Source organism: Podarcis raffonei, chromosome 5 (assembly GCF_027172205.1).
Source record: "Podarcis raffonei isolate rPodRaf1 chromosome 5, rPodRaf1.pri, whole genome shotgun sequence".
NCBI lineage: Eukaryota > Metazoa > Chordata > Lepidosauria > Squamata > Lacertidae > Podarcis > Podarcis raffonei.
This window is the reverse complement of record NC_070606.1, coordinates 54373145-54512197: the sequence shown is the minus strand read 5'-3', so window position 1 is coordinate 54512197 and position 139053 is coordinate 54373145. Positions and strand designations below refer to the sequence as shown.

The window sequence follows — 139053 nt, the reverse complement described above, 5'->3', positions numbered from 1 at the left end:
GCAAATTACCATTTGTGAAGCTTTGGGGGGGCGGATGGCAGGCCCCTTAAGTACCCTACCCAGCTCTGTTTATGCACTGAACAATAACACTCCTTCTGAAATATGATCATGTCATGAATTTCCAGAGTCTTAACTTACCTGTTTCACAACAACCCAACACCAGCAAATCCCATTGCTTGCTGCTAGAGTGAACCATTGTGAAGGGTAATTTTCCCAGCTTACACAAAACACAATTCTGTTTGGAAGCACATTCATGTGAATGAGACATATTCAAGAACATAAGAGCACTGCTGGGTTAAACCAAAGGCCTATCTGGTAAGGTATTCTGCTCTCACAGTGGCCAACCAGATGCCTATGACTGTCAGGATGTGGGTACAATAATGGTCTTATTCATGGCCTATGATTTATCTGTATGCCTTGGAACCTTATTATGGGTTTTCACCCCACAACTACTGAACTATTAAAGGATGGAATATTTTTATCCCTCATTTACTTTTCAAACTATCAGCTGTTCATGTGCTTCTTCCCAACTGATCTAATAACACACACACACACACCCTAAATATTAAATATATAAAATAATTTCCTTTTAGATAGTGCATGTTCAATATCAGAAAGTGAGCTGTTCACCTTATTTGATTTCTGTAGATCAGCAGTGGGGACACTGTGGCCTCCAGGTGTTCCTGGACTGTCACCCCTCAGTCCTGATGTTTGCCCATTCAGGCTGGGGCTGATGGCAGTTGGAGTTCTACAGCACCCAGAAAGTCACAGGTTCACCATTCCTGCTATAGATGCATAAGAAAGGGGTGCCAATTTGACACTGAGAAGTGGAGATACTTTGCTGCTGCTCTCTATATAGGTCCATGAGGTGGGGCTGAGAAGTTTGGGGTGGGTCTGGGGAAACAGCCTAAAACAAAAAAAAATCACTTGAGATATATATCTTTTTTTTTAAATGGTCAGGGTGAAGAGAGATGGGGAAAGGCTTGTTCCTCATTTCTACAGAAAAAGAGTAAAAAAGATGAAAATCCCAGGCAGCACTTGTATTTTGTGGTGTTATTTTTTTCCCTGGTTGCCTAGCAACCTTACAATACGATCAAGCTTGAAGATATCACACACCCAAATATTTTCTTCCTATTTTAAAACAACCTTTTATTAAGAAACAATAGGCATGCCCTAGATTATGTTTTCATATATTATAAACTTGTCATGTTCCTATAAGTTAAATGAGCCCAATACAGTACCCTAACCTTTTTCACTACAGAGTACTATTACAGATACGAAGTTAAAAGGGAAGGGTTTCAAAGATAACCTTCCTGTTTCTTTCCATTTGTTCCAAACTGCAAAGGAAGAGATTTTACTATGCAATGCATGAAACCAAACAAGAAGTTAATGGGCAGTGTGGGGGAGGGAACTGTTTGCTACGCCATTAATAATTTCAAGATTTCTTCCTACTTTTCTTTCCTCTGCACAGCCTATATTAAAGAGAAACCTTATATTCTTCCAAGTTGTTTCTGCCTTCATCCATCCATAAACTTGGATGTCTAATGAAATAATGATATATTCAGTATCTCCAGTCCTCTTTTTTAATAGGCTTCTGTTAAAAAAAAAAAGGAGTTAGATCAACTCCTTTTCTTCTCATTCCAGATAAGCCTCAGAAGCATTATTTCCCATGAGGGGCAGCATCTGGTTGCTTTATATTGTTTTTCAAGGAAACACTTGAGCCCTCTATCCAGACTGCTGCTAGGTGACCATGCTCAAGCTGCATTCAAAGAGGCCAGGCAATTTTACTAGCCTTCAGTTCCTTTTTGTGCATGACACACAAAACATAGCACCGAGCCACCTTAAAAAAAAAGAAAAAGCAGTGTGACTTGTTCAGAAGTATGGACCATGGGGAGCTGCCTTGCAGTGAGTCAGGCCATTGGTCCGTCAGCTCAGCATTGACTCTACTGATGGTCAGAGGCTTTTCCAGGTTTCCCAGCCTTTCCTGGAGATGCAGGAACCCTCCACATAGAAAGCAGATGCTCCCACTGAGCAAGTGATGGAATTTGATCACCTGAATCACACATACCCTTCTCCTTGTCCCATTGTGCCACCACTCCATTCTGCCCTCCAAGCTCCTTTTAAAATGCACACTGTGTGAATAAAAACAAGCAATTCCTTGCTCTATGCGGTTGCTTATCAGCACGTCTTTGGAAACTGATTTTGGACTTTTGCCAACTGTAAATTGAACCTAGCCACAGTGGAGTGCATGTACGTATGTATGTATATTCTGTTGAAAGGCGTTGCAGAACCTGCTTCTGTTCTATGTCTCCATATCAGGATACTTAGAGCTCTGAACCCCAGCCCTCAAAACAAAACCTCTGGGATAGGATTGTAGCACACAGGCAGATTTTCGTCTGTTCAAAACATAAAGCAAAATCAGGCCTCTTGAATCGAAATTGTATGTTTTGAGGTTAAGATCCCCCCACACACTCCCATTGGGTTGACCTACTGTGGATTTTGTTTTGTTATTGCAACTGTTCACACAAAGAAGTGGGAAAGGGAAAGAACTTGGAAAATGTAAATGATTCAGAGTAAGAGCAAAATGGAGCTTAAGATGGTTTATTATCGAGGAAGATCCCTGATCTCTTGCTAGGTATGTGCTTGTCATGGTCTTATCACACCACTGTGGGTTTATGAGGAACTGTCAAAGTTCAAAAGCCGTTCTGTATGTCAACACATTCAAGATTGTTTTCAAAGTAGAGGATAAAGGATCCATAACTATATGATACTGAGCCCTTGGTTCTCAGCAAGAATGAATAAGGCTTCACATCAGAGAGGAATCTAAGGGGGTGGCTGATGAACCAGCAGGGCTGGCAGAATCAGAGGGAATAGACTCAGGTCCTGCTACCAGGGAAAGATCTGGCTGCCGCCACCCCTAGAAGTACACACTTATAAGCACTGTCTTCTCACTTTTCACCATCATGAAGGCTGGTCCTGCCCTGCTCTTTTAAAAGTGGAGTGGGAGGTGCATGTCAAGTACTGGGACATTGTCTTAGGTGCTTCTTCGTCATGTATCTTGGAACTCTGTTGTAGACTTACAAATCTTGTGTGGAGAGAGGCTCAGAACTCACAGGGTTAAGAAGTTCTGAGTGACGTCTCACATTTTGAGGCGGGGTTTAGAATACTGAGGGGAGGGTTTTACTGCGTCTCTCAGTGTGTGTGTTTTTGCTCCGTGGAGAGAGCAGCAAGATGTGCGCTCTGTCGCCGGGAAATTTATAGCTGTTGTGTTTTGCTAAGGAATAAAGGCTTTAAAACATAGATAAGGAGACTGCTGCGTCCAGCCTGAGTTATTACCACACGAACGACGTTCCTGCTTCTGTTCCGCTGTGTTTACGTGCTGCTGGAGTCAGAGGTCTTTGGGGGAAGATCAGAGTCACGCAGGGAAGCCTGACTGGACGCAGGTTTTATTTCCGCAAAGGAAATGATCTTCTGTGGATATGAGCCTGCGACAAAAGGGTGGAGGTTTGCATATCCAGAAGGTGATCAGACCAAGCTTCTGGTCAGTAAACAGGCTGAGTTCTTTGAGCAGGATGGTTGGGCAAGGCGCAAAGCGCGCTCTGACGTTCACTCAGATTGTCTATCTGACTCTGAGGAGGAAGGAGAGCCAGAGCCTGAACCTGCTGGTGGAGACCGGGTCCCTGAACAGAGCAGGGCGTCTCCACAGGTTGTTAAGAGAGTGTCCAAGAGTGAGCCCTCATCTCCTGTGCGCATAATGGAGAAAACTCACAGACGTGTCAAGTCAGAGGGGGAGTCTTCTGATGAGGAAGACGCACATGCTGGCCCCAGTGGGTCAGAAGGAGCACCCCAGTTTGTGCCCAGGCGGTCATCGCGGGCTACAAAGGGAATTCCACCTGAGAGGTTTCAGGTCACAAATGCGTGGGTTGGTTTCGCACAGTGCGAACCTGAGATTTGTGAGGAAGTTCAACAGGTGCCTAACAACGATGCCAGGAAGGGGCGGAAGGCAATGGGAAAGGTGTTGAACACTCAGAAGTCCTCTCAAAATATGATTCGAGAGGGGGTGTGGAGAGAGGCTCAGAACTCACAGGGTTAAGAAGTTCTGAGTGACGTCTCACATTTTGAGGCGGGGTTTAGAATACTGAGGGGAGGGTTTTACTGCGTCTCTCAGTGTGTGTGTTTTTGCTCTGTGGAGAGAGCAGCAAGATGTGTGCTCTGTCGCCGGGAAATTTATAGCTGTTGTGTTTTGCTAAGGAATAAAGGCTTTAAAACATAGATAAGGAGACTGCTGCGTCCAGCCTGAGTTATTACCACACGAACGACGTTCCTGCTTCTGTTCCGCTGTGTTTACGTGCTGCTGGAGTCAGGGGTCTTTGGGGGAAGATCAGAGTCGCGCAGAGAAGTGTGCCGGACCCCCCGGACTGGCTCAGGTTTCGGAAGATCTTGTACTCTAGGCTAATGCTTAGTTCATTTGCTGATCTCATGAATTAAGCTTTTGTGTTTCCTCAAGCAGAGAGCCTGAGTGCTGTTTTCAAGAGTGGGAGCCAGGACAATCTGTTCAGTAGCACATTTAGAGGCAGAAAAGGTATTATGAGGATGCAGAAGCGAGCATTCAGGCAGGAAGTGCTGCAAGTCCAAAAGCAGCATCAGCACTCTACCCAAATCCAAGCTTTGTCCACCAACGTTCCCCTTGGCCACTTTCTAACCAGGTAAGAAAGTGGTTCAAACCACCTGGCTTGAGTACATGGATATGATTTATATTCCTGATACATTTGTTCGTATTGCATTAGCACGCACTATCAAGGGCCCAGCTAGAAAGAATGTCATTTTGCAGAATGGCAGACCTGCAATATTGTTAATGATAGCCTGTTTAGAGCTTTCAAGGCCAATTAACTTGTTAGTTCTGACAGATGTGAACAGCGGATTAGCACTGAAAGCTAAACAGCTGTTCAACACGTCATTAATGCTAACCATGCACTTTGTAGATAGCTAAAATAGACAATAGGTTCAAACATCCTCAGATCCTGACATCCTCAGATCATCATACCTCTACGGTAAGGGTTTTAAGTTTGGAAATATTTTTCTCCATAATATAATGCATTTTTATGTTATTGCCACTAATATATGAATTTCAATGCACACTTTACCGCAGCATATGCATGTTTGCACACGCTAGTTTTGGTGAAGTGTGAATATTGAAAGCTGCCTATGCTTTGGTTCACTTATTTCATAAAGTGTGGATTATTTAGGTTTGGCTTTAAACATGAATTGAATCTATTTCTCCCCATCCTTATGTGTATGTAATTTTTAAGTATAGCTCTTTAGCATTTCTCATGACAAAAGTACTGTCACTGTGCTAGTTTATTTTCAATATTTCCCGAAAGCACCTGATTCTTTTGGCCTGTCTCTGTCACACTGCCATTATGTGACACTGCTTTGTGTGTCATGATTTCCAAGTTCTATTCATGGCACTTTCTTTCATAGCCCATATGGTTTTGCAGTCTTCCATGGATATTCTTCTACAGCAGGAAAATGTGAGATCAAAACTAGTCTGTAGTCCTTCATCTCCTGTGAGGATTCCCATGGAAAGAATAAGCAGAAGTAAATGAGAACATCTGAAGGTGAGAAATTTACGCACGTGTGTGTGCTTGATGGCCATTGCAGATAGAGATGACCCATCACCTATAATTTTAATCATATGGAGCCAATTGGTACACTCAAGTTTAGGGTGGGCTAACTTTTATACACATTAAGGGAATCCCATCTACTAAGTCCTAACATGTTTACTTAAATGTAAGTCCTACTGGCTTTCTCATACATTTCAAGTCAGTGTACAAAGATTTTTCTCCATTAATTTTCTCCATTTCTTTTATATTTATAAAGAATTCAGCTTTATTCAATTCAATGGCACATTCACATCTATAGCAAGTACAGTAATACCTCTGCGAACGTCCACCTTGTCTACCATCCATTCCAATGAACGTCCGCGGCAAACCCGGAAGTACCAGAACAGGTTACTTCCGGGTTTGCCACTCGCACATGTGCAGAAGCGCAAACTGCTCCATGCATGTGCACAGACGTGGCACTTTGCCCTGCGTTCTTTTCGGCTAGAGGCCAGGGCTCTGGAACGGATCCCAGCCGCAAAACAAGGTACAATTGTAGATACATTGTGGCTCATGATGTTAGAAGTACTGCTCCTATACTTCTGCTCCTATAGGCAATACGCCTGACATGGAAATCTGTCCTTATAAACCTACATTAAATTATCCCATTGCTGTGGATGTTTCCTGCCTTGGGGATGATGATAAGTTAGTTCAGTAAGAAGGAAAAACTGTAGCTTCTTTCCTGTTCCTGTTTGCAAGCACAAGCTGCACTTGAAACATGCTGCATCCTGTCTTTCTGCTAGTGCCTTACATTTTGAAACAAACTTCCCCATTGTTCAACATTTTGGCCTTTGAATTATGTTCCCTAGAAGAAAAGTCTGACTGTGGTCATCGAGATGGAAAATAAGTATAAGGATTAGCCATTATGAAAAGTAGTGAAAGCATTATTTTATACAACTCAAGTGAATAAAACCACAGGAAGACCATGAAAGGAGAGAGAGAGAGAGAGAGAGAGAGAGAGAGAGAGAGAGAGAGAGAGGAGCTTAAGAAGCTTCTTTGTTGTCCAGGCTGTGATGCAGAAGACTAGAGCCATACATGAGCTATTATTTCCTAGTGAAAGGGAGAGGTGTGTGCTCAGGTTTATACAGCAAAACTGGGGCCACAGGTAGGGTAGTGCTTCTGCTGTTGGCCACTGCCAGGGAATAAGTACTTCCCCAAACCTCCAATGCATGTATGGAATTGCCAGTTTGAACCTTAGCCATCATTTCTTCTATTGGAGGTGTTCTAGATAGGGTGAGTGCCAATTATTATGCAACCAGAACAGTACCACCAGTGCACAAGAGGGGAAACCTAAAGTTTGCAGCAGTAGAAAACATTTCTAATGGGGCAAATAAAACCACCCCACCTCTCAAAACAGCTGAGAGAAGACTGAACAGCCTCAATGACCATAGAATACTAATGTCTCTGGAACAGGGACAGAAAACTGGTGGAGGTGGAATTGAGAAAAGTCTGCAGCTGGCTGAAACTATGACCAAGAGAATTCCACATATCAACATTTGGTTTCAGGTTCCACTTCTGTATATCCTCTATACCAGGGATAGCCAATGTGATGCTCTCCAAATGCCATTGGAGTACAGCTCCCAGTATCCTTGACAATGTATCAACAATTTTTCCTGTGGCTGATGGGAGTTCGGAGTGCAACAACATCTGGACGATACCACATTGTTTACACCTGTTCTATCCTCTAAGCCATGGCTTTCTGGGTTCTAGGGAATCCAGAGGCTGCTTTGAAGTTTTTCAGAACTCCACAAATAGATGATGAGGGATGATGGACAAGTTCTCCTAGAACATTCCCATAATTCATTGAAATTTGTGAGGATTGCATAGCAGACATGAAGGGCAGTTTCAAGGCAGAGAAGTCAATAGAGTTTCATATACGGTAATAAAAAAGGATTGGAAAGCTAGTGGTAAGTCAGCCTGGGAGGATTTGCCAGCTAGATGCAGCTATGGGTTCAAAGGCACAAGGGGGATTAGACCATTATCAGGGCTAAAGCTACAAAGCAAAGCAGGATCCTTCACATATCAGATCTAATGTGGATGCTGTTGGAGACTTGTGTGTCTGTTGTTGTTGTGTAAATCTTGGCTAATCTGCGTAAGAAGGAAAGTAGGAGAAAGATGGAGAAAGAGAAGAAAGCTGCTTGGTTGTTTTTAAATTGAAGTGGATCTCATGGTTGGAGAGATTGGACCACAGTTATATCTGTCTGAAAGGCAATTGGAGTATTCCCATAAATGAACATCTTCATGTTTCAGATTGATCAATCTGAATAAATAAGCACAATTCCCATATTTAAAATAACATATTAAAGTTACCATTGCAGCCATAATCTAATGAATATCCATTGGTGTAAATCCAATATTTCATGACTCTTAAAATGCCCCGAGAGTGTTCCCTAAAAGGAAACTTAAGCCTCAACCCTATACAGACTTATCTAAGAGCAAGCCAGTTTGGACACAATGGGGCTTAAGGATTGCCCCTTTAAAACATGCCAGGAAGGTAAAGGTAAAGAAACCAATCCACATTCTGTCATCTGAATACCCAGTTAGACTTTGAAATATTTGCTCTCTCCTTCCACTCTTCATTCCTCTTCTATGAGCATTACTTTTCTATCTGCTGAACTGATGACCACATTATATGTTTAGCTCCTTCCTGATTCTTTGGCAACTTTGCAATTGGTCTCATTTAGAAAAGACTAATGAACTCAGAATTGACAGTCTGCAGACTGAGATCATCTCAGTACTAACTGGTAAATGCTGCAGCAAGGGAGGTGAGGTTATATTGTGAACAGTTGTCATGGCAACCTGATGTGTTAGTGAGTAAAACATGCTGGGTGCATATTGTTATAAACCTGGAGAACTTCAAAGCTGCTGCCTCACTGCAAAATCTTGTTGCCAAGGCAATGCAACAGAAGGCTAGACCTGACTGAAATGAATACCACAGATGGCTTGTGACAGTACCATCTAGCCGGCTGGAAAGAGAAGTGTTAAAAGAAGTAGTAATCAAAAGAGAGCAATAACAGGAATGGGAGGAGGAAATGAGGTGGGATTTTTTATCAAGAGAGAAAAGAAAGCAGAGACTAGGCAGATATTAGGTGATGTAAACCCTTTAAGGAAAATGTGTAATGTTCCTCATTCGTCTGAAATATGGTAACTTTTGAAACTGGAAAGATGATATTGGTATTGAAAGGAGCTCTATGGATCCTGTTGGAAGAAATATGTCATACTGTGTGCTAACTATAAACACATTCTGCAAGCTTTAATGGGTTCAGTCTGTAGATCAATCAGTAGAGAAAAGCAATATAGTTTTAATTAGTAAGGGATGACATTAAACTGAAAGTTGTGATGCAATCCTATAATATCTAATGAGAAGTAAGACCCATTTACTTCAGTGGGGCTTGCTTCCAGGTAAACATGGATTGCAGCATTAGAAAACACAGCAAGCCTGGATCTCTAGGTCTGAAACTGCTGATTCCACAAGTTTTCCTGGATAAAGCGATGGGACAAAAATACTACCCCTTGGACCCCTGACTAGAACTCATGGGATGAACAGAAAAAGAAATCATGGAACAAATAAAGCAAAACTGATCTCTAAGACCCGTTGATGGAGATTGTGGTGAAAGCCAAGAATGTGACTAGATTCTGCAAAGAAATAACCAAAGTAATGGAAGATAAGAGAATCCCAGCTTGGTAGACAAGGTGCTCAGGATTCATATAACCAGGTTCACAGTGGCAGTGGGTATGTCCGTTAGTAATCTGTGCAGTTAAATGTTTTTCCTCCTCGTACTGGTCAGTTTTACAGAGAAGGGACCCTTGCCTGCCTCACCAAGGTTTATGATTACATAAAGAGTAACTTTTACACTGTATTCAAATGATTTGATGAATCAAGAGTCGAAGGTTTGTTGCTAACAATAATCGGTAGTCATTAATAATAATAATAATAGGACTCTTGTAGGCTGTTGCTATTTTGGGGTGGGATTCAATCATGTACCAGCAAATTAAGGTTGCACAGTTATAGTTGATTGGGAGGTCTTGTGAAACAAATCCACTCCCTCAAGATATTGGTCTTTCTGCAGTTATGAAACTGATAGGGAAATGCACTGGAAAGTGTAGGGTAACACTTGCTCTGATGCAAGGCTATCTAGCCTTCCTGCAAAACAAAACAAAACAAAACAAAACACCAGAGTGACTAGGCTCATTAGGCAGCCCACATCATCTAATCTCCCTGCAAACGCATCAAGATGAATGCTCAATAAACTGCTCCCCTGAAAGCACCCAGAGAATCCAACTCAACTCAACATGGAAGTACACCATGCCTCCTATGTTACAGAGGCAAAAAATCCACAGCAAGTGTTGCTTTATAGTAGGGTGTGAGGTAATTTCTTCTTGGAAGACAAACCTTATTGATTGAAGTGAAATCCAGCAAGATAAACAAAAATGGTATTTCTTTATAAATACAGTATGTAGACAGACAGAGAATTATTATCTCAGTAATTGTCTACATGTATATTTATAAATATACTTAGATTAGCAGATTGTGTGCAAATACTTAAGCATATTTAAGGAGAAAGATAATCTAAATATTTGCCAATTTGGAATTTATGTTTAGAATAATCTAGAACTTCATTTTGCAGTCTGCCACCTGAACTTAATATGTAGAAGTATACACCAGTGCTTTCAATGTGCTGAGTTCCCAAGGGCTGTATTCCAGGGCATGTTTACAAATGATACTAGAAATGCTTTTTGAATTTCATGCTTATGTAATCTGAATGTAAATCTCATAATGGCTCAAATAGTAAATTATTTTAAACTTCTCTTCCATTTTCTATCCAACATTACTCACATATTTACACAGGTGCCGTGAACCCCTCACCTCCAAACCATGCTACTTACCTTGTTGCAAACTCCTGGAAGAGCATTTTCCCAACCTGGAATAGCTAATCACCTCCATCCTCAAATTATGGTGAGGCCAGAACTGGCCAGAGGATCCAGATGACCTATTCCTTGAACAGTTTATTCCCACCCTCCCACTATGTAGCTGGCAAAAATTAAGAGTGATTTAGTCTATCTTTTTAGGGTGCTTCCAGATGGTGCATAAAATCGCTAACAGACCATTTAGCTAGCATACTTCTCGTACATGGCAACAGGTTTTTTTAAATAAAAAAACTTATCGGATTGTCCGTGGAATGGGTAAATCCAAATTAAATGTGGTGTGGGGAAATACTGGTTGTCATTTTTATGCTGCCAACATTGTGAAGACACTGTGAAAAACTTGCATGCCTGAGCAGCGTGTTTCCCTCAATAAACTCATGACTGGAAGTACCCTTAAAGAATCATATTGTGTGTAAGAGAGACATATGTGGCCTCCAAAGAATTCACCCTTTTCTTTGCAAACATATAGAAAACAAAAGTGTTTAAATTGAACTTTAACACTTCCCCTGCGAAGTCACTGAAATAGCATGAATTTGACTACCCAGCCTGCAACCTTTCACATTGGAACAGTATTTGTTATCACCTCCTTCACCCCACTTAAAGTTGTAATGTACTCCCTCTCCAAAAAGACAAAAACGGGTCCCTGGGTGAAGGACTGCATAAAACACACCCTAAACTTTGGGTGTTTCCTTCCTTCTGCATCATAAGCTATCACTCATATGATAACACCTGGATATTTTCACTGTTGAACTGATATGAACTCCCTGCTAAGCTTCTGTGAGGCTGGAGTTTATAAATAATGGATTCGAAAAGATCTGTTTTGCTCTTATTACATTTATGTAATCTGAATCCAGGATTAGCATTGTCTTGTCTTTTCATATACTTTCAAATTGATTTGATTCCTTCCCCCTCTCCCCTAAAAAATAGTTGTTGCTTGGCTCATGCTATTAGAAGAACAGGATGTTCTTTCTTGCCCCGAGGGGACTAGCAGGAAATGAGAACTAGGTTTTCTGGCATGATATGAGCTGTAATACTATTGGGACAATATTAGTACTACATAAGAGGAAGATGTTTGCTTGATTATTTTTGTAATCCTGGAGTTTTAATCCCAAGAATGTGAGCCTGGTTTCATTTCTGCTGCGATGGGAAAATGATGGTTGTAATCTTTCTAGAGTATATTGAACTCAGGGAGGTAAAGGTACCCCTGACCATCAGTTCCAGTCACAGACGACTCTAGGGTTGCACACTCATCTCACTCTATAGGCTGAGGGAGCCAGCATTTGTCCGCAGACAGCTTCCGGGTGATGTGGCCAGCATGACTAAGCCGCTTCTGGTGAACCAGAGCAGTGCACGGAAACGCCATTTACCTTCCCGCAAGAGCGGTACCTATTTATCTACTTGCACTTTGACATGCTTTCGAACTGCTAGGTTGGCAGGAGCAAGGACTGAACAACGGGAGCTCACTCCGCCGCAGGGATTCAAACCGCCGACCTTCTGATCGGCAAGCCATAGGCTCTGTGGTTTAGACCACAGCGCCACCCACGTCCCTCAGGGAGGTTTACTTCTAAATAGGCATGTTCAGGACCACACAATAGGAGCCTTACTTTCATTTCTATTCTATTGCAGGGAACTATTCAAATTGTCGCTTAGTTAGAAACTACTTATAACAGGTGTGGGGAACATTTGGCTTTCCAGATGTTGCTGAAATACAACTCGCATCATCCCTGGCCATTGGCAATGTTTGCTAGGGCTGATGGTAGCTGTAGTTCAGCAACTTATGGTGGACCACCGATTCCCCACTCCTTACAAGTTTCAAACAAGATAGCAGATTATTTTTCTTGCTCAGTAAAAGATGGTTGGAGGAGCTTTAAAATACAGAGAATCATACTTAGAGTAGCCAATGGGAACATTTTGGTCTGTTTTCCATCGAGTGGCAATTACCGCATACACTGATTGACCCTGTTTACAATCATCTGCACAGGAAGTTTTACTTTTTAATGCATGGGAAAAGCCTGCTACATACAATTTTTGAATGGCTTGTATAAGGTCACTTAACCACTGCCCTTTACTCATTGCACTAAGTTTATTGATGCTGCTTTGGAGTAAGTGCCAGGACAGCAATTCTATACCTACTTACTAGGGACTAATGTGTTTTGGATGTCGTGGGACTCACCTCTGAGCAAACAGCATGGGATTGTGCTGTAAAGGGCAGCAGCAGTTGTGAACAAGTCAACACACTGGACTGGAGGGTATAGAACTGCATGGCTCAAGCCCAGACCAAGAAACTATTGCAGGTTTACTGTATATGAAACGAGTGCAGCTATTTGTGTGTCTCCAGTAAAAAAGATTTTGTTCTACATACAGTCTTAGTACGTTATTGCATGTCCAAATTCTTTTCAGCTCAAGACGACTCCAGGGTGAGTTTTAGACTCTAGACATTCGGTAGTCATAGAGTGGTGTCCAAACTATTTTCAAAGAGGGCCAGATTTGATAAAGTGAAGGGCCATGGGGCCAGCCAAAGTTGTTGACCTTTTTTAGGATTTTACCCCGAAGTTCTTGAGCTTTTTTAAGGGTTGCAGTTGTTGAGCTTCTTTTAGGATTGAAGTTGTTGAGGTTTTTTTTAGGATTCTACCCCAGGAAATAAACTGCCACAGTGACTGGATTACCGACCAGCAGGCCAGTTTAGGCCCCCGAAATGGACTTTGGACATGCCTGCAAACATATGATCCCTGGAGGATGAAGTTCTTACAGATTTCCTGGTAGGCTTCATGAGAAAAGTTCCTCTAATAACCATTAACACAATAACATTTGTACAGTGGTACCTTGGGTTAAAAGGGACGCGGGTGGCGCTGTGGGTTAAACCACAGAGCCTAGGACTTGCCGATCAGAAGGTCGGCGGTTCGAATCCCCACGACAGAGTGAGCTCCCGTTGCTTGGTCCCTGCTCCTGCCAACCTAGCAGTTTGAAAGCACGTCAAAGTGCAAGTACAGTGGTACCTCAGGTTAAATACGCTTCAGGTTACAGACTCTGCTAACCCAGAAATAGTACCTCAGGTTAAGAACTTTGCTTCAGGATGAGAACAGAAATCCTGCTCCAGCGGCGCAGCAGCAGCAGCAGGAGGCCCCATTAGCTAAAGTGGTGCTTCAGGTTAAGAACAGTTTCAGGTTAAGAACGGACCTCCGGAACGAATTAAGTACTTAACCCGAGGTACCACTGTAGATAAATAGTTACCACTCCGGTGGGAAGGTAAATGGCATTTCCGTGTGCTGCTCTAGTTCGCCAGAAGCAGCTTAGTCATGTTGGTCACATTACCCAGAAGCTGTACGCTGGCTCCCTTGGCCAATAAAGTGAGATGAGCGCCGCAACCGCAGAGTCTGTCACAAGTGGACCTAATGGTCAGGGGTCCCTTTACCTTTAGTTAAGTACTTAACCTGTAACCTGTAACCTGAAGTGTATGTAACCTGAGGTACCACTGTATAGCTCAACTAATGCCAACATTAATGTTGGTTGGAATGTATAAACACCAATCATCACCATTATTTATTGATCTCACAATCTACATCAGGGTGTCTAATGTCTGGTCCTCTAAATGTTGTTGAACTCTAACTCCTGTCATTTCCAGCTAGCATTACCTATGGTTAGGGTTGATGGGAGTTGTAGTCTTCTCCTATTGCTCTTTCAAAGGTTTCCTCTTCTCCTGTTGGTTTTTATATATGCCTATGCATATTTCTCCAGTCCCTCACAGAATCATGAAAGAGACATCAGCAGACAAGCTGCCAGATACTGCAATCCGGCCCCAGAATGAAAATCTGCTTAGTAAGTAGCTATATTAAATTATGTTTTTGTGCGCATTGCAGGGATTTGCAAGTGCAACCCCATTTTCAGACATACTGACTTCATTACATTATCCAAGAATCAACCCCAAACATGCATGCCTCAGGTCCAGGCTCACGCTTACATGAAGTAAATACAAATCTGGGGCGATGGAATGATTGGGAGATGAGCAAGTGACTAGGATTGTATCTGTTTTCTCTTACCTTGCTCACTTCCCAAATGCATGCTTATTGCAGAAAATCCCACCGTCCGTGTTTTGGGCTAAATCTGAAATGTTTTGTGATATGAAGAGTTAATCTTAAAGCCTTAGAAAGTAATCATACAGAGTTGTTGGGAAGCTATAAAGCCATTACGCAAGGATGAGGAAGCGGGAGAGAAGAGACCTTATCTACAACTACTTACTTGAGTTGAGAAGCTGAATCTTGATCTGGCTAATAGATAATGCAGCAAATTGTGAAAGCCTGGAGCTATTATCTGATAGTTTTTTAGCAACCTGATGTTCCTTAGAAACATATAGCCATTAGCCACAACATGTATCATTCTCGGAAAGTTCTTGGGATCATTTGCACGAAGAACACATTTTACAACATTGCAATCTGGCAGGCTTCCCTATCTCTTGACGCTGAAATGGCTTTAAAAGAGAACAGAAAATTAAGGAGTAAAGTGAGGGCATAATGCTCTTGATTTTTTTGGTGGTGGGAGGGAAGGAACTTGTGCCAGGAAACACTGTGGTAATTTTTATTGATATTGAACAAGTTAGAGTGATTTGTTGGGTATATATGTTCTCTAGTCTACAGCTGTGTGGAGACATATCAAGTTAGCAATCTATTAAACTGATAGCACAAATCATGTTCTGATTACTTTTTTATAAGAAGGAGAATGATGCAGATCTGTCTAGCTTTCTGTGATGTGTACATATAGTTACCCAGCTTATTAGCATGAGGCAATAGTGTGTCAGTCTTCTCTTTAGAAATGTCAGGAGTAATTGCACAAACAATGTGTCATGAATTTTACAGCACATATTAAGTACATGGACATGCAACCAAATCCTGTGCATGTTAATTGGAAGCCACCAAAAGGATGTTGCCAAAAGATAGTGCATAGGAACTCCACACGACGTATGTGGTGCTTAAAAGGCCTTTGGTCCATTCCACAGCCCACTGATGTGCAGCATTTTACACCAACACAGCCACTGACTGAGGAACAAAAGACTCATCTTCAAATGTGTTGGTAGCCAAAAGTGCTTTTTACCAGATTTAACTCATTCACCAAGTGTGGCCTTATCAGAAGCAGGCAGGTCTTGCCTCTGTGATGCATGCTTTAGCCACACCCAGATGAAACTACTGCAATGTGCTCTACGCACTTGTCATTATAGTTGGTTTGGAAACTACAGTTTATGCAGAGCACAGCAACTGAAATGTTTGTGAGAGCAAGATGCTCATGCTGCATCTAACCTACACTTGTTACATTGGCTGCCTGTTAGTTTCCATGAGTCTAAGGTACTGGTGTTGACCTTTGAAGCATAAACTGATCTTAATGGGATTTACTTCTAAGTAGGCATATGTAGGTTTGCCAAGTTAGCCACTCTGTTATGTGAAATAAATGCAGAACAAGAGGGTGTAATAGTTCTTTCGGATTAATTAACACAGATTGTAAGAGTGTTATCCTGTGCATAGTGTAATAAAGTGATTTGATAACTACTCCTTCTAATGATCATGTGAACTGGTGCTAAGTGGGCTTAAATAGTACCAGATCACTCTATGAGTTACTTCTGAAACTAGAACTAAGCTTTCAAAATCACCTTGATGTTTAGTTTTAAGATTAGCATGCAATATTAACTGTATATATAAATAACATTTTTCTTTATGCAGATTCCTACATATTTAGCATATTTAACACCTTTGTGATCTACACCTCCCATTTCCTGCTGTCATTAATAGAAAAACATGTTTCACACTTCTTAATTGGAGCAGCATCCTACTCCCTCTTTATTATCAGCTACAGATATTTGAGGTTCTCTGATTAATAGACGCTAACAGAAATCTTATGGTTGAGTTCAGTGGGACTAAGCTTGATTTTCCCCCCTCCCCATTATTATTATTATTTCTTCTTCTGTTCATGATTTTCAGGAAAATATTGCAGATCACACTGGTATTCATAAGTTAATGTCTAAATTACATGTCTTTCTTAGCCTCCTTAAAAATGCTATAATACAACATATAATTAATGTAATATTTCCCAGAACTACTTTACAGTATCTCTACTTATATATTAATAATAATAATAATTAATTTATTACTTATACCCCACCAATCTGGCTGGGTTTCCTCAGCCACTCTGGGGAAACCCAGCTACAGTGCACATTTAACTAGCAGTTACAACATGTATTCACACTGAATATGAAACTGTTGCATGAAGCAGATTTTAAAGTTTCTTGCTATACAACTAGGGCTGTAATCTGGTGTGCATTTAATGGAGGTAGCACATAGCTATCATGGCTGGTGCATGTCTAATCTTCTTTTAAAGTAATCCGAGTTGGTAGCCATTACTATATCCCGTGACAGCAAATCTCACAGGTTAACTCTACTGTGTGAAGAAGTACTTTCTTTTGTCTTAGAGGCTGCTGCTGGGCCAGCTTGAGACTTCATGGCCTCCATGACCATAGGTCTCTCTCAAATGGTCATCAGCCCAACACATCAGGCAGGACACATTCTTGATGTAACCCTTGTCCCAAATGAGATGAAAGATAGGCTAAGAATAGGGAGAAAGCACTCCCTTGTTATCGTCAGAGCGTTATCTGCTTGTTCTGACATACGTCTGGGGAAAACCTTTTTGTGGGTCAACATGCCCATCTGGGTGAATTTTTACATTTTAAAGGAAATGTCTGGGTTTCTTGGGGGCCCTCAGGCAGCCCGGGCTAAGGCTGCTCTGCACACTGCGACTGCTGCCAGTCCAAGCTAGGGAAAGAGGCGCGCCCACGCACTTGTTTCCCTGGCTCAGGCTGGCAGCGGCTCCCACTGTCTTCTTTTTTCCTCTTCAAGATATGGCTACCCTACTACCCTGCACAGGGTTGTTCTTACCCTGAAGGAGCAAGTTCAGAGTTTGGGGGTTATTCTGGATTCAGCTCGGTCACTGGAGGCTCAGGTAGCCTCATTGGCTAAAAGTGCCTTTTACCAAACATACGGTAATATGGCCGTTTCTGGACTGGGAAAGCCTAGCCACAGTAGTTCATGCATTCATCACATCAATCCTGGATTCCTGCAATGTGCTGCATGTGGGACTTCCCTTGTGCTTGATCCAGAAACTGCAGTTAGTTCAGAATGCTGCAGCATGACTGTTGACAGGAGACGTTGCCGGCATAAAACACCTGTGCTCAGAGATCTGCACTGGTTACCAATTAGCTGCAGGGCCAAGTTCGAGTTGTTACTACTAGTAAAGTATATAAACTTGGGACCTGTTTACCTGTGAGAGCGCCTTACCCCATATATGCCCACTTGACTGTTTCGATTTGCAGAACTGGTACTGTTACGTGTGCCATATAATACCTGTTCCACATTGTAAGAACCCAGTCTTTTAGTACAGCAGCATCTAGACTTCAGAACTTCCTGCCTATAGAGATGAGGCAGACACCTTCACTGTACTCTTTCAGTGCCTAAGAACATTTTTTGTTTAATCAGTCTTACCCAGATATTTAGAACGCTGATGCACGTTTGTTTTTAGTTTATTGTGTTAAATGTTTTAAATTTTTGTTAATTCTTCTTATTTATAATTTTATTGTTTTATATTTTTGTAAACTGTTTTGAGGCTTTTTTTAAACAATCAAACAATGTACTGTATATATTTTTTGAAATATTTTTTCTGACAGTATTCAGTATTGAGGTTGCATCATAGATTTAGAATAATTGAATTGTAGAGTTGGAAGGGACCATGAGGGTCATCTAGTCCAACCCCCTGCAATGCAGGAATCTTTTGCCCAATGTGGGGCAGTTTTTTCCCCGAATCCCTTTTCAGATGACGCCTAACAGGCAATTTGTGTGTGTGTTTACAGTTGCCACACATTGTCAACATTTTCAGTAAGCTATCCAATGTAACACCAGAGTCTCTTACTCCATTAACATATATGTGAAATTAAGATTTGTTGCCCCAATAAGCATCACTTTGCACTTGCTTACATTGAATTGCATTTGCCATTTTAATGCCCATTACACAATTTTGAGATCTTTTTGGAGCTCCTCAGAATCTTTTTTTGTTTTAACCACCCCAAGCGATTTGGGATCATTAGCTGCTAACTCCTTATGAACAAGCTAAAAATCACAGGCTCAGACACCAATCCTTGGGGGACTCCACTTCCTACAACAACCCTCCATTGGGAGTAATGTCCATTTCTACTCTCTCCACTTTAGAAACTTTAGAAACATGGAAGTTTGTCCATCGTTTTGCTAAAGATCAGGTTGCATTCCCCCCCCCCCAGTTTGAACTTTATATACAATTTTGCCAGTACAATTTTTTAAATAAGCTTTCCTGTACCCTAGATGGCAGGAAACAGTTGGGGAAGAATCAATAAGCTTTGAGAGAGAGGGAATGCTTTTTGCTTCTGCCAGCGCCTAGTGGCAATATAGAGCCTCTCTAGGAAGTAACATACTTTCCTGTCCTTTTAGCTTTAGAGCCGCTGCAGTGTGTGTGTTGTGACTCTCTCTCTATGCAGCATTGCACGATTTAACACTCCTACAAAAGGAAAAGGCATACGCACAAGAAAACCAGGGACACTATCTGGTAAGCAATCTTCTATTATTTTATAACATATTTAAGTTGTGGTATGGAAAGCCGAAGGAATACTCAGCCACGCTTGGTATCTATTCTGCTGCATGCTTTTTATGTAAGGGTTGCAGACTTGGATGATGATCTGATGGTCTGACTGCAAGAGACACCTCCCCTTTCCCTGCCCTCAGAGTGCTTTTGTACAGTAAATTAACATAAACTTTCATGCAAGAAGGGAAGTAATTAGGATTGCATTTTCTCTCTTTAATGACAGAAATATGGAACCTCTTCCTTCCATATTGAAGATCCAACTACAGCAAATATCAGATGACATATTGCCATAATGGAGCTGGCAAAATCCTCATATCCTCAAGCACTACAAAACTACTTTTGAATCTAAAAGCATATCATGGTGATGAAATAATCCCGGAGAGTAAGGAGAGCCATGGATAGTTGAAATCTGCAGTCTTGGATCTTGCAAGCATTATTAAGGCTCTCACTCTCTCTTTTTTTTAAAGAGCCATATTGGTTGATAGAAGAACCTTCCAGTTAGGTAAAAATATTTATTATGTGGGGGAAGGGGGGGAGAGGAAGGGAATATTGAACATATGTAGTAGGAGGTGTGGGTGTGTCTGGCTGAGTGAGGTGAGTGGGAGCTTGAGAGCGAAATGGAAAGCATGTTAAGTGTGTGCATACTAGAAGGGCTGGAAATCAGAGCTAAAATATGTGTCTGTAAAAAGGGCTGTCATGGATTTAATTTTGAGGAGAGAAAATCTGTAATTCCAAGCATATTGAATTGCAATTAAAACCCACTGAAATCACTGGATTTTTCTCTTGAGTAAACCTGAGAAGGATTGGGCTGTGAACAGCAAGGAGTGAGATCTCTTTTAAGGTGGCACTCTTTCCCATGCTTACTTTAAAGTAAGCCGTATTGAACACAGTGGGACTTTTGAGCAAACATGCATAGGGTCGGGTTGTCATGGAGGAAACAGGTGTCTGCGGGCATAGGAGAGTGTCTGAAATGAAGGAAGGTACGAGTTTGAAAGGAGTGGCCAATCTATTTCAGAAACACAGGAGACGAGAATATATACTGAAGCGGACTGATTCTCAAACCCCATACCAAAGCAGTCCTATTGAAGTCAGTTTGTAGCAGCTAGTTAGGGATTGCAGCCTATCTGGTTCTGGAATGTGAATTTAAAGGAATGCGGGAAGCAAGGCTAAAGTTACACGTTGTCTTTGCAGCAACATAATCGGGGAGATAAACTGGAATTTGTAATGCAATGTAGAGAATGGAAGAGTTGTGTGGAGAACGTGAAGGGAATATGGAGTAGCAGAACTCAACTGAGATGAGAGGTGACTGCAAAACGAAAGGGGAAAAGGAATCGAGCGAGTCCCGAGGGGCTGCAGGGACCTGTAAAAAAAGGGTTTAGAAATGATCTCGCTTATTCTCAAATTATTTCGTCCTGCCCTGTAACTTTGCACTGAACTGCGCAGTTGGGGGGCTTATTTACCCCCAGGCGTGGTATTTGCAGACGTGCTAACAGACACACACGCGAAGGCGCGCGCCGCAGCCTGGATAGGATAGGGAGCACAACGAGGAGGGAAACATCCAAAGCTGCCTGCGAGAGCCCGCCGTTGTTGTTTTTATAGGTTTTATAGGTTTAAATATATAGTAAAAATACAAAAACAAATCAAGGCGGCTGCGTGAGGGACTTGGGCTGCGAGCGCCAAGTGTGGACGGTGTTCCTAATACAGGCAATAGTCAATGTGAGCGTGCAGATCCTGGTCTTCGAAGGTAGACACGCGACAAGAAAAAAAACCCTGTCACGTGTGGAAACCGACCACCAGCCCCCGCTCTTCTCCCTCTTGGGTGCATATGAGGGGCGGGAAGCAGATCCAATATTTCTGCGTGGAGAAAGAGGGCAGAGAGTGGGGCTTCACGTTCTGGAGACGAAGGCGACCTACCCGGGCGTGCGAGAGGAGAGGTGGTGGCAGCGGCGGCAGCGGCAGTGATGACGGGCGGTTGGCCGGGCCCTCGCTCGCCAACAAGCCCGCCCCTCGGGCCTGGCCACTGTGGAGCCTCCGCCCCTCAGGCGTCGCCCGCAGCCGCTGCGAGGTAACAACAAACCGCCCCCTTTGGCCCGTTCCCCTCCGGCTGCGGAGCGACGAAGTTACCCCCCCCCTCTCCTCGCGCCTGCCTGCCGCATAGCAACCCTGAAGCTCCGGCAGCAGCGGCGGCCCACCTGACTTCCTCCCCCTCCTCCCCGCTATTCCGAGGGGCGTCGAGGGGGGAGGTGGGGGCGGGGAGGATTCAAACTTGGAAGAACGTTGGCTGCGCCCCTCGGCTTAGGGGAGGGCAGGCGCGGGAGAATCAATGAGGGCAAGAGAGGGGCGCTGCCAGATAGTGTGCCGTTAACTCCGCCAGCGGGGAGGAGGAGCCCGCGCGACCCTTCCTGCCAGATAGTGAGGTGGCTACGCCCCGCCCCTCCTCTTTCGTCACTCCGGCCAGGCCCGCCCCGCCTTCCTCCGCCGTAGGAGGTGCTGCTGCTCCTGCGAGCCATCCAGAGCAGCCGAGGCGGCAAGAGGGAAACACAAAGGCGCGGGCGCTGCTGAGGTAAGCTGGCTCCTCGCACCCTTCTCCGTGGGGTGCACTGGGTGGTATCCTGAGCGCTGGGAGTCCGGGAGGGGCGGCTGGTTGTTCATTTACTTTAGCCCTCATACGTTTCTCGCTCAGGGGTGGGAGATTCAAAGTGTCCCTGTTGCTCTTGAGGGGATTTCTCTCTCCTTCCTCCCTCGCGCACACTTTCTTTTTGGAGGGAAGGTGTTCTGGGGGGGATTTTTTACGTCTCCCGCCGCCAGTTCCGCCCACATCCTGAGCCATGTTTAATTCAAAGAGAGTCCAGCCTCACCCCCATCCCCCCACCCCGATTCATGATACGAGATATCACTCCGTTTATTGTTTTGGGGCACCGTGTAGGGGGTGGGGCGCCACCAATGAACCTTCCGTGGAAGGAGGGCCTTTTGCTCATCCTAACTTCGGAGTTACTTATACTGTACCTACATCTGAGCACTAGGTGTATAACACCGCCTCACAAAGTGAATTTGTGAATACTCACGTTCACCTTGTTTTTGGCTGCGGGGAGGGGGGAGTTGAGTGTCATCTAGATCTGAGAGCTCATTCAGACCGGGGGAGGGGAAGTTCAAAAGTTCTTTTAAGCCATTTAGATTTGGGGGCCATGCTGACACTTTTTGTTTCATTGGGGTGAACAACGCTGAATGGGCTAATGAGGCTTGGGCTCACCTTTGTGAGTTGTAGCCAAATGGTTTGCTGCATCCAGAATGGCTGCCCTGCTTACTTGCAGCTTGTGCAAACTAGTCAGTTTCCTAAGTGTTCTGTCCTCCAGCTAATTGCCATTGCATCCTTCACTTTGTGTGCGGTCCAGTTCCACTGATACTCTGCCAGTTGATCATCTGTGTTTTCTGTGGCTCCCCACTGAGGTGTGTTTTCCACCATCTCCCAAAGACTGTCTTTGGTATCTTGCACTGACACATACTAGGTGTTCATACTGCTGTTGCTTGTAAACATGGAGCAGATTGCTTGTGCTGTTTGTCTTTTAGAAGTGTACACTGCTATTAATGTTGTTATATTTTTGGAGAGCACCCTTTCGTGGATATTGGCAGTGCAGATAGGATATTCCTCAACTGTCTGTGCCTATATCTGCCACAAATTATTCTATTTACTTTGTTCTGTATTTGGTGGCTTGTTTCTTTGGATGAAATTTCATAAGAGGACTTGTAGGTAGAGAGAAGAATAGGTTTATATGACCATTCAGAATTATCTGGCTTTCCTTTTATTGGTACTGTAGCTCTGTTCCAAATACATCGTAGTTAGCCGAATTGGTAACCTCCAGGTATGCCAACCTTGGTGATATGGGCTTCATTGTTATTATGATTTGATGAGTGAAGTGATATTAGACAAAAGTGAGTGAAACTTTTTGATTTCTTTCCTTTGTGATCCTTTATTAATAAAAATCCAAAACTTAAAAGTCTATAGGCCTGCACAGTCTATAACTCCCAAGTTAAACACAGTTTATTAGCCATGCATTGTGATCTGCCAAATACTTGAAAACCCAACCATTTTTAAAATAATGCTAGGCATATAGCAAAAAAAAAAAAAAGTTTCTAAAATTTCAGGGGGTTTTCATACATAGGAGATCAGCATTTGGCTTGATAGGTCATTCATTGCAGGTGCTTGCTCTACACTACAGTAATTGAGCTGCTTTTGATAAGGCACATGGTAAGAACTGTTATAGAGTTGCCATACGTTCTCTTTTTCATGGTAGAGTCATCATAGCGATCCATAGTTAAAAATAGAAGTCGGCAAGTGTGTCCTCTTTTTTGCTCTTCAAAATATGGTAACCCTAATACTGTATTTTCTTGTGTGTGTGCGTACTCCTGGGAATTTTCTGCTCGAGTGCATGAATATGGGCATGCACTATGGCTATTGTGTTTTAGGAAGCTGCATGTTAATTTAGGATGTATCATCATAAGTCATTGTTGACTTATAAATATAACCACAGTGAAAGTAATTTGTATGCAGAAATATACAGATTTTATCCATGATGCTTAAACCTGTGGGGGAGATCATTTTGCATAGAAGGGTAGAACATTAAAGTGCTTCACTGATAAATTTCTGCTTTTTGTTTTCCCTTTCTAGTTTCATGACAGGTTGAAGTGCAGTTATCTGTATCGGGAGTTCCACAGAGCTAAAAGAAACACACATTCCCTTCTCCTTGCAATTATTCAGTGCCTTCTTTGCTTGGTGGTCTCCTCTTGATGGCATAGTTAGTGAATCTGTTTCTGCTCTCTTTACTAGGCCTTACAGTACAGTGGTACCTTGGTTTAAGAACAGTTTAGTCTATGAACAACTTGGATTAAGAACGCTGCAAACCCAGAAGTAGGTGTTTTGGTTTGTGAACTTTGCCTTGGAAGCAGAACATGTTCGGCTTCCTGTTGAGTGTGTTCCATTTGTAAATTGAGTCCCCCGCTGCTAATTAGAGGCTTCCTGTTGTGTCTGTTGGCTGTTGAGTCCCGAGCACCCACGCAACACAGAGGTGATATTTTGTTTTTGCTATATATTTTTTGTCGGTTTTTTTACTGTGATTTGCTCTTTGTTTTATGGGATTGACTTGTGACTGTGGCTTGTGATTTCATTTTTGTGACTTGTTTTTGTGTCTGTGTAGAACCCAGTTCAGCTACTGGTTGATTGTGTGACTGCAGAAATGGATAAAAGCCCCCCATCCAAACAATGACTATCAGTGCACGTAAGAAAAAAAATAATTTTAATTTTTATCATCTATAATACGTTCTTATTTATTTTATAGTACAGTAGTATAGTACATTGATTATTGCCTTCATTTTAGGGATCAATGATCTCGTTAGATAGTAAAATTCCTGTTAAATTGCTGTTTTAGGGGTTGTTTTTCATCGTCTGGAACGGATTAATCCATTTTCCATTACTTTCTGTGGGAAAGCACGCATTGGTTTAAGAATGCTTTGGTTTAAGAATGGACTTCCAGAACAGATTAAGTTCGTAAACTGAGGTACCACTGTACTGGGAGTGGGAGAAAGTACAGGGCAACATAATTTTGTTGCTACCCAATTGATGCTGCTGCGAATCTGTTGCATCCAGGATTCAAAGGCAGAAATGAAAGTGATGATGCTTTTGTATTTGACTGAATTACAAAACAAGCAGTGCACTTAGGGCTTGATGTTAGAAAGGTACTTTCAAATGTTGCAGGGTACAGAACACCTTCAGGTATTTGGCCAAGGAATACATTGTGGGATTCTCACAAGCATATGCCTCATGCAACAGAGTGGCAAGGCCTTTGCACAACACAGCCTCCAGCTTTTGTTATTTGTTGCCTACTTCAGATTCCTTCGCCTTCTGCATCATGTTTAAGAAGTTGGTCTATATTTGGAAATTCTCACACCAGTAAGAGCAACTGACATGTGAAAGGGTAGAAGCTTGTTTCAATCTGGACAAACTTCAATTTTTTGAAGTATGTGATAAATATAGTGACAAATATGAAGAAACAAAATCTGAATTTTTCTCATCTCTTTTTATGGAAATGAGTGTTTTATGTCTGCTTGACACTGCAGAGAAAACACAATAATTTTCAGAATAAAGAACAATTTGTTTTACTATAATGTTTTTGCTTCCTGTTGTTATTATTTGTTGCCTGGTCCTTATAAACTGGCACAACTAAGGAGATGCTAGGTTCCTTACAATTCAGTAGTTTTTAGCTCCATGTTTAACAAAACTTTAAAGAATATATTCAATTTATAATTATTGTCTGAAGAAACTGTACTTTTTATAAACTAGACATGATGCTTCTTTGGTAGACAGAGTTATACATAATGCATTAAGTTTCCTAAAGTAAAGACATGAATTTTGATACCGGTTCTTTCCTGAGAAAAAGGCAAGGGGGAAATGTTTACAGTGGACCCCCCGGATACGAATTAAATTCATTCCAGGGGTCCATCCACAACCCAAAAAGTCTGAAGGCAGAGGCACTGCTTCTGTGCACACACGTGGCATGATTGAGCACTTCTGCGCATGTGTGGGCGGCGAAACCTGGAAGTATACACTTCTGTGTTTGCCACGTTCATAACCCGAAAGTTACGTATCCAGAGCAATATGTAACATCTATAGCTTGAACTGAATGGGAATGTTTGTTTTTAAAATGGTGGGATCATATCAATAATGTCTAGTAATGGAACTTGGGTAGGTATAGATGAATTAGTCTATTTCTGGCCCATGTTGACATCACATATATTCATTTATAAGCTGTTCTATTTCATCATTAATGGCTCCCAACTATTTAAATAACTATTAATAGCTATAGTAACTATTTAAATCACAAAAAATGAATTTAAATATATTTCTTTATCTCTGTATACACATTTCTAAATGTATTTTACCCTCAATTGTGTTTTTAAAATGCTATTTGGTGTGTTTGAATCAAGAACTGCTTTGCAAAATTTGGAGAAGTACGAAATCCAAAGGACAACCAGGTTCCAATCTATGTATTAGTCTAGGCTATACAAAATAGATCAAACTAAAAATGGAGACCAAACTAAATTTTCCTCTGTCCCTAATCCAGAATTTGGAGGCATTTGCTTACAGCTTAGAGACATTGGTTTTAATAAGGGGAATGATTTTGTTTAATTAACAATTTTATGTAACCATACTCTTCTTGGTATAAGAGGAAAAGAGTACTGGTATTATAGTTCATAGTGGACCTATGGTGAGATATTTATTGGCAAATAATATTCCAACCCCCTGGATAATTTACTACTAATATGTTTTGCAATGTTGCTGGGTATTTAAAAATCTAAGATAAATTTCAGAATTTAAATCAAATCAATTGCCAGAAATTCAGTAATTTGGTATGCTGTAAACAAATTTATGTTTTTTGTAATAATGTTATTCTTTTTGTGTCCCGTTGTAAATATTGAGGAACGTTGGGACAATTGAAAGAAATTGGTATTATAGAGCAACACAGTAAATTACAGGGAAACAACTCTGTCCCATTTCTTTCACTCATTTCAGTGTTATATTCCTCTCTCTCCTTTGATTGCTGGAAATGCTATATATTCCTTTCCTACATGGTTAGTTCCTAAGTCCTTGAAAGAACAATATCCAGAAATGCTGTGTGTGTATTGGCGTACAGATGAGGTGGTATAAGGGTTCTGAAGGAAGGATTAATTTGGATTTCCCCATATGCCCCTTTTGGATCCTGGCCAGTGTTAACACATCTTCAAGTTCTCTGCAACAATGAAAAGGAGAAACCTGCTCTTCAAAAGAATGTGTTATAGTTCTATGCCTCCAGTATTCTGTACTTCTTTATGTTATTTGCATTGCAATCACAACCATGCAGATGTTCAGACACCATGCCAGTGGCTGTTGGCCAGGATATGGCATTCATCCTTACTCTGCAGGTGTCCATGAGCCTCTGATTGATGGAAGCTGGGATTGAATGGCAAAGGATGAATCACTCTGTTATTGTTCTGTTTTCCTGCCAGGTTTCTTGGTACTATTTGGTACTTTGCTGTAAGCTAAGAGAAAATAAATGGATAGTTAAGCAGCAGTGCAAGCTTCAAAGTGAGGTTGTGTAATGCCAATCGTTGGATTTATGAAGGTGAATTAAAATACATTATGTCGGGTGTTAGATCAGTGGAGGGCAGACTTTAGACTTGTGAGATGTGTCTTGTGTTTTACTAGAACGATGAGATCTACCAAATGGAGCAAAGTACCAAAATATATTGTTTTTTTCTTAATATATATATTAATAATATAATATATGTATATATATATAAATAAAAATGCTGGGGGTTTTTTCAGAATCAGAACCCAGCTGAGCTCACCACCCTTCTACACAATTATCAATTCCTGGTTACCTCAAGCTTTCTTCTTTTCAGCAGTCTTTCCTTTTTTGGGGGGGATGGGTGTCATTTTATTATTGGTTATGTTGACATTATTGAGAGGCAGAAATCCTTGCAAATCACTTAGATGAGGATCTGCTGGTAGATTTCTGTCTACTGCACACCACTGATTTAGATATTTTGGTCTTGTTTGAAAGTTTGCAGTACTGTATAATGTACTGAGGTATATTTCAGTTTGGGTTTTTTAGGACACATCTCAAAATAATAATATAAAATATGTCACAAAATATTCAGCTTTTTAAAATATGCACTATTCCTGCATAAAAGGTCTCCAACTGCTATAATTCATTTCTAAGTGTTCAGGAATCTTTGAAATCAAAACATGACTTAGAAGTTGGTTAACGATAGCTTGCAATCTAAAGGAAGTTTAGAGACTGAAATAATATCTGCCACCCGTTTGTTTTTATTTTTTAAGATACACGGAAAATGTTTGACTGCCTTGTGTTGCAGTTTCTTTTTAAAGCTGTAAATATTCCTCACAGCACCACTGGTGCTCTTTGACACAGTAAACCTAAAGCAAGGATCATAGTTGGAGACTCTTCCGAATGTTTCAGGATTAAAAGATGCACCCAGTGAGTGTCTTTTCTTTCTAGTTACCTTTGGCTTCTGTATAAAGCTGTTACTAGTTATAGTTAGAGATGATCCTACTATTGTAGGTATACAAACTAGAAGCAGCACTTTGGGTTTTTGTTATAAGCTGATAATGTGGTAGTAATTATGAAAAGCTTGATTAAGTTGGTTAGGAATTTTTCCACATTTAAAATCCAGATAAACAAATACTAAGCAGCAACAATACATGGTAGTAGAGTCTCCAAAATTCCACCTGTAGTTTGGGGGTTTTTTATTACGCATCAATGTAATCATTCAAATAATCTATTTTAATCTTCAAACAATATTCTGTGCTTTCTGTGTTTAAACAATGGGCACACCTACTGTGCTAATGACTCAAACAGCAAGAACACAACCATTATTCATAAATAATAAGTGGGACCTATTTTGTATTGTTGACTTGCACTTCTGTAGATCCCCAAGAGAGGCACTTTTGAATACATACCTGACTAGTAAAGTTTCACCACATCTATTTGCTTAACCGTTATGATGCTGCTTGGATTTAATATATTAAGTGATCTTTTAGTTCTATGCGAACAAACCCTGGCGTGGCTGCAAGGAAGAGATTGGAAGCATCCAATTTCACCTTGGATTCAAGTTGCCCTTCAAAACTTCCATGCTGATTCAAGCACTATGTCTTTTATAAAGTCATTCAAAAATCTCTGGATCATCTGATAATGGCCAGTGTCGTGTCTACAAAGATTGCCATGCAGAACTTTGATCTCAATCTTTCAAAATTGTCTATAATTTTAAGATAGTGATCTATTAGTTACCTCACATGATGTAACATTTCTAGTATCTTGGGTTATTTTCAAGCATCACAAGATTACTTACTTTCAGACTATTTCTACCTCATGCTCTATGGCACTTTGTATACTGTGTTAATCTCAGAAGTGTGTGAGCTTCTTGAAGTTGCCTAGGGCGACTTTATCACCCATTCTCACCCCAATCTAATAAGGGAGGATCAAGTAGCCTCTCAGTGTTACTCCAGACAAGGTGAGGTTAGGAACCTGGGATCACTCTGCAATAGGGCTGAACGATATATATCGTCCAAAACTTGTTTGAAGTACGTATCATGATATCGGATTTTGACTTGGCAGTACATTGCGAATCATGATGTATGTTAGAGCTGGGTGATAAATAACCCAAAACAGGTTTCAAGTACATATGATACTGGTTTCCTAATTTTTTACCTGGCAAAAATCACAATGTGGGGAAAACCATGAAGATGGCCAATGCCTCTATGTAGCTCCATCCTTTTTCCAGACTTCGTGATATAGCTGGATATCTCCCAGCCCTACTCTGCAACAACTCAACCCAAACCAACAGCCTCTCTACCAATGTTTGCCACAGTTTATTAGTATAATGTATGTACTTCATCACAGTGTGTTTGGCCAGTACCTGAAATACTGAGCCAGTAAGATAGTTGAACTATATCAAACTTTATTTTCCCTTCTCTCCACATCTAACTCTGTAGATCCCATGTTTATTAGTTTGTAAATGAAATGGAAACACTTCAGAATAAGGTTTCTGCATGCACAGGAGATTTCCTAGCCACAGAGGTATTTGTAAATTTAAAAAGAAAATAAGATTTGTTAACAACACATAGCAAACAAGCAGCCCAACAAGGATCTTAGTAAATGCTTCTGCAGTTGAAACTTTGGCTTGGCTTAAAACTTGCATAGTATTATTTGCAATGTCTTATTTTAATAAAATACATTTTAATCCTGCAGAAAATATTTTTCTCTTCCCCCTATCTTCTTCTACTGTGGGGGAGGGACACATGAAATATTCTGTTTTCCATGTGATGGAAGTGACTTAAATTAGAATCCTTATGGATTTCTAATGGTGAAAGATTGATCTCACTCTTTTTCTTTGTGCGGCTTGGCATTCAAAATAGGTATGACTCATGTATGCCATATAACAGATTGAAAGGATGATCATAAAATTCTTTTCAGAACCGTTTGCATAGGTTTTTAGAAAAAAATAAAATGTTGTTCCAGTTGAGTCCAGGCATAGTGCCCATTTGTGAGCTCAGTGAAACCCTGTGTTTCCCCCCTGGCAATAGGACCTCAGAGGCAGAGAAGAGGAATGTTGCAGGTGATGGGAGGTCCATGTGCCCTCTCATAGTCCTTCATCCTGCCATTGTGCTAAGGCAGAGTCTAGATAAGTGGTTCCCAATTAGCTAATTACTGAGGACCCCCTATTTTTCAAAAGCCAAACCACGGACCCCATATTTTTGAAAATTTTGATGACTCCATGGTAATTACCTTGCAAAGCAATTTTTTGAACAGAATGTGGGGTAGCCCTTAATAAGCAAAGGACTTTAGGTATATTAAAAACAACAACAACAGACTAGGGCTGAGCGATACCTGGTTTTCAACATTGTGATACGTCAGTGGCTATACATTGTGATATTCTGATATATCAGAATGTCTGAAATTGGATATCAGATGTGGTGGTGAGGGAAGGAGCAGTCGCAGAGGTCGGGCGGGTGGAGGAGGAGAGGAAGCGGAGTCACCTTCACTGCATGTTTTGAGTGCGGAGGGGATGGGGTTGGGGGTGCATCAAGCTGCTGTCAGCAGGGCAGACAGTGGTGGCAGCCATTGAAGATGGACATCCGCTGTGACTGTTGCTGCTTTCCTGCGGACTTACGCGAGGAACGAAATATTGCTGAGTCAAAATCGTTATTGCAGAGTGATTTCAAAACTGATTTTGGCCAATATATTGAAAAATTGCACAGCACTAAAACAGACCATAAAATTTGTGATATTAGCATGCAGAAATGACAAAATAATAGTTGGGGTGGAGGCAAAGGATGGGGTCGCGAACCCCCTGGGTGCGTTCCGCGGAATCCCAGGGGTCCCCGGACCCCTAATTGGGAACCACTGGTCTAAATCTTTTATCACAAAATGTGTCCACAATATGTAATTATTTCATTCCATACCATGAGATGTGTGTGTGTGCTTGTATCTGCATATGTGAGCTTGCAGCAGCAGCCGCATATGTCACATTGAAAACTGTCTTTGAACTTTGGGAGTTGAAATAGCTGAGCCTGTATCAGGCCCATAGAGAGCTTGCCCAGGGCAGCCAGTCAGAGTTGGGTGCTTCCACCAACTTAGCCCCCCAAGGCCTGGGGCAAGTGTAACCCAGCTTCTGCCTCCCCCATTACAGACCTGGCTTGAATGGAGGGGAAAGATTGTGGGAGGCACCTGCTGTTTAAAACACTTTTTTTTTTTTTGCACAGACATCTTCCCACATGCTTTTGGTTTGAGCTCAAAACCTTCAGGGTTGTAGTTGAGCAAAAGTTAGATGCCTCTAACTCAGGCATGACACACTTCCTTTTTAGTGTAATTTATGGCAACTGGTATGTTTTTTCTCCATACCTATTTGATTAAGTCAAAGCAGATTTGACAATTATCTTTATCCTCAAAACATGAATAGAAGGATAGTGAATAACCAACCTGGTGTGCATATCATTTCTCCTTTTTCAGGGGTTTGCAACATATCTATTGAATTTCCTGAATCAAACTTCAGCAAAACATTTACCTTCAGTTTTGCCCTTGGTCTTAGCTTAAGGCTGTGCATTAATATTAATATTTAAACCATTAATTAAAGCATTTAACATAGCATTCAGACAAAGGATAGCTGAATTGTGTAATGTCTGGTTTAATTCATAAAGGTGAAATAATAGCCTGAAGCTTTACTTTTGAGAGAGGCCTCCATCCAGTATTCAAGCTTAAAACAACCTTACTTCATCAGGTAATCCCATCTTCCACCTTTGTAATATAAATTGTATGCTGCTTCCATTGCCTAGGGTTAAATAAAATACTCTCTTGAGTTCCTTCTACTCGAACAAAGGTTTTGTTAGAGTGCTTAGAAAAACAATAAGGCTCTCTTTTATACAAGGTGACCTTTGATATATTTTGGCTTCAGGTTTCACAAGGACCTGTTGTAAAAGATTTTGGTTACAACCCTCACCTGACTATAATATGTTGGTGGTTAATTGTCAAAACATGTTTGAAGTTGAAAAGCAAAGCATGGTTGCCTCATCGAGTAAAGTGGAGATGATTGAATCTTTTACCTTGTGATACTTGCACAATTCTTTATAATCTATTGATTAGTAGAGCAAAAGCTGCCTGATATTTACATTTTACTAAATACAGAGCTGTCAAAGTTAGCTCCTTTTACTGCACAATAAAAATAAATCCAAGAGTGCTTTACTTATTGATTAACTTGGAGGAATGTGTACCTTGCATATGTTTCTAAATTGAGAAGGACTGTCAAGGACAGGGGTGAGCAATGTGGCCAAGGACCACATTAGAGCCAGAGGGTAGGCTGATTTGCATACACAATTGGCATACCATCGTGAGCATTCCTCTGCCTAGTACCTTGATGCTTATGTACCTTGGAGACCTTTATAGATCAAGTATTGCTAACCCACATTTTTAGACTCCTAAGGTAGCCTGTTAGAAATCATGAGGTTTGATATATAGGAGTGGAATTCTCTGTTACTGGAGTGGGGAACCTTTGACCATCCAGATGTTGTTTGATTGAAGCTCACCTGATCATGGAGTTCTGTTGCTGGGCTGATGGAATCTAACAACATCTGGAGGACCACAGGTTTCCCAACCATGCTATACATACATTCGAGTAAACATAGGACTTTTACTTGTAATTAATTAATCCTTTTCAGATTATGTGCTCTCTTGGTTTCATATATCTTTCTATAAGCTCAGAAAGCAACACACCCCCGTGTGTTTTTAGCAGGAACCTTTAGGCCTTCCAAAACCTGGAGGGTGGATTATTGTATGTCAAAGGTGACTTTATTTTCTCCAACGTGCTTCTAAATGTCATTACTCTGCCCTCAACAGAGCTTAATGTAAGGCATATATTGTTCATTAACCTGCTACATTAAGGACAAAGATTAATGAACATATGATAAGCAGTGCTTTAATTTAGTTTGCATTTCAGTAGCGTTGAATGACAAATGGAGATATGTGGGGGGACTTGGATTAGTAAATTTTCTTGGACTAATAGTGTTTACAGATATTTGCAAAGCTGACTAGTCTGATCAGTTTTAAATTAAACTTTAATATTACAGTATTGAATACTGTATTAAGAGAAACAATTGTATTTTTTCAGAGAGATGCTTGTTTTGTGCCCTGCGTGGTCTGTTGTCAGGAGCTGGAGTCATGCAACAATAGAGCACCCGATGTCAGTGAAGTTAACTCTCTATGCAAAGAAACAAAACAGCTTAGTCCTACTGGTCATAGTATCCCTTCCCAGTAGGTCTTGCCCCAATTAAGTAGTTGCGAGGACTGAAGGTCTCTGCTTTCCCACCGTTCTCTAAGGTGCTTCCCTCGGTTCATTCCCCAGCAACCTAAGGCTCCATTGCCTTGCCTCTTGTTGCTCCACGCTCTTCATTTCTCTGTGTATTCTGGGAGACCAGGGGGTAAAGGGAGCTGGTCGCAGCAGGAGGGGGAGGCTCCCTGGACTCTTCAGCAGCCAGCCTCATCTCTGTCTCCTGGCCTTCCTCCTCTCCAGTCTATGAATCAGAACTGCCCCAGCTTCTTCCTGCTCACCAAACCCTGTTGTCTTTTCATCTTCCAACAGCTCCTTTTCCCAGTCTGCTCCGTCTTCTCCCTCACTACTCATCATCATCCCCAGCTGGGGAACCTCCAGTCCCCTGACTCTGAGCCTTCTTCCCCTGGGGGGGGGGTTCCCTTGGTGGTTTCCCAGCTAGTGCCTCCCACCACTCTTCTGAATCCAGCCAGTCCATAACATCTGTATACTTCTCAGTCAGCTGATTTATCCTTCATGATTTAGTTAAACCAAATATTTCTATAATATTGTAATTATATCTATAAACCGGTATTCAGTAAATTTATATTTGCTTTATCTGTCTTAATTTGATGGAGTATAATCTACAAAGGTCAGAATAAACTGGCAAAAAGGTTGTATGTGACTTACTCATACCTGAAAGTAGATCAATCAAGTTAATCATGACTAAATTAAATCCATTGATTTCAGTGGATCTGCTATTCAATATGGCTTAGTCATATACTATATGAAATATGTATTATGTTACAGTTTTCAAGCATGTGAAAGTCTTGTACGAATAGAACAAAAAACTGTATTTTAACCTTGTATTTTGATTACAGTCTTCCTCAGTTTTCCTTCCAAATTTATGACATTTATTACTTCTAGAAGTATTTTCTGAACACTTGCATTTGGGCGGGGGGATTATTGGGTTGTTTTTGTTTTGATTATGTATTTTGTGGTTTTGTATTCTGCTTTTATCCTTTGAACAACCCTGAGACCTGTGGGTATAGGGCAGAATACAAATTAATATAATATAATATAATATAATGTAGTGGGCTGAATAGATTAATGGCAAACTAGTAGCTGAATAGATTAGTGGCAAACTAGTACTAGGGTTATTCTGTAAAAATGTCAACCTATATAGACCTATATTTATTTTCATATATTCTGCATCATTTTAAATATACTTTTGCAGCCTTTCATTATCTGGCAACAGTTTTCCAAACTGACATTTTGTGTGTGAGTAAAACAACCATACTTGTGACATGCAAGATGACCCAGATTTTTTCTATTTTTTTCTAAGCTTCAGTTAAATACACCCCCCAAAAAGATAATAGGCTAATGATATTTTATTTCAGGGGTCACCAGCCCTTGTAGACTAGTGGACAGCTTTTCAAATTTCGAGGGTGTGTTGGGCATGCCTGTCACAAAATGGCTACCAGGGAGGGGGCAATGCAAACACAAAATGGCTGTGGTAGGAAGTGTTAAAGCACGTTGTTAAGAAGGCAAGTTTAATGTAGCACTGCTAAGGAGGTATGCCCAATATCCAATTAGGTTTGTGTGCCCTACGCAACCTAGACGCCATAGGCAGAAAGAGTATTAATCAACCTAAACTTCTGCTTATATTTTACAATACCATACAGTAATGTATATTGTGTGGTATGGGGAAGAGGACAAGATATGGGTTCTAAATGAGTAGATGTATATGCTAGTATTCATCTTTGGCTGTCAAGATTTCACATCCACTTCTATGCATGTTTTAAATGCAGAATTAAATCCCACAGTGTTCAATAGGACTTTGAACACGACTACATTCTTAGGGAGTTGAATATGAAAGGGTCCTCCGGGAACATTAAATATGACCTATTTTCATTTCTACTTCAGTTCTGCGTTGTCTGCATGATGATGTAATCATAGTTCCTCATCTTACATTCAAAACAAGAAATAAAGAGCAGGTACCGTTGATATTATACATTTTGGCCTCTTCTGAAAATAGGATTATATTATATAAACATTACTCGCAAATCCCACTGCTGGTTACATAAACTTTAACAGCATCATGATAAATGCAAGAGGCTAACCTCGGCTCCTTCAAAGTCCCCAACATGTGCAAAGAGAATTGAAGATGGGGGTTGAGCAATCATCTTTGCTCAAGGGACCACAGTTGTGCTCACTCCTGGTGAATGCATCTGTCATCCTTGTGACTTTCCTCAGGATCGGTCAGATCTCATGCTGAGGCTCATCAGAAATCAAAGAGATATCCTTCACCACCACCTGCCTTTTTCGGGCTCTGGAAATTAGAGGAATGACTCCATCTTTTGCTAAGCTGCCAATAGGCTTCCAAGCAGTAAGATATCTCCCTTCATGGCTCACAATGTTTGCAGTGAAACTGGAGTGACCCCAGAACCCAGAACTCAGTGTGATGTTACAAGTAAGACTTGTTCCTTTCCCCCTTAGAGAAAGGGCAGAGTTGGTGGCTGCCACAAATTTTGGCAGTCTATGAAGTCTACCCTAGGTCTTCTTTCCAGAATTCTCTGTACATTCCAAAGAGCTCAGGTGTGGGGTTTGTGATCACTACACATTAAATATTGTTTGGACACTCGGTAATATAGTAAAATTCAGTATGAAAACCTAATCACACAGATGCTATTGAATTATTATTTTTTCCACAGATGTCAGTGGCATGCAGGGTCATTTAAATTATGACACTTGGCTAAGAAAATATTAGCAATTTCTTCCTTTAGTTCTGTTACATCTGCGAAAGGTTATTTGCCTTTTTGGCTTAAAGTGTCAAAGTGTGAGCAAAGTTACCACTATACTAGATAGTATTCCCTTGGCTGGAAAACACAGTTCACCACTATAGTTGTAGAGGGCAGGATGGAATGAGCAGCAGAGCTGAAAACTACTGAGGTGGGAGGAAGAGACTTTATGTGCTAGTCAAGGCTAAGAAAATGTAACTACTGTTGGAAACACAAAAAGCTGCTTTCTTTTGAAACATAATTGTATATATTGTTAGAGGTATCATTATCCTAACTGATGTACCCATGTTCTTCATCTTCTCAGCAGTTCATGTTTAATGCCTAAATATAAAGCTGTGAACTAGTTCACTCAAAGCTTGAGATAGTTATGAACTTAAAAGATTTGTGACACTCTGGATGTGTTTGAGTTGGGAGAATTTTATTTGAGAACTAGTATATTGAAGCATACAGACTGCAGCTCTTTTATAAAATGAAAAGAGCAGGTGACAGGGAATCCTTATTCTCCAAAGCCTAGAAAACCTGCTGACTACCATTTAGTTCTCTCACAGCTATTAAATTGTCCTCATTGGATAAAAAAACAGTTTCTCCAATCACATGCTGCTTAATAGGTGACTGCAGTATATGTGCTGTGGCAACAAAATACATAATTTCTGATGGTTAGGAGAATGGAAGCAATTACTCATGCTTTCTTGACATAATAATCAAGTACAATGATGAGCAACACATGTGCCATTGGATCCATTTTCTTGCAGCCTGGAACCATTTTAACAAAACATGTCTCCTTTTTTGCCACCCCCTCACTTATCTGGGATTCATACCTGCCACAAAATTAAGGTTACTCTTTCCCTTGAAACTTGTCCCTGCATTTTTTTAGAAGTATGTTTTTGAGAGGTTTCTGGTGCCCACCACTAAATCTGGTGAGTAGGCAAGGAGGTGAATAGGTTAGTATTTTCTTCTCATTTTGTTCAAAGTCAGAATGCATGCTAAACTCTGTATGTAATGGCCATGGTATGATTTCAATATGTTGTACAATCCATTAAACTTCTATTACTCATCCCAGTCTGTCAGGAGTGGTCATACTAAAAATTCAAACTGAAACAGATAGCAATTGCTCAATTTCAAATGTGAATCTATGACAAGATTCTAAATGTGGGAATGAAAATATGGGAAGTTACAAAAATTAATATGTAGCAAGGGAAAATAAATAATTGAGAAAAAAGTATAAAAGTAGTATAGCTTGCTACTTTTAATGTTTGATTATTTAAAATTTATTATCTAATTTTGCCATAAAACAAAACAATGACAGTGTCTTTCCAGACATGTAAACAAAATTCACCATGACTGAATAAGTGAGAGTCATAAGAGGATTATAGGGAGAGTCAAATGAGGGCAAAACCATGACATGATTACAATGTAGCTTGACTGGTTATTTCTGTGTGCTTAAGTTACTTTTCTGATCTGCATGCCCTTCTCAAGGCTAACTAGCAGGCATGCTTTTTTACTTCCATGTAGAAATAAGAACTGCAGTAAGAATGCTGCTCTGTGCAAATGAGCAAGGAAACTTAATTTCAGTTACTGAGAGATCTGTCACCTTCTCAAGGTCAGATGCCATTCCAGTAAATTCCAGTATTGTACTGTAACATCTGGTCTTGTACAGCAGTTTCTGACCTGGAGGTTGATTACTTGGAAAGATCCACAACATGTCTTGTGTTACTCAGGTTCTGGAGCTGGCTTCTTCCACTTAAGAACAAAATACAGTCGTACCTTGGAAGTCGGAACAGAATCCATTCCGGAAGTCTGTTCGACTTCAAAACGTTCAACTTCCAAAGTGTGGCTTCTGATTGGCTGCAGGAAGCCAAGGCAACTTGAGTTGGATGAAGAGATGAATAAATGCCAGACAAGTTTTGAGTCTAGACAAATTATGATTGTACGTGTGGGGTTGGAGATAGAATTTTTTGTGGGAGATTGTGTTTATTTCTGTTATTCCCTGCCCCATTTGAATTCCTACATCTATGTCTCACTTTCTATGCTCACTTTAAAAATCATCAGTTATGATTAATGTACACATACATTTTACTTCAAGGCCTTCAGTTTTGCTTTTGTTGAGTTTGCTGTATAGTTTATCATTCAAGAAAACAAAATGTCACATAATCTTGGGGTCCATTCACTTGTTTGAAGAGTGTCTCATAGGTAACAGTTACTATAATGCATCCATATTATTTAAAATGCATAGATTTAGATTGCAGTACAAATTGTTTAAGATCAGGTTTGATTTCTTGGCTTCATCAAACATCTGCAGTAGGGGAAAATATTTTGTATAGACTTGATGCTTGACAAAAAAAATGTGTTTACCTACAGTAGCATCCAAAGGAAAGGGGAAAAAACACTTTCAGAAGTTGGTCATTTCCATAACTTGATTAATAATGAATTTCAAATGTGAATTTATCAAGTGATTACAAACCAATGTGTTTAATGCTTCATCTTGTGGCATACTGTATGTTGCTAGCTCTGGTAAGTGTTGTCAAAAGGAAGTAAAATAAAAACTATCAGTGTCTTCTTAAAAATACCCTTTATTTCTCAGTTTTCTCTGTTTTTCTTTATTATAGTATTTTTAAATCCTTCCTTGATTTCTATACATGTAAGATAATAGTTGCTGGAAAGTGTTTTAGAGGGATTACTTCGACTTTTATTTCTACTAGGTTGTTTTGTTTTGTACTGAAATTGAACTCTTAAAAGAAGTCTGGACACTTTACTAAGATATTAAGACTTTGCTATGGTTACTTGATTGAATGCAGCCATGGGAATGTTGACAAAGCCAAGTTCAGGGGCGGATGTTTCATTTGCAGTGGAAGGTCACAGAATTATACAGAAGAGCTTTCACCAATGGGGGTGTGGAGCTGACATATCTTTGTATCACACCAAACTGTCCTGGCAAAATGTTTCTAAGCAGCCAAGGGACAGTTTATAATGGGAATATAGTGTTTCAAGTTATGATTATAAGCCTTATTCATTAACATTGCAATACAGGCAGTTGAATAAATCTTACAGAATGCCGGATATTTATTCCTTATAGTCTACTCATAAAAATAAGTCTGAAAGATTTGATAATAAATTGTTACGCTGGGATAATTCTGGATATTAGGGTTCTGCACTAAGATTCTTACTTGATGAATCATCTGGCTTTTAAGCTTCTGTGCAATTGCTTTAACTAATTGGGATATTATGAGTTTCTCAGTATATTTCCTTTTTTGAGAATACTTCAGGATATGTTGCAATTTGATACTCTTTCTAGAAGGGAAGGTTGTTTTTATTTATTTTTCTCCTTTAATCATAATAGGGAAACAAGCAAGTGTGCCCTTAAACAGTCCCACTGATTTAATCTTCCGGTTAAAGATTGAAGCACTGCTTTACACAGGCCTCCTGTTAAGCCTGGAGTTGGGGGAGGGGGTTGAAAATTCTCCTGGCAGATCTGCTACACTTCCAAGGCACTCACATAGCAATTGCTGGGAAAATCCTCTTCTTCCTTCCTCCAGGCTTAGATGGAGGGCTGGAACTTGTCTATTTCACTCTGTGCTTTGGAGGTATTCAGAATTCTTCTGAAGTAAAGCATGACGTGGACAGGCTGCAACTGTTCTCCTGCATTCAGAAAAGGAGATTGTTCTTAACCTTGCAGTGTATTTTAGAGGTACTCTGAGCACATCTAAAGCTCAGTTTGTTGTCAGATAAGACCACTACTTCTTCACCATTTAGGTAAGAACAGGAGTCTGACAATCACACATTTTGACTATAGCTGCTAAGGCCAGTAAAGCTTGTGAATTTCACTATGTATGTATAAAATGTATTATTGTTCTCAGTGCAGGGCAGTAATGGTGTACTTAAATGAGATTTTCATAACTAAATTATTCCAATAGTACATTTTTATACATGGATTATAACTGATACTTGTTTATATATGAAATGTTGAATTTAATACTACTTCTGCAGGAGCTGTAATGCATTAGGAAAATTAATTGGTCATATAAAACAAATATTATTTTTTTTAAAGTGAGCTTTAGTTTTGTTTGAATGCACTTGCAAATTAGAAAATGAGTGGATTGTGGTGTTTTTTTTAATTCCTGAATAGTCACTTCAGAAATAACCTCTTTCTCCTTTAAAACACTTTTATGCCTACTCTAAACTGCAGAGTACTTTTCCTAGTGGTCCTAAATTCCAGTGCTGGGAAGCAGGTGGCAGGACATTTTTGGGAGTTAATACAGATCCTACAAAGTCTATGCATTAGATGTTCATGCATTTTGTTTCTGTCTTAGAAATGTGACTGAACTGTAGAGGTTTTATTCCTTAATGCTTTATTTTCAAGTAGCATCTGTGGTCCCTTTCCATTTATAGAAGAATCCTTTTCCGCTTATGTGTGGTTTTATAGAGCCTGGAAACTTTCTCTTCTTCCCCACCCCCTTCTTGTTGCAAATTGAATGCTTGGCATTAATTTATTAAGATTCCTTCAGCCAAATCTGTACTTACTGGCTTCAACCACACACAATCCATTGTACCCTGTTAAGGTACTTCCCCTGAATTTATGGCTCTTTGGGGAGTTTCTAGTATCAAGGAATCTTCAGTCAGCTGGAAACAATTGTATAATTAAGAGGCATTGAGTAGATAGAATGGTTCTACATAATTGAAGCAAGCAATGGCATGTTTGGCTATAGATGGTGTTTTCAGCAATTTATTTGTAGGCTTTACTTTTTCTTTTCCCTTAAGTGTCATTTCAAACTGAATCAGCATGGGTGCTTCCAGTAAGTTTATCCAATAGCAACCAGTTCCAGCCTTGCTCTCCAACTCCAACTGGATGCATTGTATTCATCTCTTGGTAGGACTGAAGGTAGGAATAATAGTGGAAGCATTTTAAGAGAATCTGTTTCTGTTACATTGGTCATGAGAAAGACCACTTTTTGCAGTAATACTGTAAAATAGCAATCTTCTTTTAAAGCAAATATGGCCAAAAAAAATATCTGGCTGTACATCTTTGTTTCAGTTTGTTTGTTTTTTAACCTCAAAAACAGCAAACTGTAACACACATCTTTATTTAACTGGAATTGTTTATACTGCCAACTCTGTACACACAGGTAATATATACATATTACCCACCCTGTTTAAGTTATTCAGGGCTGTATCATCTTTGAACTTAGAACTATCTGTTCTTATTTTCACAAGGAAAACTTTAACCATACAATTAACACATGCCTATTTCATAATTAATTTTGACTCTTGAATATTAGCTCAAGAAATATAGCCAAAGTCTCCTCTCTTTCAAACAATTAAAATAGTAATTATTTTTCAAAAAATGTTTTGAGCATTGCAGAAGTTTTTAGTTTTAGAATTTAAAAAATTGAAAGCAAGAGACTTCTATGGATGCTTATTTTACAATTCAGTCAATTAAGTGCCAGATTAAATACTTTACTGTTTTCCATCTGATAGATAAAATATGAACAGTATCATTATTCAAAATGACTCATAAGTTGCTTAGATAGCCAAATACTAGCTTTTCTTGGGAGTGACTCTTTAAAAGCCATTTGCAATTTCATCCAACTGGCATGTCAGTATTACAAAACAGGCATGGCCGGTGTCAGGACAATAGATTGTTACAGCTTGTATTAGTAATGCCTTAAATACATAATCTTTGAATCAAAACATGAGACATGCATGTAGAGTATGTTGCCTATGTTTGGAATGAGTCATTATTTTGTAGGAGTGGCTACCTTTGACCTGGGCTTGGAATATTTCTTAGCTTCATAATCAGTTAATGGCATTGGGGGTGTCCAGACATTAATTTAATTCAGTATACAGTGGAACCTCTACTCAGGTATGGAATCCATTCCGGAGGTCTGTTCATGAGTTGATCCGGGTCACTGGTAGAAGCGCTGTTCTGCTCGTGCGCATTTGGCCACGGCGCCATTCTGCGCATGTGCAGACGGCGGCAGCCACTTCTGCGTGTGCACGAACCGCGGCAAACCCGGTATTTACTTCCGGGTTTGTCGCGGTCGCGAGTTGAATTGTTCGCAAGTAGGGGCGGTGGTAAGTCGAGGTTCTACTGTACTGACTTAACAAGGATGAGCTGTGCAGGGACTGCCAACAAACCTGAGTACAGCTTTGACCAAACTATTTAGGTGAGACTTTGTATTTTAATATTCATTTATAAGCAACTTGGTCTAACCCTTGGGCCACATGCCACCTAGTCCTAGAGAGGGATCTTATTTTTTTAACATAGTGGCATAATTTGCCACTGAATCCAAATTCAGTTAAAAAGGCTGACCATACTGACTGACTGTCACAGGACCAAAAGACCTGGTGTAGCATTTCCAGTCATGTCCTCCAGCCCTGCAATTGACAGGTTTGTGTGCAGGCTACTAACTTTTATGGGGTTCTTTACAAGGCCATGTTAACTGATGTGCATGTGCACAAGAATTCAATTTGCAGAAGAATTAGTTGTTTAAAAATATTTTTCAAATGAAACTGAGTTAATTGGAAATATTTCATTAAACCCACAACAGAGGCTCATTTCTTTCCTACTAAGACACGTGTACTTTTAGAAGTGTTGACAATGTGTCAAGCCATTTGTCTGTAACACTTCCTTGTATATAAACACCATTTGCTGGGGTGGATTTAATCTCCAATAGTATAGGGTGTGAGCACCTCTGTAATAAAATTCAGAGAAGACAATTATTGAAAGACAGATTGAAACCAGATGGGCAAGAATGGAAAGTGTGCATTCTGTATGCATTCTGTCTCCAAAAATGTCAGACAGTGTGACTGTCTCAGAAGACAGGAAAAATAGCTACAGTAGTAGTTGATATATTATGAGCACCTATCTTTGAATATAATAACAACATTTTATGCAACAGTTTGAAATATTAACACTTGTAATTATCAATTGCTGTTTTAGATTTCTGTTATGAAGATTAAGTGTTTTGACTAGCATATGCTAGGAAGAGGCTCCACAGCTCTCTGCCCCTGGTGTCCCTTCTCTCTTAACTCTCTTAACTCTGTGTTGGAATTCTCACCATTTGATGTTTGGAAAGAGCTGTGGAATTGCCTAAAGGAGTTTTGGATGAGCTGCTGGGCAGAAGGGGGGCGGGCGGGGAGAGAGAGACCAGACATTCTGCAACCCTGCATTAGAGTTTTCATCCTGGTCAAAAATTGTGCTTTAACTATAAATGAATATAGCGTTATTTTTTTGTAGTATGTGAACGCTTGAATAAAACAATACAGAATAATGTGTGGGAACGGTACAACACGCTTTGTAGTGGAAGAATTGTATGTTGAATGAGTGTTGTAATTTATATGTGAGTTGTGACCAAAGTAGAGTCTACCAGTGGATGGATGGCATGGTTGCTGAGGAGCAACCATATGTGAGAGCCCAGGAGTATTGAATGATTGTTTCCTGCGCTGGGAAAGCCTTCCCACAGTAGTTCATGCGCTGGTTACTTCAAGACTGGTTTACTGCAGTGCACTCTATATGAGGCTTCCTTTGCACTTGATGTGGAAGCTGCAGTTAGTGTCAAATGCTTCAGCACGATTGCTGACAGGAGTGAGGCTGTGGTAGCAAATAGCACCAGTGCTCAAGTATCCGCACTGGTTGCCGATTCACTACCATCCCAGATTCAATGTGTTACTATTAGCATATAAAGCCCTTAACAATTTGGGACCGGTTTATGTACAAGATTGCCATACCCCACATCCATCTGTTTGACTGCTTTGGTCTGCAGAATTGACACTACAAAACCCGTTCCGCATTTGTAATACAGTGGTACCTTGGGTTACATACTTCAGGTTACAGACTCTGCTTACCCAGAAATATTACCTCGGGTTAAGAACTTTGCTTCAGGATGAGAACAGAAATCGCGCAGCAGCGGTGCAGTGGCAGCAGGAGGCCCCATTAGCTAAAGTGGTGCTTCAGGTTAAGAACAGTTTCAGGTTAAGAACGGACCTCCGGAACGAATTAAGTACGTAACCAGAGGTACCACTGTAACTTGATCATTTAGTGTGGCAGCACCTGCCCTTTGGAACTCTCTGCATATTGAGATCAAGCAGGCACCTTCTCTGTACTCTTTTTAGCACTTCTTAAAAACTTTATTATTTAGACAAGCCTACCTAGATGCTTAGAAAGTAGAGACAATTTTAATATGTTTTAGTATTTTAACTTTTGTATGTTTTAAGGTAAGGTTTTAATTATCTTTTTGTAAAGTGCTTTGAAGGTTTCTTTAACAGTGAAACAATAAATTTTATGAAAATAAATAAACTGTGTGTGTGTACACACACACACACACACAATTACTTCTGTAATACATGCGTGTAATGAAGTTATACTAGTATTCATCCTCATTATTAATGAGAAGCTATAATAATAAAACCTGTCTTGCCTTTCTTCTGTATTGCACTGAGAGAGAGAGAAAATCTGTGTACATATTATAGCAATGCAAACAGGTGTTCAGACAACTGAAAGTAGTAACATTTCTATAGTTAGTACTTTGTACACTAGCATGCTCCCTTTCACCATCAGCTAATTTAAGCGGAGCTCACCTTTCCCTGAAAGGAGAAGCTGTAATAATTTTTGCCAGCCCAGTTTTTTCTTTCTTACTCTGGGAACAGACAGCCCTTACCAGGGAGAGCAGCCACACCCATAATGAATGCCTCCTTTTCTTGTGGTGTACACACTTAGAACTGCTTTTAGTTGATCTCGGGCAAGGCAAAAGTAAATAAACCAGACTTGGAAGTCTCCTACCCTTTCCTCTTGTACTGGTTGCTAGTGGAATGGTGAAAAAAGTTTCTCTACTTTTGGAATGAGTCCTCTAGTCAAGCTAGAAAGAAAGACATTTCAATCTCTATTTGAATTATCATGAACATGTATTGCTCATCTAACAAAAGAGTCCTCAACTTTGGAATTGCTCAAAAACTGTTGGATCCATAGGAATCAAGGAAAACTAAACTTGCTAATCAAAACTAAAAAATAAGATTATCAGGATATACTGTTACCGTGAGAGCAGAGATGTCTGTCAAACCCTCAACCCCTGGAGTATTCATTCAGAGATAAAGTAAATAGGGATGGAGTGTTGCTTAGACATAATGTTTTACTTTCATATTATGTGCTTGCTGATGGAAAATATTCTCTTTTTAAAAAGCCTTTTTCATGTTCTTAGTGGTTTGGTTCAATCTTCTGCTTAACATCAAAGACTCATGTCAGACACATAGGCCATTTATTTTTAGTAATAACATCTAAAAGGCAAAGTGCAGTTCAAACATTAGACGTGGGTGCTGATGAATCAATCATCTTTTACTCCTGGCTCAGTCTGTCTCTCTCCTAACTAGATGGCTAAAATGGATTGATACTTTCAACTTTTGCCTTTGTTCATCTAAAAAGAGGTTTCCCTCCCCATTCTCATGAAAGTGCTGCATTGGCATATTTGAAGTTGTAGCTGTTTTCATAGTTAGACCTATTGGGCTGCATACTTGGTCTTGCCCACTGGTGTGTATTATACTGGTCAAGAAGAATCCTTTTTCAGTTAACAAATCTGTTTTTAGTTTCTAGACTGTAAGACAATGCACAAGTGATGGGGTGCAGGTGTCTGAGGTGTCATGAGCAAGGAAAATTGAAACATATTACAGTGGTACCTCAGGTTAAGTACTTAATTCGTTCTGGAGGTCCGTACTTAACCTGAAACTGTTCTTAACCTGAAGCACTACTTTAGCTAATGGGGCCTCCTGCTGCCTCTGTGCCGCCACTGCACGATTTCTGTTCTCATCCTGAAGCAAAGTTCTTAACCCGAGGTACTATTTCTGGGTTAGCGGAGTCTGTAACCTGAAGCGTATGTAACCCGAGGTACCACTGTACTTTGAATCCTCCTAATTTGCTATGTGAATCACATCAAGTCCTGTTGTCTCTGCAATGATGCAAGGGGATATTGAGCCCATGCCTTTGGGTCATGCTTTCATTGTTGTTGTTGTTGTTTAGAAGGTGGGAAAGAGTTGGAATCCAAGGACACCTGGAAAGACCACAGGTTCTCCACCTCTTTCTTGCAGGGTCATTGTAAACTCCGTAATAAGATAATGAACATGAAGCTTTTCATATATTTAAAATTGTAATATATATGTTGCACACTTGAGCATAAGCAGAGATAATAATATACAAATTGCTGTCCTGTTTGAACAGATTTTTCTAATTTGCATTCAGATTAAGACCAGGATCTATATTATTTGGCATTTTGGGCAAATTGTACTGTATCAAGAGACAATTTGTGCTGTTATGCTAATCTGCTTAGTTGTTGGAAATCAAGTGGACATTTAATATCTAAAAATAGATTATTGGAGGTCATCAGCTTGAATGTGCATTCACATTCTCAAACTATCCCGCTATGTAAATGGAATAGTATCCTGAGAAAAGCCCTGGCAAATAGCTGCACACGTGGCTTAGTCTTGAACTGTTGATCTGTTCTCTCAGCCACTCTTCTGGAAATAGAATGTTATCACCAACATTGTCAGGTTCCTTAGGAATGTGTGAATGAATAGGATTCATCCCACCCACACAATGTTAGCACTGAGGTTAGTGTGCAAATACAAAAACTTGAAATTAGGTTTGGAATGCAATTCATCTGGAGTGGAAATAGCCATGCATTTTATTTTGTTTAGAAAGGCTTTATTTAAACCATTGTAAAACACTTCAGACCACATTTCCATTACTACTTCCACTGAAATGAACTGAGATTATTATTTCACCATTCAGTTGTGCTAAGTTCCCTATCATGACTCCAGCACTTTCCCTTTTGCCCTCTTTGTGCTGGGTTCTGCTTTTGAGCACCGAGTATATGTCTAACCCATATATACAGAGTATATACATGTAGACGCTGCTATACTTCTGGCAGATCTGCTGGTTGTTGCGGGAGCCCCAGCATTCCTGCCTTCTTGAGAGGCCTATCCCAGAAACTGAAAATGTAGAATTTAGTGGTCATGTAGCAGACCATCTTACCGTCTCTTAAAATAAAAGAACCTCAAATATTGAGAAGAAGTGATTTTCTATGATGTGTTGTGCTGTGTTACAGTATAGTAAAGATGCCTGTTTATTCCTCCTTTGGACAGTCTTATGGGTTGCTTTAATACAGGGATGGTTAATTTTTTTCTATCTGAGAGCCACATTGCCCCATGTTGAACCCTCAGTGGTGGGTGGGATGAAATGTAAAAATGAGTATGGCAAAAATAAACACACAAATTTGGGGAGCTTGGAGGAACCACAAAAAACTTTGGACACCACAGCAGGGCATGCATAGGAACAATTTTTCTTTGGGGGGGGACCCTCAGATTCTAAAAACTTTTTTAAAAGAACAAAAATATGATAGGTACAAATCTATTGAGGAGCCTTTGTTAGCTACCCCAGTTTAGTACCTTGAAAATTGAGAAATTACATATCATACTTAGGACAGAAGCATGTTTGGGTGGTGAATTAGCATAAGCAGTTGCACCAATCTTTGTAGGACAAAAATTCTGTTTTCTGATGTGATACACACACACACACACACACACACACTGCTTTTTTTCCTTTAAAAAATGTTTAGGAGTACTCTCATTTTGACTCAAGAAAATCACCATTTTATAGTTCAAATCAGGAAAAATAAATACAGTAAATGGACAAAAGTACAAAGATTCACAAAATGTTTAAGGGTATGCATCGCCGTGCATCCCCCCAGAAAAAAGCACTGTATATGGGTCAGATATAAAAACATTTTTGATCTTCTACCTCTAAAAAACAACAGGAGGAATAGCAGTATCAGCCCCATCTTCTATAATGTTTTTATCCAACCCTTGTTTGAAATAGTAACACTGTAGAAACATTTTGGTTGTCCGTCCCAGTGTCCCCCCTCCCCGCCCCCCACCATGTAGGAACTTTCACACTTTCCCCCTTCCTACCTCTTGCTAATGATATTCAAAGGCTCTTGTAATGGGAATTAGATTTTTTCCCCTTTGGTTTTCCTGAGAGTGATCTTGTATCAGTTACAGATGCTCATTTTTGTTTTGGATTGGGAAGGTGTGCATTAATTTAACTAAAGGAAAGGCTGTTTTCTCTACAAATTTATGTAGTTTAATACAATTTCTGGAAGAGTTAAATGAATCTCATCTGAGTCATATATTTAGTTGAGCTGATGAACTGTAAGAATTGTCATTGTTTGGCGAGAAGTCCAGTGACTTTAACAACTTACAGAATGTCTCAGGAGAATGCTTGTGGTTGCAAGAATGGAATATTCAGTTACATAATCAAGTTATTGTTCATGCCGGCTCAGCTAACTTAAAATGATGAAGAGGTCTGTTTTGCATTCAAGGAAAGGTGAACAGCTTGCAGTTATCTCACTGAACAAACTTGTGTGTAACTTCTATAACCATGCTATTTTGAAGTTAATGGAGTTCCTGGGAAGGATAATTTCTGAACTTTTGGCTCTACTTGTGAATAATGACCAATGATAGATTAAAGGAGCAAAAGTTGCTGCAAGCTGATAAGGATGTCTCTTCTGCTACAGAAAATTTATAGTGGGAAAAAGTCTCATTAACCAAGTGTAGCCTGAAGATGAGAGTCTGGATTGAAAAATGGATCCCACCCCCCTCCAAACCCCCGCCTGAAACACAATTGTTACACAGGTTAATTAGCATTTGAGCATCTCATGATTCTTTTCTTGCTTTTACTTTACATTCTCTACTTATCTTGAGTTTGTGTAGAATTTGTTCTTTTCTTCTTGCATTCTTTTGATGTATATATTGTGTTAAAATTGAAAATTTCTGGGTTTTTTTTTAATTGTGAAAGATAATAAAACTGGATATCTTTGTAAATTTGTGTTGCTTTTGACCAGGAGTTCCCTCCTCTCCTGCCATATCTATCACAACTTTTCCAATGTCCTGAAACCCTTACTATATGCATTCCTCCATTGTCCTTAATTGGCTACTGCAGGCAGGAACAGGTAAACACATTAGTTGAGTCTGCCATTTTTTTGAGGCAACTAGTACTATGTGCTCTTAGCATTGATAAATTATTGAGCTGTGTAGCACAATTCAGCTTTCATCTTGCATAGGGCAGATCTGTACTAGAAATAGTTTGTATGTGCAAACCCAAGGGACCTTGCCAGAAATGCAAACAGTTTAGGACAAGAGGCTGAAACTGATGATAAATTAGCCACAGGCAACGTATTATTTTAAAAATTCATTTATAAGATAGATATAGATAGATGATAGATAGATAGATAGATAGATAGATAGATAGATAGATTCTGTATAAGGCTACTACTTTCTTGCCTCAGCCCCATCTATTTTATAATGGGTAGTTTTTCCAAAAAGGAAAGAATTCCCAGAAATAGATGAAGTGTCAACAGAAAAGTTTGAACAATTATTTAGTTTAAAATATCAGTAAAAATACTGGTAGTAGTCACATCTAAGTTAATGTAAATGAGCAAATTATCTGGCAATGGATTGCTTGACAAAAATAATTTTCTAAATCAGTATTCCTTGTTGGTTCTGAATCTCTTTCATCTCTAGATGGTAGTACCCTTCAGCTAGTATGAGAGCAGAGAAACAATTGCAGTTTGAATCTGAGGAGAGAACAGAGTGCTAGCTGGAGTTGGCTAAAACAGAAACATCACCTGCATTTGCTCTGCCCTTGGTAATAGTGAGCGTTTGGATCCCTCTCCTTCCTTCACCTCCTCATGCAGTGAATCTCACATGACAGCAATGCCCATCTGGTCCAACCTTTATTTGAGCTTCATATCTACTGGTCAATCTGCTGTCAATGCAGTCTACCGAGTTCACAGGATGTTGACAATCCAGTGCAGATATAGTATATAGAGAAAAAGAGATTGGACAATATAGTACTACCGCAAAAAAATGGAACATATATCAAAGCAATTAGTAGAACAGCATAATGCAATGTATAGCACCCACCTTTTAACACTATGTAGGTGGGCTGCTGATTACCAAACACTACTTGTTATGATTTGATACATTTATTGTCATGACTAATGAGCAGACTATTTGCTTTTGTAGCCGTAGCAATACTATAAAAACCTGTAGGCTGTTAATTATTTTAAGGAATCTAATTTGAAAAATATATGTGCAATGGTAAATGAATCGTTGGCCTTGAAAATTTGGTATGAATGTATTTCTCTATCCCCTTCCCAGTCATTGAGTGGCAGAACTTGGGATTTTCCATCTTTAAAATGAGAGCAATTATACTCCCTTTTAAAAGGTGGTAGCAAATGAAGATAAAGTACCTTGCCATATAAGTCATTTATACAAATGAAATTATTATTCATACAAATGTAATTACCAGTAAGACTTTCACCTCATGTTCTGCACCAAGCAAGCCACTTTTGAAATTAAGAAGATAAAACAGAGATCTGTCTCTCAAAGAAAAAGTAATAGGTCTTTTGGTTCCTGGTAGATATGTTTGACAAAGAACAAGTGTGCCTTTTGAAACCAAAGGATTTTTTTTACAGTTAGAAGCACTTTGAATCAGCTTCCCTTTTTGACTAAACACTTGGAAAGAACTTGACAGCTGTTAAGGCAAGTAGAGTTAACTCTGAGTATTAGGTCTGAAATGAAATAACTCTGCAGTTTGTTATAATAACGTATAGTTGATTCCAAAAGTTTAGAGTAAGCAGCTAAAGAATTATCTTAAACTAATCTTAAAATCTGTTATAAAATCCTCCCATAATCTCAAACATTTGTCTGTCCAGCTGCCAAAATCTTAGCCCTTAATTAGGCAAACTTCTAAGAAAGGAATGGAAACTTTGCCTGATGGTGAACTGTTGTTATTATTATTTATAAAATTTCTATATTGCCCTTCATCCGAAGATCACAGGGGAGTTTACAATATAAAAACACAAAAATACATACCATAATAACAAACAAAACAATACCCATTCCTCAGTTTAAAAGGACATAGATTATTTAATTAGCCAAAGGTGAGGGAGAAGAGTAATGTTTTTACCCAACGCCTAAAGATATGCAAGCCTCGCCAGATGGATACCATGGTTGATAGTATTGAAAGCTGCTGAGAGGTTGAGGAGAATTTACAGCAGCCACAGATCTGAGGTCCTGGCTGATGGGATAACCACAATTTCCCAGGAGGAGGAGGGACTGGCACATGGCAGTCACTCTGTGCCTTGTGCTCTTTACCCTGCCTGCCCCACCATGCTCCCACCATTCTGCGTTCTGTAATCCCACCCCCCCTCCAGCTCCTCTCCTCCCAGACACATCTCCCCTCCCTCAATAAAAGCAAACAACAGTTAGAAAAGTTTGTAGCAGTGGCCCTGTCTCTGCTTTGTAGCTGGTGCTGCAGCCAGAAGATGTAAATTGGCTATAGGTGTGGAAGTCACAGGACTACTGCTGTCACCTTCTGGTACCAGATTGCTGGATGGTGAGAGGCTCAGCAGGTGCAAGCTGTAGGATTATGCTTTCTTTTCTGTTCACAATAGCAAGAAAAATGTAACTGGGTGTGTTGAGTCAGTCAGATTTATGATGGTGAGCTTACTTATCCTGAAAGTAAGCATCAGTGAACTTTGTTCTCAGTAGACATGCATAGGATTGCCCTACACAGTTTAGGTAGAATAAAGACTATACAGTATTTTGTTGATCATGGCACATAGTAGAATAAATATTTAATACTGACATGGACTGTGGAAAACAAAGCACAAAGCATTTATTTTATTACTATTAAATATAAATATAAAAAATGCAGATGTTGCACCTTTTTTGTTTTGTTTGTAGGTGTGATAAAGTAAAAAGGTAAAGGTACCCCTGCCCATACGGGCCAGTCTTGCCAGACTCTAGGGTTGTGCGCCCATCTCACTCAAGAGGCCGGGAGCCAGCGCTGTCCGCAGACACTTCCGGGTCACGTGGCCAGCGTGACAAGCTGCATCTGGCGAGCCAGCGCAGCACACGGAACGCCGTTTACCTTCCCGCTAGTAAGCGGTCCCTATTTATCTACTTGCACCCGAGGGTGCTTTCGAACTGCTAGGTTGGCAGGTGCTGGGACCGAGCGACAGGAGCGCACCCCGCAGCGGGAATTCGAACCGCCGACCTTTCGATCGGCAAGCCCTAGGCGCTGAGGCTTTAACCCACAGCGCCACCCGTGATAAAGTAGAAATACGTTAAACCTGATTGTTGATTCCCGCCCCACACACTATGTTTTCATGTTTTATTATATCTTTATTCTGACTGGAGATGATTTTAAGTTTCCCACTTCTTCCTCTACCCTCTCCCAGAAAACAGATGCAGTTAAAAAAAACACCACCTCGTAGAATTGTAGAGTTGGAAGGGACCCCAAGGGTCATCTAGTCCAACCCCCTGTGGTGCAGGATTCTCAACTGAAACATCCAGGACAGATGGCCATCCAACCTCTGCTTTAAAACCCTCAAGGAATGAGAGCCCACCACCTTCCAAGGGAGCCCATTCCACTGTTGAACAGCTCTTACTGTCAGAAAGTTCTTCCTGCTCTTGCCTCTTTAAAAACTTTCTATATGTGAAATGGTTTTCAAAAATTAAAACTTGGACAGGTTTTTAAATGTTTGAAACAATTCAAATTAACTGGAATGTGGTAATGATTTGGTGGAGTCTTTTTAAATGTTATATCCTCATATTCTGATTCCAAATTAAAATTATGCATTTGGCTTAGTTGCTAAATATACATCAATAGTGTGCTTAAGTTTCATGTTGGGGCTTTTTGCCATTGGAATATTTTATCCAGCTGAAATGTAAGGTGTTTGCTTGTTTGAATATGTAGACCCCCTTATGAGAAGGCAAACTGGGTGAATGATGACTGGATGGAATATATTACTTTGAAATAGTCTTTCTTTCGCCAGACCTTTATTAGGCATTACAGATATAATACAGAATAGTATTAAACTAGTAATTACTGGAGATTTGAAGATAGGAATGTCCCAAACTATATAGTAACATATTCATTCCAGCACCTTGGTGGCCTGGAACAAAAGCAGCAATGCCTTTTAAAGCTGTATCATAGATCAGTTAATCAATAGAAAGGGTCTTAAGTGTTGGCTGTTTGCAGTATGGTAGCGCTGCAGAGAGCTTGCTGGGGAGACCATGCATTAAAAAAAGAAGGACTCAAAAATAACTTAAACAAGGTTTTAATAAAAAAAACAAAAACTCCTTTTACACTAAATACATTAACAACCAAACCAGACCCAACCACCAACCCATCCCCCAGGGTAATGGGAGAGCTAGGTGCTGCTCCTTATATACTACACCCAAATGCTGGCACACCTTAATCAAATACAACTCAGCAGCACCTGCTGTGTTTCACAGCTGTAAAGCTGGGTCTCGTTATCTTGCTCTGGCCCTTGCTCTGGCCCCTTAAAGACATACACATCGAGTGGAACAATGATGAACCTTTACGTTTAAAGAAACCATTCAACATTAAGTAGTTCAGGACACATACTGCAGCTGTCCAACAATCTTCTTCTTTTTACCTGACTTGATACCATAAAGGGGTAATTGCATGGTTACTTGATTTCTAGAACATTTACACTTACCATGTGCTGTACACATCTCAAAGTGTCTAAGACTCTGCATAGACTAACAGTCTAAAAAAACAAGAGATACGAGGGGAGGGGAGGGCCAATGGCAGAGCAAGGAAAATGTGGTGTTAACAAGCATTAATATCTAGTCAGTGCCAGGCTTGATCTGTCTTTGCTAGTGTTTTTGCTTGCATGGCTATAGAGCAAGCACTCAAAAGCTAGAGCAAGTCCTAGAGCAAGCCACTTGCTCTACTAAATGGGAATATTCTGTTGACTTCAGTTGAGTTGATTGCATATTCTCTTCAACTATATATTTTGGAAAGTGGGCTGCCCGCCTGTTTGTTTTCTAAATATTTGAACGCCTATCATGATATTGTTGTGAAACTTGGCATGATGGTTCCCAAGTAGGGTGGCAGACTTTGTTGCCATTTGGACACTGGGTGCCATTTTCAGGCACAGTGGTTCCTAAGGTTGGGATGGGGGTCAATGTTTGGACACCATATGCCATTTTGAATAAAGATGGCGAACTGAAACATGACTTTGGTATGACTTCATGCAATTTTTGGTGTGTTGGGTCCAAACTCACAAAACTATCCATTAAAAAGCCCCGCAATTATTATTTTTTTACTAAAAAGTAAGCACTGGACGCTCCCCACTAGTATCCTGTATGTGAGCTAAGATAGAATTGTTTGGACCGAAGCAAGGAAATGTAGCTGTGGCCCATGTAACTGATAAATTACTACAAGAAAAGCTTTGTTTTTAAAGTGAAAATGTATCATAAGAATCATCATGCAAGTCTCTCCTGTGTTAATTTTTCATTTCCATCAAGATGCTTGAGACTCGTCTGGCTGTTGAATTTTTGTAAAATTATTTTATACTTCTTGCATTCTATGTGCTTAAGGCTTTGGCAATATTTAGGGATGGAAGAATTGTTGCGTTATTGTCAGTTGTTTCCAATGAGGAAATCACTGCTTGGTAAAGCTGTTTGCATTCCTGTGGCCTGTGGTATAAGGAAATATCATGCTATAAAAATTCCCAATTATTTCCCTAAGGATCTCTTTTCTAAATCCTTTGATGCCTTGGGGGTGGGAGTTGGAAGTGAAGTAGAAAACACAGAAATCTAGTTTCTAAGCCATTAGTATGCAACCTCAAGCTTTGTTAACATATTCTAGTTTTATCTTTATTTTTATAACCCAAGGTCATGAATTGTACCAGAGTGGCTTCCCTTAATTTCATCAAACATTATAAGCTAATAACTGTGAGAGAATATTTTTTACTTCAGAAAAAAGCATGCCATGCAACTTTGAATGTACTGTACTGTGACTCCTTTGATACATGGTTACTTTTGTACGTTAGAGACAGTGAGAACACACTGTCCAGTTCGGGGCACCACAATTTAAGAAGCATATTGAAAGCTTGTGGTGTGCAGAGGAGGGTGACCAAGATGATAAAGGGTCTGGAAACCAAGTCTTATGGGGAACTGTTGAGGGAATTGAGTATGCTTAGCTTGGTAAAGAGGAGACTGAGAGAAGATATGAAGCAATCTTCAAATTCTAAATGGTTGTCGCTTATGGAGCAAGCTTGCTTTCTCCTGCTCCATGGCTAGGACCCAAACCATTTTTGCTGTTCTTTGCCTGATAATGGTGTTAAGAAAAAATGAATCAAAAATAGTGCCCAGATTTCGCGTGCCATTCTCTGGCGGCAAATTTGGGTATTTCTGGATATTTGTAAGGCACCCAAGTCTTCAAAAATTGGTGCATGCATTCTGTTTTGTAGTGAAAGAAATTCAACATTGCACTATGTCAAGTGTTCCATCAGAGCAAGCATTTCAGTTAGACCACTGACAGCTTGATCCACCCTCCTCTTGTGTACTGTTCTGGGGAATCTCCTTTACCCACCCCACCACCAATTTCAGGGGCATGCAGGGGAAAGTCCTTTTGCGCAAGTCCTTGTGTGGGCATCCACTGACAGGACTCATTAGTTGGATCCCACCCAATGTCATTTTTAATTTTTAAAGCTTAAATCAGTACAGGTGGCAGCAGAGATTTTATTTCAGGTTGCTTCATGGTAATTGCTATTTCCCTCTATGCTGTATCGTTCTGTGACTGGAACGGGGAGGACTGTGAGTGGGGATGGACATAATTTTCCACAGAATGTGTCAGAATGAATGCTATGGCCAGGATGTTTTGTGGGGGTAAATGGCGGCCACCAGGACAAAGCCTGCAAAAGTACCGTTCTCTGCATGTGCTATAAAATGGATGGGAGGGGTTGGACTTTGCTTCTCTTTGGACAGGCCATTTGCAGAAACCGTACAAACCTGTTGTGCTGCTTCTGCCTTCTGCAAAGTCAGAATGGTGAGAGATTCGACTGTTTCCTCCTCAGGATTCTTTGCAGTTTATGAAAAACTTCAGGAGGAGAGGAGATTACTATCTTGGTGTCCTGCTAATTTGATTTGAGAAGTATTGGAAATTAGAACTCGATGGCAAACTGATTTTATGGTGCTTTTTGAATGTCCAGTTAGGCACTATCTAACCTTATTTTCTAAGAGCAATTTTGATTTGTAATCAAAGATTCGTAAAGAACAAGCTCCATATAAACATTGGCTAGAATCCATTATATTGTTAAACGTGCTGAAGTCCTTTTGATTTCAGTTGTCCATCCCTCTTGCAGCCAATTTTGAGGAACCAGAGGAGTTGAGTTCACTTTCCTGAACACCTGGTTGGGGTTTTTTTTTAAAAAAAATAAGTCAACAAATACAGTGTTTTTGAGTGGCTGTATTTGCTCATGTAAAGTTATACTGAAATTTACAATCTGTGCAAGTTCTGTCTGGAGCTGACATGCTTTGCTTTATTTTTGTTTGCAGGTCAGAAGGGAGAGAGAACTGTGAAAATAACATCCAGGTAACAAATGTGATTTTGTGGAAATTAATAGCAAGAAAATGAGTGTTTATTTTTTTAATGGATGATTAAGAATAAGATTACACCATTAACAAAGATTGTTAGTACTTCTGAAAATTATTGGTGAATTTAACACCAACTCTATATGGATATTGGTGGGGGGGGGTTCCATAATTTATTAAGTTTTCAATTTTACATTTCAAAAAAACATTTGGAAACTTTAAAAGATCCAATGACTTCCATTCTTCTCCTTCCACGGTTCATTCTTCATATCATACATTCCTGCATATTTTACTATAACCATTCAAATCAGTTTTCCACTTTTACATCAATCAAATATTATTTACAGTGTTAAATTTTAGAGAAAATGGAAACTAGCAGGAGTTAAAGCAATCTATACTGATCAATCTGCAAATATATTAGTAAACAACATTCTTTCAGACCAATGCCAAGTAGAAAAAGGAATGAGACAAGGCTGTCCCCATCTCCACTGTTTATTATGAGTTTGAAATATTGCTTCAGAATATAAAGTGAAATAGGGAAATTAAAGGTATTGAGGTGGGACGTAGAATCTATTTGCTGAAGATGTGTTGTTGACATTAGAACCTTTGGAGAGTGTTCCCAAAGCATTAGAAAAATTAAAAGCTTTGGAGAAGAGCAATAGTGTGAGAGCAAGAAGAACATATATTTAAAGAAGAGTGGAAAACGTTTATTGTATATATGGAAAATAACTGTATGCTGGCAGCATTAAGATAATGCTCCTGCTAGTTTCCATTTTCTCTAAAACCTTAATCATAAATGATCATGAACTATTGTCAAAAGCTTTCTCTGCATCTAGAAAGATTTAACACAGCCTGTTTCTTACTTCTAGGTACTTTATTAAATTGATTACATTTCTTACATTGTCTTTCATTTGTCAGCCTGGTAAAAACCTGGCCTGGAATCTGCGGACTGACTTAGTCACATGTCGTTTTCAGTCTAATAGCCAGGATTGTAGCAAATAGTTTATAGTCACAGTTCAATAATGAAATAGGTCTGTAATTTTTAGTCTATGTTAAATCACTGTATTGTTTGGGGATCAGAGTAATGAATGCGTCTTTCCTTGAAGCTGGTACTCCCATCACCAGAATTCTGTTAATGGTGTCCTTAAGTGGTTCTATAAGTGCATCCTGAAACTTTTTATAATAAATTGCAGTAAGTCCATCTGGCTCCAGTGCTTTTCCCATCCCAAATGGATATTGTTAACATAATTGACATTGCTGCTATTTTTTATTTTTGCTATACCTTATTTATCTCTTGTCTATTTACCCAACACAGTAACTCAGTAGAACAGATAACTAACTGTTCATAGTGCTGCCTCTTCTCTTCTCTGCACCCCTTTCTACTAACCATCTGTCACTAGACGTTGTGTGTCTACAAATTTTAAAACTTCTGAGCAGTTAATAAAACAGTTCATAATGCATAAGCAGCTGAACCAATGGCTGGGGTAGTGGTGTATGAATTTCAGTCAACTGCATAGGTTGTTTTTTGTTGTCAAATTTTAGCTGATGATTTGCCAGAAAAGCAAATCAGGTATACCCTACCTGATTATTGGGGGTGGGTGGGAATTATTATTCTCTTTCTTACATAAGTTATCTCATTTGGTTCTGCATGACCTTGGCTTTGCCCTAGTCAAAGGGTGAGCAACCTACTCTCTCTTTAGGATTACTTTCCCTCGGGGTAATCTGTCAGAGGCTGAGTGTAGACTGAATTCAGTCCAATTTACTATTTGTAGAACTCTCCAGTTCACCTGGGTAAAATCTGTTCGTGCATATGACTTGTCCCAGCTATGCAGCAGTTTGTCAGTTGTCCATGACACTTTCTCTCCAGCTGTCATGGCTCATTCCCTAAAAAGATTTCAAAGGCGAATTTCCCATATCCCAAAGGAAGAGGAATTTGATGGGAATTGTCACCCTGGAACTGAAACTGATAAGTAACACACAACTGTCTCCAAACAGCAAATGGTTATTTTCTTCCGCCCGTCAATTTATCTGAACCTAGCAAGCCAGTGTGGAAGGAGGCAATCTGAGAATTATCCCCCCACCTGTATGACTGCAGAAGTCTTCATATACATGGCAATTATCCAGGGAGATTTGTTTGAATTAATGTTCCTTGAATGTTGAGTCAGGGCTTGCCATTTGGTTTCCACAACCTTGGTTGAGCTTGTTAGCCAAAAAATCACAGCAAATATTAAGGGCAGTAAAACCCAAATATCTAGTAAGCTTTCACTTTAGATCAGAAGTTGGAACACTTAGCTTCTGAACAAAAATAAAATTCTGTAGCTCAGCACAACACATTTTCAACACAATTGTCTGTGTAGGAAACAGCATATATCCTGTGTGAACATCCTTATGTGTCACTGGTGCATTTGTGTATGTGTCTTTTACAGTATGAACACAGGCTCTGCATAGTTTGTGCACATGGAAAACTGCATGCCATTATGTGCTTGAACCTGAGGTCTGTTTTAGAAATGTGTAATATGTGAAGTGGCAACTAGGAAAATGATTTGGAGCCCCTGGTCTGTGTGCTGTCCATAGTTTAGATATTACTTGTCTCCATTTATGCCTATCCAATAAGACCACCATATTAAATCCTTCTCTGATGCCACCACAGGTGAGATGTAGCAAAAGATTATCACAGAGGACCTTTTCAGTGGTGCCCCCTGCATCTTTAAAACCATGTCCCCAGAGTAGCTTGAACTTCATATCATTTTGGCACAAGACAGAAATCATTTTATTTCTCTCATGCTTTTAAATCTGTTAAGGTCCAATCTAGTTTTTAAATCTCTGCCAAATGATAGTATGCTCCTAATTCATGTTAATATTGGTTCTGTTTGATGTATGTCTTTTAAATTGCCTGGTATTTTGATTTGCAAGCTGCCCTGTGAATTTTTGCTAGCGTGGGAATATAAACACTTAGAATGAATAAATAAACACAGGGCCAGCACTTCCATGAGCCAAGCTGAGACAATTGTCTCTGGAAGCGTGGACAGTGAATTGGTGTCCTCTGGGCTCTCTGCTTGCTGGCTTGCTTGCGGGCCATCCACCCAGTGAGGCTCCAGTGAGCTCTTCCACCTTCTCCTCTCTCTTGCCTAGCTCTGTTTTTAAACTTGTAACTAACTAGATTTACACAGAATGTCCAGCGCCAGCAGCAAAGTGGTGGCAGCACAGGGGTTCCTGGCCAACGTATTCAGAAGACTGGGCTCTGAGGGACAATCCACTTGGCATTTCCTCTGAGCAAGGTAGAGAGGGGAAAGAGAGAGACCACCAGTGCTGCCACCACTAATGCATTATTAAAACAAAACAAAAAGGAAATGAGAAAAGTGGAAGGGGATTAGCATGGGCAAGAGGAGTGTGAGGAAGAGGAGGAGCAGGAACTAGGCCTAAATAAACCAGCAATTCAGATACACAGGGATGTTAATGGTACTTTTTGGAACATCCAGGAAGGAACAGAATGGAATCAGGTTGAAGTATTAATGCTATCTTAAAGCTAGAACTACTGGTCCTCTTAAGCAAGGGATGAGGATTCTGGCTCTCCAGATATTGTTGGACCAGCTGTCATTATCCCTGACCATTGACTATCTTGGCTAGGGCTAATAGAAGTCGCAATCTAACATTTTGTTCTTCATTCTGATCGTAGGCAAATTTTATCAGAACTGCAAAGGACATTGCTGAACATGTAGGCAAAAAGTTGGAAAACAGTACTGTGTGTTAATGTGCTCAAAATTGTGATGTGCTATCTTAAAGAGGTCTGGGAATCAGAATCTGTTGTATGTGGAACTCAGTTTATGATTAAGAGGTAGAACTTAAGTACCTTCAAGTGAAGTGAAAGAATCTTCAGATAAGTTCTGTTTTCCATTGGATGCTTTTTTCCCTAATTGTGTGTCTGGGTTGCCTTCTTTTGAGTCTTCTAAATCTTTCATCAAATCCCAGTCAGAAATCTTATGGCCCTCTCTTGACAGATATACATTAGAGATTTTTAGAACTGATTCTGTGATGTGTGGGATCTTGAATTATTACTTGTGAATAGCAATGGTATTTTTTTCCTCCTATATTGTTGGTTTGCTTTGATATCCTACCCTGCCACCAGCAGTCTCAAAACAACACACATCGTTCTCTGTGCTCTGTCTGTTTGTTCTCATAACAATCCTATTATATAATGACAGGTCCAAGATCACCCAGGGAACATCATGGCAGAATAGGGATCAGAACCCAAATCTCCCCAGTACTAGTTCAACACTCTTAAGTATCATACTGTCCCAAGGTGTGCTTGCTATATATTTGCTACAGTTATGTATGATTCCTATGATTTGCTTTACTTTACTTCAGATACCACAGTAAAAACAGGATGTGCTAATGGTGTTATCTACTCTGGAAAGGAAAGAAGTACTGTTTTCACTGTAGCTTCTTTTTTCCTGTAACTTCTTTTTCCTGTTGATCACAGGAAACTCTTTAGTAAGATAGTCTCTCTTTTGCCTGAGTGTTCACAACTGTGCGCTGTAACATGCAAGGAAATGGCTTTGTGTCTCTTCTCTCTCTTTCCCAGCCACTCTTCATTGCTGATTGTGCTAATATATCAAACTATAGTTTTTACTAAAATGATGACATATTGGAATGCTGCCCATATGCTAGTGCAAACAATATGTGAATATTATCTTCAAGCAACGTGGTAGTTCCCAGTTAAAAATTAACTTAAGAAGGAGTGTGAATTCATGACATTTGGAGATTAAAATAGTGTTTACTTGCATCCTGTACAGTAATGACCTTAACACTCCATCTGAACAAATTAAATTAAAGTTTTGGAAATGATGAAGGCCAGCAGTGCTTTATCAGTGCTCACATACTGTTGTTGTTCTTGCTGCTGCTGCAAACCAGGAGTTAGAGGGGGAATGTTAGTGCAGTGCAGCCCCTCTACCTCCTCTTAAGCAGTAACAGACTGGTGACTGGGAGTGGCCGCCGAGACCATATAACACCGGTCTTGAAAGACCTACATTGGCTCCCAGTACATTTCTGAGCACAATTCAAAGTGTTGGTGCTGACCTTTAAAGCCCTAAACGGCCTCGGTCCAGTATACCTGAAGGAGCGTCTCCACCCCCATCATTCTACCCGGACACTGAGGTCCAGCACCGAGGGCCTTCTGGCGGTTCCCTCACTGCGAGAAGCCAAGTTACAGGGAACCAGGCAGAGGGCCTTCTCGGTAGTGGCGCCGTCCCTGTGGAATGCCCTCCCACCAGATGTCAAAGAAAACAACAACTGCCAGACTTTTAGAAGACATCTGAAGGCAGCCCTGTTTAGGGAAGCTTTTAATGTTTGATGTACTACGGTATTTTAATATTTTTTTAGAAGCCGCCCAGAGTGGCTGGAGAAGTCCAGCCAGATGGGCGGGGTATAAATAAATTGTTGTTGTTGTTGTAGTAATTTTATTACATTGCATTTTGGAGCACATTGAAACAACTGCCAAGAAGCTGTTTGGGAGTGTACAAAGCGCTGGTGTTAACTTGGGTTCACCTGCTGTGCGCTTGCTTCTGCACTTTTAAAAAAAAATTGTTTCCATTCTTCAAAATAATAGGTAGGCACTTATAACAGAAAATAGAGAGAGAAATATTCACAGCAGAATCCCTTAGTGTATCAAACTTCAGTTCTGTTGTCTATTTTTAATCCATTTTGTTGGAGAAGGTATTTGTTTTCAAATCTGTCCTGAGCTTTTGTAATGGGGCAGGCTAAAAATCCATATAAATCCTAATACCAGTAAAATGAGGATTTGCCATTTTCAGTTAGCATAGAAAAGGTAACTCAAGTCAGCTGAACAGGAACACTGGCAGAGTAACACTATTAGGACCCTTCTATAAAGATAGGTTTGTGCTTGCCTCAACCTATATACCATCTCTGTTGTGTTACGTTCATTATTCCAAAAGTCTTTTGTATTCCATTTTTGACTAACATAGCTTAAACCTATGTTTTAAAGGAAGACATACAGTATAGGACTACATAGTGCAAGGTGGGACTAAAATAAAGAAATACATAGCCACTGCCCTCAACTGTGCTTGCATAACTTTAGTGTCACATTTTGGTTTTCCTGCACCAGAATATGAACTTTTTGACACAGATTCAAATTGTCAACATCCTTGTCCATGAGGCTTACTACAAGCCAGCCTGCAAAATTTAATTAGGTTAATCTACATTTGTTTGATGACAAATATACCGAATTGACTCTTAACTGACTCTTAACTCCACACGACTTTGTACAATCTTATTACCTCACAAGTATCTAAATAGGGAGTTTCCTAAAGATACTTTCTGGGCAGATTAATGAATTTGCCTAGAAAGTATCTTAAGGAATACCTTTTGAAAACAAATCTTGTGTTTTAAAATATATCAAGTAGCTGTTATTTTACTTACAGCGTCTGCAGAGTGTTAAAATGCTCTTCCTTATCTGCCCAATGGTCCCTCCTCTTTCCAGTACCATACGCAAGCATGAAGGCCGTTTTCTGGCAGCAGATAAATTTCCATATCGCTTTCCCTGTCAGATTCCTGGGCTATGAGATAAAGTGGTTTCATACAACACAAAAAGGAGAAGGTTAATGTAAAGTACTTGATTGCACTTATGGGTAAGAAAAACTTGGCTATGGCTTTTAAAAGAAATTATGCAGGAGTGAGTTCTGGTGGGAGTTGAAATGTTGCTGTTTTTCTCCTCTCTCCCCCAACATGGATGGTGTTTTCCAGTTCAGTTCTAGGGGCCTCATTTAAGGTAAGCATCACAATCTGTTCTTTCCCTTGCATGTTCAGTTGTAGGGTGGTTCAGGTTTAAGAGAATTGCATGTTTAGTTTCTGAGACATGTTTTTTTCCTGAAACTTTTCATGAAATCTTTCTTTAGTTTTGCAAGTGACCGGGGTGGGGGGTGGGGAGTTATATTTTGCTGTCATACAAGAATTCTCAAATTAGGTTTGAAATAAACCAGAATAAAGGGTTGTAAGAAAATATTCACCCTAATGTTGCAGCACTTAATTCTAAGCTCTTGCCTCCTGCTTTGCTATCTTAGAAGTAACCAACTCAGACAAACTTAAAACAATAGGTTCTCTCTTGTTTTTATAAACTTGTTGGAACGTTGAAATGAAAAGTAACTGTTGGAAAACAAACTTTTATCCCACAAGCCTTCACTTTTTAACCAGCAAATCATCAATAGATGTCATTTTTGTCCTTCGCAACATTTTGATATACTTTTATTACAAACATATCTATTGCAAACATATTCCAAAAAGAGACTGTATAAATATATTCTCAAGCAATTTTATCAACCTCATTGTGCAGTTTTAATAACATGAGGATTTGAAATATGCATGTGGCAAAAACTGGCTTTAAAAAATGATATGTTATTAAGAACTTTATTATTTGTGCTAGTGAAGTATATTGGCATGCCAGCTGAAACTGATGTCATTTTTGTAAGCTTTATTCTTTGGATTTAGTCACCACTGGATGCCTCACAGTTGCTGAGGTTTTTCCTCTGACAAGTTGCAATTTTTTTCATCCCATTTCCTTTATGTCTGGTTTTATGCTGTCTATATCAGAGTTTGGAAATAAATTAAGCTGAATTGATAGTGAAACCTTGGGTGCACCACTAAGTGTTTTATATATGGAATTATTTTTGTTGCTTTGGCACATGTAATTGTTTTAATTGTTGACATTTTTATTGTGAAATCTCTGAGATATTTTATTGAAAGTGATTCATAAATTGAATCGAATAAATCAACAACCATTTTGGGGCACAGTGCTTCTGATCCAGTATAGGTCAGTTTATTTGCCTTTACAAACATATTTTGACTAGCTGGTCAGGCAAGACCTGTCCACCTATTTATTATTTCCTTTTTTCCAAAATTGTGTACCCTTACCCGTTACCATTTTTAAAAGGAGAGCAAACATTCCACCTGCATTTGCAGCTTATGTGTAGCCATGTGCACATTTCTTGTAATACCCTTGTGGTCACTGAAAAAAGGGTCAAAATGTTAGATGAACTGGTTACATGTTGTAAAAGAATGACATTATGCATTTTGAGTGTTTTTATGGCAATAAACTTAGGCTTAACTAAAGATTTCAGTGATTCCAGGTTAGTGTAATGAGTGGGTGACTGTTTAGGAATAATAGCCCTGTACTACTTTTGACGCGGGTGACGCTGTGGGTTAAACCACAGAGCCTAGAACTTGCCGATCAGAAGGTTGGCAGTTTGAATCCCCGCGACGGGGTGAGCTCCCGTTGCTCGGTTCCTGCTCCTGCCAACCTAGCAGTTTGAAAGCATGTCAAAGTGCAAGTAGATAAATAGGTATCGCTCCGGCGGGAAGGTAAACGGCGTTTCTGTGAGCTGCTCTGGTTCGCCAGAAGCGGCTTAGTCATGCTGGCCACATGACCCGGAAGCTGTACGCCAGCTCCCTTGGCCAATAAAGCGAGATGAGCGCCGCAACCCCAGAGTCGGCCACGACTGGACCTAATGGTCAGGGGTCCCTTTACCTTTACTTTTGAATAGCTCAGCTATGCTCATCTTTGTCTTCAGTATGATCCCAATCCCTTACTCATGGCCTCCCATTCTAGAATAACTCATAATTACTCCAGAGCTACTGTTTTATCCTGACACTCTTAACCATATCAACATATCTTATTTCTTTTCCTATAGCTCATCCTTCCCACCTCTCTAAAGTTTGTGTAAAGTGTGTCTTGTCAAGTTTAGTAAACTCTTAGTAAGCCCATAGAAAATTTGTGTGTTAGGATTCTTGGATCAGTGGACTATTATTGCGGACTATTACTTGAACCTATGACGTTTAGAAGGGAGGCAGTGAGAGATTTTACTTTCTTGGGCTCCATGAGCACTGCAGATGGTGACAGCAGCCACGAAATTAAAAGACGCCTGCTTCTTGGGAGAAAAGCAATGACAAACCTTGACAGCATCTTAAAAAGTAGAGACATCACCTTGACATCAAAGGTCTGTATAGTAAAATCTGTGGTTTTCCCAGTAGTGATGTATGGAAGTGAGAGCTGGACCATAAAGAAGGCTGATCGCCGAAGAATTGATGCTTTTGAATTATGGTGCTGGAGGAGACTCTGGAGAGTCCCATGGACTGCAAGAAGATCAAACCTATCCATTCTGAAGGAAATCAGCCTGAGTGCTCACTGGAAGGACAGATCGTGAAGCTGAGGCTCCAATACTTTGGCCACCTCATGAGAAGAGAAGACTCCCTGGAAAAGACCCTGATGTTGGGAAAGATGGAGGGCACAAGGAGACAAAGGACAAGATGGTTGGATAGTGTTCTTGAAGCTACCAGCATGAATTTGACCAAACTGCGGGAGGCATTGGAAGACAGAAGTGCCTGGCGTGCTCTGGTCCATGGGATCACGAAGAGTCGGACACGACTAAACAACAACAACAACAACAACTTGACGTTTATGCTATGGAGTCCTACAGAGCTCAGTGTTATACCCCATGTTGTTCAACATCTTTACTGTATGATGATGCTGGGAGCTGTCACTTAGTGATTTAGTCTGCAGGGATATTAGAACAAACATCAACTGTGATTTCAGCACAGGGTCTCTCTCTTTACAGCAGTAATGGGAATGAGCAAAGTGGCTTTGAGCTTCATATTATAAGATTATGGATTTAAACCATTTTGCATATATATACAAAAACAAAACTATGTAGACAAAATATGAAACAACTTGTCTGTTCCATTAGCTCAGATACATCAAACACAAATTATATAATGTGCACTAAGTAAAGTGGAAGATATCCTGAGTAGGAACCAGCTGCATACCCTGCCACAATTCAACAAGAGACTACACACCAATATCTCCAATGGCCCATATCAAACTAATAGCATGGCTCTCCGGTGTGGAATAAATTGAAGCTAGAAGACTCAACTCACACCACTGAATTAATTTCACTGCCTTAATTTGCTAATAATGTCAATACCACTTGTCCTCTCTCTCTCCCCATTCTCTTGGGGGAGTATGTTAATGGATAACTGCCAGACCTTCATTGTTTTGTCAACATGAATCCATACCTAAGGAAGTTCACTACTGCTTGCATGTACAGAGAAAACTTGTGTATATTTAGGTTCCCCGAGTCCAGTGTCAATTAGCAGGCTGCAGATAGGAATTTCTTAAGGAAAACAAGATAACAGTCTAGGAAATTGATCTGAGTAAGCCTTCTGCTGCTGAGTCAGCAGCAGTTAGTGTTAAGAAATGGATCAGCTATAAAATGTGCATCTCTCATAACTTCCTTAAAAGTCAGAAAGCATTTGCAGCCGTTTCTACTTTAAAGACCACCTGTTCCCACATGAAAATGCCCAGAAATTGAGGTCTTCATCTGAGACCTTTAGAATTAAGATGGGTAGTGACCAGAGCCTTTTCAGGTGTGCCACCCTGTCTTTGCAATACATTTCCACAGAGGTTCATCTGGCACTGATCTAAAGTCTTTTTTTGGCAACAGGTGGATATATTTTTCTTTTCACAGGCCTTTTGATCTTAGTGTTTTAGCTTGGTTTTTTAAACTGAGTTTGATACTGGCTTTGGCTTGGTTTATAAGTATGCAGTTACACTGTTTTAATAGTTAATTTATTGTGTTTCTATTTTGTATCTTTTTGATTGTTAGTTACCCTTGAGGCCTTTCAGGCTGAGGAGGATTCCGAGTAAATAAATATTAATAGCAGGGATCCGGAGGTGCAGGAGGGGAGGAATCTCAATCCTACAGAAAGTACTTAGAAGTTACAAGCTGTGCGCACATGCAGTGATAAGCCATGCTGCCTAATTGCTCCTGCTTTGCTCTCCCCCAGCACTAAGCAGGAAGCCTTGGCTTTCCATTTCATCCAAACCCAGGGGTCATGGTTTGTTGCTTCCCAACAAGCCAAAAATCAGCATGCCAACAAACCATTGATTAAGGCTGGCTAGTGATTGTGGCTTATTAGTTTAGTGGTAATGGGGAGCCACTCACACCAGGGGAGCAGTGAAGTGCAAGCAATTGGGTACCGGGATGTTGCTCATTCAAAATAAACTACAATAAAGCCCCAAAGTCCAGCTTATTGTTATGGGCAAACATGGCTAATATTTCTTCTGAAATATTAGAAACTTTTAAAACCTAAAGTAGGGTGATGAATGCAGCTTCTTGCTTTGATGTACACTTCAGAAAGGCAATTAGCAGCCACAAGAGGAATACTGAAATCCATTATCTATTCTAGAGAAGAGATACCATTAATCAGAATGATCAGTTTGCACAGCTATTTAAAGGTTTGTGTTCATACTGACAAGGGACATATGTATTAAACAGCTAGCTGTTCTATTACTAAGGTAAAACATACCTTCAAATATCTGGGCTTTTAAATCAGGTGCACCTGATTGTGTGAAGTGAGCACTATTATTATTTATTATATATTGCACCTTTCTCCAAAGGATTAAACATATCACTACTAAAACAATTCACTGAAAGCTTTTAAAAACAGTTTAAAACTCCTTGAGTGCTAACCAAATACCTTACTTAGAACACTAACCACAAACACCTCTTGATTGTGAGTTTTTCCCATATTTCTTCCTCACTTAAGTACCACGTAACATTGGCATCGACCGACACCTGTACTATTTAAATATACAAAGCATGTGTATTGCTCTGTGATTCATTTTGACATAGGTCTGGCATGCGCTGTAGTATTTGTTTGTGCTAATTTGAGCTGGCAAGATACCAGAAGCATTTTTTCATTTAAGAGAGTGTGCAGAATGCAGCACCTCATCTTCAGAGTTTGTATAACCAAAAGCAGATATGGTGTTGTTTAATCTGAGTATATTTAGGACATGGATTGATTGACTATGAATAACTGAAGTTCAGGAGCATATGAATTGGACAGTACACTGCCTTTGAACAACTGTATGCATGGGTTTATTTTAATCATTAACTGAAGAGCTATGTGGGATAGCAATCTGAGTGGAGGCATGTTAAATGCATGTTCTTGTAAGATGCAATGCATGTGAGAAATTGTGGGTTGAATGGCTGCCTGCAGCTACTAGGGGGTGGTGTGCTATTTGGTAAAATGCACATGTTTTGCTTTACCTGTTTTTCTGGATAAGCTTCTGCTTTTATGTCACAATGTAGGGATACAGAACGTGGAAAGCTCAAGTAGTTAGTTATATGTTCAGCATACCACTGAGAACTAAAATTTACCTTGTGTTTTTCCTGACCAGATATGTTGCGCTGTTCAAAGTAGCTTCATGAAACCAGCTAGCACAAGTAATAGTGTGTGCCATTGATTCTGTTTGTTTGGCAAGCACCTCCTAAAATCTATAATGCCTTGGATGACTTTAACATGCCACAAAAGATAGAGCCCTAAGAATGTTTCACCTTTCTTTTGCCAGTAAAGCACAACTGCGTCCACTCTGGGTACTTAATCTGACTGAGCTGGCAGTTGTCCATTGTTATCAAGAGAGTGGGGGAAGGGACGGGATAGAATAACTTGATCCTCTTAGTCGAGATATGCAACACACGCTGCAGACAGCCCGATCTGGATTTTATTTCTTCATCTCTATGTGATCCAGTATGCATTCCTAACATGTTAGAAACAGTTTGTGTCTCTGAAAGCACAAGATCAGTTTTCAGTGGCAACAGCCCCTAAAGGAAACAGACTGATTCCTCCTTGAGCAAACATCTGGCCAATTGTGGATGGAATTAATTGCTGATCTCTGCTGCCTGTGTTTTTCTTCTCTTGCCATTTCCTTTGCAGCTGTGAAAGGCAAGTTTTTAGACCTGAAAGCAGCATGGACATTTCCAGCAGTAGTAGTCTAAAGTTACAAATATTATAGATACATTTGGATTTAAATACAGTGGTACCTCGGGTTAAATACGCTTCAGGTTACAGACTCCGCTAACTCAGAAATAGTGCTTCAGGTTAAGAACTTTGCTTCAGGATGAGAACAGAAATTGTGCAGCGGCTGCGCAGCAGCAGCAGGAGGCCCCATTAGCTAAAGTGGTGCTTCAGGTTAAGAACATTTTCAGGTTAAGAACTGACCTCTGAAAGGAATTAAGTACTTAACCCGAGGTACCACTGTACCTCCTGCAAACATACTAATTTTGAAAGCTCAATATGAGATATGCAATTATTTTGGAAAAAATTAAGACTCCGTCTATGTTTGCAACACTTTAAAAATTAAGAACCTCTAGTGTGTGAAGCTTATTCCCCTGCAATTAAGGAAAATAACCACCTACAAAGCTGACTGTTTTTTTTTAATTGCTTTTAACCATTGGTAACATTGAGATAAATTCCAAAAGGTTGATTTAGACAGAAAAGTACATATTTTTATAATGATCAGAATTGCTGTTTTGTCAGAATCTTGCAAATCTTGCTCTGTTGTCATATCACAAATCATCAACTGCATTCAAGAACAATTTCTAACATTTGAAAGGTGTGACAGTTAACCTACTGGTTTACTGTTAATGTCCAGAGGCAAACTGCAGTGTTAACAGTACTTTGTCTCCACCCACATATTTCTTAGTTTATTGGTAGAAATACCTTGGTTACAGTGGTGGAAATTAAAGAGGCCACTTTGTAGCAGACTCCACACACTTGAAGAGTGGCCTCAGTGCTACTCACCCAAGACTCAGCCTGCTGGTTTCCTATTTCATTGGCTATTTATTTATGGCAAGGTACCTGTAGCTTCCTGCCTGTGTCTAAATCGTGTGGCTTTATATCACTGTTGAAGTCATCTAGTACCTGGAATGTAGCAAGAGTGCCTGCAAGTATGGACTGATGGTCTGATTCTGCACTCTGGGTTGCCTGGCGTCCATCCCTGCCAAGCTCTGCAATCGCATGGCTATCAGCGGACAAATTTAGAAGCAAATGCTAAGTGTTTTGAACCACAGTTCAGTTTCGTGACGAAAGTTTTATTCAGTCCATTCTTAGCCACTGTATCAACCAAACTCCACTGTCCAACAAGGAGCTACAAGTGAAAAACATTAAAACTCTTAAGGACTTGATATTGCTTCACACCACCTAGAGGAGCTTGCTGTGCCGTCACTCCCTATCCCTATTTATCCTCACCATCTTTGTTCTCGCCAGCTTATATACTTCAGTGGAAAAGTACAGGAGAAAGGTAGAAAGCAAGAATTATCACAGTGGCATGAGTGAAAAATAATAGAGGATAGATTTTTAAAAACACTGAAGTTAATGTTTCAGTGAGAAAGAAAACTGTAGGGAATTGTGGAGGTGATGGGGAAGTACCACCAATAGGGAGGTCTATATTGAGCTTTATGTTGCAACTCAGTGCATGCTTACTTGGGTGTAAGCCAATTGAGTTCAGTGTGACCTTCAAATACACAACACATAGAACAGGACTGTCAAAATACTAAGTAAATGTTGCCTTAGAAGAATCAGCTGTACTTGGGATGTGTATAGATAAACAGGAGTTTTACCTCTTTGGAAGCAATGTTGTCCTAGATTGGCTAAACTGATGATTTTGTGTGTGTTTAGTCTTTTATTTTGAGCATAGTTTTACTTTCTTGAGCATTACATATTTTATTTTAATATTACACTTGCCATAACCTGACTACCTTTCAGAGTCTATTATTTTGTAGGCTAATCTAATAGGAATATTGACTCTAGAGGATGCTGTCTCAGTGTAACGAGTCTAAGATAATCCACAACTCCATTTCAGTCCCACACTACTTTACCGTCCTGCCAAAGCATCGTGACCACCAGCATTTGACATTCTGAATATGAGTCCAGGGATGAGCATCTTAAATGATGCTCCACATTTTTTTGTGTCTATTTTTCTTTTTCAAAGTAAGATTAACTGAAGCAGAAGTTTGAAACTGCTTGTGTTCTTTCATTCATTACACAATTACGTGCACGTATTTGTGTGTCCTCCCTCAGCTATCTCATATTAAGTGGTTTTTGGCAGACAATGAGAGTTATGGAAACAATTAAAATTCCTATGAAACATTGTCTCACTTGTTTATTTGGAAGAGTGGGTGGTGGTTGGGAAATAAAGGGCAGAGCCTTGCTTTAAAACAAAAGTAATTTGCTTTGGAGAGGACTTTTCCAAGGAAAAAATGTCAGTGTCTTGTATAAGTTTTAAGCTTTCTGTCAAACTGAGCATTGACAATACTAGGTCAAACACATTCAAAATATTCTGACAAGCAGTGATACCATACTGATATGTAATTCGATTATGGTTTAGTGTAGAAATGAAGTTTAAATGCTCATTAATTTCCTACGGATAAAAATACAGAATAAAGCAATGGTTTGATCTAATCATACTTGGAGCATGCAGTGTTTATTCAGAAGAATCCCCACAAGCAGGAGACCTCTGGTCCCGTCCCGTCCCCCCACCTTGGTATGCATGGGTACCATAGAAATAGGAAACTGTGGTGCATGGAAATGGGAGGCAGGAGGGCAGGTGTCTTATTTTTGCCCTAAAGCAGGGATGAGGAACCTGTGGCTCTCCATGTATTATTGAACTCCAACTCCCATCAGTACCAGCCAACATAGCCAGTGGTCAGTGATAATAGGAATTGTAGTCCATCAGCACTTGGAAGGCCAGAGACTTTCCACCCCTACCCTATAGGGATCTAATACAGGTGCTACACCCATCATAGGACTGGATTAAGCTTTAAATGTACATATCAAATATCCACTTTAGTTAATATAAGCACTCTTGTTTTTCTTTTGGTTTTACTGGTTTGATAAAAAGGGTTCTGCTACAGTTCATTCAGCTACAGTTGATGGACTACTGCCTGGATGACTTTTTGTTTCTTATTACTATTAGCTATATAACAGAACCTGCCAATAACTGATATGATGATGGAAGTATTTGCTCTGATTAAGGCAACATATTCTGGGACTGATATGATAATTTGGACAAAAATACATATGACCTTACTCAATTTTGGCAAGTTTTGAGGATTTAGGAGTTACCTTTTTAAGTATTAACAAATTTGTTTTGAGTTTATAAAAATACTTTTACAAATAGTAATTAACAACAAACCATACTGGCTGATACTATCTCATGTATCTCACTCCCCTTACGCATCCTAATGAATGTTCTTGACAAATCTAATGTGATTCAATCATTGTATGAGATTTAAAATAATAAATAAATAATAGAAAAAGTTAAATTTCATGGGTAAGAATGTGAAATCAGCAGGTATGCTACTGCTATCTTTGCTAATGATCAAGAAATGTACACAAGATTATTTTAAAAAATACCTTTAATTTATGCACTTTTCCCTAAACTATTTTCTCATGCATTGGCAAGTCTTCAGCCAAAGTGGTAATGATGATGAGATAACACTGGGACATATATAAGCCAACACTATAGCCCTGTTCTCATTTTCTGTGAGGGCCAGGGATGCCCAAAGTTTTTTCAAAGAGGGCCAGATTTGATGAAGTGAACATGTGTAAGGGCCAACCAAAGTTACACACAGACATGCCTGGTGTAGGCAATCCCTTGCCCCACACTCAGTTCGCCTCAAGATAGGAAATTGACTTCTATGTTATACAGCAGTGCACCTACAAAAGCATTATTAATACACTCTACTGAATGTATGGAGGGTAGGTCCTGCAGGTGCATGCATTCATTGACCAAGTATGTTGAAGGTGTCAACAGCGCATTCTGTTGTTAGTACTTAACTTCATGCACTGAGGAGTATACTCAAGAGAAGTGAATTCTGCAGTGACTGCAGTAACAATTCGGACCAAAACACATTGGTATAATGGGTCTGCTAATTGCCTTTTCTTAACCATTTAAGCTGGGTTGTCAGGAAAATTTAGAGTTAAACTAGAAATTGGATTCTGGATAAAGCATTCATTCAGTCTGAGGTAGATGAGTCTCCAATGATTTGGGCAGCTATAAATTAACAGGTGCAGCTGTGAGGAGACTGATGGCTAGAATGATTGGAGGGAGGCATGATCATCTTCACTTAAGTGAAATATTTTGTGACAAATGAGAATGCAAGGAAAAGATATCATTCCATTTGCCTCTACACACCATGAGGAATGTGGTCTTCACTTTTTCACCTGGCTATACTATTCCTGTGGGACGCGGGTGGCGCTGTGGGTTAAACCACAGAGCCTAGGGCTTACTGATCAGAAGGTCAGCAGTTCGAATCCCCGTGATGGGGTGAGCTCCCATTGTTTGGTCCCTGCTCCTGCCCACCTAGCAGTTCGAAAGCATGTCAAAGTGCAAGTAGATAAATAGGTACCGCTCCAGCAGGAATGTAAACGGCGTTTCCATGTACTGCTTGGGTTCGCCAGAAGCGACTTAGTCATGCTGGCCACATGACCTGGAAGCTGTCTGTGGACAAACACCAGCTCCCTCAGCCTATAGAGCAAAATGAGCGCCACAACCCCAGAGTCGTCCGCAACTAACGGCCAGTGGTACCTTTACCTTTATACTATTTCTGTAGTGAAGTAATCAAACATTTTCTGCCTCATTTCGTAGCGGACCTCATTGTGGGAGACAAGGTTGTGCATGTAAATACAACTTTAGAAAGGGAAAATCCAGTGAAGTTGGAAGGGAAGGGAAAAGAACTAGGAACTTCATTCCTCCCCTTATGTAATCTAAGAATTCCATGAGGAAAGGGGAAATTATAAAGTCCTGTCCCATCTCTTTTGCTACATTCCTGATAGAAATTGAGCAGTCTGTTTCCACTTCATATAAGTGAGAGAGTAATGGTATTTAGAAAGTAGGTTAGAAGGTGAAGCAAAACATGTATGAGTGAATATGAATAATGAAGCTAAGTATTTTGTATGTGATAAAAATGACTTTGTAAGCTCCACCCATCCCTGGATTTCCACCATATGGCTTTTTTCAAGTGTTGAAATTTTGAATACTGTACAGAGTATTCAAGGCAGGAGAGCACAAAATGAATAATCACGCTTGTCTAGACCACCCCATTTTTTGCTATTGGGAGGGGGGCTATCATAAAGAATCAGCCAATACTAAACCCTTTTAAGGTTTTGAACTTCAGATATTTGAAAGAGAAAAGGCACATTGCATATAGGTGCTCAGCAAGAGCCAATTACTGCTTACCCGAGGTGAGTGAACAAGTGGCAAATTATAAGGATATCAAGGTTTGGCATCTCAGAACAACTTGTTGATACCATTAGACAGTTTCATCTCTTCTATGTGTCATTCTGTGAATCCAGGGCAGCTACAAATGCCCAGATTTGTTTTCATTCACTATTTGAAGCAAGGGAATAGTGAGAATAGGTGAAGGTAAAGGGACCCCTGACCATTAGGTCCAGTCGTGACCAACTCTGGGGTTGCGGCGCTCATCTCGCTTTATTGGCTGAGGGAGCCGGCGTACAGCTTCTGGGTCATGTGGCCAGCATGACTAAGTCACTTTCTGGCGAACCAGAGCAGCGCACGGAAACACCGTTTACCTTCCCGCAGGAGCGGTACCTATTTATCTACTTGCACTTTGAGGTGCTTTCGAACTGCTAGGTTGGCAGGAGGAGGGACCGAGCAACGGGAGCTCACCCCATCACGGGGATTCGAACCGCCGACCTTCTGATCAGCAAGTCCTAGGCTCTGTGGTTTAACCCACAGCACCACCCACGTCCCTATAATAGTGAGAATACACACCTCTTAAATGCCAGGAGTTCCTCTATTTGGTGGGAGAGCAAATAGGCTAATGTTCCAATGGGTCTCTTTAAAACATCAGTTGGCAGGATGTTATAGACTTGCATCCAAAACTGAAAATCTTCCTTTCTGTGTGTGTCCCTCTAGGCCCATATCATTGTAGCTTTTATGTAAACTGTATTCATATTTATCAGAATTTATGATAAGGAAAACACTTACAGTGCCTTCCAAACCCTCAGATAACAGAATTTGTAGACTTGGCCAGTGCAAAGTACATGCTTTCAACAGTTTTGTATAGTAATTTTGTCCACAGAAAGAGCTCCACCCTTGATCTTTACCACATGTATTATGAAGAACATGATGAAAAAGAAGGGTCACCTCCAGGGCAAGATTTCTTCAGCATTGCCATATGTGATCAGCTTCAGTTTCCTGTTTTAGGGTTTTTTTATAAGGCAGTTGGGCAGCTGCTACAGTCTGTTGGAGGAAGAAAATATAGTGCTTTTCTGCTGTAGATTTCATACATTTAGCAAAAATATTTTGGTCATGCTGGCTGGGACTGATTGGGAATTGTAGTTCAACAATAGTCCACAAGGTTCTAACCTCTGCTCAAGGGATATCTTATTGTTTACACCTTGCCAAAATAAATGTCACTATGATCATTGGTTTTGTACAGGCAGAGCATGAAGTTCATAATTTAGACAATTACAGAGTGACTTAAGACAGGAAAGAAGGTAATGAAGGATGGCTCAAACATATTTGGAATTCTCAGAGTAAACAAATGTTGAATGAAGTTTTTTATTTGGAAAAAACCACCCTGAATTTAACCTTAGGGAGACTTCACTGTCATGGACATTGTAAATAAGGCTTTGAAATGTTAAAATGTTGCTAAGCATTGATTAAACATTTATTTACTAACTGTATAGCAAATAAATACTTGCATGTTTACGGTATGTAATTTACCAGAATTGGATGATAACTTGTGATCTGGTAATTCTGCTCTTCGAGACATCGTGGCATGAACTTTGTGTAAGAGTGGGTTCATTCAATAAAAAAAAATAAAGGCGCATTTAAAGAGCCTTTTATTCCACCCATAAAGATGCTTTGTGCTGTAGCTGCTGTGTATTTGACGGACCAATTGGGGAGAGACACAGCCAAAGACTGTTTTGAAGCATATTTCAATGCTCTTATGCTAAAAACTATGCCTTCATCTTTGGTTTAGCAATGTGAATGGTAAGTTTAAATTTGTGTGAATTATTGTATTCCCTCTGCAGGCAGGGTTTCTATCCATGCAAATCTCTTCTCTTGCAAATTGTTTTTTTCCTTCTATATTATTGTTCATAGTGGGTTCTTGAGGGGATATTAGATCTTACAATTTTGAAGTGTTTGCAGTTAGTCAAGAGTTTCATGTGGTTGGACTAGGAGCAAGTTTTAACTTCTAGTATGTAATCCATGCTAATGATTTTCTGCATTTGTGGTAGGTGGACACCTGTACAGATAATGACAATTTTATGTACAGTAATGAAATATTTGGGTATTAGGATGGGCTGCCTGTGATAAAATGACCAATTATGGTGTTAACATACATTACGTACTGGAAACATCTTCAGCTTTAGGCAGTGAATGATATAGTAATAGCAATGTGGCTATAGCTGCCTCCAGTTAAAAATCTGTGTCTTCAGTTCTGTGTTTTCAACAGTAAATTACGCTATGGTTTCTTCTGAATACTAAGGGCATACAAATGATAAATCATTAAATCTAAAGGTATATAGTAAGAAGAAAATGAAGCATGTCTAAAACTAGAAATAGACACAAATTAATCCAGATCTGTAAAGTGAATACTTCTGACTTCTAAGCAGATTCAGGCATCATGTTCAGATCTTGCCTGAAATTCTGTTAGGCAGTTGTGCATGGGTTTTGTTGGAGTTATAAACTGCCTGGCTGTGACGTGCTATCTTATCACTATACTTCCTGGACAATTGGAAGAACCCTGAGCTCAAAATTTCAGAGGTAATCCCAAAATCATTTCAGTTGTACCTCCCTGCTAATTATTTTAGGATAGATACACTGTGCTTCCATAGAGAATTGTGAGCTTCAAATATTGAAGATTATGACCCTGTAATTGTTAACATGGTCCTTTATCCAAAGATGAAAAAGTGGTGAGCTAAGTCTCTGATATTGCCAGAGCTGGATGACTCTAACAGTACAATCATATGCATGCCTACCCAAAAATAAGTCCCACTGAGTTCAGTAGAGCTTACTTTCAGATCAGCAGGATTGGATTGCAGCCTAAGTATCTTTTCAACCTTATAAAAGCAACATATGCTCAAAATCTTTAGGATCTTTTCTGTTCATCTTCACTTACATTTTGGCAAATTTTATTAAATCTACCTTGTTTCTAACACATATTTTTTAATTTTGATATCTCAAAGTACCTGCATCTCAGTTTTGATATAAAAGAAAGCATTGACAATTGATGCTGAAAATTTGCATGTTTTCTTGTGCTCTTTCTACATTTTAGTCCTATAATCCTATTCCTTGCTTCATTGAATACTGAAAATGACATATATTGACATGACATACAATTCTATGTGATGTCCAGGAAACAGAATGAGAGATGAACTTTAACCTGCCATCCTGCCAGCAAATGTTCATTGTTGTAGAAGCAGAAATTCACTTAATGTTAAAGATAGGATAGTATTTTTAAAAAACAAAACAAAAACCAACTGGATTACATGTATTGAGGTATTTGATTATGTATGATTGCCAAAGAGAGGTGCCCAGAATGAAGGGCTTCCGCATAGTTTTTATCAGCTATGATCCTGGTATGTGGCGAAATACTCAGTTGACTAATTGTTCCAGGTGACTGCAAATTATTTGCAAGCAGCCAAGCTATTTTGGAATCCTGGGATATATAGGCTAGCAGAACTTTTTCATGTGTCCACAGTTTTTGACTATCTTTTGTAGCAGAAAAATCATGGTCACCTGCCCCACATTTATTGTAAGAGAGAACCTGTGCATCCCTTTCTCTGAAGGCTCATATTCCTGTGAGAAAGGAAGACACAAGGAAGCTTGCCCTTTCAGCTGCAACATTCCAGGTGCTTTGGTTCCCCAGTAACAAAGGAAACTGCCCATCTCCTCCTGTCATAGGGAGTTTGATTTTCTGACTTTTGCACAGCCAGGCACCTTAGAAATACAGTGGCCAAACACCTCCAGCCTTCTTCCAGACTGCTGATCAATTTCTGGGCAATAGGTGGAGAGGGTAAAGTTGCATTCAGTGTCATTGTGTGCTTGTTAAGAGCATTATTGTGATGAGATGGGATCTCATTGCAAGATAGTGGCAAAAAAATAAATTTAAAAAATCACCTTTTTAAAAGGAAGGTGGAGGAGAAAGAGAAATTGTGTCAATTGTCAGTGGTTTGGACTTGGAGTCCCATTCCTTTTCTAGAACTGAGAGCTTGGCTGAAATCCTGTGATACACAGTGGGAATTCACTTCCTGTCAGGAAATGCTGTTTTCAGTGTTTTATCTTGTTGAGGCAACCATGAGTGAACAATAGGCTATTAAAGCTTTAAAATAACAAGTGTCATAACTAAGCCAATATTTATTTTGTTCACTGTACTGTCCTAAAAGAAAGTATTGGCTGGTTTTTAGAATGGGTTAAGTAATTGGCAGTTGTATTGAACTTAGGGTCTGGCTATTTTCTAATTTTTTTTAGCCAAAAGCATAGTGCTGTACTTAACCTGCAGAGCTTCCTGCCACTGTTTCCTGCAGTAAAGGAGACAAAAATAAATGTACTAGTTTTAAAGGTACTTCATATTCAGAATGCTAAAATCACTTCACTTGAAAACTTGGCACTCTAAATACTTATTGAAGAACCTAAAAATGTAATTCTGAGGTGGTGTCTTGGCTAATATCTACTATTCCTTAAGGGTATAATTTCTGCCAATTTCAAAGTACAGTACAGTGGTACCTTGGGTTACATACGCTTCAGGTTACATACGCTTCAGGTTACACACTCCGCTAACCCAAAAATAGTGCTTCAGGTTAAGAACTTTGCTTCAGGATAAGAACAGAAATCGGGCTCCAGCAGCATTAGCTAAAGTGGTGCTTCAGGTTAAGAACAGTTTCAGGTTAAGAACGGACCTCCGGAACGAATTAAGTACTTAAACCAAGGTACCACTGTATTAAAATTGTATTTTACTGCAATATAGATTTGTCATGGGTAAACTCTAGCAATTAAACCATTCAGAATGAACATTCAAAACATATAATGTGCCTCCTAACATTACATGATTGCCACCATTTTGTACATATAATTTTTTAAAAAAATAAACCCTAGTGTCAGGTTAGTCCTTTCTCCTTAAGCTAATCTTACATTGGACCATGTCTGGGAAACCTTTCTTTAGGCAAAGGGCCATATTTTTTTGTGGCCAACCTTCCAGGGCCATGTGCCAATGGTTGGTGTGATCAAAACAAAAGTGGGCATAGCCAGCACAGACAATAGGTGGGGCTACACCACACTCTCTCTCAGCACACACTGTACATGCAAACAGTACACATGCACAGCATGCACACACACTCTACAATTACGCATACACTTGTCATGCACATAAATGCAACAAGAAAGGTGAGGGAAGCAAAACTCTGCCCACCTTCTTCAGCTACTGCTTGAAGTTGTGGTTGCAGAAGAGAGCACTTTTGCACTTCCGCTTGGGCAAAGGAGAGATGGGTGACCTCATCCAAAATGTTTTGTGGGCCAGGTTCAGGCTACCAGTTCCCAACTCTGCCTCAGATTTTAGATTTGGATAGGACTTGTGTCTCTCTTTTTCTGTTAAACTTTGCTTCATACATTCATTTTCCTTACTTAATGACTTGTATGTATGAATTACAGATAACTTTCATGTTTCATATTTTATCATAATATCTGATGTTAACAACAGTATAATACTTTCCACTGGAGTATTTCCCCAAATACTGCTTCTAGACATTAATTTTTCAATAATATAGTGGTGTTAACTAATACAATGTACAGTGGCACCTCAAGTTACAAACGCCTCAGGTTACAAAGGCTTCAGGTTACAAAATCTGCTAACCTGGAAGAGTTACCTCGAGTTGAGAACTTTGCCCCAGGATGAGAACGGAAATTGTGTGCCGGCGGCGCAGTGGCAGCAAGGAGCCCCATTAGCGAATGCACGCCTCTAGTTAAGAACAGTTTCAGGTGAAGAACGGACCTCTGGAACAAATTAAGTTCATAACTAGAGGTACCACTGTACATGTATATGTGAATCATACCTAGACACATGTCTGAGTAGTATGCATAATTATCAAAAAGCTCTAGGTTATACCACATAAGTCTCATTCTGCAGGGATTTTGACTATGTGTCCTGTGTAGGCATGGATATCAGTGGTAGTGATTCCAGTGACTTAAGGTGATACCTTCACCAACTTAGAGTCACTGGGATATTTGTCTGTATGCCAGATGGGCAGGGTATAAATAATAAATTATTATTATTATTATACACACCAGTTTGCTCAGGACTGCTTGCATAGATGAAAAATAGGTATTGTGCAAAGTGACCCTTTGAATACCCTTCTGTTATTCAACCTAATTCAAAGGCTGTTCAGATCAATCTGTTGCGTTAATTTGCTTGCCATGACTAGCTAGTGACGTATAAGTGTTGAAGTTTAAAATCTTTCTCTTTAAAATCTTTTTTGTTGCTGAGGAAGATGAGTGACTGGCAGGCCTTCGCTGTGTTGGACATGATGGAAGTAATTAGAATTTCATTACGTGGCTGGCACTGGCTGTTGATCCTCATGGGTTCTCACAAAAGAATTTCTGTTCAGAATCTAACATAGCTAGAAAACTCATGTTTGCAACCAGTTTCCATAGCAGCTTTGTAAACTAATGTGAACAGGCAGAAGGCATGATTTCATAATGGCGAAAGTTCTCTGTTCTCTCAGTGTTGCAAAGTTTGTACTTCTGATTCTACATAACACAGGATTTTTCTCAACTCATAGCCAAGCTCACCACTGGTATGCCTGGGTGGATAAACTGTAATGCAAGAAAAACAAGAGTGTTTTGCAGCTGAGTAGATAATCATTTTAGTAACTTCCCACACCTTCCTTTCATGAGCCTTAAGTCCATGCCACTATTATCACGCCAAGATAAAAGTTCCTGTTGAGCAACTTCAGATGGTAAACAATATGTTTATGATGATGCTGAAAGTGACAAGTTAAGTGATACTTTGTGGATCTTACATGCAACAACTTCTTTTGCATGCATTTCAAACTATTATCACAGGCTTAAAATCTTGTTTCTCTTCAACTATCAGCAATGCAGTAAATTGATTTTCTGAAAAAAGTTAAACCCATGCATACCTGGAGATACTTTAAAAAGTTCAAAGCTGTTTCATGATTGGTCTAGACAGATATCTTTTGTTCACTCGCGGTACCTGAGCCTTTTAATTCATCCCCCTTTTTCAGTGATTGAGTGGTTATTATTATATCACAGAAGGCTTGAGAGGAAATGGGAATGCAGGCCTGGGAACTGGGGGAAAGGATTTGATAGGCGGCATGCAATTGGAACGGAATGTCATGGATGTGAAGATGAGAGAGAGAACAAGAGGTGAGGTGTGCACAAAGCAGCAAATAGAAGATAAGCACAGCCTAGGAAAGGAAGAGTGCAGAAAGTTGGAGGCCAACGGAGGCATGTGTGAAAGCAACAGGATGCCAAGGAAAGCGGCAACCATGAAAAAAATACTGAAGAGTTGTTTTGTGAAGGCAACTGTAAATCTATCGGACTACAGGTTTTCTGTCCTTCCACTGATACAGAGCTGCCAGGATGTTGAATGTTCTGCAGCAAAACTGAAACAGCTAAAATACAACAAAACGTTATATGGTAGCTGCTAGGCTTGGTCACATGATAACTACAGCTCTATTATGTGGTGGCAATGGTAACTTTAAAAAAAAAAAAAAGCAAGGGAAGAAGATTGTTGAACATGGGTAGGCAAACTAAGGCCCGGAGACCGAATCCGACCCAATTACCTTCTAAATCCGGCCCGCGTACAGTCCGGGAATCAGCGTGTTTTTACATGAGTAGAATATATCCTTTTATTTAAAATGCATCTCTGGGTTATTTGTGGGGCATAGGAATTCATTCATCATCCCCCCCCCCAATATAACCAGACCCCCCACAAGGTCTGAGGGACAGTGGACCGGGCCCCGGCTGAAAAAAATTGCTGACCCCTGCTATAGAAGAAGCTCTAGCCTTGGAGACCACGGTATAGGTTGATACTGTCCCTTTAAGACTAGTTATGCCACACCAACAGAGTGACTACAGCTTGTAGCTGATTGGGGAGTGATACAGCTCAGGGAGGAGTGCTTGCAACAGGAACCACTCTGTATGTGTGCTGAACATAAAGAATATTGGCCTACCACACCATGAGAGTCATCATTTGAGAGCCACCCATGCCACATGACAATGACATCACTGCCAGCAGGAGGCCACAACCAGAAGAAGCAAAAAGAAGCTCTGACAGAAAGGGAATTTAGTGGAGGCACTCCAGGAAAGTGCAATGACATCTCTGTTCCCTTTCCCCATGTAAGAAAAAATGAAGCACATCTATCATTTTACCTGATCCCAGGGCAAGGAGGAGCTACAGGCAAGAATTCATTGTCTGTGCATACAGTAATTTTCACATGTAACCCTCAGTTTTGTACACACGTGCATGGGTCCTTGTTGAGAGCAGCAGCAGGGTATCCAAAATCACACCTTCACCAGGAACCCATAAACCCTCCGGGTGGGTCTTCAAAGTTGGTGGGGTGTGTACCTTTTGAACTTTACCACAGTTGCAGCCTAATCCAAGGCTGAAATGTTGCATGCTGCAGATAAAAAAGTAAACAGTTATCGTCTGGACTGTTCTGTAGAATATGGTAACACTGCTATGGTTTCTCGACCCACTCTATTTGTTCTTGATCACTTTAATCAGTTGGTGAGGTGATAACATCCCTACCCCATAAAAATTGTCTCTGTGTAACATTTAATCCTAATTGTCTCTAAGAGCCCTGGACAAGCACTTCCTTTTTTTCATTTCAACAAATATAAAGGGGTTTTGTCTATCTTCTCTCTCTTAAAAAAAACCTGATTGTACAATTGGAAACTGGCTTAAAACAAAAGGCTTCTAAAGGATTCTAGAGGCATTCATTACGAAATAGTCTTCACCCCTTCTTCAGTCTAGGAGACAGGCTTTTTATGTATCGCATCCAATGAAATCTTAGATGAATAAATTAAGATGTAGTGATCTCTTGGACAATTTATGTTTGCCAAGTGAGATATGAGCAGTTTCCTGGCTCCATGTATAATACAGATGTTAACCAGTTTAGTGACTTAACTCATATTTACGCTCATTAACATTTAAATCTCTATTTCCATCACTTCATGGACATTTATTTTCAGTGAAGCTAGTAGTCATCCTCCTACATTTATCTGGAAATCAACTTTGAATTGTAAACAAGATCAGTATGTTTTGATATCATGCAGTTTAAATCTAATGAAGATTTATACAGTGTAATTGCTCTCGTCAAGTTTGAGCATCAAAATTAGACCAGTAAACATCTTTCAGTAAAAAAGTCCTTCAACATTTATTCAATTTTGGGGTCAGTCCAAGCAAATTACAAAGAGCACAAGCCAGTTCTAGGCTTTACATTACTTCATTGTCCCCAAAAGAAAATTTATTTTTCTTGGAAATTTTGTTGTTACTGCCTTGCAACAATTAAACCACAGTTTAAGTAAACCTTATGCCTGAGCCAACACAGTACCCTATGGTTTGTTTGTGGAACTAGGTCTGTTGTTGGCTTCCTGATCTTATGTGTGGCTTGGTGTTATATGCATAGGCAGGCTTTTCTTTAACTATGGTTTAAGTGTGGTTTGTTTTATCACCCCACCCACAAAGTAGTGGAGTTGCTAGGCAAGAGCAGCTGGAAACAGAAGCTGCACTTAGCTCTTCTTGCTGGCACTTTTCCTGAAGCTGATGTCTGAGATAAGTCAGACTTGCAGATATTGCAGCACACCTGCTTGGCAAGCACACATGCACACCTTCTCTTGCTACTACTTAACAGCATAGGTGGCGGTGCCTGCAATATACATTATGCTTCCTAGAATCAAAGGATAAATTCACAGTATTGACTGATAGTTTTGGAGGAGGGGGAAGTAAAAAAAAGAGTGGATGCGGAGTGGAGGAGTGGAAGAAAAGGGTTAAATAACTAAAAGCTACAAAGGAGAATGGATGTTGCTTTCTTTGGGGAAGGGTAAAAAGCTGCCCAAGACTCAAAGATGATGATCACATTTCTCTCTCTCAGCTGAGCAATGGAAAGGGAAATGACATAATGCCAGCAGTTGGGTGCCACAAAGGCTTAAGGCAGAGGTTCCTAACCTTTTTGCTATGGTGAGACACAAGTTCAAATTTACTTAGTATGGTGACCCATCACTTTATTGTCACATGAATTTTGGAATTCTTTGGAAACTGTCAGTTTGGTGCATTTTAATGACAATATTACCTATTTATTATCATTACTTGAGGCACCCAAGGAAAAATTTACATAATGACCCTATTAATGTGAAAGTTACAGTGCTTGCATATTGTAGCAAGAAATCCTGATTTCACATATATGCTAATGAATTCTGAACTGCCAGTGACTGACCAGGAACGAGACCCTGCATTATTAGTAAATAGTTTAATGAAACTGCCAACCCATTGTGAAGCAGCTGTGAAAAAGGTTGATTCTATGTTTGGAATCATTCAGAAAGAGTCAAAATAAAACTGCCAGTGTCATAATACCACTATACACATCTATGATGCAACCACACTTTCAACACTGTGTAGTGTTCTGGTAAACTCACCTCAAAAAGAATATTCCAGAGCTAGAAAAAAATTCAGAAAAGGGCAACAAAAATGATTAAGGGGTTGGAGCAATTCCCATATGAGGAAAAGTTAAAACATTGGGAGCTTTTTAGTTTGGAGAAAAGGGAGTAAGCAGTGGGAGGCTAGATAGAGGTTTATAGAATTATTCATGGTGTGGGGAAAATAAATAGCAGTTTTTCTTCCTCTTCTGTAACGCAAGAGCCAACAAGTTGGGCTAGCCAACAAAACTGCATTTTGGAAGATTCAGGATAGAGTACTTCACACAGTTGCGAAGTTAAACTAAGGAATTCACTCCCACAAGATGTCATGATGGCTTCCAAAATGGATGGTTTTTTAAAAAGCATTAGACAGATTCATGGAGGCTGTGTCTATCAGTTGCTACTAGTCACCATAGACATGTTCTCCCTTCACTGTCAGAAGCAGTATGGGAATCAGAAGTGAGAAGATTGCTGGTGCATTCAGGTCCTTCTTGCTGTCTTCCCATAGATATCTGGTTAGCCATTCTAAGAGCAGGATGCCTTTGATATGACCCAGCAGGGGTCGTCTTGTGATCTTCTACAGAGTTCTGGAGAATTTGAAATCTTGCACACTATTTTGTCACACCTTTGTTGACCTAATAAAGGTTTTGCCTAATGCTAATTTTAGAATAATATAAGGCAGTTCCTTCATGCTGGGCTTTAATGTTTTTGGCTAGTTCTTCTCAAGGTCCTGTCTAAAACTTTGTGAACTTCTGTCTCTGCTACTGATTATCGGTTCAATTTTTCTCACTAGAGCATATGTCTGACCTTCAAGATGAAATAGACTGATAATGGGAAGTGCTCACCAGTTGGCACAATTTCAGACAACTTGATAACCTTTTGACTTCTTGATAATAGCATTGTTGACTTGTAAGAATTAAAGGTTAGCCTTGATAGAATGTGGACAAAGAGGAGGAGCTGCGATGGCTTGCACTAGGAAAAGGGTTGGGCACATACTACAGCAGTGTGGTGCAAGATCAGTTGTTCATGTAAACATTTGTAAAATCTACCAGTTGCTGCACGTCTGTCACTTGAGTTGCTCGCCTTCCCAACTTTTGAACCTACACTCAGAGCAAAGAGGCAGCTGTTTCTCCTCTTGACATTTTTAAGGATGGGCAAAACTGCCATAAATCAAGAATGACTTATGATATGATATGAATACAGTGTGTGATTCCATACTGCTAAAAGTAATCAGAGAAATCGTGATCTTCAGAGGTATTCCCAGTAGAAAGAGAGGTATATGTGCAAAATAAAAGAGAAATTCCTAATTCCTTCACCTAGTATTTGCAGTTGTATATCATTTTTGTATCTCAACAACAAATGGAAACTTTTTCTCCTTCTGCATAAGGAAACTTTGGAGTGAACCAAAAGAACAAATCTTGGTTGTGCAAAAGAAGTTGGGAGCCTAGGAGGTGCTGCAAGAGAGGAAATATTTACAAACTTACAAACTCTTGGCACTTAAGAACACTTCGTATGATTAAAACCAAATGTATTGTACAATTGTTTCTTTTACGTGTCATGGTTATCTCAGTGGAACCATAGAAACAGTTTACAGCTCATAAAAAGTAAAGAAAATAGTTCCATGACTACAAGTTGATCCACAGTGAATACAATAAATTACACACAACTGCCAGCTTATAGTAAATAAAGAATATCCCTGGCCAGTTATGTTGCTTTGTAATGATGAGAAATTTCACAATGCTGTCAGATTAGAAACTGGTATTTTTTAAAATATCTGTCAATGTGAATATTCCAGTTTTAAGTTCTAAATGTTATCAAATATGGTATGCACAAAGTTGGTAACATTCAGAATCACCATGGGGTTTTACCCACTTGCTAAGGAGGGGGCGACCCAGTCCATTTTCCCCCTCTTTCTTTTCAGCTGATGTTTGCTTTTGTCCAAGCTGAATTAAGTATAGTGAAGATGAGCTAGGTCATGAAAACCAAAAATGAAATTGCCAGTTTCAGTGCAGCAGTACCTAGACTGCCAAGACTGCAGCAAAATCTTTCAGACCAAGCACAGAAAAATGCTGTCATCTGTGAAAAGCTTTTCAAACCAGTTTTTTTCCTTCAAAATAAGCATTATTGAACCTTCAGATGCCTCATATTACTCTCACATCACAGAATTGATTGCCATGTTGTTGTTTGTAAAATAAATTTGAGCTCTTTGCTGATCTATAGCACTGTCCTCATGATTTTCTCGCCCAGGATGTCTGTGCTAGCCTTGTTGGGGGTGTTAAAAAGGGGTGAAATTATGTCTGATGTTTAAAGCCATTTTTTGTTCAGATCAGCAGAAAAAGAGGTAGTGTTTACTTCAGTTCCATATGGTTCCATCTATTTTTACAGATGGCTTTAATGTATTCATAGTGTTCAAATTTTGTATTGTAATGGTATTTATTTCTTTTTTTGTACACCACTACAATATTTTTGAATTGTGACTGGTTTACAAGTTCTTTAAATAAATGGTAAAATAATATATAAATGGATTCCTGTACTTTTGCTCAATCTGTTTGTTTTGTTCTAGGAGAATGTAAATGAACAAATAACCAAAAACACCAGCTAGATGATCAAGCACAATAACAGTGTCAACTCTGAAATAATTCAGTTGGGGGAGTGAATGGGGAGCTTTGTTCCATGACCATACATACCTTTGTTATGAACTCCCTATTATTATTATTAATTTCAGTTTGTTACCTGCCCTTCACCTTAAGGTCCTAGGATAGGTTACAACTATTTAAAATGCAGCTTAATGCAGTTTAAAAATTTACAGTTAAAAATACTGATGTCTTTGCTGCCCATGACTCCTTTGGGAGGGAGGCAAGGATATGAATTTAATTAATAAATAACAAAATAATATTGTGCGCAAGATGAAACCCTTTGGAACCCCATAATATAAGTGCTGTAGGTTGCCACACTAACTTCCCCTTTGGGACTAGCCATACAACAAGGAGCAGACTCATAATATCATCATGCTTTGGTTAATCTAGCCAGTCCAGGAGGATAGTCAGATTTATGGTAGCAATGGCTGTTTGAGAGGGCCAGGAGAATCAATAAGGTCTCACTACCCAATCTCTCTTATAGCACAGGTAATCTAATTAAGTAAAAAGTATGAAGTCAGTGTGTGCTATCATGCTTTTTCATGTGTAAAAAAGAATAAACTATTTTTGTTTGCTATTACATATGCATGTTTGATAAGTAGTAAGTTCCAGTGAAGGAGTTGCTTCCTAGTAACCATGCTTAGGACAGCAGCATTTCTATAGCATCTTAAAGGACTTATTTATAAACCTCCATCTAGTACGTAGAGTGTACTTGAAGGGAATTGAATAGCCACTTTATCTTTATCAGGCAACAAGTGCTTTCAGGATTTATGAAGTAGTTCTGTATGTGTTTGCAGAGCAGCTAACATGGAACACCTTTGTAGTAGTAGAGCTAGGAAGGCGATTGATTCTTCTTGGGATTAGTTGGCTGAAGCCAAATATAAATAGTAAGACTCAAGTTCCATTATGCAGGAAATCAAGAATCTCTATTATTTGGGTGCCAGCTGGAGATGAGGGAAACAGGAGGTTACCAGAGAACAAAACATGCCTGCTGACACATCCCTTCTTTGCTTAACCTGTCTCTGTGAACAGTTTCATGAAGTAGTTGGGAAGAGAGCAAAGTACTTTGATGGTTGATGCTGGAACAGAGTTCCTGAAAGCTTGTCACCTGATTAATGGCTGTTTTGTAACAGTATGTGCTGCAGTCCTGATTGTTGGAAATGTTTGCCTGCTTTTGTTTGCTCAGCAGGCACCAAAGCTTAAAGGGAAATTTTTACCCTGGAGCGAAGTTGGTGAAGGAAAAAATGTAAGGGGGGGTGGGGAGGACCTATCACTGACAATGTTCAGTTTATGTGCTGCTGTAAAAGAATTAATATTGCATAAGCTCTGATTTTGTTAGATAGGCTCTTTTTTTGCACAATTTTATGTCCCCTGCTGCCACAAGCACCTTTGTTGTTCTTCTGCAATGAAGTTATAACTAATAGGTCTGTGAGCTGTGAGTCTGGGGTTTAAGAAATGGCAACATTCCAATAGTCTTGGTTGACTATTGAGAATGTAAGTTTTAAAATACTGTATTCTAAAAGGTTAAGGAAAGTAATTCTTCAGTTATGAAAAGCAGGCTTTTAAAATTACAGATTATACTTTCTAGTAGTCTTAGTTTCTCAAGCAGCATCAATTTGTAACAAATCCAACATATAAATGTAGAATTAGTGGAACATCTCTTCCTGCTATGATTTGGCATCCAATCATGCATTTGCAAACAGTATGCATATTGTATTAACTGCCTCCAATTCCCCCTCCCCTTTTCAATGCTGTGCAATTTGTCCGGTCCCTGAACTTCACTGGAGCTTTTAGTAACCAGTGACTTTCACCATAACCAGGTTGCATTCCAAAGCAAGAAGCACAAATGGCAGGTGGAAGTAAAAGGAATATACGCTGTCAAAAGGAGAACATCATTCTTGTTCACAAAATACTGTTCTTTACTGCTATGCTGTTAAGGATGAAAACTTACCTTGCCAATGTGTTCAAAACAGCAAGCATTTTAAAAATTATTTCACTTCAGTTCAGAGCTTGGGGTAGGGTAGGAAGAGGTAAACCCATCCCCCTCCATGCAGAAACACAGGCTGGTTTCTCTGGATGCTTTGGACTTTAAGGGATATTTAATTTCTCCCATTCCACTAATATGCTGTGGCATATGGTACTCTAAAGAAACTTGCCCATATTGGGGGTCAAATAACCAGAAGCAGGCAGGTTGTAAGGGTTATGGATCCAAATCTGTCCAGGTTGTTTTCTACTTCCTACCAGGTTGGGGAGTCCCTGAAGTTATTTGTTTATTCGTTTATTGATGTTTGTAGGTCAGCCAGCTGCAGGAGGGCAAAGTATTAACCCTGAAGACAAGACCACCCTGTAAAAACTGCCTATTTATGTAACAGAGAAAAAGCAGTTTAGTATTCAAGCATTTGTGTCCACCCTCTTGTTTACAAGGGAGTTTATGCCACCGTAGATTGGCTGCAATCCAGTAAGACAGTCCCACACATACAAACAGAGTTTTCCCGTTTTCAGAAATGGAAGGGGAGATAGCTCTGTGTATTATCCAGCTACGTTAGAAATAGTATTGGGCCACTGGAAAGCGGTCGCTTTTTCCATTCCTCTATGCAGCGCATAGAGTGCAACGACACTTTACAGGCAGGTTCTTGTCTAGAAAATCACTTTGATCTTGTTTGTGTACAAACTGCAAGGTGGCCATTATAAACTGTATCCAGTGTGGTATTCAGCCACAAAATAAAAAGTATGTGAACAAGATTTAAAAGAATTTTGAAATGCATTTTCTTGTTCAGAGCAGTGTTTTTTAACAGTATTGATAATATCATGTCTCACTTTCTCTACAGGTTATTTAAAATTCAAGCTATATTTTAGTTTTATCATGGGGGGCACAAATGCATAGCTGGGGAGGAAACTGCACTATGAAGGTGTTCTAAGAAATCTACCGTATTTTTCGCCCTATAGGACGCACTTTTCCCCCTCCAAAAATGAAGGGGAAATGTGTGTGCGTCCTATGGGGCGAATGCAGCTTTCGCTGAAGCCTGGAGAGCAAGAGGGGTCGGTGCGCACCGACCCCTCTCGCTCTCCAGGCTTCAGGAAGCTCTGCGCAACCCTCGGGAGACCGGCGCCACTTCCCGCCCGCCTCCCGATGGCTGCGCAGAGCTGCCTGCAGTCCCGGGGCCAGCGCAGCTCTGCGCAGCCATCCTGAGCGGGGCGCGAAGTCGCGCCTGCCTCCCAATGGCTGCGCAGAGCTGCCTGCTGTCCCGGGGCGAGCGCAGCTCTGTGCAGCCATCCTGAGCGGGGCGCGAAGTCGCGCCCGCCTCCCGATGGCTGCGCAGAGCTGCCTGCTGTCCCTGGGCGAGCGCAGCTCTGTGCAGCCATCCTGAGCGGGGCGCGAAGTCGCGCCCGCCTCCCGATGCCTGCGCAGAGCTGCCTGCAGTCCCGGGGCCAGCGCAGCTCTGCGCAGCCATCCGGAGCGGGGCGTCACTTTGCGCCCGCCTCCCGATGGCTGGACAGAGCTGCCTGCTGTCCTGGGGTGAGCGCAGCTCTGCGCAGCCATCCGGAGCGGGGCGCGAAGTCGCGCCCGCCTCCCGATCGCTGCGCAGAGCTGCCTGTATTCCGAAGCCTGGGGAGACCGGTGCAACTTACCACTGGCCTCCCTAGGCTTGCGGATAGCAGGCTGTTCTCGGGGCTGGGATTGGGGGAAGCTCGGGCTTCCCCCGCGCCAGCCCCTCGCCTGGGGGGGAATAATTTTTTTCTTTATTCCCCCCCCAAAAAACGAGGTGCATCCTATGGGGCGGTGCGCCCTATAGGGCGAAAAATATGGTATTTACAGTCCAGGGAAACTAATCATGTGGCCCTCTGAACTGTTTTCAGTTTAAGACCTCTTCAGGACTTAGACACCACCTGGTGGTCTGTTGAGATCTACTGGAAGCAACTAAAGTGTTACCAACCCAAGCTAACATCTGACTCAGAAGTGATGATTCTTATACAAGTGTGTACCTTGCAACATGGCAGTTAGAAATTACATATTACCGTACTTTTCCGTGTATGGTTTTTTTACTCTAAAATAATGTTCAAAATCTGGGCTCATCTTATACATGGATAGTATCTCCCCCCATTTTCTTAAATCAGAGTCCCAGAATGTAGGGGACGTCTTATACATGGGGCGTCTTATAGACAGAAAAATACGGTACATTGATGGTCCCCCAAAGTTGCCTTGATTTACTAGCCGACTGTTAATTGTGATTGCAACTGACTGGTCCCCTCCTTCCCACTCCTTAAAAACACAGGGAACTTTGAGATGTGGTGGAGTCAGTCTTTCACTTAGCACTAGGTTTTAGAGCAGTGTTTCTCAAACTTGGGTCTCTAGCTGTTGTTGGACAACAACTCCCATTATTTCTGACCTCTGGTCCTGCTAGCTAGGGATGATGGGAATTGGTAGTCCCAACAACAGCTGGGGTCCCAAGTTTGAGAAACACTGCTTTATAGAGAGGCAAAAGTAGTATGACTCTTCCTCACTGCTTCCTCACTAGGCAATCCCCTAGTCTTCCCCTAAATTCTGTGGTTAAATTCAGAGTGCTTGAAGAATTAGAAGGGTCTTTTCTCAGTTTGTGCGGAGCTTACCTAGCACAACGATCTTCCTTACAGAGTTTTTTTGCAATACATAAAGAACTTATGGGAATTTTGTGCCAGGCCAGTTGTGGTCACCAGAGGGGAGAAAGCTAATTGTCACCGAAATGCAGATTTTAGATTGAGAACCAAACAGATGTGAAAGATACTTAGGACAAGATCACTGAGGTGGCCCTTCTCAGTGATTGCTAATTTGCAGTAGGTATTTCAAACAGCCAAAAATGTTCATGACCCGAATAATCAACATTTGATATGCCTAAGTCTTTTATATTCCGACCATACTACAAGTAGAAAGTGAATGGATTGTCATAAATTGTTGTTTAATTTTTTGAGCATTTTTCATCTGGCATGCCCTCCAAGTGGTTTGATTAAAATGAACATAAGATTTACAGAAATCCCAAGATACAATTAAAACCAACAATAAAGCAATGACAATAAGTATAACATATAAAAAAAGGCCAGAGGCTGAAAAAAAAGTTCATAAATCTTAAATCTTGATTAATCTTACGTGATTATATGGATGTTGACTTTTAAGTGATTGATGTCCTAAAGAAATCACATTAAATAAATAAAAACAAAAACTCAGAAGCTAATAATCCTTTTAAAAGGCATGAAAATGTGCATATTGTACAACTCTTCCCCACCCTTGATTGCTGTTTGTCATGTCACAGGATTCTAAATCCATGTCTTCTCTGTAATTGTCCATGCTTGTAAGGCCAATTTGATGGCTTGTTCTTAAATGCCATTAAATCTCTCCTGGCTTCTTATTGTTCCAGGTGAAGAGAATAATCCAGATTGAAGCATGAGTGCCGAGACCAGCCAGGGGGTCATCACAACCCCTCCACCCCCCAGCATGCCTCACAAAGAGAGATATTTTGACCGCATCAATGAAAATGACCCTGACTACATCCGCGAAAGAAACATGTCTCCTGACCTCAGGCAAGACTTCAACATGATGGAACAAAGGAAAAGAGTCACCCAGATACTGCAGAGTCCTGTGAGTATAATTCAGGGGGATGGGGTTGGGGGGAGAGACAAAACAGTGTTTCCTCATTTGCAGAGACCTGTATTGTTATGTCTTCATTTTAAAATAATGAACATGGGAGAGAAACTCTTGGACTACATAATAGCAAGAAAGAATAACTCAGGACTGTGTAACATTTCATGAAAATCATCGATGGGTGGTTTGTACAGTATTTGTTTGCACAGTTTTCATGTGTGAACAAACAGCCCTTTATGTGGAGTTTGGCTCTCAACCCCCCCTCCTTTTTTTAAAAATGCTATGCTTCATTAACACTGCACAAAAGTAGCTTCCCAGCTACATGGCATTTGATTGCTGCTTAGACACAGGGAAGAAAAGGGAAGTCACTGCCCAGATACAAACTATTGGGACATTTACATGCAGATCGGCATTCCGCTCTTATTTTGAATTCTGTACTTAAAAGCTGCCTCAAATGCCTCCATGTGATTTGGTTTGTTGGAAAAGGTAAACTGTATTTTACATATCATTAAAATAATGTTTTAGAACACCAGCTTAGCGTACACTTGTTTGTGAGTTCAGTGCATCTCATAATTGTAGTTAAAACTGTAAAACTTCTTCACGAGTCCAAAGGAGATTGTAATTTGTCCAGAAACTATAACAACCCAGAATAGAGCTAGTTTTGCTTTTTATAACCCATGTCTGCTCATAAGTCTGTGTGCCAAGGAAACAGGGCCAGTCTACAAGAAAGCAACGCACAATCTGTTTAGGCAATAAACCCATATTCATCAGATTGCATCCTAAATGGACAGTGTGACTCCATGTGACTGACTTATGTGTAAATATGTTTAGAATTGCAATATTAAGGTAGCATCTCTATGTGGACAATTTGAAAATGAAACTTCTGTCATGAGCTAAAGGTTAGGTGTAGATGTGTCTGCACCACTTTTAACTTCAGTATGAAAACATCTAAAGCTTGTAATAGACGTTAATCCTGTATGGAAGATTGGTGTAGGATTTATGCCTGAATGATAATTGAAAGGCATATGTTCTGCTTCCTCCAGTTTCTGTATTATTCAAACCAACTATTAGTTGTAAGTTTCTGGCTTTCATGGCTCCAAATAAATTTCTAAAAGGGTGACTTTGCTATGTGCTCCTCATTGCAAGTTCCAAATAAAACAACTAGTGGCTTAAACCTACCATGGAATAATTCTGTAACAGACTCATCCTGCTCCAAACCTGTAATTCAGAGGCTTTCTAGGAGAGGCATTTTTAAAGGCTGTATACAGCTTAGAAGAGCTCCTAGTGAACATAAACTGAAGGCAACACATACAAAGCTGCTTGTATATGGACTAATTGGGAAACTGTGTTTGGTAGGCTGTGTCCTTCAAAGGCAGAATAGTGGTCCAGGGGAAGGTGATGATGTGTGCGTTTAGTGCGAAGAGTGGGCACTTACAGTGGGATTTTATGGTTTGGACTATCTGAAATGTATACACTACTTTTTTTTAGTCAAATACTTTTTATTAGATACTGTAAAGCTAAAGTAAATGTATTGTGCTATTCAATTAAATTACATTTAATTGGTTGTAGCAAAATTCTACATTTTTTTAAAAGTAGAATTTGTCTACCTGAAAGAAAAAACATGGGCACCTATTTCAGATGTGATTCTACATTTTCCATTTTAAGTGTTGCCTTCCTGTGAAACTGTCACATTCTGTTTTTTCCTGTATTGCTTTTTTCTACCTTTATGTGAAATGTCTGTCAATACCGCAAAAACATGATTCAAGAATAGTTTCATGCGACCAAAACTGACCCTAAGCTAATCCATATACAGTGTCAGCCTGGAGCCAATATTATACTTTGTGAATTCAGTAAACATATGGCATGACCAGTTCTGTCACTGTGGAACAGAAATCCTGTGTAAGACAAAGCATATACTCGTCATATGCTTGCTAAATATACAAACAAACAAACAAATAGGTAGCCCCTATCTTGAGTCAGCTTCAGTTCTGTAATGCTACACTAGGAAATGCATGCTGTTTATACAGCTTGTGTGTTACATAGTTTATTTCATGGAGTATTTCAGGCATGCTCACTAAAACACAATATATCACTACAGCAAGCAACTTGCTCTCTATTTATTTATTTATTTAAAATTATCATGCACAATAAAGCACACGAGTTAAATGTCTGCAAATTGTGGGCTTACTTTACTGTCTACACTGTTGTGTATAAATAAGTACATGTTTAATTAGTAGCATCTGTGCTACTAATTTCAAAGGTGCTACTTTACCAGGTGTCCATAATAATGGTACTCGTTGGTTAGTGTCTGTCTTGGTAGGAATGCGCCTTTCAGGGTGAAGTCAAACTCTTGGAAGGTTGCAAGGCCTTCTGGCGTAGCTCGTGAGGGCAGAATCCACATAATTAGAAAACTCGTCAGTGAGTGCAGGAGTGACCAGGGCAGTGGAATCACTGCTTTGTAATAGGCACACTGGTCAGTTGACTACCTATTGTTTAACATTGATCAAATTTTGTTGAATATTCTGTTCCGTCACCTCTTAGGTGGGCCATTTCCATTTTAAGAGAACAGGGCAAACATTTTCTAGAAAAAATAGCAATGATTGATCCTAGTATTCTAGATAAAAGCCAGAGAAAAGAAACATTCACATTAATAGAAACGGCACCAAACACTGTTAGCAGTTATTATTCATATTCACACACACACACAAATAAATTTAAATGCTTCACAATAACGGTATTAAAATGCTATAAGATAAAATGTACTTTTATTGTTCTGACACTTGACCACTGTTTAACTATAATTGACAGGTCAAATGCCATTCCTGGTTGTCTGGTGCTGCGTAGCAAATCCCTGATCAGGTCTCCTGGGTGTTCCTGATCTTCTTGGTGAAATTTGTCCAGCAGTTTGTGTTGTTCCTTTTGATATTGGAGTAATGTTGTTCGTTTTGATATTGGAGTAATGTTGTTCCTTTTGGTATTTGGTGTTGGAGAGTTTCCTCTTAGCCTTGTCATGGTGACCTTAGCACCTCATTTTTGTCCCCTTTTGAACATATCAGAATCGTTTCTGCAGCTGTGAATAGCATTGCATTTTGTTTACCTGGTATTATGGGGAAACTGATGCTGCTTTAGGCAGTGCACAGTGCCAGAAAGCTCTGGGTAAAAATACAGAACAGGCATTTGAACCATCGAGAGGAGTCTTTCTGAAGCACCGAGAGAATGATTGCTGTGTGTTGAGGTACTGTTGCATAGAACTATTGAGTCAGAGATAGCAGAAGTAAGCCACATCATTGCATAACTGTATCATACGCACAAATGTAGTAGAGCAGAAAGAGACTTCCCTGGGTGGGACAGATACTTCTGCCTGGGTCAATGTGTGAATAGACAGATTAAAAACATTTCGGGGTAAGGTAAGGAAATGGCAAATGGTTTACATCTGTAAGTAGTTAATGTTCCTGTTAGCTTTTTTCATGTCAGTTAAGGTCTATTTGTGTGTGTGTGTTGCATGAAATAGTGAGTGAAGAACTTTCAGTTAGCTCTAATTTTATATTGGCTAGTGGGAGCTGCTTATCAGCAGTTTCCAGACATGCAGAGCTTGAGGCTAGTATTGCTAATATAGTGGTACACTATTGGCAAGAATTCACTGGGCTTCCCCCACCCCCAGTTCCTAACCTCACCTTCCCCACATTTATAATAGTCTAGCAGCTTTAATGATATTGCAGTGCAGATAAATTAAGACCCCAAACCATTAATTCCTTCAGCGTTTTCCACTTACCACCCCTTATTTGTGGTTTCCCCATAGTTTTATGTAATAATACAGTATAGCCAGTTATAGAGACATTGTGTAATTTTTAAAAACTAAATCCAGATGCATCACAATATCTAATATATAGTTTCATCCACTGTTGGGGTGCTTTTTTTGGTTGTTGATGTATAAAATAATATTCCTTATTGGGGGAAATCTGATCACCTGGTTGCTGTCAGTTCTGGTTTCCTCAAAGCATTTTGTAATTGAGTTAAGTCTAGAGTGAGAGACTAGGGTAATGTCCACTGTTTCCAGAAACTCTTATGTACTATTATAAAGAATAAAAGTAACTTCCTGGCCTTAAATTGCAGCTCTTAGCATATGCATTATGACACAGTAGCGCTCAACTCAGAAAGCTTTGTAGAGTGTCCTGCCACAGTCAGCTTCAAAGACAATCAGACATTCAGCCGTTCTATACTATATGCTATAATATGTAACCAAATAACATGTTAATTAGTAAAAACCATAGTGAGTTGGATCCCCCCCACACACACACACAACAAGCACCATGGAATTTAGCTCAGTTGGGTCAAACATCCAATGAGTCTTCCTGTTTGAAAAAGTTGTCTTTCTAAGAATGGCTTCAGGTAGGAATGTCCCCAGTATTTCATCAGCTGCTGATAGGTTTGCACTGATGGTTACCAATACTTGGTTAAAAGAGTTTTGAAGTAAATGTGTTGCATTTCGGAGTGGGACCATCAAGGCAAGAAGCAAACCTGTGGGGGAGTAGCATTAGTTGGAGAAGATGGCAGCAAAATGTTACTCAGAGTAATCTTTCTTCAACCCCCACTCTGCTTGAGTTCAAATCTTAAGGGGGAATGGTGTGTGTGTGTGTGTGTGTGCGCGCGCGCGCGCACATGGATGCATGCTGCTTTCATTTCCTAGCTCTAAAAAAAAATTCCGCAAACAGGCACTAGAGAAAGTGCGATCCAGGGCTATTTCTAGGCATGACCCTCTAGCTAGGGTAGCTGATGTAGTTGTTCTGAAGTTCAGTACAGAGATTCCAGTTCCAAAATATTTCAAACTTAAGTTTTAAAAAATGAACTGCTCTTTAGTAAGTAACTATCTTGGGTGGTAAAAAGAACAAACTAGCTGCTGATTCTTCTTGACAGATATGTCTTATATTTTCACAGGCTTTTCGGGAAGACCTGGAATCACTAATTCAAGAGCAAATGAAGAAAGGCAATAACCCAACTGGATTGCTTGCCTTACAGCAGATTGCTGACTACATTATGGCAAGCTCTTTTGCAGGATTTTCTTCATCTCCTCTAAGTAAGTAAAAGGATGTGCAATTCATAATAATTCTTTCTAATAGCTAAAATGACCTTTATAGAGAATGCCTATCCTTGTTCCTGGATTACCTTATGGAAAACCTGATCTTGATAAACTGCTGATTGATTCACTTTTGCTTCTACTGATTTCTGTTTGTGATCACATATACATGTATATATGAGATATCAAAAAGATCCAGTGTTCTCCTGCATACAAGCAATACCACTCCCTATAACACAGGTAGCCAATGTACCGCCCTCCAGATGCTATCAAACTACCACTTCTATCAGCCCCAGCCACAATGGCAGTGGTCAAGCATGATGGGAGTTGTAGTCTAGCAGCATCTAGAGGGCCACATTGCCTATCCCTGCTTTAACCTGTAGTTTAGATTTGGCAAATATAATGCTTTCTTTTTAAAAAGAACTGCTATGTTAATAGCTATTTATTTTATTTTATTGTTAATTGAGGTAGCAGGAAAATATAAAAAGTGACATTTTGTTGCGAAATTCAGCTTCAGGTTTCAAGTACCTGCCTGTGTCATCAACTCTGCCTTCTCTTTTGAAAGTCAGAAAATGAACATTTCTCAGGTGCAAAGTTCAGTAGTTTAAATACTAAAGGTTGTTGGGAAGGTAATGGAAATAACCACGTTAGCAGTTTCCAGTTCATTCTAAAATGTGACTATATGGTTGCTTTGAAGAGAATGTTCTAATGGTTTTTTTTATAATATAATTTAGGCTCTGGATTGGTTACACCTATCAATGACCTTCCTGGGATAGATACCACTACATATGTAAAGGGTGAAAAACTTACTCGTTGTAAATTAGCCAGTTTGTATAGGCTGACAGATCTGTTTGGATGGGCACACCTGGCCAATTCATATATCACAGTAAGTACCCTGAAGTCAGCATTTCTATTACATCTGAGCTTTTCAGCCCTATAAATTGCATATTACCCCAGGATTAAACATACAGTTTTGTTAGCATCACAGTAACCTTTCCCTCTCAATTTCCAGGTAAGAGTAAGCAAAGAACATGATCATATTCTTATCATTCCAAGAGGCCTATCGTTTTCTGAAGCTTCTGCCTCCAATTTGGTATGTACTTAACATCGGGAATCATGTTATGCACTTAATTATGTTGAGAGTTTTGTTCTGTTTCATCTACTGTTGACCCAAAAGGACATTTCAGAACCTTCAGGGCATTCAGGCATCCCCGCACTTAGGCATGTTCTACTCACGCATATATGCATGGAGCCAGGAAATGATGAAAGAAAGAAAGAAAGAAAGAAAGAAAGAAAGAAAGAAAGAAAGAAAGAATCATACAAGGAAATGGCAGCAGAGAGCTGGAGAGTCCTCATGGCTCACAAGCAGACCCTCCCCAGAGCCCAAAGAGGGACGTCAGTGAGGGCGGAGGAAGCCCCAAAGAGACCTGATGTGCAGCAGGGCTTTATTTCGGCTGCTTAGCCTCCCCACCCAACAGCTGATGTGGAGGGTAGCGCAGCAGTAGCAGCCCCTTTACTGCTCATCCTCCATCCAGCCCCAAAGATTCAACTGGATTGGAGAGAGAGGTAGAGAGCAGGGAGAATAGGCATTTAGTGTCTCTTTAAAGGGGGTTTCACACTTTACATGATTTCACTTAAGCTCTCAGGGGCCTGGAACATAGCCCCTGCATGTGGATTGATGCCTGTATGTGCCTAATGTTTTTCTTTGAGCAAACAACCGAAACAAGGGTTACATTTTTTTTTCCTCAGTTGCTAAAACGCAGCTACTTTATTGTAAGTGTCAATCTTCAGGTTTCTATTTAGGTTTCTATTCCCTTTCACCTGCAGCTATCTGCTGAAAAAGCACTCGTCTGCCAAAATTTATCTGCTGCTTCTTACCATATGATCCTCCTCCTTGTTCTCTGTTGTCTCTCCCACTCATGTTTATGCCTGATCCTGTGCCTCTTTAAGTACCTTAAATTAAACTTGGCTGTTTGTATCCAGGTGCATATAGTGAGAGAACATGGATGGAGTGACCCAGAAAGCCTCCCTGTACCTAAAGAAATACTTCCTTAAGCAAAACAACTCCTATTTGAGACAGTCTCCTTTAGAAAAAGGGTAGCACACCCATCCCTGCCCCACAGTTTGAGCTTGGAGTTGGCACACTGAACAATTTCATCCGTTTTATTGGGAAATTGTATTTTTCGCTTAAGCCACTGTTAGGAAATTCAACATGCATCACACTGAGAATGACATAATCAGAAGTGTGATGGGAATCTTAATGGCTTCCCTCATTGCAGCTGTTAGCTTCCCTTCCTTACTTATTTGGTGGCTGCAACAGCAGAGAAGTCTCTTGGAGGCTACATTCCCTATCTGGCATTTTATATGCTGTGATGGCAGCAAACCAAGTGTGAAAGTTGGCACCTAAGTCCATTGTTTTGATGTCAAATGTCCTGAGGAGTGTCCTGGAAGGAAAGAGCCTGAGACTGTGTTTGCAGCATGCAAGGTGACAGGGAAGCACAGGTTCTTGACACTTAAGGCTTGGTAGTAATCTGAGCTATAAGAACTACTTTTATAGGCACAGTATTTGCTTCATAATATAAAGGAGTATTAAGAGCTTGCCAAATCCATATTTGCAAGCAAAGTAATTTACTAACTATTCTCCTTCTGAGGGTTTGTACTTTTTTCTTTAATGTTTATTAGACAACTGAGAGCTGAAGTACAACAGAGCCGGCTGAAATGGCTTTAAAAATACCGTATCACACTCATTTAAATCTTGTAGCAATTCTAACACTATACTTCATGTTTCTCCTGAAAGCTGAGGAGCTATAAAAGCCAACCTATGTTCCTTGGTTACTCTCAGTCAGGACTGAAATATAATTAGTGGTGTTTCTCTGACTTGGCTTTTCAGGTAAAAGTAAATATACTGGGAGACGTGGTTGACCAGGGAAGCACCAATCTAAGCATTGACAGTTCAGGCTTCAGCCCTCATGCAGCCATCTACTCCATGCGCCCTGATGTTCGATGTGTGATCCACATACACACTCCAGCAACAGCAGCTGTAAGTCTGTTCTCTTCTTAATGTGGCATAAAGATGTTCCAGTAGTGCACCATTACAGGATTGACTGAAGCTCAGGATTGATTTGTGTTGAGAATCCTCAAAGCTCCAGCAAGTCTATTAATAAGTTGTTGCTCTTCAAGGTATGGATCAACCACTCTTCTGACATCTTCTCAGATGCTTACAAATTTAAACAGGCACAAAAACAGCCTGTTGTTGCCATTTGATTAATTCATCTTGAGAATAACACAAGTTGTATAGAAGTGCTATACTTTGTGCTCTTTTATTTCTCAAATTCTTGAGTCTGCTTTTCCTATCAAAGTAGCTTTATTCCTATTAACTATAATGTATACAATACATCAAAATGTATACAATATGCATACAATACTAGCAAAATTAAGTCTTCAGATCTACTTCAGATACACACCAACACCAATATTGCACACTCTAGAGATTAAACATGAAAGCTGTTCCTGCATAGGATCAAAGCAGTAAATAATCTGTATTTTCAGGTTTTGCATTATTAACCTTTGTTAAGTTTGACACCAAGGAATGTCATTCAGCTATTATGCTATGCATGGCCATTCAAAAGCAAGGCAGTAAAGAAGATGTTAATGGTACAAAAATTAACTTAAAATGACCCATCAGATTGATATAAATTAATTAATTAATACAATACATGTATTAATAATCAGTTAGGCTCATCCAGACTCAGTATTTGGATGAAACAAGCAAATTATTATAGAAGCATCAAATTAACAAAAAGCTGCATGTACAGCACAGCTGAAAAGTACAAAGTTTTCCAGATATTCAAACAACAAAACAATACTATTGATAATAAAATTAAAATGTTTGAAAACAGCCACAGGTAATAATTTCAAGGTTGCCAGGTGCAATGTATTTCAGCCATCCAATGCCTAGGTAAATGGGAATGTTTTAAAATTCCTCCCTGAATGTTAACAATGATAGTGACAGATGTAGCTAACCAGGGAAAGTATTCAAAAACTGAGCAGCCTTGCATGATCAGCACCAATCAGTACTGAGCAGTGCGCAGAAGCAGCACCCACAAAGCCCCAATATCGTTGATAGTTTAGACCAGGCTTCCTCAACCTCGGCCCTCTAGCTGTTTTGAGACTACAATTCCCATCATCCCTGACCACTGGTCCTGCTAGCTAGGGATCATGGGAGCTGTAGGCTAAAAACATCTGGAGGGCTGAGGTTGAGGAAGCCTGGTTTAGACCCTTGTATGCTAGTACTAACACCTTGAATAGGGCCCAGGTCACTCACTGACAACCAGTGCAGCACTTTTGGGATTGGTAACACATTGTTCCATCAGGCTGCCCCACTTAACCAGTCTTGCAGCTGCGTACTACGTTAGCTGCGGTTTCCAGACAGCCTTCAAACGCAGTACCAGTGGTCCAGATAGGAGGTGATTAGAGCATTGACAACTGAGAGCAAGTTATCTTAGTCTAGGAATGGTCATAACTAGTATCCAGTGTTTTCTTTTCACTGCCAAAGAGGTTCCTATCTGCAGAATAGAGATGGAGGCTATTTTTTGGATTCATTCTCTTCTATGTCACCTTCTGTTCTGTTCTGAAGTATCCTTTGACCCTCAAGAACAGGTTTTGGGATGAGAATGATTGGTCCTATGGGCTGAGTATGAATACGCAACATTCACACACACACACACACACACACCCTTCATTGGCAGAAACATCTGTTGGATGAAAGAGCTTTGCATGAGCAGAGGGACACCATTAAATACAACCCTTGGTCTTTTTTTAGAACTCCCCATTTACTTGAACTATTTAATTCTGAAACCATCTGCCTTGTCCACATTTACTTCAAAATTCATATGCTGGCAATCCAACCATAAAACTCCCACAATCTACTGATAGTCTGTTATCAACTAGGTAGGAATTCTTGTTCTCCTAATTTTCAAATACTTGTGAACTAAAGTTATTAAACAGGTACTTTCAGTGTCACTTGAAAAATTAAAGAGTTTTCATGTTCATTCCATGTTACAAGCATTATTTCTTTGAAACAGGTTTCTTCCATGAAGTGTGGTATACTTCCTATCTCTCAGGAGGCTCTCATTCTAGGAGATATTGCATACTACAATTATCAAGGATCTCTGGATGAAGCAGAAGAAAGACTTCAACTCCAGAAAGTTCTTGGGCCAAGCTGTAAGGTATTCCACTCTAGTTAATGTTTTTGTTCAAGGTTTCTAGTCTGGCTCAGTTTCTGTCACTTACAAGTGTCTCCATTCCTTAGGTGCTGGTCTTGAGGAACCATGGAGTAGTAGCGCTTGGAGAGACATTAGAGGAAGCTTTCCACTACATCTATAATGTGCAAATAGCTTGTGAAACACAGGTGAGAGAGACAGAGAGATGTGAAGCACTTTAAATGCTGGCTTCTTAAAAATATTGTCTGTATGTGTTTTAATAGGATGCTTGCTACTAACAGCTACTTACTGGAAATCCAGGAGATAAAATGAAATCTATGTTTAACATATACTAGGAACACCAACAGTGGGCTGTACACAGAAGTTACACAGCCCTTGTCCTAGTATCTGGTAGTGGGTAATCACTTTGCAAGATAGCTATCATGTTTGTACATGTTAACATATTGAATAGAAGAATATTAGCATGTATTTTCTTTCCAGAAAATTCAAGAAGGCTACATATTCACCCTTCAAATAGTGCTTGGATAAATTTGTAATTACTGAGTCCTTTATGTCACAGGTACATGCACTGGCTGCAGGCGGCGTAGACAATCTTCTTATCCTAGACTTGCAGAAGTATAAACCTTTCACACACAATCTGGTAGCATCTGGAGGAGGAGGAGTTAATATGGCCTCTCAGTTCAAGTGGAAAGTTGGCGAACAGGAGTTTGAAGCACTGATGAGAATGCTGGACAACCTGGTGCGTTCATCTGTCTAATCTACAAGTTCTCAGTACTTTGAACAAGTTGCTCCCCATGGGATTGTTCTATAAGAAATTCTGCTGTCACTTTTTTCCTGTAAATAAGACACTTGAAAAAGAAATATCAACATAAAGTAGGTTTATAAGCCAACATTCAAGTTCAATTTATATCCAGGCTCATGACAAACTCCTCCCAGACAAACCACAAGAGGTAAGCAGAGTGCAAACCTTGGCTACAGCTTCTGGTTTCTCTGGAGTGACACGGACCAGGAGCTTGGGTTCAGATGAAACACTAAGCTAAACCATGGTTGAGCTCTGAGTAGCCAAGCGGCAGCAGGACTGAGGAGGAGCTAAGTGGCAATGAGTTTTCCAGAGAGTATCCACACTTGTGTGTCCATGCTTAACCATAGTTTTGTTTAGCATTATATGTGAACTAGAACACACTTCATTGGCTAAGGTAGTGAGGCAGTGGTTTGGTCCATAATAGAAAATCTCTGATCTCCTACCCACTTTATTTATTGGTCTCTGCTATCTCTGTATAAGGATTTACTCACTTTCTGTGGGGCCTATGATGTGGAGCTACTGTGCTGCCATACCATACTTGTTCTGCAGTCTTTTTAAATAATTGTTTGGCATTTAATGTTAGGATACAAAGGTGTTGAAACTGTTAACATATATTGTCACAGTTTGAGTTGGGATGGGGGGGGCGAGGTTGAAATTTCCACCTGAAAATTAATTATGTTTTAGGATTAATTTCATGCCAAAGATTTTATTGTCCAGGCACAATGTATAAAAAATTTTCCCCTCTTGCACAGGGTTACAGAACAGGCTATGCTTATCGACAGCCTCTTGTGAGGGAGAAGCCCAGGCACAAGAGTGATGTTGAGATCCCAGCCACCGTGACTGCCTTTTCCTTTGATGACGATTCAGTTCCAATTTCCCCTCTCAAATTCCTAGCACAAAAGCAGCAGCGGGAGAAGACAAGATGGTTGAATTCTCCAAATACATATTTGAAAGTAGATGTTCCTGAAGAATCCCGGAATGGAGAAACAAGTCCCCGAACTAAAATCACAGTAAGCAGCTCCCTAGTGATGGGAACGGAATATACCAAAAGGGGTGGGATGGGAATAGGCCCATACAGTGACCTGTATGATAGAAGTTATGATTCTGTGGTGGATTCCATGAATGAGCTTCAACTTTGAAAGAGCCAGCCTACTTTGAGAAACAAGGAAGTGCAGATGGCATATTTTGACAGCAGTTCTGTCAATAATAAGACGGGCAAATGTTGTCTCCATCTTCAAAAAGAGGAACCCTTCCAGTTCTATGATTCTGTGTTGTGGTAAAAAGAATAGTATTCTTGTGCACTGTCCCAAATATGGTATTTTATTATCTTCAATTCCCTGCCAAGTTCAAGGTGCTGGCTTTGATGCTTAAAGCCCTATATAGCTGGAGACCAGGATACATGAAAGATGGTCTTAACCCTGTGCTCTGCAGGTGAAGGCCTCCTGCAGAAACCATTATCACTGGAACTCCATCCTGCACAATGCAGGAATTAGGCCTTGAGTGTGACAGCACCTACAGCTTTTGGAATTCCGTCCCCGTGAATATTGGACAGAAGCCATCTCTGCTGTGTTTTTAGCCCCTGCTTGAAGACTTGCCTTCTTCAGTGAGCCTTCCCCAGTCTGCATCCGTATTGGATTTTTTAAAAAGTTATTTTCGTTGTTCCCAACCCTGGAGTCCTTGGGAGGAAAGACAGGATATAAATTTAATAAAATGAATAAATAAAATGAATAATTTCCAGAGCGCATGTATGAAAAACAAGTATTATGCAAGGCATCCGACCACAACATAAATTCAACTTTAAAAGATCAGCTCCACCCAGTGGTGGCTTAACAAATGCAACAATGCCTTGTAGTTTCTATTAGCAATTTTCATTATAGAAGTACTGCTTGAAAGGAACGATAAAAATACCTAGTTAGGAGGGATAGTTATCCAGATAATTAAGAAACACAGTGGATGTTCAGTCCTTCATCATAGTATTTTTGGCAGTGGAAGTACTGTAGCAAGTATCCTTGCTACGTCAGTATTCAAATGTCGGTCCTTTTCAGGTACTTAATTAAAAATACCTAAATGCTATTCAAGCTAAAGGACCATTACACATATTAATATCCTTATGAAATGATATACTGAAAAGCTAAGTGGCATGGCAATGTATTATTATTAGGTCACTTGGATAATTTAATATAAACCCCATTGTCCTGAAATGTCCCCTAGCCTTTACCAACTACTAAATTGCAATAGCCTCGCTTCCAATAACATTCTTCTTTATTTCTCTTTTTCTTTCCAAGTGGATAAAAGCTGAAGATTCATCTAAGCTTAGTGGAGGAACTCCAATCAAAATTGAAGATCCAAACCAGTTTGTTCCGATGAATACAAATCCAAGTGATGTACTGGAAAAGAGGAATAAGGTAAGGCAAGGCAAGGCAGGTTTCTTGAAGACATAAGCTTATTTGCTTCTTGAAAATAATCAGTACCTAACTTGCTCTGCTTGTCTGAGAAGCATTAAAAACTGTTCAGTAACATCTAAGATATAATACAATATTACTGGTAGCTTAAAGGTAGCTTTAAGTGCAACAGGAACTTGCTAAAATTGTCCTTAATTTGGTTCTGAAAAATTGCTTTTAAATGCCCATCGAAAACCGTATTTTGATCAGAAGAAAAATGTTTAAGGTGGAATTTTCTTCTGTGCTATTTTTAACATTACACTATTTTGGAGATTCCTTCTTTTTTAGTTTTTAGAAAGAGCTAGCTGTTTCCACAAGAAATAGCCTGCTGTGGTAGCCAGAAACCTCACGCTCTTCTGCCTGCTTGTTTCCCAGTGAGCCAATGTATTTAACAATGGCAATGAGGAATAATGACAAGAGGCTCTTTGTAAATGCAGACTGCTGGCTGCTTTCACTCCCCAATTCATTTTTCTATTTTCAAACTCATTTAAGCTCCACCCTGGGAAATTATTGTCCTGCCAGATACAAAATGTTTCATGCAGAAGTTCTGGGAATTTCTTACTTCACATCTGCTTGTAATCAAAAGAGTTTGCCACTATCCTGAGCAAGTCAACTTAGTTCAGAAGAGATCACTCTTTCTTGGAAAAGATCAGTATGGCAGTGTCACTCAGACATTGGCTTAGAAAAGAATTATCTGTTCTAGGCAGGCAACTTTCTCTGGCAAACTTGAGGTGGAGGAGTGTCAAAGTGGGAAGCTATGTTTCAGTTAACTTTCATTGTGTCCCTAGCTGTGCACTGTGGAGCTGTATTGAGATAGAGAATAATTACAGAGGTTCTATCTCGATTTACACGTACTCTACTGACAACATAATCAGCAGCATTGCAGTTCACAAAGGAGGAGAAATAACGTTAGACTACAGCAGTGCTGGGGCTTGACGCTGAATCTGGGTCATAATAGATATTCTGGAACGAAAGAAGAGCAGGCTGATAATTTGCCAACTAAGAGAAAATTCAACGCTGTAAATGTATATGTCTTGCCTGAGAACTCCCTGCTTTTTAATCAAACTTGCTATTCTTGATTCCTAAATCTAACTATGTGGAACGGAAGACCAAAACACCAGGTTAATAATGGCATACAATTTGGATATAGATAATATTTCATGTGTGTTGAAGCAAAAATGTAAATACACTTGACATTGTCATTTTCTAAAATGGCTTTGTAACCAATTTAGAGCAGATTGACTAGAATGAAAACAAATAACAGTAAAGTAATAGATTAACTATAGTATCTGTTTTCTGTGACCCAAACTTCTATGAAGTTTGAGATTCCTGATACTTCAGTGTGTTTGTGAAAAGGCTTTTCAAAACCCTTCTGCTTTCCCCCCTTCCAGATTCGGGAGCAAAATCGGTATGACTTAAAAACTGCAGGTCCACAGTCTCAGTTGCTTGCTGGAATTGTAGTGGATAAAAAGCCCAGTGCTGTAAGTGTTATCCATTGTCTGAGTTAAGCATATAACATCTAAAGCAGGCTTCCTCAACCTCGGCCCTCCAGATGTTTTGAGACTACAATTCCCATCATCCCTGACCACTGGTCCTGCTAGCTAGGGATCATGGGAGTTGTAGGCCAAAAAACATCTGGAGGTCCGAGGTTGAGGAAGCCTGATCTATAAAGCATGTTCAGCATTTATTCACACCACATTTTATATGATTCTCTCCTTGCTTTTGTAATACTCTTAATACAAAGTAGAAGCAGATTTTAAAACCATGAGTCCTATTTAAAATATTTGTAAAGAGTTTTTAGAGAAGCAATAATTTATGTTATGTGATTTTTCACTGAAGATAGGATAGTGCCCCTGTTTTCATCTTAACCATAATACATACATGTATTATGAGATCAGGTGGACAACTGCTATGAAAGTTGTAGGATTCTTTAAAAAAACAACACTGGCCAAGCTTTCTACAAGTCTTTAAAGTTTGTTTTGAATAAAACCTGGTATTGATTAAAGACCCTTTCTGTAAGTTCGCTAACCTAGTAATTGAAGCAATTACCGTATTTTTCCGTCTATAAGACGCCCCCATGTTTAAGACGCCCCTTAATTTTTGGGACTCCGATTTAAGAAAATGGGGGGAGATGTATAAGATGCCCCCAAATTTTTGACATTATTTTTAAGGGGAAAAACCTAGTCTTATTCACGGAAAAATATGGTAGCTCAGTTGATAGAGTGTGAGCCTCTTGATCTCAGGGCCATGGATTCGAGCCTCATGTTGGGCAAAATATTCCTGCATTGCAGGGAGTTGGACTAGACAACCCTCATGGTCCCTTCCAACTCTACAATTCTATGTTCTGCTGATGGTTTTTGAAAATGCTGCACTCCTTTCAGATTCTTACTTTGAAGGATCCTATCAACAGCAATAGGCTCATTTGTAATTGTTTAATGTGCTTGTTTTTTGTATTGCCTTTCTCCCCTTTAATTTATTTTATTTTTTCTTCCAGCCAATGCAGTTTGAAGAAGACGAGCATGCCCCACCAGCCCCTCCCAACCCATTCAGTCATCTCACTGAAAAGGAACTGGAAGAGTACAAGCGGACAATCGAACGCAAGCAACAAGGAGTAGATGGTGAGTGTTCTGATAAACTGGTGATGGAAAATGTTCAGGTAAAGATTTAGTGAAGTTTAAATACACCAAAAATGACTTTAAATTTTTAAACTAAGAGCGATTACATTAAATAATATCAATGGCAGCTTCAATAACTCCACTTTTTAAAGGCCTGAATCTCTTCTGGCAAGAATTTATCTCTCACAACTTCCTTCTCTGTAGTGCTATGCTGTCTTGTGTCCAGTAAAATATTGAATGTTATTTGGCCCTTTTGAACCTACTTACATCAATGGATATTAAAACATGAAATGAATCAATGTGATTTGTAGTTCTAAGGGAATCTAATCTTGACTTGATCAGGGGTCACTCCATTCCATGGAGCCAATCCACGCGTGCTCAGTAGTATTGAAAGCCATAGAGAGATCAAGAAGCAGGAGCAAGATTGCACTACCCTTGTCTTACTGTCTGTAAAGGCATCTGTCAGGGTGGCCAAAGACAACTCAGTCCCATGGCCAAGACTGAACCCAGATTGGAATGGATGTAAATAATCTGTCCTCCAAGAATGCTTGCAGTTTCCCAGCCACTGCACTCTCAACCACCTTCCCCAAGGAGGAGAGTATTTACAGCTGGCCAGTAGTTGTTCCAATCCAAGGGGGCCAGGGCAGTTTCTTTAGGACTGGCCGGTCATCTTTTTTTACCCTTCACCACCAAACCCTTTGAACATGCTATTTTACTAGGGTTGCCATATTTCAAAAAGTAAAAACCAGGACACCCCAAAAGTTGTTGAGCTTTTCTCAGAATTGCCTAAGATCCTCCAGAAAGTGCCACCTTTCAGAAATTCCCCCTGGATGTCAATTCCACCTTTGAAATCCTGGTAATGTCCAGAAAAATCCAGACATATGGCAGCCCTAATTTTACTCTCACTACTTCTAATAGTCTTGGGTAAATTTTTAAACTGGACACTTGTTAAATTTCATAGTCCTATAAAAGGGCTTCTATGGAAAGGAAGGATGGCATCTGTTACATAGTTGTATTGCTTTCTCATGTTGCTGTTATAAGTGCATGTCGGCATCTGAAAACAAAGGATTGTGTCATTGCCTTAGAAATTAGTATCAGGTCAATAGTACAACCAGCAGGGGAGAAGGTAAGTATCTTTAAATCATAATTTCTCAAGAAAAAACAGTCTGACAGTAGTATTTTCTCTTGTCTTCAATCTTGATATTATTGCTAGCAAACTTCTAACTTGCCCATTTCTTATTTTTGAAAGCGTAAAGATTCAAAGGTAAAAATATTGCATTACAACAAACTTTTCCACCCATCTTCATTCAAAGCATCTGATAAGGAACTTTAATTGCTAATTTGCTGTTGTCTAACACTAGCATTTTCAGCACTAACGTTGCATAGTTTGTTCTGTCTATTTTGTATAGTAACCAACGTATGTTTGCATGGAATACTTCTAAATAATTGGGACCATCTAGAGTGTGTTATAATATACTAAGTTTGGGTTACTAATAGGATGAAATTAGTATAATTATATGTGTTAACATTAGTATAATCAGGTCAGTACTAGTGAAGTTGCTTGTGTTTTGTATGCACTAACGTACACTGATCTCCTTGCATTTGTTTCATTTTGGCATGGCTTTTACTAACTCAAGCTCTTGTCCTACAGATGCTGATCAGGAATTATTCTCAGATGACGGGTCATCTGTTTCACAAATTAATTCTCAAACTCAGTCCCCACAAAATGTCCCTGAAAAAGTAGAAGGTATACAATGTAATGTCCTATGCAGTATCGTGAGCCTGCTAGACCCTTCCTTGCCAATTACTTTTAATTACTCAGGAAAGGAAAATATAGTCATCTTGCCAATATGTGAAGACTATGATTTATTTTCTTGAGCTACATCTTTTAAGAATCCTTCTGGATTTATCAGAAGTTTAAATCCAATATCTTCTCTCTAAATAGGGTAGGTTTACCTATAATCTCATTCATTCTTCAGAACAGGTCACTTAGAGACAGTTTCAACGTCATGTTGATCTCCTGTTCCTGAAACAATTTGTGTTCGTATCATTTGGAGAAAGCACTCGCATTTCTTTCCCAGGATTATGTGTGCATTGGCTCATAATACAAGGCTAACATAATAGTCTATGATGTTGCTCTGTTGGAATTGTCACTGCATCACATTCTATTCAGATATACTGCCTGTAAGTGTCCAGTTGTGGCTAGGACATAGCTGAAAACCTTGATTCCACACATCCTACAATTAATATAGCTAATGAGTTACATCCTGGCATGTTTGTTCAAATAAAACGTGGGGCAAGAGGAAAACACCGCTTTGTAGATTATTTTGCCTGGGAAAGTGGGATATAAATACCTAAACAAAAATAAGATACTGGTAGAGGAAGAGGGGAGCTTTACTAGTTATTCTCTCAGTGTCCCAATATGCTGCTTGCATTTTAGACCTGTGCAGAATTGCTGCATAACCATCACTATAACAAAGAGTAAAATGCCTCCATTTGCTTTCTCTCTTTTTTTACAGAAAATGATGATTACCAACAGGATGCTAACCTCGTCTCTCTGGAGATGCCGGCTGTTGTAATGAATGGCAAAGAAGATTCACATGATGTGGACGAGGATCTTGCACACAGAGTCAGCCAGTTAACCACTAGTACTGTAGAGAATGTGGAGATCACCATTAAGGCCTCTGAAAAAATTGAGGAGACCCTTTCCCCTGAGGGCTCTCCTTCGAAATCACCATCAAAGAAGAAGAAGAAGTTCCGTACTCCATCTTTCCTAAAAAAGAACAAAAAGAAGGAGAAGGTGGAAGCCTGAGTGCAGTTCATTCCAAGGCTACATTGCACATTTCAAACCCATGTTTTAGTTCACGTTTTAGTCACGTTAGGTAGGGTTGTGCAGAAAAATGGGCCTTAACCTAAAAGCAGAACTGGAAAATAAAATTAAATAGAAACAATGTTATGTTAATGAAGCAAAGAATTCATCTCTTAATTAGTTGGTGTAGGAATTACTATGAGGGTTTGAAATACTTAATAGGTCCACCACAAACTAACACTGGCAGGTGTTCCAATATAGCACTATTGTAATTTCAAATACCCTTATGGCTACACATGGAGAGTTTTCTCAATTAGTAGACCTTCACCACAGTGTCACTAAGGTAGCTGTTGAGTTATCAGATAATGTTGGTTTTTTTAATCTACTGCCTCACTCTGTAATTGGATGATACTTCTTAGTATTGTGATTTTGACCATAGCAGTTGTTTTACCCCTGCCTCACAGGGTGCTGTTCACCTCACCTTTTCAACCATAGGTCACTGGCACATAATATTAAGAGGGGGAAACTGTAAAAGGAATTGCATTTGGAATTTTACAGACTCTGTAAAAATTGCATTCATCGATAATAACTTTTGCCAAATACTTCATTTTAGTAAGATATAATTTTTGAAAACTTTTTTTATTCTATCAGTTGGGGGGGCAGGGAGAAAGCCCTTATTTTTCAATAAAGGGGATTTTATACGCTTAACATTGATAACTTAGTTTAACTATGGCAAAACAGAAAAAGAATTTTATACGTTGAAATTTTTGTATACCACTCAGTATAAAGTATTATAGGCATGTAAACCAAGCATTTAACAATAGAATGTATTTAAGGATGCTTGGTGTAGAGTATACTTAAATATAATTCAGGAATCCAGAACCTCTGATTATTGGGTGTTGAAAGCGTATAAACTTAACTGGATTCAGGTTTAAATCTTACTGTATTTTTTTCCTCATGGTATTGCTGTTGAATGAAGAAAAATAAACTTGTTAACATATGGCCTATCCAGGAGATCAGTTCCAAGTATGTCCCTTAGCCATTCTGTGTTACTTCTGCAGCATGTCCAACTAAATTCTCAGGGCAAAGTCTTGAGGACTTACTTGTTGGTCAAGATAAAGCCACAAGGGGTTTCTTTCCCTCTTTGCCTTGAGACACTCAGTTGCAAGTCCTCTTTGAGCTTCCTCTTTGCAGATATAGAGTGCTGGTACCATGCTGACAGAATGTCAAGGCCATCGGGTGAAGAGTGTAAAACTCATGCAGCTACATTCTGGCAGCACTCCAGTGGCAAAGATTGCTCGTTCGAGTGAACATTGCCATCCAGGTGCAGGAAAATGCAAAATGCCCATGGCAAAAGTGCTTCCACAAGGGATGGAGTCTAGATTTCATGCAACAGCTTAGAAGCAACTGCATCTACGTTGCACTATCAACTGATCCTCTGGAAAAGCCCACAACCAAATGAAGGAGACAAAACCGAAAAAGGGAAAGTGAAATGGGAAGAATAAGGGGTTGGAGGTAAAGAGAATAGTAGCTTGTGGATTATTTTTCATAAAATATATGGTATGGATTTGGGGGTATTTTTTATTAAATTAATGGAACAGCCGTTTCATATAAAATGTATAGGCTTTCATATGGAGTGCCACACGTTCTCCCCTTGCTATCATTGATTTTAATGGGATAATTTTAATCTGAGTTTTGCCTTCTCAAGGAATCTTAGATCCAATTAGTCAAGCGCTATAGGCGCTGATCCTGCCACTTGCTCCTTTTTGCTGGTAGCTTTATTTTGCTTTGAAACTTAAGAAAGAAAAATTCAAACCTGTAAATACACGCTAAACATGGAAATTTGCCTAGGGCCTTTAAACTAGCCTTTGTTCATCAGTAGCCACAAGAGCAAATACACCTCAAATATCAATGTGACTCCCAGATTGCCAGTTGAAATATATACCGTATATAGATTGTTAAAATATGGCTGGGTTGTGGTTTGGCATGAAAAAAAATTGACTATAGCATGTTGCAGGGCTGGTTAGCTTTGACTGTGTAAGTGTGAAAATGCAGCGCTGGAGTGACTCTGGAAACGATATTCTAGATATCTCAAAATACTGGAATCAGTGTGTTCTTTTAAAAAAAAATAGTGGAAATCTATAAGTTGCTTAACTTTGTTTATGTTCTACATTTTTGTGTTGTATTACAACATATGTAGAAACAGTAACCTGTGAACTATGCTTTTCATAACTTTTAAAAAATATATCTAAATGAATGCAATGTGCATAAATATTTTTTAAAAAATGCAACCGTGAACTATTTGCACCTTTTTTTTTGCTAATGCCTCTATTTACTTGCTTTGGCATAAAGAATGAGCCAGCCAACTCTGTGTCCTGTGGAAAAAAAATATATAAATGTTGTTGGAAATTGCTCATAGATGTAATGCTAATTAATGTTAAATCACAAATAAACAGTATTTTAAATAGATGGATTTTGGCAACTAACTTATTCATAGCATTCCTCAACCTGCATAACCTGTAGGCTTAAAGCAATCATATGTAGCAGAAGACAGGAGCTGTATAGTTTAAGAATAATAACTTCTATTTGAAAATAGAAAATGAACTCCAAAATTACCATATGGCAAACACAAATATGTGATTTTTTTCTCTACTGAGTTTTATCCTCAGAAGGTCTACAACTCTGTAATCACATAATATACACGGTTGTTAGGCTAGAGTATTATAAATGCATATCCCTAGTCGGGTTTGTAGACTTCTACTTGTCCATAGAGAAACTTTAAAAAATTAGGTAGTCTCTGAAACAAGGAGACTGTGTTGCAATATGACTTCTACATTTGTAGCAACTGATCCACAATTGCTTCTGCTTGTTTGTGTATACACTCCCAACAGACATTAACCATTCAGAGCAGAGTATACTGTCAATGTCATAATTATTACTGTGATATAGTCCTGTGTATGCAGTGCAAGGCTATACTTCTTGTTGTTGTTTGGTCGTGTCCGACTCTTCGTGACCCCATGGACCAGAGCACGCCAGGCACTTCTGTCTTCCACTGCCTCCCGCAGTTTGGTCAAACTCATGCTGGTAGCTTCGAGAACACTGTCCAACCATCTCGTCCTCTGTCGTCCCCTTCTCCTTGTGCCCTCCATCTTTCCCAACATCAGGGTCTTTTCCAGGGAGTCTTCTCTTCTCATGAGGTAGCCAAAGTATTGGAGCCTCAGCTTCACGATCTGTCCTTCCAGTGAGCACCCAGGGCTGATTTCCTTCAGAATGGATAGGTTTGATCTTCTTGCAGTCCATGGGACTCTAGTATAGCAAGGCTATACTACCAATGTCCATTAGGTGGCATCTGCTCCCTTTCGCATTTTTTTGTGTATGTGGAATTAATCCCTTGAAAGACAATTAGCAAGCTGCTTTCAAAGAAAGTATTTTGGTGGAGGCTCTGTGGGCATTATTCCAGCTGCACTTCAAACAGATGAAAGGGAACAGCTGGCTTTTTTGGACATCTATGTTTATCAGCTCAGTTGGAAACCCAGAAATGGAATGTTTATCTCAGAGGATTTCCCCCACTTCCCACACACATGTACACATTTTCCTTAAAATCTTTTAAGAATATTATGCTTGCTTTTGCAAACTGTATTGGGTACCAGAATATATCTTTTTTTAGAATGTTATACTCTTGAGTAGATTATGGAGCTATCACATTTAACAAGGCAGATTTACTCTCCATTTTAGGACCGCTTCAATACAAAGTTCTTGGGTGGAGACACTAACTGAAGTTTTTAATGTAGAATCTGCATAAAATACATTTCCCTGAAAGTGCATGTAGTACATACACACTTGCTGGGCAGCCCTTTGCAGTGGACACTTGCAAGCACAGATACATTGAGTGAACATGCCTGTATATACATGCTCACAGCAAATGATGTGATGTTACGTGATTATAAACTGCTTTGAAATCAAATTCACATGGGGCAGCATGTAAATCTTAGAGCTAACTATGCAAATCACACATTTTAGATTTACATGCAGGTTCCACATCAAACAGTTAGGCAAAGCATTTTAGATCAGGGTGTTTAAAACAAACGGGAGCAGAATGGAGCTGAATATCAGAGTGCTACAGACCATCTTTTAAGAGGCAGCATCACCTAGATCCAAACATTCCTATAGATTGCCATATCATGAAATAAAGAACTGCAGGATTATTTATATTATAATGTATGCCAAGTAGAAGGATCCGTCATACTGGAAGGGATAGTTTAAAACAAAAGACTGCCTGAAACCCTATGATTCCTTTTTTGCTTTATTTAGATACTCCATTTATTGTATACATCATCACATAATATTAAGGTCTCTTTAAAAAAATCAACAGTCCTCTTTCTGAAGACACCTTTAGTATGATGCAAGTTTGGATCCATTCATGGAAAGAAATGGATAGTGTTTGGTATGCTTATGTCTCTTTCTATCCCACTCCCCAAAACAGGCATAGGCAAACTCGGCCCTCCAGATGTTTTGGGACTACAACTCCCATCATCCCTAGCTAACAGGACCAGTGGTCAGGGATGATGGGAACTGTAGTCTCAAAACATCTGGAGGGCCGAGTTTGCCTATGCCTGCCCCAAAACTTACTGTGGTCTGAAGTTTCATGGGCCAGCATTCACCTAAGTGGGACTGCACCATTCCATGCTCAACTTTCAGTTCTTCCCACATATGTGTTTGAGATGGGTGTTGTGCGTCTTGGAGGGATCAGCTGCATTGAATGACCAGATCTGGTTGCTCAACGCTGCCTCCTTGCAACTTTCTCAGAAAAACTCAAGATGGCTCTTCTGCGATGACACCATTTGCCTCAGCTTCGAACAAGTTTTCTTATTTTTCTGCTTTGATGACCTATAAAGAAGAGTTGTGTGCAACTCAAAGGCTTACATTAACACTTCATATGCTCTGTAGAGGACATAACTACCAATGGCTCTACTCACAAGGTTCACACCTGGTTCACACATAATGCTAGTCTATGGCTTATTAAACCATGGCTTAGTGTTAAGTGTGAACCCTGCCCGGTGACTTAACTAGGATTTCTGTACTGAAAACACGATCTCTGAAGCCTTTGTTTTTGCTTTTTTAATGGTTCGGTGTTATGTGTGAACCCATCACCCACCCTTAAGCACAAGATAATTTGTGCCTGGTTAAATAAATCATGGCTTAGAGTTGTATGTCAACCAGGCCAACGTGTGTGTAAACATCAGATGAATGTAAAAATCTAGTGATTGAAAACATTGCACAGCCTCTGTCTGTGAGCCTCTCACTCCACCTCCACTCCCAACTTGTTCTCTGGAGGCACAGAATTTGATGGATCTGAATGTTCTGAAATTACAACCATGAAAGAATTGACTAGTCAGTGTTGAATTGGTTCCCCCTGCCTTTTTTGGACTAGATTCAGACTAAGTCATACTGTTGCCCTGCAGATGTTGTTGGTCTCCCAACTACCCCCAGTGGCCAGGGCTGGTTGGAGTTTGCAGTCCAAGAACCTGAAAAATCATCTCACGTCTTACATACCCAGTTGATCACTTTGTGAGGGCCTCCTACAAATAACAACTTATCAGGAGGTCCATTCTGCACAGTATAGGAATCGGGCCTTTGTTATGGCACCTCTCCTTAAATGTTAGACAGGCACCATCTCCGTCGTATTTTCATCACCTGCATTAGTATTGGAATTGTTTTAAAGTGGATTTTAAAGATGTGTTTATTGTTGTATTGCTTGTTGTTTGCCGCCCTGCGCTCCTTTTGAGAGGAGGGTGGGATATACATTATAATAATAATAATAATAATAATAATAATAATAATAATAATAAAAAAATAGCTAGAGGGACACAGGCTAGTCACCCCTGCTTTAGTCCCATTCAAATCAAGTGGATAAGGTACTGATGATAAACAGTGGCAAACTCAGGCTGTGTACACATCATCAACTTCAAATTCAACTACACTGTTCTTTTTCTTGACACTAATCCAAGCTGATGGGGGGGGCGGGGATGCATCAAAATGCAGTATTTCGTAAGAAATGACACAATAGATACGGATTGTGGCTAACGTGTAAACACTCTTCCTACCCAGCTGTGGGCGTGCACCGGATGCAGAATAAACAGAAGTAGATACAGTCATAGTTTTTGGATCCACCCTCTTATCATTCTTGCCATCACACCCTACTCATCATTATTTGCATCTCTGTGTGTGTCCTGGTTTCTTGGCAAAGTTACCAAGAGTTTGGCAACTCCCAAGTTTATCTGCTCCTACACTCTTTATTGGGACACGGGGCGGGGTGCTGTGGGTTAAACCACAGAGCCTAGGGCTTGCAGCAATAATGGCTAATTAAATAATACAACCATAATGCTAATTAAAAGAAAAGGGGAGATACTTTTGAATATTTGCTGTCCTCATGGGCAGCAAATAAACATTGGTGTGGTTATAGGGTGGTTGAAGGAGCAGACTGACCTTCATGGAGAACCTGAGCAGATTCCACGTCCAGTCAGCTTGTACATGACTGAGACTATACATTTCCCTTTACTCTGCATCCTATACAATCCCACTGCTGCTTTCTGAATTGATGTATGCCATTGGCCATGATCCATATCTCTCCTGTATCTATCCAGCCATTTCTTATGAAAGAAGAAGAGCCTGCTGGATCAGACCAGTGGCCCATCTAGTCCTTTTTCTAATGGTGGCCAATCAGATGCCTGTGGCTTAGACTCCTTAAGGCCTTGGATCTACCGGTAGCCCCATCCTGAATGACCCCATTGAGAGCTTCCCTCTTGTTTCCTCTGCTGGCATTCTCCGCCTGCTGGCCATCAGAGAGGCAACAATGCACCTTTCTACTACCTGCCCCTCCGCACTCAGCCATCAACAGGGTAAGTGGGTAGGATCGTACTCAAAAATACCGTATTTTTCCCTCTACAACACGCAGATTTTTTCTCCTAAAAAGGAAGGGGAAATGTCTGTGCGTGTTATTGAGCGAATGTGTGGTCCCTGGAGCCAAAAAATCAGGCAAAAATCAAATCGTGAGTCACGGAGAAGGGAAACCTGAAAAGAGGAAGTGGCTGCTTTCCTGCATTCTGCCTCAGGGTCTTACTGCCCACCCTCCTCTGTTTCCTTGCTGTGTTTGCTGAAACGGAACAAAGAGCAGGGAAAGCCCCTCCCCTCCAGGCAAGCAGAGGGGAAAGCAGAGTGTGTTCCTTCTAATTCCTCTCTGTGCTCCGGTGCTGCTGGGGGAGAGGGAGAGAGAGGGGGGGGGAGGGAGAGAGATAGGGGGGGAGGGAGAGAGAGGGGGGGAGAGAGAGACAGAGAGAGAGAGAGAGAGAGAGAGAGAGAGAGAGAGAGAGAGAGAGATGGCTGGCTTGGGTGGGGGAAAACTTTTGCCTTTCTTTTCTCCCTCCCGTTAAATCCCTCTCCTGCATTCTTAGCCAGCTGCTTCTCTGCACACCCCTCTCATGTCCCTTCTTTGTTTTTCCTTCGCTCCCCACTTAAAATGTGGTTACAAAGCATAGATCCACATGGATCCTCAGGATCTTTGCATTGGGTCACCCCAAATTCACCATCAGATCACATAGCATGTCCATGGCTACAGCCTGCACCAAAAAAAATCACGCACCCACTGTTGCCTGGGGCTGCAATGGTGCAAAAATGTGGTTACAAAGCATGGATCCACAGGGATTCTCAGGATCTTTGCATCGGGTCACCCCAAATTCACCATCAGATCACATAGCATGTCCATGGCTACAGCCTGCACCAGAAAAATCACGCACCCACTGTTGCCTGGGGCTGCAATGGTGCAAAAATGTGGTTACAAAGCATGGATCCACAGGAATTCTCAGGATTTTTGCATTGGGTCACCCCAAATTCACCATCAGATCACATAGCATGTCCATGGCTACAGCCTGCACCAGAAAAATCATGCAGCCACTGTTGCCTGGGGCTGCAATGGTGCAAAAACGTGGTTACAAAGCATGGATCCACAGGAATTCTCAGGATTTTTGCATTGGGTCACCCCAAATTCACCATCAGATCACATGTCTGTGGCCACAGCATGAAGCACAAAAATGATACATCCACTGTTTCATTCAGAATGTTTTTTCCCTTGTTTTCCTCCTCTAAAAACGATGTGCGTGTTATGGTCAGGTGCGTGTTATAGAGCGAAAAATACGGTAGCTTGAAGAGAAGCTTGAGGGAGTGAAAGTCATTTTGTTGCTGTTAGATGTGTGTCAAATACACCGTGAGGACAGCAGTTGACGTGCAGTAGGGAAGCCACCTGCTTTGCAGACACGCAGAAGGGTCACCCACTCTTTTCTTCCCACCCTTGCTCACAGCATTGCAGCAGTGAATATAAAATCAGCTTCCCAAACAGCCTTCTGTTGGGCCAAACTAATCATGATTTCAGCTGTGTGAAAATTAAGTTTGTGAGTGAGAGTCGATGAACAAGACAAAGGCTCCTTAGATATTTCTTTAGATCAGGGATGGGGTACCTGTGGCCATCATCCCTGACCACTGGCCAGGCTGACTGGGGCTGGTGGGAGTCAGAGACTGGAGGGCCACAGCTTCAGACACCAGGTGCCTAACTGTGAAGGAAGACAATAGGGTGATCACCTTGTCAGTATTCCATTCAAGCAGGAGAATTTACATTGATCTGAGCTGTTTTCAGTTGCACCCTGGCCAGGGAACATTGGGGGGGGGGGGAATGAATGTTGGAGTCAGACAAAAGGAAGCTCTGTCTACTCAATGGTAAAAAGGGTTTTTTTGTACATATTTAGAACTTCTGGATCAAAGGTTCTCTTCATTTTCTTCTATCACTGAGACCTGGTGTCATGTTTTGGTCTTTGTTTTTCAGAGATTCACAGTTAAGGGAATCATAGAATCATAGAGTTGGAAGAGACCACAAGGGCCATCGAGTCCAACCCCCTGCCAAGCAGGAAACACCATCAGAGCACTCCTGACATATGGTTGTCAAGCCTTTGCTTAAAGACCTCCAAAGAAGGAGACTCCACCACACTCCTTGGCAGCAAATTCCACTGTCAAACAGCTCTTACTGTCAGGAAGTTCTTCCTAATGTTTAGGTGGAATCTTCTTTCCTGCACTTTGGATCCATTGCTCCGTGTCCGCTTCTCTGGAGCAGCAGAAAACAACCTTTCTCCCTCCTCTATGTGACATCCTTTTATATATTTGAACATGGCTATCATATCACCCCTTAACCTCCTCTTCTCCAAGCTAAACATGCCCAGCTCCCTTAGCCGTTCCTCATAAGGCATCATTTCCAGGACTTTGACCATTTTGGTTGCCTTCCTCTGGACACGTTCCACTTTGTCAGTGTCCTTCTTGAACTGTGGTGCCCAGAACTGGACACAGTACTCCAGGTGAGGTCTGACCAGAGCAGAATACAGTGGCACTATTACTTCCCTTGATCTAGATGCTATACTCCTATTGATGCAGCCCAGAATTGCATTGGCTTTTTTAGCTGCCGCGTCACACTGTTGGCTCATGTCAAGTTTGTGGTCCACCAAGACTCCTAGATCCTTTTCACATGTACTGCTCTCAAGCCAGGTGTCACCCATCTTGTATTTGTGCCTCTCATTTTTTTTGCCCAAGTGCAATACTTTACATTTCTCCCTGTTAAAATTCATCTTGTTTGTTTTGGACCAGTTCTCTAGTCTGTCAAGGTCGTTTTGGAGTGTGATCCTGTCCTCTGGGGTGTTAGCCACCCTTCCCAGTTTGGTGTCATCTGCAAATTTGGTCAGGATGCCCTTGAGTCCATCATCCAAGTCGTTGATAAAGATGTTGAATAAGACCGGGCCCAAGACAGAACCCTGTGGCACCCCACTAGTCACTCTTCTCCAGGATGAAGAGGAACCATTGATGAGCACCCTTTGGGTTCAGTCAGTCAGCCAGTTACAAATCCACTGAGTGGTAGCATAGTCAAGACAGCATTTTACCAGCTTCTTTACAAGAATATCATGGGGCACCTTGTCAAATGCCTTGGTGAAATCAAGGTAGGCTACATCCACTGCGTTCCCTTCATCTACCAGGCTTGTAATTCTGTCAAAAAACGAGATCAGGTTAGTCTGACATGACTTATTTTTCTGAAATCCATGCTGACTATTGGTGATCACAGCATTCCTTTCTAGGTGCTCACAGACTGTTTGCTTAATGATCTGCTCCAGAATCTTCCCTGGTATTGATGTCAGACTGACTGGGCAGTAATTATTTGGGTCCTCTCTTTTCCCCTTTTTGAAAATAGGGACAACATTTGCCCTCCTCCAGTCTGCCGGGACTTCGCCTGTTCTCCAGGAATTCTCAAAGATGACTGCCAGTGGTTCTGAGATCACATCTGCCAGTTCTTTTAATACTCTTGGATGCAGTTCATCTGGCCCTGGAGACTTGAATACATCTAGACTAGCCAAGTATTCTTGTACTATCTCCTTAGTTATTCTGGGCTGTGTTTCCTCTGCTGAATCATTTGCTCCAAATTCTTCAGGTCGGGCATTGTTTTCTTTATCGGAGAAGACTGAGGCAAAGAAGGCATTGAGGAGTTCAGCCCTTTCTGTGTCCCCTGTTTGCATTTCACCATCTTCTCCTCTGAGTGACCCCACTGTTTCTTTGTTCTTCCTTTTGCTACGAACATACCCATAAAAGCCTTTTTTGTTGCCTCTCTAGCAAAAGGAACCCTTGACTTGCGTTGAGTCGAATAAGACATATTTCAGAAGAAGCAGTTCAGAAGAACCATCATGCACCTAAGTCAGGGTTGAGTGAATGCTGGATTGTAGTCCAAAGTCAAAGTTCAGAGACTCCTAGTCAAGAAGGACAAGGACTTGAAATCAAAAAGCATGCAGTCTGATTTGAGCAGGTGAGCAACTCCCATGAGCATCGCAAGAGGGGAAAATCAGGGCTTGAGTTAGAGCAGGGGTCAGCAAACTTACCGTGCTTTGGGCCGGTGTCTCCAGCGGCCCTCCGGAGGGCGGGGGAGCGTGTGCCCATATGCGTGCACACACGCTATTTCCGGCGCACTTCCGGGATGGAGGAGCACCAGAAATTGCTTGTGCGCATGTGCACAGGGCCTCCTCCGACCTGGATGTGCACCAGAAATAATGCTTGCGCATGCGCACAAGCTATTTCCGGTGCTCCTCTGACCCAGAAGTGGGCAGCCGCGCAGCGCAATGCAGCGCTGGTAAGAGTGGAGGGTGGCAGGGGTTGCTGCGGGCCGGATAAACGAGTCCCTCGGACCTTATCCGGCCTGTGGGCCTTAGTTTGGGGACCCCTGAGTTAGAGCAAGGCGGCCCACTGAGCAGTCTGTGCAAGTCAAGAAACATGAACCCAGACATGAGCCAGCACAAGAAGAAGGTCCCAAAGTTGAAAAGAAATGAGTGCCTAGCTACCTCAGCTCCAGGAAAGATGGCTGTTGTGCTCAGGTGGCTGCTTGTTTGATATAGATGCTTCTTAACAGTCTGTGAGCACATCATGCACTTGGTAAAGCTAGGTAGGTTGGTCAGTGTATGCCATATTAGGTTCCGTTATGGAAGAAAGCTGAGAAATAAATGAAATTAGCACCCAGGGCCAGTAACTAATACAGCAGGAGATGGGAGACAGAACTCCGAGTGTGATCCTTTCTGCTTGTGTTGAGTGACTGAAGGCTTTGATGCCATGCAGTTCCTCATTCAGGATAACTTATTTATTGGCTCTCCCTTGATGTAACACTAACAAAGGGACCTTTGAAAGCATCGCACCAAAAAGGCAGAAATGGTGGGCGCAGTTCCTCCTAACTTTTAGTGTCATTTTTAACACCAAAAGTTGAGGGAAGGTTTAAAGATTCACAACTCTTTGTGGATTTCTGCTACAGGGTGGCCTGAACCCCTGGCCTACCTGGTAGCAAGTCAGTATACAAGTTCAAAGTCCAGGAGTCAATCCATGCAAAGGTCAGGAAATGAAGTCCAAGATCAATCAAAGTAGCTCATTACAGGCAGGTAGCCGTGTTGGTCTGCCGTAGTCGAAACAAAACAAAACAAAACAAAATAAAATAAATCCTTCCAGTAGCACCTTAAAGACCAACTAAGTTAGTTATTGGTATGAGCTTTCGTGTGCATGCACACTTCTGTTTCAGTGCTATTGGAAGGAATTTATATATATATATTTAATTGTTTTGTTTTGTTTTGTTCCGACAAAGTAGCTAAATCTGAATTCTAGCAGTCAAGATACCCAAAGTACCGTCCCATAGAGGTCCAGGAGGAACCAAGCCAAAGTCCATCAACATGGGCAGTTGAGCAGACACAGCACCTCAGCTCTACTTCCCTTGTTTACTTGCAGCTGATTGCAGCATCTGGGCTTGACGAGGCAGGTGACCCTCACCTGTTCCAAGCCTCCTCCAGCTGAGGAATCACAGCCCTCTTTCTAGAGCTAGTAAGCCCCACCTGGCCAGCCAGGGAGCTGGGCTGTGGGCTTTTGCCTGTCTCAACCTCCAATAGCACCCCTCCCGCTGCTCCCTACGCCTCAGAACCCACTGTGTTTGTGGCTCTGGAGATGAGTCCTGCTGCTCTGGATCCAGTGCATTGACATCCATCCTCTAGGCATCCTCCGTCACTCTGTGAGTACTTCCTTCCCCATCCCCAGCTTGCCCTGGTGTGTCCCAGTCCCGGCTACACCCCTCGCCAGGATCCTCTTCCTCCTCTCCATCGTACTGCCAGTTCAGGACCCATAGATAATAGCTACCACTACAAAGAAATGCAGAGTCTTCTACCAATAGAAGCTTGCAATTTGCTCAGTGGGGAGGAGGATTATCTTCTTAGAATAATTCCAGGTGTGTGGGGAGACGATGCGCTAGATAGAACAGAAGTGCTGGACCAGGGTAGGCTATACAATCAGAGCAGCCAGCTTCTTAGACTAAGGCTTGCATGCTACATACAGTGCCAGATTTAGAGGCTGTTGCACAAGATGCCATCAGAAGGCTCCGCTCCTCCTTGCCCCTGACCTCAGAAGGCTAAGCCAGCTGGGGCCTCTACAAGGGAATGGCTGCTTTTTTGTTTGAGTTTATAACTTTAGTCTAACAAGTTGCCTGCCCCAGGCCTCAGGCAAGCTCTGCATGGGCCTTCCTCTAGGTAGTAATAATAAGCCAAGCCTCTCTGTCGTCTGTAGCTTTTAGAGGCTGACATAATAATGATAATAGTGATAATAATGGTAATGATGATGATGATAATGATGATAATAATAATAATAATAATAATAATAATAATAATAATAATAATAAATTTATTATTTATACCCTGCCCATCTGGCTGGGCTTCCCCAGCCACTCTGGGTGGCTTCCAACAAAATATTAAAATACAGTAATGCATCAAACATTAAAAGCTTCCCTAAACACGGCTGCCTTCAGATGTCTTCTAAAAGTCTGGTAGTTGTTGTTCTCTTTGACATCTGGTGGCAGGGTGTTCCACAGGGTGGGATACAGATATCTGCATGTGGAAATTCTTCATTATCCCACCCAGTTTTTACCATGGATCGCCTTAAGTTCTATAAAAGATGAACCATGATGCAACATAGGGAGATAATTGTGTGGGGAGGGGGATTCCCCCCTCTACATGACACAGAAGCCCTCAAGCTAGACCTCTTGAGTCCCAACCCAGCTTTGACTTTATAGCCTTCCTTTTCTGTGCATTATGCTGGCAGGAAGCCAAGTTTCATTTAACACAGAACTTTGATGGCATAACACAGTTAAGTAAAAAGAGGTCGTGGTTAGAGCTTGCACAAATGTGTCTCCCTCAGAGGCGAGCACGCAGTTGCTGAAATCAGCAGGCAGAGGCACCGTCTTAAGGTGACACTTTACCTTGGGTGCTTGACTGTCCGCCTTAGGCACAAGAAGTCTGCCCTGGCTAGATAATGCCATAGGAAAATGTATCCACTTTTATTTACTGTTCAGAACTTTTATTTTTTATTCAAAATGCTCATATCCTGGCTTTTCTTCATGATACAAGCCACCTTACAAAAATAGCAAAATCCTTTGAAAACAGTGATGGACAGAAACAGCAATTAAATAACCATTAAAGCCCACTATGATAAGAAGCCAGAGTGGAAAACCGGAGTAAAATACCAGATTGATTGTAATTAATGTATGTTGTGAAGCTATAGGATCCTGCCTCTATAAAGGCCAAAAGCCTTCCAGAATACAGTGGTACCTCGGTTTTTGAATGTAATCCATTCTGGAAGACCGTTCGAGTTCCGAAACGTTTGAAAACCGAGGCGCAAAGGGCGGTCTGCAAATTTACTGTACTTTTCCGTGTATAAGACTATGTTTTTTTACTCTAAAATAATGTTCAAAATCTGGGCTCGTCTTATACACGGATAGTATCTCCCCCCCCCCATTTTCTTAAATCAAAGTCCCCAGAAATAGGGGGAGTCTTATACATGGGGATGTCTTATAGATGGAAAAATACGGTAATTGAGAAAATTGAGCAACACTCAACAGAAGCTGTTCGACTTCCAAGGTGCTTATGAAAACGGAAGCATTTAATTTTGGGTTTTCAGCGTTCGAGTTCTGAAATGTTAGTTAACGGAGACGTTCGAAAACCAAGGTACCACTGTAGCAAGATCTTAATACTTAATAAGAAGGAGAAGGACAAGAGGAAACCTCTCTAGGTAGGGAGTTCCAAAGTCTCCCACTTGAGCCAACCAAACATGGCTTTGGAAGTGATAGAAGGGGCCTCCATAGATGGTCTCATGGTCCCTGTTCCAGATTACCACCATTATGGCTTGCCCAAGATGAGTCCTGTAGCACAGGGCAGCTAATGTGGTGGCTTCCAGAACTTGTGGGCTACAGCTGCCATCCTCCCTAGTCACTGGTCATGCTAGGGCTGAGCAGAGTTGGGGTCCACATCATCTGGAGGGCACCAGTTTGGCTCCACCCACTACACATGGCAGAAGAAGCATGTGAAAGCTCTACTGTGGGCTTGGGAACCAGGGCACAGAAGCTTTTCAGATGTTTTTTCGTCCTGCTGACCCATCTGTTGCCGTGCCCAATAACTACTCTCTCAAAGTACCAAGCCAGCCTCACAAATGGCACTCCAGAGGGGGTCATTTAAATTTCTTGAAGCATCCACTCATATACCATTCTGCTCAGAAGAACCTTAGCTCCAGAACACAAAACATACTTTATGTGGCTCTGAAGTGCTTTGGGGGACAATGAATTGTGCATGCCCACACTAGGCACCCTTTGAAAGCAGCCTTAACTGCCTTGGATGGGGCATTGCAGGTCAACCAGGGCAATGTCCCATACGAGGGAACCCTCTGTTTATATGCCTCTCTGCTTCCGAAGAAGCATGTGCCAGCTCTGAGGACATGGCTGTAATTTAGAGCAGGGGAAACGTGAGCCAAATCTATGCATGCCTATGCAGAGTTTCTTGCACAAAAAGCCTTCTGTCCAAGAATACATCTTTAGCACTATTATTACTAATTATTGGTTTCCTTCTCCCTCTTTAGACTTTAAAAGGGGAGGAAGGCTATGAGGATGGGGAAGACCATCCTTGCTTAGAAATGTGTGAAAATGGCTAGCAACTATGGAAAAAATAAAATAAAAGCAATTAGTAGCTGAACTGGCTGCTGGCGTAGCCACAAAAGCTTTTCAGTCAAATTGCTTCTTGGCCTAACAGTTTCTGTGGCTAACATTCAAGTCCGTTTCTTGAGGCTGGCTCATCTTTATCACACCATCCTCCTTTGGAAGAGGTTTGTTAAAATTGTCTGGAGTTTAAAGGGGATGGATTTGGCTGTCTCAGACAGTGCCTGAGCATGTCAGGTGGAACCCAGCCCTCCATTTTATTCACCGATCATAAATTAGTTGCAATGAAATTGGGAATGTTACTACCACATTCACCCTGTTGTTACTGCGTTCTTCAGACATCAGCCGATGGGCTCTTACACTGGAAACATGTTTTGAAGCTTGAATCTCTGACCTAGATCTCAAAATTCCTGTGGTAACGTATGTTTTGGCACATAAACACATTTGGACTCTGCTGAGCAAGGACTTTGCTCAACTCCAGCTGGGTTTTTAAATGTTTCTTTAGCCGATAGACATCTTTTCCTGAAGAGAAATCCAGCTCCAAAATGAAGGAAAACCAATTGAACAAGCAGAAACCTTAATCTGGTCTTTATTTTATTTTTTTCTAATTAAGAGAATTATGCATATTTAATTAGCGTAATTCTGGCAGCAGAATTGGCCTCCTGTCAAAATCTATTTATTTAGATCATTTTCTTGTTCTAAAACAAGGAATCAGGACATCCATTAGGAAACAAGGTAGCAAAACCTGGCAGTAAAAAAATAATAACATAACATAAAAGGTCATCTCTTTATTTTTGTTACCTTGAACTAGAAAAAGAAAATAACTGGCCAGATGTGAAGATCTTATTAAGTGCCCATTTTGTAGATTTCATCTTGGACAAACACACTTCTATTGTTCCTGGAAAAAAGGGGATAATGGTCAAGGGATGGGCGTCAGATTTGTCTGCCAAAAAGCACTCTCCATCAACTTCTGCTACTGGTGGAACAAAGAAGCAGGTCACTTTCAGGACTCTAAGACGCAATCCAACCAAGTTAAACATACTTAAGTCAACTGAAATCAGCTCAATTCTACATTGTGTTGGCTGGCAAGGTAAAAAGTAGGTATAAAAAGGATAATTCCTTGGATGACAAGATCCAAGCTTGGGGCAAATACTCTTTGGTGAGAGAACAACAGCAGAGATTTTAAATCGCAAACTATACAGCAAAGTAAAGCATGGAAATAAGCATGGACCTTTACAATATGTATTTCCAAGTGAGTTCCAAAAATAATACCCTCTTCCCCCAACATAGGAAAAGACCACACATTTAGTAAGTTAAAAACTGTTTACTTACCAAATCTCCAAAGGTCAGGCTCATTTTCCATACATCAGTCAGAAAGGTTGCACAGACGGTGAAACTTAGTTTAATTTCAAAGTGGTGAAGGTTCCTAAATTATTGGTATGGGAAGTCAAGAGTGACTTGTGAGAGCCATGCAGTCTGGGCTTGGAGTAACCGGCTAGCACCTCCTCAAACATTGAGCTTCTCTGGTAGTCTGGTGGGGTAAACAAAGGCTTGATTACCTAGTCTCTCTCAAAGTGATCTAAGCCTGGCAGGACAGCTTACTCTATGATCTTAACTCCTGAATGCATTTGTTAGGCTTAAGCATGTTGGTTATATGAGGCTGGTCATCCCACAAATTGGACTGTAAAGTTGGTGCTGGTGTATGATACCTTCGTCGACCCTCATCCCATAATGCCTTCGGGTGTCTGCTCTCAAATCAATCCTTCCATATGTTTAAATTTTCTCTTATTTTCTCTCATTTGTTTCTGCTAAGAACCCCAGGGACCCTCAGTTGTCATTTGTTAGTTTCTCCCATACTTGTTCCTGTGCTGCTCTTTTATATCAGCAGAGAAACAAAGAGGAGAGGGGAAACTCAGGCAGCAGAATACCTTGGGTCATCTCTGGCCGGAGGCTGGCCTACTTCCCACCTGTACACCTGAACCTTTTCCCAAGTGCAACAGCACCCCGCTTTTCCCGTGCCCAAAGAAACTAGGGGAAAGCCAGGCATGCCACACACAACATCCCCCATTACGGTCACCAATAATAATTATTTTTAAAAGTTCTGCAGATGGTCTCCCTTTGCCTAATCCCAGCACACCAATGAGATCACTCCAACAGCACTGAGCAACGACGGTCCCTTTTCACCCAGACCTATGAGATCATCGCCATCTCTTTGCTGCGTAAAATGATCACAATGGAGCTTTTCATGAAGCACGAAGCAGAGAGGGAGAGGAGGTCATCGAAAGCACCAAGAGGCTGGGATTCTTTTTTAAGGTCAGGGACCTTCTAAGGCTCGAGTTTCATGGCAAATGTGTTGGTGACAGAGTCCACACACACACACACACCACATGCCATCATTGTCATGAGGCAGCTTGCTTTTCTTTTCCAGTGTATTGAGGCCTGCTAATTGACAGTTGGTAAGCATGTCTCCAAAAGCCAGGGCCATGCGTGTGTGAGAGTTGGAAAGGAGTGCAAGGACAGCGAGGGAGGGGGGAAAATACTCTGAAGCGGCAGATGGCATTCTGCCACGTTCTCAAAGAACGGCTCGCCTGCGTGTCTAGCTGTCTGCTTGAACCTTGCCACAAAGTGCAGACTGGCTGCCCAGACACTCACAGACAAAATCAGTGTGGCAGGGAAGAGAAAAGTGGGGAGGGGGAGGTTGAAGCCTCTCACAACATGGGGCTTCGCTGAACCAGGCAGAGGGGCATCGCTCCCTTACTAACCATGTGGTACGTCAGGTAGAAGTGTATTTAAGAGGGTCGAGGGTAAAAAACAGCAACATACTAGTCACGGGAAACTGAGTTTGTTCTGGATGAGTTAGGAATCTGTTTTATCTTCCCTGGAGCATTATTCCCCATTGGCTTTTTTTGAAAGGTTTCCCCTTCTCTTCCCCCCACCCACCTTGCCCCTGCTGCTTACATTTACATCCCCCTTTTCATTTTCCTCACAATAAATAAATGATGCCAAGGAGTTGCCCAGACTAGTTTTCTGCGCGGCATGCATGCTAATGCCCTACACAATGGAGCCAAAGGGAGAAGATCTAGAATTTTCTGTGCCAACTGCCACAACAGGGGACAAGGTAGCTGAGGAGAATTCAGCTCAGCTTTAAGCTACTTTCACTTATTGGACTGAATCATAGAGTCCTAGGGAGGATGGGTAAGGGCTCATCCACGCCTTCGCTTGATCTGTATTTTGATTATATTGTATACCGATTACTTTTTCTCAGGCCCAAGAGCTTTTCTCATTATTCCATGGCTAGGCCTTGCAAAACTCTGATCTTACCCGCTGAATCAGATCTTATCAGAAACGCAGAGAATCTGAAGAGAGATTTTGCTTAACCAAGCTTCAATTCAGCAGGTAAGATCAAATTTCCGCATGGCACAGCCACGGAACAATAAAATTATGTAATTATGTGGTTGCAGTTGTCACATAATACTCTATATATTTGTAAGAAATTGATATTTTAGTGCGGCGGCAGCGGCTGCACTTTGGAACTCCCTGCCTATTGACATCAAGCAGGTGCCTTCACTGTACTCTTTGCAGCGTCTGCTAAAAACATGTTTTGCTTAGGCAAGCCTTTCCAGACCTGTAGAACATTGACATGTGTTTTAATCTAGTTTTCAGCTTATCATTGCTTTTAATTATTTTGGGAAGGTTCTAAATTGTTCTCTTTTTTTACTGCTTATTTTGTTGTTTTATTCTTTTTGTTTTCCACTTTGAGGTTTCTTTTACAATCAAGTGATATATACATTTTATGAAATAAATGAAATGGATGGATGGAGGAAAAGTGACACACACTAAAAACACACCAAGCAATATAAAATATATTTATTCTCCATTCCACATTCAGCTCACAGTTGCATGTTCCACAGGAGATAAGTTGCCTGTTTTAAACTGCCTTCATGAATCAACCACCTCAGGTTATTCACATCAGCTAATAGCTAATAGTGGAATCAGTTCAGATATTTAGCCTTGAGTTCTCAGGTATGATTTCTTGGTAGTGACATACATACATGTGTGAATGGGGAACTCCAACACAGCAGATGGTGCCTAAATATCTGAATTGCTTCAATGAACATTCCTGCAGCCCATACATTTTTTGACCCTTTCTCCTTGCCTTTAAGTGCCTCACTTCCACCACGGCTCCGATGTATCGTAAGAAAATAATTGCTAGGTTGAAATGTTACCTTCTCTTCCATTATTTGGTAACATAATATTACTTACACATTGTACACAAGTGTATAATCAAATCTTTGAACCTCTAATTATATTCACTTGCCATTCTGCTTCATCCTGGACTAAACCTTAGGTGCCACTTTTAAAATGAAAGGAAAAGCGATGGACTAAAAAAAGCAATGCCTTTTAAAAACTAGAGTACAAAAAAAAAAATGGCAGGTTGTTAGTTTGGGTGTGTTCATAAGGAACTACAGGCACTCAACATTAGGTGCCATGTGCAGGAACAGCAGATTTTAGGCACCACAGCCCAGGTCTGAAACCTCAGAAGAACCAGGGTCTACATGGGAAGGGGTGGCATGAAATTGCCAAGATTATCAATAGTCTCGTGCCTTAACGTCATGAAAATAATATAATGCCCATCATGTGACAGGAGTGCAAGTCATTAGACACCCCCCCCCTCTTGTGTTCTGGTGCTACCTCTGAATGGGCAACTTCAATGTTCGCTCCTTGCTTCTGCTTCTTTAAGCCAGACAACCCTTCCAGTGCAGGGCAATCCTCTGACAGCCCTTTAAATAGAGGATGGAATGTATTTATTTATTTCAGGTATATCCCACCATCCCTCCAAGGAATTCAAAGAGGCATGCAAGCTTCTCCTGTTCCTCATTTTATCCTGTGAGGTTAGAAGTTTTAAAAGTGACAGGCCCAAACTCTGGGTCTCCAGGCCCAGATCCAGCACTCTAACCATTATACCACAGTATAATGATTCCAGGGGTACCAGGCACACTTACTAGGGTCTGTATTCCTTTTGGACAAAGCGGCACAGCAGAGACTGTGGTGTCTTTATGATACATGGTATACACACACACACACAGACACAACTCTTCTTGTGTTCTTTGATCAAATGAACTGCCGGGAGGGGGGGTGTTCAACACACCTAAACAGGCTTCCCCAACTCTTTACCATGTCCACCCCCATTGCCCACACCCACCAGAAGTGCTTGAGGTTGGGCTCTAATGGCATGCAATCAGACACAGTCGTGAGGCAAAGGAAAATTTTGGAATATCTGTGTACTTTCCAGGATTGCATTTCAGAGCACATACCTCAACAGGCTTTAAGAGTCTAGCAAAATTTGAGATGCATATTGTTTCTTATATATAAAAATATATTACACACACATGATGACTTTATTAATATTTAATACATTTTAAACATAAGCATATGCCTTATAAAAGTATATGCAGTGCAGGAAATAATTCCATTTCCTCTTTTTGAGTAATTATGCTAAACAAAGAGGGAACTTTAACCTGTTTTATAAAGCTAGGCAATACAAATAGTGATGTGAGATATTATATATATATATATATATATATATATATATATATATATACACACACACACACACACACACACACACTATAACTAACTATATATATAAAACTATATAAATATATATAGTTATATATGTACTTTTATATCTATATCTAATCTATATCACACACACACGCATACACACACAAATATATATATATATATATATATATATATATATATATATATATACACATATTATATATATATATATATATATATATATATATATATATGACACATTCTTAGTGAGTATCGTTGAAAACCATAACTAAAAAGTTATACTTGGTATACTGAAATGTGTTTATGCATAATCTGCTCTAGTGTATGTGTGTAAAAATATGAATATGTATGTGACACAAAGTTATAATTATGTGTTTTCTGATGGTATAGAATTATGGCCCCTTGTTAGCGTCTTGCCCATGCTCAAAAGCAAGATCGGACATTCACAGGAGCCAGCATGCACAGCAGGTTAACAAAAGATATAAAATTTACCCAGAAAAAACCAACCTGTTCTACAAAAGAGATCAGAACCTATAATCAGGGTGTCTAATATAATCTCATCTGAGCTGCCTGTTGATCCTACTAAAAGTTAGTGGGAAAGTTCAGCAACAAGAGCACACACTTTGCTTGTAGATAGTCTCAAACTCAATCCTTTGGCTTATGTGCTGCACTTGGTTTGATGCAGGCATGGCCAAACGTGGCCCTCCAGCTGTTTGAGGACTACAGTTCCCATCACCCCTGACCACTGGTCCTGTTAGCTAGGAATGATGGGAGTTGTAGTCCAAAAACAGCTGGAGGGCCAAGTTTGGCCATGCCTGGTTTGATGGATGGGATCTCAACTTGTTCAGGCACGGCCAGCATCACTGAGCACCCATACTGGCATTGCTACAGCTTACCTGGACAATGCTGGGGTGGGACAGTGGTGAGGTTGGGGCTGTGAGGATGCCCTGGCTAGAGTGCTGGGTTTGCTCCACCAGCATTTCACACAGCCATGACCTTGCCACAGCCTGGTCCAGGTAAGCTGCAGCAACCATAGTGTCCGGAGGGCAGCCTTGCCCAACTTGCCACTAATGCAAGCACCAGCTGAAGTTCTCATCCCCAGTGGCAATCCCTGGCCCATATGCGAGAGACACGTCTGGTTTTGCTGCTATTGGTGCTTCTCTCTGCACTCCTCCCAGCAGTCATTCCTTCTCTGGTCAACAACTGGATGATGACAACAACAAGTCAAAAGGGGCCTATTGAGAATCTCTTTCCCAAGGCTTCCAAAAACCTGTATGTGAACTACTGAGCAGCAACCTCACTTGATTAGCACATTTGTATTTATTTATTGAGAATAAATACCATTTGGGTTTTCTTACAGCAGATCCCATAGCTACTTTCTCAGAAGTAAGTCCCTCTGAGTTCAAAGGGGCTTACTCCCAGGTAAATGGGCCTAGGACTGCAGAGTTAACACCGAATGGGAGCATGCTTCAGACATGGAACAATGGTAAGCAAACAAAATCAGTGACTCTCCCTCCCTTCTTTCTCCAGGCCTCCTCCCCATCTAATGGCTCATGAAAGAGTCTGAATTTAAAATGGTTTTGCTGGGCTAAGAAATCATTTCACAAAGTAGCACTTGGCTGAAAATGTGGCCACGTTTCTCTAGCCTGTAATTGAGCAAAGGTTTCATTTCCTCCCTGCTGACTGAAGCCTGTGGCTCCATGACCGGTAGAGCTGCTCAGATGACAAGTGCCACACTGACAGAATCTTTTACACTTTGCCCTTTAGACTTGCTGTGAGCATAGGTAGATGATAAGGTGGTTAAAAACGCACCTGAGCCTCATCTAGATCTGCAGTTGCCAGTAGCAGAGCAGCTGTTATGGAAGATTGCCCTAAAATTGCCCGCCTTGAGGCAGCCAAGGAACAGAGACCTCTATTCTGCAAAGAACTGGAAACCCACAAATGTTTACACTTGCTATTATAAAAAAAAACAAAAAACCAACCCATTGCCACCAAAATAGGGTTAAACTTGCTTGACCTGATTGCCAGTAGCCTGGCTAATTGCTATTCCTACATGGCCAGTTTTAAAAGAATAAGTTTGAGTGTTGTTGCATATGTTTATATGCATTAACATTTGCTCACATCTGCAAATTAGCAAGGCCCCTGCATTTTTCTCTGGCGCAGGTGGAAACCCTCGAGCCTTGCTGAAATCAAGCAACACTCAAGTATCATCTTAGTTGCTTTTATGAAACTGAGGCTTGGGCTAAGGAAGTTGTGCTCCATTTGTATGCAGTGTGTCTTTGTGTCTTCTAGACTGCAATACCATGCACATTCGCCTGGGAGTAAGCCCCATTACTGGAACTTACTTTTGAGCCACAACTATGCTGTCAGAAATGGTTTTTACACTGGCTTTTTAGCTTTGTGTGAAACTTTGCCTGTTTACTAGGCCTGTTTACTTTTTTTAAAAAAACCACTTACCGTATTTTTCGCCCCATAGGACGCACCGGCCCATAGGACGCACCTAGTTTTTTTGGGGGGAAATAAAGAAGAAAAAAATTATTTCCCCCCCCCCAGGTGCGGGGCTGGGGCGGGGGAAGCCCGAGCTTCCCCAGCCCCCAGAACAGGCTGCTATCCGCTAGCCGTGGGAGAGCTGCGCGACTTTGCGCAGCTCTCCCACAGCTAGCGGAGAGCTGCGCAAAGCCCGAAGCCTGGGGCGTGCTGAGCTCAGCGCGCCCCAAGCTTCTGGGTGCAGGCAAGCTCTCCGCTAGACGTGGGAGAGCTATGCGAAGCCCGAAGCCTGGGGTGTGCTGAGCTCAGTGCGCCCCAAGCTTCTGGGTGCAGGCAAGCTCTCCGCTAGCCGTGGGAGAGCTGCGCGGATAGCTTCCTGAAGCCTGGAGAGTGAGAGGGGTCGGTGCGCACCGACCCCTCTCACTCTCCAGGCTTCAGCGAAAGCCTGCATTCACCCCATAGGACACACACACATTTCCCCTTCATTTTTGGAGGGGGAAAAGTGTGTCCTATAGGGCGAAAAATACGGTAATAATAATAATCTGATTGGATACAGTGGGCTGCCAAATACCTCTGATAGTGGAGTCCTACACATGTGTGCTCAAAAGTCCCATTGGGTTCAGTGGGGCTAAGTCTTCATTGAGCCATCAATGCTGGTTTTTAATCTTGATTAACCAGCCGGTTCCTGGAGGCAGAGTACTTTTGAGCCCCCTCTATATTTGGGGGGTAGGTGCCATTCTTGGTGCCCCCCATGTGCCCAAAGTGCAAAGGCAAGGTGCCGAGCAGGGCATGGCTCCAGAGGCTGACTCCTCCTCCTCTTCTTCCTCCTCCTGCTGCTGCAGAGCGGAATGAGGGTCTAAGTAGCCTCCTGCTGCTAGTAGTCCCAAGAGGAGGAGGAGGAACCACTGCTGTGTTTGGCGCCACCCCTGGAATTTCTCAATAGAATGTTCCACACATGCTAGACTGCAGAGTTATTAAAGCTGCGCCTTTGTCTTAGAAGAATAGTTCACAAAGTTCTGTAAGATTTAGTGTTTTCTGGAAAGTAAACCTGAAGTTCCTTACAATTTAATATTTCTAAAGCTGGGCTTAATGGCAGGGATCACTGCCAGTTTGCTTTATAGAAAAGGTAAAGGGACCCCTGACCATTAGGTCCAGTCGTGGCCAACTCTGGGGTTGTGGCTCTCATCTCGCTTTGTTGGCTGAGGGAGCCAGTGTACAGCTTCTGGGTCATGTGGCCAGCATGACTAAGCTGCTTCTGGCGAACCAGAGCAGTGCATGAAAACGCCGTTTACCTTCCCACTGGAGTGGTACCTATTTATCTACTTGAACTTTTACATGCTTTCGAACTGCTAGGTTGGCAGGAGCAGGGACCGAGCAACGGGAGCTCACCCCGTCGTGGGGTTTCGAACCACTAACCTTCTGATCGGCAAGCCCTAGGCTCTGTGGTTTAACTCACAGCACCACCCGCATCCCATAGTTTGCTTTATAAATCCATCCAAATAGAAGGATAGCATTGTGATGGTAGCTTAGCATAATTCTTGGGATGGGGCAGGGGGCTTATATAAAAAAGTATCTGTCAGAAAGGAAACCCTCTCCCCCACCTTGATCCATCACCAAGACCATCTAGGTTAATGGCTATCATCGCATCTCATAGCAATGAATTCCAAGAATTAATTATGCACTGCACAATCAAACTCTGTTGCATAAGCAAGTATGTGTCATATAATCAGCACCCATTGACAGAATGGTAAGACCACCTGGTTTGATTTTATTTTAGCTCGTCTTCTCTGATTAACAATAGCAACTAAACACAATACAGGTTTTTAAATGAATTGGAAAACTATGTGAATTAGCAATTGACCAAGAATCTGATAAAAAATAAAACCAGTAAATACTGTTCCCTACAACATGGGAATAATAACATGCTAAATACTTGCTTCCCTTGGCAGAATGTTGTGCCTACCAAACCAACTGTGATGCCCTAGAAGGGATCTGCTCCAATTTTCACCTGAAAAGGCTCTGAAACACTGCTATAAAATAAAGCTGTGTTGAGGAAATGGATCTTGTTACATAAGGACCCACATCCCTTGACTGAGTCCCCCAGAAACATGGCAGCCTAACAGACATAAGATATTGGGGGACGGTAAGAGATTCACTCCTAAATAAATGAATGTGCTCTTCTAATTATACTGTACAGTTCCAATTTGTATTTGAGGAGGACATTTCCATAATAACAAAGCTGGAGCGGTTGGGGGCTAATGGTCCTGAGGTTTCATTTCTTTGTTACAAAAGTCCTTCCAGTGGCAGCACTTTGATGTTGGACAGCATGGCAACTCACTCTGTTTGTTACACACATTTTCTCCAGCTCTCCACAGTGGGTATGAAATCAGCTCACTAGCTCCAGTTTAGACTGCTGCACTGTTTCTAAGGCCTAGATTCCTCCCTCTTTCTTCCTCTTCTTTCTTTTTACCTTTTTTTTCAGGACCACACATATCAACCAGTAAGTGTTTCTCTGTTGTAGAATAGGAGAGTCTGCAAACAACTGATAAGTTTGATGGCCTCAGCAGCTGCTTTTGAAAGAAAGAAAAAACCCATTTCAAAATAATCTGGCTTCAAATTCAGATCATGCTATAGGAAGAGCTGAACTATTGTCTAGAGTGGCATTGGACTAGATGAGGGTCAATAAACTGGTAAGACAGAGTTGGTGCCTGGTTTATTGGGAGTGGGGTAGCATTTCACCTTAAGGTCTATAGGTTCAATCAGATCTGTCCCTGTCTTTAGGGGCTCAAGTGGGCTTGGTGGCATTAAACCCCTTTCATC

At 40.5% G+C, this 139053-nt stretch overlaps 1 protein-coding gene and 1 long non-coding RNA gene across 12 annotated transcripts; one reads left to right on the top strand and one right to left on the bottom strand.

Moving 5' to 3' along the window:
• Window positions 1-19071: 19071 nt before the first annotated feature.
• Window positions 19072-115055, top strand: ADD3 (adducin 3). Of its 9 annotated transcripts, XM_053389258.1 has the most exons (18): window positions 21363-21792; window positions 24422-24502; window positions 56801-56837; window positions 63596-63620; window positions 93400-93620; window positions 98559-98697; window positions 99432-99583; window positions 99710-99790; window positions 101588-101737; window positions 103782-103925; window positions 104009-104107; window positions 104479-104658; window positions 105474-105731; window positions 107007-107126; window positions 108554-108643; window positions 109657-109780; window positions 111429-111524; window positions 112297-115055. In XM_053389258.1, exons 5-18 carry the CDS (start codon window positions 93426-93428, stop codon window positions 112587-112589), a joined length of 2121 nt encoding a protein of 706 aa, XP_053245233.1. In that variant the 5' UTR covers window positions 21363-21792; window positions 24422-24502; window positions 56801-56837; window positions 63596-63620; window positions 93400-93425; the 3' UTR covers window positions 112590-115055. The 9 variants fall into 9 exon arrangements, with proteins under 9 accessions (XP_053245232.1, XP_053245227.1, XP_053245230.1 ...); XM_053389257.1 differs by lacking the exons at window positions 21363-21792; window positions 24422-24502 and adding an exon at window positions 19072-19193; XM_053389256.1 differs by lacking the exon at window positions 24422-24502.
• Window positions 115056-128733: 13678 nt separating this feature from the next.
• On the bottom strand, window positions 128734-131366 carry LOC128414248 (uncharacterized). 3 transcript variants are annotated; one of them, XR_008330623.1, is made up of 4 exons: window positions 131119-131366; window positions 129493-129691; window positions 128962-129058; window positions 128734-128858 (listed from the first exon to the last, which is right to left on the bottom strand). It is a non-coding gene; the product is annotated as an uncharacterized LOC128414248 (long non-coding RNA). The 3 variants fall into 3 exon arrangements; XR_008330622.1 differs by having other exon boundaries at window positions 129493-129586; window positions 131119-131358; XR_008330621.1 differs by lacking the exon at window positions 129493-129691 and having other exon boundaries at window positions 131119-131344.
• Between the last annotated feature and the right edge of the window lie 7687 nt (window positions 131367-139053).

What these genes read in the sequence shown, in the direction of transcription:
- ADD3 (XM_053389252.1), top strand. Translation starts at nt 93,426, where the DNA reads ATGAGTGCCGAGACCAGCCAGGGGGTCATCACAACCCCTCCACCCCCC. An exon ending in GTCCCCGAACTAAAATCACA is followed by an intron (nt 105,732 to 107,006) that starts GTAAGCAGCTCC and finishes TTTCTTTCCAAG; the next exon opens with TGGATAAAAGCTGAAGATTC. An exon ending in TGTCCCTGAAAAAGTAGAAG is followed by an intron (nt 111,525 to 112,296) that starts GTATACAATGTA and finishes CTTTTTTTACAG; the next exon opens with AAAATGATGATTACCAACAG.